This window comes from Schistocerca serialis, chromosome 3 (genome assembly GCF_023864345.2).
Source record: "Schistocerca serialis cubense isolate TAMUIC-IGC-003099 chromosome 3, iqSchSeri2.2, whole genome shotgun sequence".
Taxonomy (NCBI): Eukaryota; Metazoa; Arthropoda; class Insecta; order Orthoptera; family Acrididae; genus Schistocerca; species Schistocerca serialis.
Window position 1 is genome coordinate 379452444 of NC_064640.1, and position 144179 is coordinate 379596622.

Genomic DNA, 144179 nt, shown 5'->3' on the forward strand with positions numbered 1-144179 from the left:
TGTTATGAGTTTATGCTTCATATTCAGGTAGGCTGACCTAATCTTTTCTTCCCACGTAACTTCCTTTTGAGGTAATCTTGGTAAAGTCTTGATCCATTCATTATCTTTTGTTTCTTTAAACATTAGCTCCTATGGCGTGTAACCTGTGGTTGTGTGCTATAAGTTGTTCACGATTTATTCAAAATCCTCTAAGAAGTCTATCCACTTCGTTTGTTTTGTGGCACAATATGTCCGCATGAATCTGTGCAGTTCGTGAAGCACACTACCTATAGGGCTGGCCTGAGGATGGTAATATGATGTTCCCTCAGAGCATTCCTCCATACATGACTTGTAAACACAGTAGAATTATATGTTAAAATAGCCTTAGGTTTTCCAATGAGTGGAACATACTTCTGAAATAGTTTCTTGAGGATAGTCTTCGTAGTTGCTGATTTTCCTGGATGTAACTTAACATATTTAGTGAATCCATCTTGAAATCCCATGATGTACCTCCAACTACCTCTTGAACAATGTACAGGTCCGCAGATATCAAGCAATATTAAAGCCAAAGGTTCTTCCATTACAGTTGAATACATCAGACCTTCACTTCCTCTATTGATTGGTTTTGTTAGTTGGCAAACTTTACACTTCCTTAAAACTCTTTGAACTCTTCGTCGTAAACTGGGGAAGTAAGAGTACTCTCCTATCTTCTTAAAACATTTTAAAACTCCGAAATATCCCCACGTTGAATGGAGTACAGAGAATTAATTTGTCAATATATTCTTCAGGGGTGTATATGCACCAACAATCAGAGGTTGCATTTTTATGGAAAAACGAAACATTGTCAACAACTTGATAAAATTGTTTCAGTCTGCATTTCTGTGGCTGACTTAACCTCTTCAGAATCGATGAACAGCATGTGTCCTTCTGCTGTAATGTAGACGTGTTATTGCAAAGGTCTAGATAATATCTCCTGCTCTCAACATACTTCATCAATAGTACCATATGCTCCTGTTCTTCATTTGTAGTTCCAAGATCGCATTCCATGCCTTCTACCTAGACTAAAAAGCCATGTGCACTCCACAAGTTCTCTGCTATCCAAGTAGGTTCTTCCTCTGTGTAGTGCACCTCCGATTTATCATGGGGAGTCGTACAATTCTCCATCCCATAACACAGGTCCAGAAATCTGCTGGCAAGACCATCACAGATTCATGTATCGTATGGTTGAGACCCTCTACTTAGCTCCACATCAAAGTATCCTGCTCAGTTTTGGGAATGATGCTGTAAATTGTGAGCTCTGCTTGCTACCTGAGAGTGAATCCAACAGTCTTTACTACCTCCACCAGCAGCCTGTATGAACTGATGCTGACCTTAGAACCTAACCAATAGCTTGGTCTCTCTAAAGAGTCAGCAGTGTGACATTGTATTTGACAGAACTCTGCATAAAAGTTCATCAATTGTACTTTGTGAGGAGAGACTATTATCTTTTTCTGTATCAAGTAATACATTAATGTTGAATGACAATTTCAAAGCATTTTGTGTCATAGCAAATATAGTCGGATTTTAAAGTGCTATTGGCTGCTGGGTGAGCTGGTCGTAAAATGAACAAGGGTGCCGCAAGTCTCGGTTAGGGTTTTAACAAACAGGAAGTGAACTGACACCCACAGATCAATGTTATGTGGTCGGTGGAGCTAAAATGTCAAACCCAAGAATCGATGAATGCCACAGCAACTGTTTCAGCCAAAATGTTCTAGATGTTAATGGCCTCCAGCCTGTGCAGAAACTGGTCTCTCATCATGAGAATGGCAGGTGACCAACAATATCGAAGTGAACGTGGAAGAACTGGTGCATGGCGGGGGAAGTGGGGCAATGGGCACACGTTAGCGTACTTGCATGGAACATAGGTGTGGGTCCAAATATGAAAGTCCCATTGAATGTGGGGCCAGAAGAAACATTCCTGGATGAAGGATGCGACTGCCAACTCTACTTGCAAATTTATGTGCCATAATGTTGGAATAAATGGCAGGATTTCGGATGGAGGGGTCATTGCGAATCCAAGTTTTATGAAAAATTGTTACAAGATAGCCTCAAGATTCCAAAATTAGAGACAGTTTGAAATAATAATCAAGTACTTCCGTATGTGTTTGGACTGCGATGTGATTTTCTTAAACCATGTCCTAGAAGCAGCGTAAACTGGGCCACCCCGGTTTTTAACTATCGTTTGCCAAGAGCCAGACGTGTCGCTGAAAACACATTTGGAATAAGGGCATACCGTTTTCGAATTTTGCATACTGCTATAAGTTTGGGACTAAAAATACTGTAATCTTAGTGTTGGCTTGCTGTGTATTGCACAATTTCTTAAGAAGTCTATGTTCTCAAAACTATATATCATCTCAGATACTCGATGCAGGAAATATAGAGCGTGGTTCTGTGGTATTAAGAGCGTGATGTAATCCCAAAATTATGCATGATCTACAACTTGGCAGGTGAGGCTCGTGTTCTAGAAAGTGTAAGAATGGTAAGGGATACTTTTAAAATATAATTCAACACTGAAAGATCAGTATCCTGGCAAGACAAAGCCATCACGTAATTTAAAATGTTCATGAAACGGCGCACTTCAAATGGGTGTTTACATGTGGTACCCTAAAAATATACATATTGATCTTTGAACATCTAGACACTAAATAGAAAAAAACGTTGTAGAGATTAATTTTGTCAGTATTGCGTTACTAACTGCGCTGCACTTTATTTTTCTTTTGTTGAAAATACAGAACAACCTCCTTATACCTTATAAAAATTATAGTACACATAATACTTGTAACAGTACTTACAAAAACTCAAATTGTTTTATTTTGTACGGGAGACGCCATAAATAATGATTGTTGGCCACGAAAATTAAAAGTGATTTTTGTTACTCACCTCCTTTCCGAATCTTCTATGTTTGATCGTGATATTTTCAGATATTGCTCTTCAACATCCAATAAGGAAAGTTAATCAAAGTACCACAAATAAGGTCTATAAATTTATTCTGTTCCTGCTCCAGATCGCGTAAGCGCCTTTACTTTCGCTCTCTCTATGCGGTAAACTGATCGAAATGAGTTGATGTTCCTGGTGAACAATTCTTTTGTTGCTTCAGGATCCACTTTCTTGTACTTATTAACCAAACCGGCGTATACCTGTTTTTCTTGTCTCAGTTGCTGGCAAGGTACAGCTCTATGAACTCCGTGAAAAATTCATGAGTCCAATGTCGTACGTCTGCCATTTTCTTTCGCCACTACACACAACAAAATAACAGTTGAAACCCTCTTGCGCCACCGACAGTACTATTTTTCCGCGATAATTTGACTATTTGACTGGTGTTGTCATCAGCTGAGCAAATCGCCACTAGTTGAAACGGCTTGTACCCACTAGCAAATAACTTTTGGAAGCGTTTTCTGAGGTGTTTACATTAGAACAGAAACTTACTCAGGTTTACTTCTTAAAGTCGTTGGAGCAACTTAATTTCAATAACTTGCTGTAAGTACTAGTTGCAGAAGTATTCCCACTACAGTCGCCATGTGAGATAGACAAGTGGAAGTTTACAGTGTCGTGCTTAAAAACCAGAGCAGTTCCCAACGTTGTTGCATTATGAAACCAAAAATAAAGAAACAGAAAAAAAGAAACATTAGGTTGAAGAAATGGATACAATGAAGTACATATTGATGTTACCAAGAAACAGTGTTGAATGAACTAAAATCAGAGGACTTTACTTAGCTTAAATACTTTCAGAGGCTGTCAGATGCAAATTTAGAACATTTCTTGTCTATTGTACAATCGAATATTCGATAACAGTATACCAAAATGTTGACAGGAACATTAAAAAGTCGCCCAAAGTTTAAAGACGCCTTTACTGCCATTCGACTTTCCCTTCTGGTTAAACAAATCAACTGACAAATTCATGTCGCACTTCTGTGACTGGTGGTGCCAATAATATGTGTTTAGGGGTTCCAGTGGTACATTTGTTTCGGCTTATTGTGGACAAATAGTAGACTGACAGCAGAGCTAGTATTGAGCAATAAGAGTGACGTGCATGTGTATGCACAAACTTGTCAGCAGTCTTACATGTGCACAAAGCTCCAGCCCATCAGTCTTTCAAACTTCATTCGGTTCATGGAACACTGTCAAACATCCGTCCACAAGTACCGCTTTATTTAACAAGTCTGGCATGATCATGTAAGACTGACAACAAAACTGTGCATATGGACCAGTCTTAACACATGGCCACAGGAAGTTCTCAGTCAGTCGGAACGAATAGCAGGAAATGATAAGTTATGCGACTGTCGAAGATGGTCCTGTGGTATTTGACAGACACCAAAGGAAGTACTCTGCCCTGCAAGGTATTGCACCACAGGGGGAAGTTAGTGTCGGGAACACGATATATTCTAGCTTCAGTATGGTGTTGATGCCTTCTAAGAATGCTGCCAGCTATCGATATTGTTCCTGCTCCTTGCCCAATTCCCTGAAATCAGCCAATGCCCACTGTAACCTGCTATCACACTGACCATCCTGCTCACGTGACAAATGTTGGTAGTAATCTGTCCACTGTAGTCCAAGTGTCTGAAACGACTGGGCATAGTGTTCATACTCGGATCACGTATCGCAGGCAAAGGGCGACGGTTGGCGAAACGTGTATGGTGATACCCTCGATATCCTTTGTGAAGTACTTCACTGCTCCACATAGAACAAAAAATTCGTGGTCATAGGCTGGCCATTACTGGCGCATCTCGGTCAGTTTAATAAACAAGGAACGAAACATAGGGGATGTTGATGTCTGTTAACAGCCTGTGGCAAAACTGTGCCAACAGACGTATCACTTGCATCTACCATAATGGATAAATGTGTTATTCTGATTCCATGATGCTTGAGTTTAATCATTGTTTCGGTTACTGGTGTTAGAGATCGTGTTAAATCTTCTATCGTTGCGGCAATTTCTGTTCCAACGCGGTTGGAAACTTTGTTCATTGGGATTGCATCGCTGACTGTGATTCAGTTGTTGCATGTTATTGCTCCCCCCTTGGCCCACCAACGATATTATTACGTTTGTTGTGCTTGCCATTCTGCCCATTATGATAATGGAAATTCCTACTTCTGCCGTTCGACATTACACTGGTTGAATTTCGCGCACAGAGGTCTTCTTGTAATAAATCGACTTCGTCGACGACACACAAAAAGCGTTCGACGTTGACGTCGGGTGCGTACATTAGTTTTTCCGTGATCTATACGGGTAACTTCATTTTGATGATTCTCAAAATGTCCTTTTGAGGCACAAAATCGTCCCAGTATTTGAATTTATTGAGGTACTTCTCAAAATACTTTCTCAGATTGATGGAGAAAGGCTCCGGGTTGTATACCTCTTTCTTTTAAGCGTTGTTGGCTGCCTTTCGACCAATATCTGTGGAGGAATGCCTTTTCAAATTCTTCATAAGTGTTACATGTCTCCATGACATCGGTACATCGCAAGCTTGCTTCTCCTTGTACGTACCCTGCCACGAAACTTATCTTTCGAACATCTGACCATGCTCTTGGATGTACGCCACGGAATCCACGAATAAAGGTAATTGGGTTTACTGTTTTCTTTCCCGACATGAAGATCTGAAATTGCCTGTATTTACTTCTCCTCCATCAGCATCTGAGCAAATACGTTTAATGATGGAGTATTCGAAAAATTTGGGTTCGTCACAGCATGTGCACTTTGAGCATATATTCTTGGACTACCCACAACAGTTGTTGTATTCGTCGTATTCGGTATTTCTTCGTTCGAGAACACAACATGGGTGTCAGAATCACCTTCTTGCATATTCCTTATACTCTGATTATTTTTATTTATTTCATGTTCCGTAGATCTCGTATTGTGAGCATGTCACATGAGATGTGGAACGAGTCAAACATACAAAACAACAAACATACAAAAAGATACAAAACAGTCTTCATTAAACATTTAAAAAATGTTCTACATAACTGCATATAGTTAATACAAAGTTTAGAGGAAAAACAGATATTGTACATATAACAGCAGATTTCTTTGAGTGTTAATACAAAATTTCATGTTTTAATTTGGAGAAAAATTGCAAGCACATTTCTTTGTTAACAAGATGGATAATTCTATCTAAATGCTATTTTCCTTTTTGCATCATAAAATGCTTCTAATGTATAAACAGACATATTTAACAAATATTCCTTTAGTTTTGCTTTGAAAAGAGATTTATTTTCTCTTAAATATTTTATCTGGTCAGGGAGATGGTTAAAAATTATTTTTTTTTCCTGACCATTTGACACCTCTCTGAACAAGGTTCTTAAGTTCACAATGAGGATTTTCTTTCCCTCTTGTATTATATTTGTGATAGTTCTTATTTGATGGAAATTGTGCAGGGATCTTAATTACAAAACACGTCAGTGAATATATGTACTGGGATAAAGTGGGCATTTTTTGCAGCTTTTTGAAACCGACTTGGCTACCTCCTCTCTTCATTTTGCAAAATCAGAGCCTATGTCCTCAGGAACAAGCTTAATTTCGTTTTCTAATTCGGTTCGATCAGTCATTCGAATAGTTTGGACGCTTGTTGCAGTTCTTCCTGAACACATTGAGAAATTGTTTCCTCTATGACATTTACTCAGCGAGATCTTTCCAACTAAAGAAGTTACCGTTGTTTGCATAGATTCCTGTCTACCGTTTATGTCTTTCACATCACTCCGTATTTGCGAAATATCATTGGATATTCTTTCCTGAGCTAATTTAAAGTTTGCCATTTTGGTAGCCAGATCTATTTGACGTACAATCAATCTGTCTACTTCACTTTTGAGGTTTTGGAAATTAGCTTTGGTAGGTAATGAGTGTACTTTCTCACAGTGGCAGAAATGTTGGACTGCTCGGCAACTAAGCTATCATCTTTATTTGATAATTTTTCTTGAGCTTGAACTAAGCTATCTTGCTTAAATGAAAGACTCGCTTGTTCTACAGCAACTGTGTGCACAATTGCTGCTACTTTCTCCTGTTCAGTGATCAGTTTAGCCTGCTCATTGACTAAAGTATCTTTTTTGTTAACCATGCTATCCTACTTAATAGATACCTCTTGTATGGTTAAACTTAACTGCTGGATACTTTGGGTTATGCTAACCATAATGTCTTGTAAACGTATTCCCACAGAAATGGCGGTAGTGGTGGGAACTGTAGCTGACACTTTAGCTAATACTACTTCCTCTAGTAATTGGACACTATCGGTGGTTACTCTGTCAGATTCCATCGTAGACATACTATGTGTAATCATCATTAAACTATTCACAGTACAAGAACCTATCAGATCATACTTAACACTAGGACATAGACAAGAGTAAGCATAAAACTAAAGCACATCTACTACTACTGCTAGTGTAAGGAAAAGACTACAGTAAGAAGATTGAGTGTCACAGAATCGGAATTTTTGCAGTTGCTTGCCTGTATTCAGTAGAGCTGACCGCAGCTTTCATTAATGGGATCAGTCAGCACATAGATTGGCCTCTCTGCATACAGTTGGCCACACAACTCGTGCAGTAGATGTACATAAAACAGAAGAAATACACAAAATGTTACAGTACAGATCACATAAATACAATACATACATTCATATTATCATTCTTGCCCTATCAAAGAGGTCCTGATAAGTTGGTCGCCAATTTTTATATTGACCCTCCCTTGGCCGCTAGAAAAATTATTAAAGATTCCTGATAAGAGAAAGAAGAACAAACAGACAAGCACCCTCGAAGCTTTCCGCTGCAAAATTAATTATTACTACTGTTCCCTACTCTTATTAGGTCCTCTTTCCTTCCTAATATTAAATAATTTAAATAAACCTGTCCTTTCAATTAAATATAATATATTTAGTGCTGTGGATCTTAATTACTGTCTTCCTGGCTGAAAAAGAGTAAAGCATTAATTTTGCAGTAATCCAAGGTTAAAGTTCTTCTTAGCAGCCAGCATAAGGAACAGCTTTTCAAGATCTGCGTCGTAATGTAGCTCTGAAAAATTTTTGACGCTGTTATTGAAGAGCAAGTCAGATTGATACGATTCTGAACAACTATGATAGTCTGTGTCGGTAGGGCAAGTTCCACAAATTTTCGCTTTTCACAAAAGAGAATCTGTTAATTCCAAAAGACCATGATATTGAACTGGGATCGCACAGTAGTACCTTGCATTCAAAATCCTAAGTCTTCTGCTTGCTTGCACTTTGTATCATAACTACTAAGAGAGGAAAGATGATCATAGCCGGCCATTGTGGCCGATCGGTTCTAGGAGCTTCAGTCCGTAACTGCACTACTGTTACGGTCGCAGGTTCAAATCCTGCCTCGGGCATGGATGTGTGTCGTGTCCGTAGGTTAGGTAGGTTTAAGTAGTTCTAAGTCTAGCGGACTGATGACCTCAGATGTTAAGTCCCATAGTGCTCAGAACCATTTGATGAGCACAATATTTACTCCAAAAATGCGAAAAATTTTACCTTTCAAGATAACAATTGTTATTTCATAAAACATTCTTCTCAGTGTTCAACTATTACAGCATATATCTATCTTCTTACAAGAGCATATACTGACAAAAATTAATATTTTCTTATATCTCGTAGCAGTGGCGGCTGTAGTTTCTTTTTGAACAATAGAAGTACACCTCCTTTGAAAATACATCCTTCTGTAGTCAAGTCTATCAAGTCTACTACCAGAAAAAAACATTAATAAAGTCACGGAATACACAAGTGTGTTAAAAATCACAGAACGCTAACAAGCCAGTGATATTACTGTATTTACAATGCTGCGCTCTCGCAGGTGAAAGCGATAATTCAGGTTACGTTATGATACTGTAGCCTCCAGTACCTGTATGTAGTTTGGAGACACACCGCAATGCAGTAGCACCAGTTCCCAAATGATGTGGAGACTTCCTAACTTCCCCGATAAGAAACACCGCTGTAACTACTCATACTATCTTTTCTACTACCTCGTGTTGCAGGAGAAAGCTTCGTTTGGCGCTGGCCTTATACTTTGTACACGGTTGGTGAAGCCAACCTTCAAACTATTCCTGTGGGGCGGGATTCTAGAGAAGCATGTGAACAAAGAGACAGTGATGCACATTTTGATAATATTAGTGAATGGGAAGCAGTAGCTGATGAAGCTGTTCAGTCTGATAGAAAATATCGATTAAGAGATCGCAGATCATTAAGATTGCCAGCAAGATGCGAGAACCATGTATCCGTTTTAGATATTGGTGAACCAGAAACATATGACGAAGCAGTTACGTGTGATGAGGCATAAAAGTGGAAAGATGCTATGAAAGATGAAATTAATTCCTTGGAAGCTAACCAAACCTGGACATTAGTGGATCTACCTGCACATCACCAAGTCATTGATAACCGTTGGGGGTACGAAATCAAGTATTCTAACAGTGATGATGCAACACATTTCAAGGCTAGACTTGTGGCTAGAGGTTACAAGCAAGTTGCAGGTACAGGTTATCTGGAAACGTACAGTCCAGTAACTTGATTTGACTCACTTTGTATAGTATTATCCATTACAGCATCCAGAAACATGTGTCTTGAACAATTTGATGGCCTAACTGTTTTTCTGTATGGAAATTTAGCAGAGAACATTTCTATGAATCAGCCAAAAGGTTTCAAAGATGGGACTGACCGTGTGTGTAAACTAAATCGAAGCTTTTATGGCCTGAAACAAGCTTTCAGGCGCTGGAACCATCATTTCACAACAGTTTTATGCAAGTTTGGACTTCAGCCAACAAATGCAGATCCATGTGTATTCACCAATCAGGATACAAATAATCCATTAATCTTGGCAGTACATGTGGATGATGGACTGATAGCTGCTAAAGATCCCTCTACCATTAACCTTTTGCTTAGTGAACTACTAAGAGAATTTGATGCCACATTCAGAAAATTGGATACGTACTGGGGCCTGCAGGTAGAACGATTAGCAGATGTCTCTATTTTTCTGCATCAAGAAGCTTATACCATGAAGGTTGGAGGATGCTAACCCTGTAATAGTACCTGCAGACCATCATCATCAGATGTGTGCTGACCTGCATAAAAGGGGGGAGAAGGACATGTCCAATGTGTCATATAGGCAAGCTGTGCGTAGTCTGATGTGTTTGTCAATAGTAACACATCCAGACATCACTTTCGCAGTCAACAGTGTCAGTCAGCATCTCTAGAAACCAATGAAAATGCATTGGAGTGCTGTGAAAAGGATCCTGAAATATGTTAAAGGCACTATGGACTATGGACTTTATTTTCCTTCAAAGCAGGGGATTCACCTCCATGCCTACAGTGACGCAAACTATGCTGGTGATGCGGAAACTAGGAGATCCATAACTGGTACGTTGTTAAAGCTCAATGAATCCACTATTACTTGGGCCTCAACAAAGCAGAGCTATTTTAATCACAAAAACAACCACAGCATTGTGCTATAAACAGAGTTAAGCATGAGTTTGCACACAAGTAACAATGAGATGCAATAATGCAGTACTCAAGATAAATGTCAGGTAAACAGAGTCATAAAAAGCATGGAATGATGACATAATCGAATAGCATGAGTACCAAAATCAGTGTGTGAAACCACAAACATATACATCTTGTTACACATTCTATACACAATTTATGATCATAAACGGAAATGTCTTCCACACTATTTGCTAATTGTTCATATAAACTAACATGCATACATAGAAAGCTAGTAGATTCATTTGCAGTTGCTAAAAAAATACATACTGAGTGTCAAGACAAGAAAATTCATTGAAATGTATGACTACTAACAGTGCCTAATTTTATTAAATTCTGATAATTATTTTCAACATGGTTCATAGAACATACTCCTGAACTTTCTAAGTTTTCACATTTCTGTGTTGAACATAACAAATCACCAGTCATAGAACATCAACCCTCCACAGCATTATACCTAAGTCAAACAAGATTTAAAGGTACATAATGTATTCAAAAGTTGATCCCCCTACTTGAAAAAACATTATACCTAAGTCAAACAAGATTTAAAGGTACATAATGTATTCAAAAGTTGATCCCCCTACTTGAAAAAACATACATTTACATGGAATAGCACTGTCCATAGCAGTGACTTCTTTTCTAAACAAACAGTTATTTGAAATTTAGAAATTTCAGTCACAAGACTGATGTAGTTGACAGTTGCTTGAGTATATTACCCAGCACCTTTGATCTCTTGAAAGTCAACTGGACCAACAAGGGTACAGCCATACTGGAGTGTGGGAGTGAATCCACCCACATCTTTCAGTTTCCTCCTTAGATTTCTCATCACACACTCCAACGGATAGGGATCTTCCTGTCTAGCTTTCACATCGATCCTAAAACATTGCTTTTGTACTAACTAAGCTGTTCAATACCTCCCTCACATCACACAGCATATGTTTTGCCTATCTATATTGAAAAAATAAGTATTCAGCTTTTATGGCAGAACGGATTAAAAAGTGTTCACACATATGGTACATTAATAAACAGAGCTAAATGCAATGAAAAAATGAACTATACTCCTTTCATGATAAGAATAAACCAGATGTAAACAAACGCAAACGCGATGATTGGTCAGAAGCCGTAGGACGTGTGCACTGATGTTGTTATGCTCTTGGAAGTAGGTCCTACTTTCGTATTAGATATATTACGTTAAATGAAACTTTAAATTATTTCAAAAATCGTATACAGTCACAGCCTCTGTGCTGTTATGATTTGATTGTCACGCTATTAATACGCAGTATGAAAGTCGCTGAGTCTGCTTCCTGTTCCAGAGAACAGCATCTGGAACATGGTTAAGAAGTGCCGAGAAACAGGTTATTCTTAATGTTTTCATAAACTTACAGAGATAATCGGCTTTGAAGTTCTCTGAGGGACTGTATTAGCTACAGTTGATACCGAAATACGAGACAGATGCAGAGCGGAATTGGTAGTGTGGTAGGTAGACTCATAAACAACAGCATACTCTGGTTCAAATCTCACATGAATTACACTCCGGGAAATTGAAATAAGAACACCGTGAATTCATTGTCCCAGGAAGGGGAAACTTTATTGACACATTCCTGGGGTCAGATACATCACATGATCACACTGACAGAACCACAGGCACATAGACACAGGCAACAGAGCATGCACAATGTCGGCACTAGTACAGTGTATATCCACCTTTCGCAGCAATGCAGGCTGCTATTCTCCCATGGAGACGATCGTAGAGATGCTGGATGTAGTCCTGTGTTCCTGTGTTCGGCTTGCCATGCCATTTCCACCTGGCGCCTCAGTTGGACCAGCGTTCGTGCTGGACGTGCATGCCGCGTGAGACGACGCTTCATCCAGTCCCAAACATGCTCAATGGGGGACAGATCCGGAGATCTTGCTGGCCAGGGTAGTTGACTTACACCTTCTAGAGCGCGTTGGGTGACACGGGATACATGCGGACGTGCATTGTCCTGTTGGAACAGCAAGTTCCCTTGCCGGTCTAGGAATGGTAGAACGATGGGTTCGATGACGGTTTGGATGTACCGTGAACTATTCAGTGTCCCCTCGACGATCACCAGTGGTGTACGGCCAGTGTAGGAGATCGCTCCCCACACCATGATGCCGGGTGTTGGCCCTGTGTGCCTCGGTCGTATGCAGTCCTGATTGTGGCGCTCACCTGCACGGCGCCATACACGCATACGACCATCATTGGCACCAAGGCAGAAGCGACTCTCATCGCTGAAGACGACACGTCTCCATTCGTCCCTCCATTCACGCCTGTCGCGACACCACTGGAGGTGGGCTGCACGATGTTGGGGCGTGAGCGGAAGACGGCCTAACGGTGTGCGGGACCGTAGCCCAGCTTCATGGAGACGGTTGCGAATGGTCCTCGCCGATACCCCAGGAGCAACAGTGTCCCTAATTTGCTGGGAAGTGGCGGTGCGGTCCCCTACGGCACTGCGTAGGATCCTACGGTCATGGCGTGTATCCGTGCGTCGCTGCGGTCCGGTCCCAGGTCGATTGGCACGTGCACCTTCCGCCGACCACTGGCGACAACATCGATGTACTGTGGAGACCTCACGCCCCACGTGTTGAGCAATTCGGCGGTACGTCCACCCGGCCTCCTGCATGCCCACTATACGCCCTCGCTCAAAGTCCGTCAACTGCACTTACGGTTCACGTCCACGCTGTCGCGGCATGCTACCAGTGTTAAAGACTGCGATGGAGCTCCGTATGCCACGGCAAACTGGCTGACACTGACGGCGGAGGTGCACAAATGCTGCGCAGCTAGCGCCATTCGACGGCCAACACCGCGGTTCCTGGTGTGTCCGCTGTGCCGTGCGTGTGATCATTGCTTGTACAGCCCTCTCGCAGTGTCCGGAGCAACTATGGTGGGTCTGACACACCGGTGTCAATGTGTTCTTTTTTCCATTTCCAGGAGTGTATTTTTCTCTCGTTCAACCTGAAATATGTACATCTCGTATTTGTAAAATTCATCATCATTTTTGTGGATAATGCTCATCTTGTTTCAAGTTACATACTGCACGCAAAATTCCTGTTTCCATTTCAAACATAAATTCTTAACTATCGATATTTTATGAAAGACTGTCAATAAAGGTTGTTTAAATTAAGAAAACATAACAATTTAATTTCTTAAGGCAAAAATGAAAAACCAAATACTCTTTATTTGAACTGTGCCCATTGTTTTACACCACAGATGTAGATAAGTGTCGTAGAAGCACGAAAAACAATCATTTTCACACCATCGAATACACTGTACAAATGCTGCATTTTTACGTTTGCCACAGTACCATTACAATATGAATCCAACACTACTGAACTGGAGTCAAGATCAGCGAGTAGTCCTGACAAATAACAAGACTGTTAAGCTGCCAGACGTCCTGGAACGCAGCTTTTTCACATGTCACTGACAAATGCTGGCGGGATATATAGTGTTGCGGACTGTCGATGGTCAGACCCGCGACTCCAGTTGGCAGAGATGAAGCCGGGGCCCATCGCGCCACTTCTCGTTAGGAGGGCACTGCAGAGTGATACAGCGGTATTCAGAAGTATTCCTTTATCCAGCTAGTTTAAAGAAGCGTAATGTCAGCATGCCGCCTGCGCTCTGTGCCATGAGTCCAGCCGGCAACTCCTCGTATGCCGACACCACTGCTGCCGTCATCTAGGCCGCTCAGCTGGAAACCGGCTGCACTCTCCCCAGTCCCCTCCCGCTGAAGCATCGTGTCTTGCATCGCGCAGCTGCCCACGATTCCGGAGACTGCTGCAGTCCCTGGTCCTCGCCGCCCTCCACCCCGTTTGGCCTGCTCTGTCCGGCCATGGGATGAAGGTGGTTGTACTGGTCACCCGTGGCCCTCAGGCCGCCGCTGCTTCCAGGACAGGACCGGACTGGAACCCGCGCCTTCCTGGATGCGATGCCGCAGCTTGCCGCTAGTGATGCCGCCGTCCCTAACGCTGTTTCAGCGCTGTCGTGCGTCCCGCAGCGTACGCCTCGCCCGGACCCCGGTACACCAGGTGGGAAGTGAATGTGGCCCGTCCTGGGCCCACTGCAGATCGCTGTCACTGCCCTCCTTCAGGCAGACCGTGAAGTCTCCAAGTACCCGGCTGCCGTTGCGTCTCGGCCCGGTTTTGTGTCCCTGGAGGCGGAATACAGCCTAAACAAGTACATAGAAACAAAGTACAGGTTTACACAAAATATTTACAACATCGCTGCCAGACTGACCCCTATAAGTGTAGACCAGCACAGGTCCGACCCGACTCTCGACTGACATGGCACAAAACTTCTCAAGCTAAAAGTGCCTGACTATTTATACTGCTTTTCCCCTCGCTTCTGATGTAGTATCAGAGAGAGACAGGAACTATGGCAGGGGTAAATTCCCATACATCAGCCACTTACATGTCGCCACTCCCTGCTCTTGCCTACCGCCTCGCCTCATACATCGCAATAACTCAAAGCAATGCTACAGTTCCCTGCCTCGCTGTTGCTGCATTCCAGGACGTCTGGCAGCTTAACAGTCTTGTTATTTGTCAGGACTACTCGCTGATCTTGACTCCAGTTCAGTAGTGTTGGATTCATATTGTAATGGTACTGTGGCTTACAAAACACTCGTTCGACCTATACTTGAGTATTGCTCATCAGTGTGGGATCCGTACCAGATCGGTCTGACGGAGGAGATAGAGAAGATCCAAAGAAGAGCGGCGCGTTTCGTCACAGGGTTATTTGGTAACCGTGATAGCGTTACGGAGATGTTTAACAAACTCAAGTGGCAGACTCTGCAAGAGAGGCGCTCTGCATCGCGGTGTAGCTTGCTCGCCAGGTTTCGAGAGGGTGCGTTTCTGGATGAGGTATCGAATATATTGCTTCCCCCTACTTATACCTCCCGAGGAGATCACGAATGTAAAATTAGAGCGCGCATGGAGGCTTTCAGACCGTCGTTCTTCCTGCGAACCATACGCGACTGGAACAGGAAAGGGAGGTAATGACAGTGGCACGTAAAGTGCCCTCCGCCACACACCGTTTGGTGGCTTGCGGAGTATAAATGTAGATGTAGATGTAGATGTAGATGTAGATGCTAAACTCCAAACAAATCTTACGTGCAATACGCCGCTGCAGCTCTGTGCCATATTTACTCTGCCTTGCCTACTGGCTGCCGACTATTACCACACACTGCCAGAGCGGCCCCAGACTTCATCGCCCAACCGCGCCTTTACTGAATTTTAACAAAATTCCCCTTTTCTATGATTAACACTAATATTAGCGCAGAAACAGGGTGTACAGAAAGTCCAGGAACACTTTCAATTATTTATTGCACAAGAACCAAACATTGTACAGATGTCATACATATATCATTTTGAGGAGAAACCCTGAAAGTTTTTTTATGTATACTGCCACAGCGTAGTTCGGTAATTTGCCAATAATCAGCGCTAGTCGCAAACATGGCGAATTCAGGTGCGGAACGAGCTTTCTGTGTGTTGGTGTTCGACAAAAACAAGTGTGATACAGATGTTCAACGGATTTTTAAAATTAAGTATGGTAAGAAGCCACAAACAAGGAAGATCATTTACCATTGGCACAACAAATTCGTTACGATGGGTTGCTTGTGCCTGGCAAAGAGAAGTGGACGTCCCAATGTGAGTGAAGTGAATTTGGAGCACGTACGAGAGACATTCATGAGAAGTCCAAAGAAATCGGTGCATAGTTCATCCTGTGGACTCAAAATGGCGCCAATGACAGTGCGGAAAGTCCTGCGACAGAAGTTGTCTATGAAACCATTCAAACTGGAGATAGTGCAGAAGCTCAATGACGACGACAATGACAAGCGTTTTGAGTTTTATTCATAGTTGCAACAATTGAATGAGGATGTGAATGGCATTGTTGATAGCTTAATTTTTTGCGCCGAAGCCACTTTTCCCACTAATAGGAAAGTGAACAGGCGTAATTGTCGTATCTGGGGTACAAAGCATCCACACAAATGCATCGAATTTGAGCATGATTCGCCAAAGGTAAATGGTTTTTGTGTCTTGGCATGTCGAAAACTGTACGGGCCATTCTTCTTCATTGAGACCACTGTCACTGGATATTCGTAAATGGACATGTTGCAGCATTGGCTGATGACTCAAATGCAATCAGACTCTCCATTCATCTTTCAGCAGGTTGAGGCTCCACCCCATTTTCATCGTGAATTTCATGGAGACCCGAACACGGAGCTGATGCATTGATGGATTGGCCGTGCTACAGAAGGGGACAGCTGTTTTATGAAATGGCTTCCCCAATCACCAAATCTCACATTAAAGATCTGGTGTGTGTACCGCCTCTACCATGTGATGTAGCAGAGCTCCGGGAGAGAATACGGAAAGTGACTGCCACTGTCAACGATGCCATGCTGGGACAGGTATGGCAAGAATTCGATTACCATATTGACGTCTGCTGGGTCACTCATGGTTCGCATATCGAATGTTTGTAAAAAGACTTTCCGAGTTCCTTTTCAAAATGCGATGTGGATGACATATGTACCATGTTTAGTTCTTGTGCAATAAATAATTAAAAGTGTTCCTGGACTTTGTGCACACCCTGTAGAACCACACATCATAAAATAAGAGGAAAATGTTGGCTTCATGGATTCCATTGTTGATCGCTTCTTTATCAATGTAGCAAACGACAGTTCCAGAACTGAAATGTATGTCTCGGATTCGGATAAACAAGGAGCTAAGAGATTATCAGACACCTGACTGTAATTAATACCTTCAGTGGCTTCAGTATTCAACAATACTTTGTATTGCCTGCAGTATCCTTTTGCATCACATGTAGCTCGCTCAGAAAAATTACCCTGTGTTAAAGTTAGGAATTCTCATCAGTCTTATTTGTAATTACAGTCTATGTCAGGTGATAATAAGAGCATTTTGTGCTTTCCGTTTGGTCACCTAAGAAGTGTGTGCGGTAGTGCTGGAGTTTTGTCTTTAAAAATTAAATGACATTTTAAGCTATATTCTTTCTTTGCTCGTCTCGTTTTATGTCTGAACTGCAACTGCTCACATCATTGAAGGTTAGTTGGGCTGCCCAGTGCTGTCCAAGTTTATTGCGCCAGTAAAGCTGTTGTCCCACATTACCTCTCAGTCTATATGCGTGTAACACGGCATAAAACGTGTCCTTATGATAGTACTTGACTGTGCTGGTCACAACTTGCCTTCCGTTCCATGTGAAACGAATTCCAATAAGATTCAAGCAAATCTTGAAGCATACATGGCGTAATGTTTACATCAGGTTTATTCTTATGAAGAACAGAGTATAGTAAGGTAATATACACATACATAGTAAAGATATCCCAAAGGAACATTCACTTTGAAATTAGCAGATTAAAAGAAATTATGTAGACAAACAAGACTAGTTGGGCTGCACTGACACAGCATCCGACAAATGCCTACAAAATGAGGTATGGACCATAGTCCATAATGTACTGACATAAGAATTCTCTGTTTAACATACACATGTGTTTGGTTTGCACATATCAAATTTCAAGATACTATTCATAATATTTACCGTACATATAAATAAAACGAGTCTTCACTCGGTTTACCACAAATTGAACTCCCTGTATCAATCAAACAGTTGCCTTCCCACTGACCAATTTTAATTTTAGTGCAAGGACACCTAAAATCTGAATCATACTCTCTGTTGTCAGACATTTCATTCACTTCATCAAATGCTCCATCCACACTGTCTTCACAAAGTTTTATCGTCTTTACAGGTATCATAACATTACTTTGATTACTCATGTTGTCAGGTAAAGACTGAACACAATGAATAGATTCCATGGCACAACTAACGTCACTTGTTACAGATGGAACACAAAACACATTACTGTTAAAATTACACTTCCTGCTTAGATTCTCTTTCGCTTCATTCCACCAATTGGGATACAAATTCTGACTAACCACAGCTAACTTGTTCCAGAATGCACCTTTATCTAAATTACCATCAATCTGGTCCCAAACAGACTTCAAAAAGTTTCCAACTTTATTCTTCAGGCTCACAGATACCCCACCTTCACTGTTTGGATCATTACTCTGCTTTTAATTAATGATAACTGTTTTCGCTGGACTGGTATTCCATGGCCCTCACTTACATCACATACACCACTTACCTCACATGTATTGTCAACATCATTCACAAATAACTCTGAAACTTCATTATTCTTAAGTTCCACAAATACCTGATATCATCACCATCATATTCCTACAAAATTACTTCATCTACAACATCACTGGAAATACAAGTCTCATCTCCACAAAGTCAGTTACCTCACCTACATTCATTTGCAATAAGCCACCAGTCTCAGACTTACCAACCTCAGTTACTTCACAGCTGTCATTCACATCTACATCAAAAATAAAACCTAGTTCAGATCCAATACAGTCATCACCTTATTTACATATATCAACAACTCTGTTTTCCACTCAAGAGAAGAAAGCATTAGTACATACTACACCAAAATTCTCACTACTCTCATATTCTGGTTTGTGATTAGCACTTACATCACCATAATTAAACACAGTATTCCAAAACGTTTGATCAAAACATAAATGAGAAATCTGATATTCCTTCTCTTCAATTTCAGATACATGTGCCATATCATTAACACTGTTATTACTGTCTAATTGAAAGTGTAACTTAGGGGTCATGTGCTTGTTACGTTTCCTCATCCAAAAACTATGGACCTTCATTGAGGCAAACTGCCATTTACCAAGCACTTACTTCTGTGATTGTTTCTTCTCTTAAAGTGCCCATGATTATACCCACTATCCCTACCCTACTGCTGTTCAGAATATCTCTCTCCACTGTCACTTTGATCCTGATGGAAGTTACCATTATTATTGTTTCTGTGATTTCGCCCATTGTGATTTCTATCATTCCTATTATTATGGTACATGCTTCTTTCTGATGCCCTATCCACACTGCCTACATATTGTAAAAACTATTAATGACAATTGTCATGTCTGTGTGCCTAATCCCTCTGCAATCTTTCTGGTAATCTCTTTTTAAGTGCACCAGTCAAGGTCATTTCGTCCAATGGTTTGTCAGAATGTGCTAATTTTTTAAGTTGGTTCTTACATAACTCTTTCAAAGTGCCATCCCTATTCCTGTAATTAGGCTCATTCAAAAATTCAGTTTTGATTCTCCCCTGTTTTGCTTCCAACCAAAATTTATTTTGAAAACTTTTCTCAGAACTCTGATATGTTTCCCACTGACTTAAATTTACCTATGACAGAGCTTCACCTTCAAAAAATCTTTTACCAAATTTAATTTTTTGATTGTCATTCACACCATACACAAAGCTATATCTGCAGTGGTGCAGAAAATATACTGGATGTAAATTATCTGAAGAAAAACTTTTGATAGTAGCGTTGGACTATGCAATACCATTCTTTGAACCCAGATTTTTGTTAATACATCTTTCCTGAACTTTTTTGATCTAAAACACATTTTTGCATATTATCCCCTACATTAAAATTTTTTTGTTTAAATTAGCGAAATTTTGTTGGGTGGTAGATCCCAACTCACACATTTTTTCCGCAATGGTCTTCTGTTCAACTCTGATATCATCAACATTCTTTAATTTTTTCGCTGACTCAGCCACAAGCTCATTTTCTAAAACACTAAATTTATTTTCTAAAACATAAACTTTTTCATTCACACTTTTTAACCCCTCCGAAAACCCATTTCTTTAACTCTGAAACTTGATTAATAAGTTACTGATTTTTCAACTCGTTGAATTGTCCTTGTAGTGAAGTTTGAAAATCATTTAACCTTTCATTAACTGCACTAAATTTGCTGTTGTTATCTGTCTTCGTTTCCTCTAATTTTGCCAAAATGATCTGCAAAACACCAGTCTTTACTGTTTATTTAAAGTCTATGATTTCACTCGGCTCAAACATGTCCTGACTGGATCCTGCAGCTTCCATTTCTACCTCACTTTTGCTTTCATCCCTATTCATTTTGTTAATAAGCACACAAGTCCATAAGCTAATTAACTTGACAAATAGTTTGTACTTATCTTTCCTTTTTCATGTCTCTAGTTGTAGGTGTAAAGTCTTCCTCACTTTCATTAGATCCGATCCATCGTTATTGGTAGTGCATCGTCACTGTTGGTATAAAGATCCTTTGTTGGGCAGCCTTCAGTTTTGCTACATGGCGAAAATTTATTCGTACATAAATTTCAAGAATCGACGAAATAAAACAATTTCTGCAATGGACAAAACTTCATTATTAGTCAATTAATCATAGATGATGCTCACACTTGTAATCTCCTACCCTCCTTCCTTCTTCCATCTACTGTCCACATTACACACTTCCCAGTCCACATAATTAATTAGCAAAGTCTTATATGAAGATTTGAGAGGAGCGAAGATTACAATAAACTTTCAGGTTTTCTTAGCTTTTCATGTTGAGATGGACCCAGTTCTTTATGTCTAGGGCTCTGTTTCTTGAAGCTGAAAATCTACCATTAGGTACTCACAGTTGGTTTCACCAATATAAACTGGAAAATTGTTGTTGCAGAATTTGTTATGTAAATATATTTTCCACTGATTTTCTCACATTTTACTATATCATATAGTATTTTCATTTCTCACATTAACAAAGCCGAAATTACATTGTTTGCACCTATTATACAAAAATACATACAATCACATCAGAGGTAAGTTTGTGAATCTCACACTCTGCGGAAATAACAGTATTCCCAAGGACTTAACAATTTTTCTTAACAAATGAACTCCTATTAGTTTTCGTTATATTATAATTTCGATTATTACTTCATAGATTAATCCAGAAATAAACATATTAAACAGCACAGGATTGCGTAATCAATAATAGTAATTTTAAATGTGCAAATAATTCGTAATTTCAAATGTTTCTAAAAAAATATTTTAACTTTACATTCCGAACTAGTACTTATCGATTATAACATCGAAACTAAAATATTTTATCAAGTAATTCATTTTTATAATTTCTAACTTGAAATATAACACTGTGTATAAAATTATATGGAAGTTTTCAGAAAGGCAACTGAGATAATATTGACGTCTCTGAAATTCGAAAACTAATACTGGTATCGACAACTACTGTTGAGGACCAAGTAATACTAGAAAAGTATGTCCCATTTCAGTACTTACTGTTATTGTGTCATGGAGGGGGGTGGCAGACATGAGCTCCACCCAGGTGGTGGAGCCTTGTCTCCTGCAAATTGATTACATAAATAATATGCATCAATATATTATTGGTACTGATTTGTATTTCATGCCATGAGATGCTTCCTCTCTAGCACAGAGTGAGTCTGTTTCCCACCAAGTTTTTCAGGGAGTGTTGGTGATGTAGGGTTAGAGGGTTGCAGGGTAGGACATCCTCTGGTGGTGGAATTGTGCACTAGCTCAATCGATCCCTGCATGTCAAGGTGAGCACACACACGAAAATTTTCCAACAAGAAAACACCTCCAATGTGCAGCAGTGTAATTACATAATTAGGTTGTGTAGTTGCTCGATGTGAGCTTCTCCCACCAAATAAAGAGACTGAATCTCTGAAAATTGAATTTTGTAAATAAACAGCATATATCCTCTGCTATGTAACTGACTTTGACTTCAGTTTTGTATCATGAGATCCTTCCTCCTCAGCTCCTTACTGATCTACGTAACTAGCCATTCATATGAAACAGCTACTGTGCTACAGACTGCATGAATCTATACTTTATAATTACTAAAATGTAAAATTGTACCCCTTAAAAAACACACAAGTAATTTAAGAACTAAACTAATGAAAACGGCAAAAAGGGTATATACGTAACTTATTGCTCTATTGTTCCTTCTTTTACATCAGTTACAAGTTATAATGGTGCAAAAAATCAGCCCCTGTTAAAGAGGTTCATTAATGTCAGCCACCATAAAGGTTCATGTAAATATTTTGCTAAGACCTACGTCGACAGGGAGGTAGTGGAACCATATGTCATTGTAGGTGAATCATTCGCAGTCTGGGGCTATAGCAGAGATCTTTATGTGTGAGAACTTACAACTTTTCTCAGGATTGTGCATAGCCTGGAACCTGAGTCTACTAGCAAAAGTTAGTTTCTACTCTTGTTGAGAACACAGATAAGGTTGTTGTGTTTCAAAGTGTGAACCAAACTTACGTGGTTTCAACATAGGATTGTACAGCCAACTTGTTATTTGGTTTTGCAAGTAGTGCCTAATCGTTTTTTCTTGATTCTGCAGTCTTTGACGCCCACTGAAGATCACAAGCAGTGTTTGGGCGTTCACATAGTCAGGAGCATTGCAGTGCAGCAATGTCAGAATGTGAGTGAAACCCATGCTAACAAGCACTGTGAGTCACCTCAATAGCCCGCGCAGAAGTGCAATCGGAATCATGAGGAGTGTGGTCACAGTAATGTATTGATGCACGAAAATCAAATGCAGGTCCAAGAACACCTTTCACTCATTCTTCCATAAAGAAGTCCATAGGATCCAAGGAAGAAAACACAGAACTTGATGCTTGTGATCCATGTCTTCTTGCATATGAGTGGGAGGAGTATTGTGATCACTCTCACTCATACCTTCATACTTATACTGGTCCATATTGTTCATTGCATCACACAATCAGTGGAGGAAAAAGGTATGAGTACCCTTTGATGAATATCACGATTCATTGTATGGCAGGAAGGTAATGCTGCACATTTCCTGAGTCCCTAGAAACTGTATGGTTGTCAAAGGACACCAGTGTGAGTTTTCCGACGTGGTGAGTTAGTGGAATAAGGTGCACATATTGATTCCACAAAACGTAACCACTTTATTAAACAGGAATAATCATATGGCATGAGACACATTCACTAACACAAACAGTTCAAGATGAATCAGGCAAATACCCAGAATAATACTTAAGACATTACACTCATACAACGTTCTTAGGGATCGATTTTGCTTGTCCATGTCGACATCAGCAGGTCAGTATCACTACATATGTTTGGATTGATTACAATACTAGTGCCATCTGCAAAAAGATCTGCTTGTTGTATTTTAGATGGAAGGAGATTTACATATTTGGGAAACAATAGTGGACCTAAATTTGAGCCCTGTTGAACCTCCTAAGTGGTTTCTCCTCGATCAGAAGAATCTCCCTTTCTTAAAGTACAACATTCTGTTTTTCTTCTTGTTAGTATGGCATTTGTTAGCTACACCATCAATTCCATGAAAGCTCAGTTTGTCTAGCAGAATATTGTGAGTCACATAGTCAAATGCATTAGATATTATTTTGTTATCTAGTGCCTGTAGAATCTGGTGAGTGAACATACAAATCACATTATCAATGAACAGCTCTTCTGATATCCGAACTGTGATTTACTGACATTATTCTTGCTCAGATAGGATACTGTCCCAGAGTACATGACCATCTCAAAAATGTTGCAAAATGATGTCAGTAATGAAACGTATCGGTAGTTATTGACGTATGCCCCATCACATTTCTTATAGAGGGGTTTACCAACGGCACATTTCACTCTGACTGCATTTCACAGTGGCTTGCAAAGTGTAGCTATAGATGTAAAGCCCATATATGATGTGGTATATGCTTACAGAAAGCGCCCAGTTCATTACCATCCACATTAAAGTCAGGCAAAGAAGATCGTTCACTCGAGAAATTCGTCTCCCGTCCCATCTAATGAGCCTAATCTTGAAGATGCAAGTCCGTAAATATGCTCCTGTCAGTGCGACATTTCAATTCATCTACTCAGACGAATGCTTGCAAAACTTTTATTCTAACTATAATGGATTATTACGCGCCCGTGTGGAATCGAATCTCTGTTTTGTGAACGCCACCTGGTGAAGTTCAGAATGGGGGATATCGAACTTTTTCACGCAAGGGCAGCGTCGATTATCACGTGAGTGTGTGATGTAGGTTTGCCGAACTGAGTTGATAGACGGCCGAGAAAAATACGTATTAAACAATAAAAATTTGCTGTCTAACATTCAATGAATGAGTTTCTGGTAGAAATCGCACAATTTGAGTAACCCCTTGCATAAGGATAAGATCAAATTAGTACCGTAACACTGTAATGTTATTATGCCGACTTTCGGTTTGCCTTATACTTCTCAGTGAGTTGGAGAGTATGAATGTAGATGTACATTCTAATTTAGTAAGTTAATTGCAACCATTTTCCCTGTATCAACATCGAAAAACATTAACGCGCTCACAATAAACAAATGAATAGCTGTGCTCGCCATATTGCGCGCTGCGTCGTAGGAAGATTATGTTCATGTCAATAAAAAATTAGAAATTCCATTAGCCGTCTGACACACGTCTTTACGCGTTGTTTCAATACCTTCCTTTTTGTCGTGATTAATTTGCTTAAGCATGCTTAATACTTAAATTTTAGTAAAGGATTCGATTATTTTTTCAAAACTGGTATTTGCTTTAATAAGGAAGAAGCTATATTAGCAAAAAAAAAAAAAAAAAAAAGCGTTTTATTTCGTTATTGAAATATTTAGGAGCATATAACGAACTTTTCTAAGCACCTTTATTGCGTGCGACCTGACGAGTTTTAGGTGTGTAGAGTTTAACGTAACAGAAGTTGACAAAGTTGTGCAGTATTTTATTGTTGTTTTTTTTTTTTTTAAGGAATGTTATTTTAAAAATATTTTATTTTCCTGTACAGGAAAGGAGATTGTCATAATATTTTTTTCTTCTGTTTTTTTAACTTCGGTAACCCGTCGTGCGACACGCAAGGAGTTTCAGTTTTGACAACTGGTTATGTATTACGTCTGAAGCAAGGACGGCCGAGATAGCAGAAGTCCGCATTTGTTACGATGGTGTATGTTGTTAATACATGTAATATTTCAGTCATGTGAAAGACATGTTGGAAAATGTGAAGCAAATGTTGCGCTGGGTCGTTTCGTCGGAAGAAGACACCATTAATTAACGAGAACAGTGTATAAAACTGTACTTATGTCATTCAGTGTCTGTAAGCGGCCATTGTGAATTGTGACGTTTTGTTCGTAAATTGAACATTGACCGACTTGAACAATTGCTGCCTGATGAGAGATCTGGTTTATCATATCAGTATTAGTTTCTACCCGTGGATGGGTTGCAGATATTCTAATTTCGTAGTTCGACAGGCTAGAAGGTGGTTGCTTCATTAGCGTCTGCTTCAAAAGATGCCTGTTGTTCTGTCGAAATACATTGATGCCACAGCTGTTCGATATAATGTTAAAAGAGAAAACGTTACCAGGAGCCTTGTTGCGTTGACCATTTTTGTGTACGGCTTAAGATTAGGTTATCCATACTTACAGTCGCTGTGTAAAATTAGAAGACATGGAACGGAACAGTGCGTTATCAATGGTAAGGATTCAGATGCTGTTGCACAGGCCAAGAAGGACGAGACGGCTGACAAGAAAAGGAAGGCCTCCAAGAGTAATGACAGACATCCGTCAGTAAATCTTAAATTCCTTTTGCAATTACACAGACTTGTAAAATTAATGGTCCCAGGTATATGGACAGCTGAAACTGGATTGTTGGTTGTGCATTCGCTAGCTCTAGCAGCAAGGACTTTTTTGTCAATTTACGTGGCATCATTAGAGGGCCAGATTGTGAAATATATTGTCCGACGAGATGTGAGAAGCTTCGCGTTTATGCTATTGAAATGGCTGGGCGTTGCTGTTCCTGCAACATTCATAAATTCGATGATCCGCTATTTGGAAAGCAAACTTGCCTTGGCATTCAGGTATGATGTACTTTGTCGTTGGTTGATTTAATTTATATTCCATGCTTAGAGTTATGTTGCGTCGCTTTTGTGCCAGCTGACATGTTATCAATGAAGAATGTAACAAAACTATTCCATGTTAAAAAATTAGTTTAACGAGCTTGCAATGTTTAAAGGTTCATTTTGAATTTTAACTCCTGCCTTGTAACCAGATTGCTGCAGTAACTATAGTACTTGCCTAGCCCTTTATATAAGGCTTCCCCCCGTAATTGATTTTGGAGCTTTTTGCTTAGTTTGTTGTAGAAAGTCTATACACCTATTTAAGTTTTTTGGTGCTTGAAATGGAAAATTTTCATTTGAGACAGGTATACTATTTAACATACTTGGCACTCAAGGGTGATGGGGAACATTTATTTTTTGTGGCACACACCTTCTTTTTTTTTTTAAGCAATTGCGAAACTCTAATGAAAGTTGCTCTTTATGAACACGCATTGATCTGTATTGCAGTATAGATGGAAGCTGTAATTCTGTGTGAAGTGCAAAGTTTTTCTTGGTATCCTGCTCTTCTTTAGAGGTAATTAAATTTGTATTTGCAAGCAGTAATTTTTGAAAAACCCATTTACTGGAAAGTATGTAAAACAGAATTAGTCCCATGAATGGCTCACAGTAGGGCTACATTCTTGCTAAAATGTCTGTTGTCTTTGCAAAAGATTTGAGTCCAAACATAGCAAAAAATTGCACAGTTATTGGCATGTACATTATTCATTTGTGATGATCTCCTACTACCTAACTGTAAACATACTGACTGATATGCACACCCTTTCATAAGAAGGGGTTCATTGCAATGCTGTCATAGTTTTGGTAATTGTCTTTCTGATGATTATATGCATTATCACCACAGTATCCTGCATCTATTGCATTAGCAGCAAGATGTTTGACAGTATTTGTTTCAAAACTTTTAAAATACTGTAATTATTTGGTGAGATGCCACAGATAATTATCAGGGAATAACCATGGAGACATCTGTAATATTTATATTTGGTACGTGAAGGAAAGCAATATTCTGCCAATATTGTGTGGCAGATTAAAATAACCTGAAAGACCAGTCTAGTTCTCAAGTAAACACTAGTAACAATCAATATTAAAACAGCTTTTGGTGGTTAACAAAGCTTTAATAGAGTTTGCTTTATCTGTGGAAAACACATTTAATGAATATGTGGTCTAGTACCTCTTCTCAGTTAAACTACTTAGCACAGAAACCAACACAATAGAAATAGAAGGCCCGAGGGATTTAGGTGGATGGAACAGAGCTGGAAGAAGTATAATTCTCTAGATTCTTAGGTATAAGCGTGATTAATCAGCTAGGGTGGAAGCAGCATATTAATGCTGTCTGTAGGAAACTTAGTTGCATCACATTCATTATGAAGCAGCTACCACAACATGCAGACAAAAGCTTCTGTGCTGCGTATTACTGTGGACTGTTTGAATAATACCTGCAAAATAATATGTAAATGCTAGTGTGCACCCCCGCAACACTTGGGCTAAGAATGAGGTACAAAGCCTACCACGTTGACTGACAATCCTTGAAAAAGGACCTTAGCACTTGTGATATCAAGTTACTTAGTAGTCCACCCAAAAATGTACATGATAGTATACATGATGCCAACTTCCCAAAGAAACACAACTATCTGACGTAAAAGCAATTTTGCAGAGTTAAACAGTACCTTTCTACTAAAATTTACTTATCTTGCACACAAAAGACAACGGTCTCAGTTTTGAGTCCCAATCTGGTGCACAGTTTTAACTTACCTTTAAGTTTCATCTATATTGTTCTTTATAATCATTGGTGTTCGAAAGTGCAATCAAAATGCTTGCTCCTTAGGAAAAATGTCATACTAAATGTTTGATGTGTGCTGTATAATACATTTCCTTGCTGTACACAATGCAGTCTTACAGAATCCAATAAAATTTGATTCAGTGCAGGAGAAAGAGCAGTGGCTGCAGTAGGATGGACATATTGTAGCTGCAAATGAACTGTACACTTATTACATTTGGATTGTAAATGGAAGCAGCTGGTAATATAATTACTTCGGGAAATTGTTCGTGTAGTTGAAAACTGTCGAGTTTCAATCACAATTAATCTGTATGTCAAGTTGTAACTGTCTTGGTGAGTTCATTTACATGTTAGAGCTCCTATCAGATAAGCTGGTGTTAAGTTCTAAGAAACACCTGATATGGTGATCACCTTACTTTACTACAAACAAAAGGGACTAAAACATTGCTAATGCTGTGGAATTTTGAGTTTGCTTGTACATAGATTACCATAATAGTGCTGGGATGCTTAAAATGAGGAAGGCAAAGATCAGACATCTATTTTTTTGAGAAATGGGAAAAACCAAATATCTCTCTTGAAATTGTTTCATTCTGAACACACAGAAATTGTCAGATGTGAAAGTAACTTCATTTGTACAGCAAGGATAGGTTACTGTTCAGTGTGTGTGTGTGTGTGTTTGAGGTTTACGGGCGCTAAACAGCGGGGTCATCAGCGCCCACTTTACTGTTCACAGTATGTGTAAATGACCTGGTGAACACATTGGAAGCTCCATTAGGCTGTTTATTAATTAAGCTGTTGTGTATGGGGAAGTTTTAAGACTGCAAAATTGTAATGAAATGCACGAAGGCCTTAAGAGTATCCACACTTGGTGCAGGGATTGACAGTTGTTCCTCATCATAAGCAAATCTAACATATTGTGAATCAGTTGGCAGGAAGACCCATTATTATTCAGTTTCACATTTATCAATAAAACATGAAACATTTGCAATAGTGAAATATCTAGGAGTATGTTTTTATTTGAAGTGGAATGACCTCTTAAGAAAGGGAAAGGAAGATGAAGGAATAATTCAAAAGCTAAGATCGCTTAAATACTGTTATCCAGTAAACAGTATTTAAGCGATCTTGGCTTTTGAATTATTTCTACAACAGAGTGATCACACAGAAAGAGGTAGCTTTTAAAATACTTATTGGTTCAAATATTGAGCAATGTTCTTCAATCTGGGATCCTCACCAGGTACGCTTAGTGCAGCAGATAATGATCCAAAGAAGAGCAATACATTTTGTCATTCAGCATGCATAAGAGCGACATGGGAAGAAAAAAAAAAATAAAAAATCTGTGGCTAGGCCCCTGAAAACCACGTGATGAGAACCAGCCGCCATGTCATTTGCTGTGATGTTGTGTCATGTGGATGAAGCTTGGAGGGGCACAGGATCAGCACACCACTCTCCCAGTCGTTGTCAGCTTTCAGACCATGGAGCCACTATTTCTCATTCAAGTAGAGCGTCACTTGGCAACATGAGCCTGAGTGCACTCCATTCCAGTCCTCCCGCCAATGAAAAATCCCTGGCAGTATCAGGAAATGATCCCGGATCCTCCACACGAGGGTCAGACATGCTGACCATCTGACTACAGATATGGACCTCAGAGAGGTTTACTGTTTACATTTTGAGAACCTGTTTTTCCAAGATAAGTCAGGCAATGTATTACTCCCAATATATATATATATATATATATATATATATATATATATATATATATATCTTGACAACTTGTCATTATGGTAAAGCCAGGAAAAATTTCGAACTCATTGAACCTGCTCAATCTTCATGAATGGAACTGGAAAAAGGGGGGTGGGGAAGAATGATCGTGGTATCCTGTTTCAATTAAACCCCACCATTCATGCCATAAGAGAGCTTGTTGCATATGTAGGTGTAGGCCCTATATATACTAGCTGATCAAAAGTATCCAGGCACCTGTTAGTGGACATTAATATGGAGTTTTTCCTCTGTTTGCCTTTATGACGACTTGAACACTACTGGGAACACTTTCAATGAGATGTCTGAATGTATGCGGAGGAATGGCAGCCCAATCTTCCTCAAAAGATAAAACCAGAGGAGGTAGTGATGTTGAAGCAGTAGTCTGGAGTAAACTGAATATTCCAACTCATCCACAAGGTGTTCCATTGTGTTCAGGTCAGGACTCTGGGCAAGCCAATCCATTTCAGGAATGTTATTCTCTGCAGATGATTACCTCACAGATGCTGATACAATCATCATCTCCAAACTGCTCCTCTATACTGTACTCAGTACACAATGCTATACAAAACCTGTTCATACCCTTCTGCATTTAGCATTTTCTTATGCACAATAATGTGACCACACCCGAACCACAAAAAACACCTCTGTATCGTAACGCCTCTTCCTCCGTACTTCACTGATGGCACTGCACATGATAACAGATAAAATTCTCTAGGCATTTGTAGAAGCCAAACCCTTCCATCAGATTGCTACAGTGTACAGCATGATTCATCACTCCAAATCACTCATTTCCAGTTATCCACTGTCCAATGACATTGCTCTTTACATGGCCTCAGGCATTGCTGATTACAGAAAAGAGTAGCTTATGGAACTGCCCTACCATTGTACCCCATTTTTTTAAACTCCCTGTGCACAGTCATTGTCTAGCTGGATAGCTGGTAGCACTTTGGAACTCATGAGTGATTCCTTCCATTGCTTCAATGCTAGTTTTTAAAACCACCTTCCACAATACTCAGTGGTCCCTGTCCGTCAGTACATTAGGTCTGCCTGGTCTTTGTTAAGCTGTGGTTGTTCCTTCGCATTTAGAGTTCACAATTGCAATCACCAACAGTCTATTTTAGCTCCTTTAGAAGGGTTGAAGTGTCCATGATTGATTTCTTACTCAAGTGACATCTAATGACTAATCCACGTTTGAGGTCACTGAGCTCTCCTGACCAACCCATTCTGCTGTTAGTGCTTCTCCACTAATAACGCAATACTCCCTGCATCCTTTTATATTGGTGGAGCTATCTCTCATTTCATCAATTTGTCAATTCAGCATTACATGGGGTCTCTGAATACTTTTGAACATATAGTGCAGATGTATGAGAGTGAGAAACATCTTATAGAAAAAGCTTTGCAGACACATTTTGAAGCTTCTACTGTTCTGAAATGCATCATTGTTCAGCTCTTTGCTGTGTTCTCCCCAAAACATGTCACTAATAGATCAGCAATTGCAACTGCAGTACATAAAATAGATAATACGAGCTTTCAATAAATTATCTTTGATCATCCATGTTTAATAAGTCTGCCAGTTACTGTAAACGTGATGTTGATGGCTGCCTTATTACTGTAGTGCAAAGGATGATACTCGTAAGTGATAGTTGCTAGGTGTGGAATTCCTCCCATAAGTGCATTTTGTAATTATAGTACACCTGTAACCCCTTTTAATCCTTTTAAAAACATGCCATTAGCATGTTCTTCCTCCACACTCCCTCATTTTAGACACTCGGCACCTGACCTCCCCAACCATTCTGTTGCATTTTTTCCTCTGCTCTCCTCCGGCTCCCACTTCCCTGAACTCAGTTCTGCCTTCATAAAGTTTTCTCTGTTGCATGATTCACTTCATTGTTCAATTCTCTCAGTCAGACAATATCTTCTGTTTTTATACTTTCCTTTGCATCTGTTCTCTCCCTCCACGCTGTTCCCAACAAGAGTCTGTCATACTGTGTTGCCTACTTAAAAATGGAAATTATGAGCCATTGACATGTAGTGCTTTTTTTTTTTTTTTTTTTTTTTTAAAGTGGAACAGCTAATGAATTTTTAATGTTGGATATTACTTGTTCACTAAAGATGAGTTGTAGGCCTAATTGAAACACCTTATCTGTTGGACTAAAAAAGAACTGCAATAAGAAGCTTTGTAATTCATGTCCTGTGAATTGTTGTTGTTATTGAAAGTAATGATTCCCTTGCATTATTGATCACCACACAGATTATTCTTGCTGTTGCAGATCCCGGCTGGTTGAATATACATACCGTATGTACTTCAAAAATCAGACATACTACCGTACTGGCAACTTGGACTGTCGAATAGAAAATGCAGATCACCGCTTAACAGATGAAATTACAGCATTCACATCTTCAGTTGCACATCTGTACTCTCATATTACAAAACCTCTTTTTGATTGCCTTTTGATAGTAATGGCTTTAGCCAGAACAAGCAAGAAGATGGGAGCTGCTGTTATCCCAGGTACGCCACCTTCGTATAAGATTTATTGTAGTTAAGAAATACTTACTCCTGTACTTAATTTTTATTCACTGGTTTTGCTGTAGCTGTTATGTAAATTTATTTTGACATTTGTGTTGTAACTGAACATGAGACACTGCAGACTCATTTTGCTGTTAAACATCCAATTTCATTAACCATATCTTTCCATTCCGTAGTGTGTTCATGAGTGGGGAGATAAGTGCTAATGTAGTATAGTCGTTATGTACTCTTAGTCCAAATTTTGAAATTCATGAATCCATCTTTTGCACCAACTGAAGTTGACTGTAAGCTTTTTCGTAGAGAGAATACTGCAGTCAAAAGATTTCTGCAGTTGAAACATGATTTTGTTGGTGTTGCCACTTATCCCTCCTTATATACACATTGCAAGCAAAAGATTTATCAGGTAAAGTAGACAAGGAGATAAAAATGGACACTCTAAACAATAAATATTTGGCTTGAGAATTTGAGTCTGAGGCCTAGAGTGTGTTGATATCCCAAGCTAAGCTAAAGGAATTTGCCAAAATAAAGCTGTTCTGTGACACAGGATAATGCGTACACGAATTAAATATGGTTTATAAATTGTAAGATATAACATAACTAAGAAGAAAACTTCAAAGCAACTTGAAGAGATGATGTTATTGCTTTTATGCACAATAATTTAAACATTCTGCCAGCACTCCCTTAAGTACATAATTAGTTTTTCAAGAAAATTTTATTATGAGTCTGAAAGTATGGTCCCAAAACATGAAATACTGACATCATTTGCTGACTGACATTTCAGCTTCTTTATACAAATACTGAGAAATCTCTGTGACAGACATAGAGTATTTTAGACTTTTCTTACTTTCAATTCTTCACCTAACTGTGCTAAAACACTGAGATAGTAAATTCTATTAATTGTAATTCTGTGATTGTAGCCCACAATGTAAACTTGTCATTTATGCAACAAGTACAGTATCACTTTAGCAGCTGGTCTTTGTACCACTTGTATTTTGGGAGATTTCAGTGAAGTTGTGTTACCAGTATTTGTTAATTTCTTTCATTTCTTGGCAATAAAGATAAACAAAGTTTACACAAACTACTGCCAGTGATCTGAGTAGGATGGAGAAAAAAGTTTCATTCAGCTCTCAGCAGCTTCACATTCCTTGTATTGTGCTGCTTCTGAAATTCTTTCGAAGAAATTGATGAACATTGGTGACATTGTTCACATCCACACTTTCTGCCAGATTGGTGTGTTGTGAAAGGTGATACAAATGGTGTTATAACTAGTAACAATTACAGTTTTGAAACTTCCAGTGGTTATCCATCTATCTTGCAATACTGTTAGCCTTTTGTTCATAAGTTTTGATTGCAAGTTTCTCTGACATAGGAAAATGGGAGGAGTACGTTGTTACAGTTTTCATTTAAGTGTCACCACATAAATTGGACTTTCCTCCAGCTGTCCTCTTGCTCTGTATTTGTTTTACTGAAAATTTGTTTACTTGAAAATGCACAGACCTGATGACAACTAACATCTTGAGTTTTGTCAACCATAAAACCTTCATTTCTTCTACTATTATACATATAACACACTTAATACTGGCTTTGTGTATCTGTTCTATAAAAGATGGTGTTTTAGTGTGGGAAGAGAGTAGTTTTATACTGAACTATAGTCAGGAAGTGTTCCAAAATGTCCTTTGATCTCATAATTTACAAATTATGTGAGAAAATGCTGAATTTACAGAAAGTCATATAAAATGTAGAGGTGACTGCTTAGGCCTTTAAACCCATTGTTGGACAGCAGGGGGATACACCCATTTAGTTCTTAACCCATGATCTATGTTGATAGAATGTTAAATCCTGAAAAATATTTGAAACTTCAGATTCTTTTTTGTAAGTTAGACAATTTAAACTTGTAAAAGTACCACATACATTGTTTACTGTGTTGTGAACATGGTTAAGATAGAAATTCTATCAACACAAGTAACTTACAAGTAGGTATCCGCAGAGCAGTGAAGCAACTTAGGAGGAGCTTGTGGGCTCTCAGCACCAAGGTTATCTGCATGAAGCAACTTGAATCACTTAATAAAGGCATCTCTTCTAGTCCAGATTGTATACCAGTTAGGTTCCTTTCAGAGTATGCTGGTGCAATGCTTAAAAATCATATACAACCTCTCACTCAATGAAAGATCCGCATCTAAAGGTTGGAAAGTTACACAGGTCAACCAATATTCAAGAAAGGCAATAGGAGTAATCCACTAAATTACATTAGGCACTGGACTCGCATTCGGGAGGACGACGGTTCAATCCCGCGTCCAGCCATCCTGATTTAGGTTTTCCGTGATTTCCCTAAATCGCTCCAGGCAAATGCCGGGATGGTTCCTTTGAACGGGCATGGCCGACTTCCTTCCCCAGCCTTCCCTAACCCGATGAGACCGATGACCTCGCTGCCTGGTCTCCTTCCCCAAACAACCCAACCCAACCACTAAATTACAGCCCATATCTTTTAACGTCGATATGCAACAGGATTTTGGAACATCTCAAAGAGAATGGTCTATTAATACATAGTCAACAGGGATTTAGAAAAGATCATTCTTGTGAAACACAACTGGGTATTTACTCACATAAAGTGTTGAGTGCAATTGACAAGAAAGCTCAAATTGATTCCATACTTATAGCTTTCCAGATGGCTGTTGACACCATAGGTCACAAGTGGTTTGTAATCAGATTGCATGCTTATGGAATATTGTCTCAGTTATGTGCGTGGATTCATGATTTCCTGTCAGAGAGGTTACAGTTCGCAGTAATTGATGGTGGGATTTCTAGCATTCCTCGAGGTGTGTTATAAGCCCTCTGCTTTTCCTTATCTGTATAAACAATTTAGGATACAATCTGGGCAGCCATCTTAGGTGGTTTGCAAATGATGCTGCTGTTTATCACCTAGTAAAGTTATCAGAAGCTCAAAAACAATTGCAAAACAATTTAGATATGGTATCTGTATGGTGCGAAAATTGGCAGTTGATCCTAAATAATGGAAAGTGTGAGGTCATCCACATGAGTGCTAAAAGGAATCTGTTAAACTTCAGTTGCATGGTAAATCAATCAAATCCAAAGGCCATAAATTCAGCTAAATACTTAGGAACTGCAATTATAAACAATTTACATTGGAAAGAACACATAGAAAATGTTGTGGGGAAGGCAAACTAAAGATTTTGTTTTATTGGCAGAACACTTAGAAGATGCGACAAATCTAATAAAGAGACTGCCAACACTGCGCTTATCCATGCTCTTTTTGAGCACTGCTGTGTGTTGTGGGATCCTTACCAGACAGGATTAACAGGTACATCGAGAAAATTCGAAGAAGAACATCACATTTTGTATTATTGAGAAGTAGGGGGGAGAGTATCGTGGATGTGATACAGGATTTGGGGTGGAAATCATTAAAACAAGGCATTATTCACTGTTGCAGAAACTCCTCACAAAATTTCAATCACCAACTTTCTCTTCTGAATGTGAAATACATAGGGAGAAACAATCATCATAGTACAATAAGGGAAATCAGAGCTCACACAAAAGGTATAGGTGTTAGTTTTTTTCCACTTGCTGTTTAAGAATGGAATAATAGAGTATTAGTGTGAAGGTTGGTGGATGAACTCTCTAATAGGCACTTGCATGTGATTTGAAGAGTAGCTATGTAGATGTAGATGAATATTTTGAGAAGGCTCCACAATCTGTTTAGTCAAACAAACATTTTCAGAGATTCTCCAGCAAACTGGAAGAAGCAGAGAATGAAACTCCATTGGTAAAACTGGAGACAAGTGCTAGAGAAGGAAACAGTCATGTCATTCACAAACTCAAAAATATTTAACAGGGTCATCCATAATTACTTAAGCAATAGAAGCAAACAGTGGGAGTGCACATGCTTTCAAATAGTGCCTCACCTTCAAGATGTGCAATAGATAGCTTTCCAACTGACAAGCAGAAATGCTTTTATCACAAACCTCTAATTGGCTAAAAGGAAAAAAGAAATATGTTTCTTCATAATATTTTTATTAATGGGATCCTCTAATAGACACTAAAATCCAAACAACTGAGTAAGGAATGATGAAATGTATCCACATTACTTACTGGCAGTCTCCCTGAGTTAAGTGTCGTGAGCTATTTAGTTTCAAAACATACTTACTGCGGAGTCCCCAAGTTAAGTGTGATGAGCTACTTAGTTTTGAAACATTGTAGCTATGACTAAAAATGAAAATCTAACCAATTAATTATTGAACTGCAGTGTTAGACTGTAAGATACAAAGGAAAGAGTTTTTTAACAAAATATTTTCCTTAAAATTATTTAATAAAGATTGCACGGTGAAGAAAATACGTGAATCCCAAATTAACGGTTTTTAATTTTTTATAAAGGAAGGAAAACATTTACCAACAAGAACCATATCTGGAGATCATTGTAACTTTGCTTTATTTCCATATGTCTCGTTCCTATCACTCGACTCATTGAGGTGTCAATCACAAAGTTACTTCACTAAACATGTTTTACTGTTTGTTTATATTAACAATTTGAAATGACAGGTGCTACTCACCGGACAAGTCCTTCATCGTATGCAGACAATGGAACATTCACACACTCATACAAGTACAACTGAGACACACACACACACACACACACACACACACACACACACACAGCTACTATTGTCTCTGAGTGCTGAGGCCCAATTGTAACTGCATCTCAGGTGAACAGCTATTTTTTTCTGGGGTGGGTAATGGAGTTTCAGAAGAGTGTGGGGCAGCCAGGGATGCAGGGTAGAGGTTGGGGAAGATGCCAGTGCTGCCTGTGGGAACATGCAGGTATGTGCGGCATCGGGATGCTTTGCTGGTGTTGCAGCATCAGGATGCTTTGCTGGTGTGTGTTTGGGGGGGGGGGGGGGGGGGCGGCACAGCAGTGCAGAGAAGAGAGAAGTACAGAAGGTGACCGGATTATGTAGGTGTGCTGGTGGCACTGGTGTATGTAGGGCTATGGTAGGAGCAGTTTTTGAGACCAGGGGGGTTACATGAACGAAGGATATGTGGCAACTCTCTCTGCAACACAGCCTGCATTTCAGTAACGATCCTGGCCTCAGCCTTCACTAGTTCCTGTCCTCAACCTGCATCTGCCCTTTCCTGCTTCCACTAGCTCTACCTACACTTTCTATTACAGCAGTGAAGTTGGGTAGTCCTCTCTCCCCTGTATTTCTGTCTTCATCCCAGTAAAGCATCTCGATGCTATACCTGTCTACTTCTTCATACATGCACTGCAAAATACCATACGGTGCATGGTGGAGGATACTTTATACCTCTACTAGTCATTTCCTTTCCTGTCCCACTCGTGAATAGAATGAGGAAAAAATGTCTTTGCGAGCCCTAATTTCTTTAATCTTATCTTCATGGGCATTACATGAAACATACGTTGGCGACAGTAGAATAATTCTGCAGTCAGTTTCAGATGCTGATTCTCTAAATTTTCTCACTAGTGTTTTGGGAAAAGAACATCATCCACCCTCCGGGGATCCCAATTTGAGTTCATGAAGCCTCTCTACAATACTCACATGTTGGTCGAACCTATTAGTAACAAGTCTAGTGGCTCGCCTCTGAATTGCTTACTCAAACAGTACTCAGCAGTGTGTTGCACTAGTGTTCTATTCACAGTCTCCTTTATAGATGAGTTACACTTCCCTAAAATTCTCCCAATAAACCAAAGTTAACCATTTGCCTTCCCTATTCCCAGCCGTATATGCTAATTCCATTTCAGACTGCTTTACAGTTTTACACTTAAATATTTAACCAATCAGAGTGTTTCAAGCAGGACACTACCAATGCTGTATTCATTTATTTTTATTTATTTATTTATTGTTCTGTGGGACTAAATTAAGGAGAAGTCTCCATGGTCATGGAACGAGTCAATACATGAAATTACAACACGATAGTAGAAACAGATAAAATGAAATATAAAAAAACTTATTCAGGTGACAAGTTGTAACTTTAAATAAAGAAAATCAACAATGTAACACTGGAATTTGCTTAATTTTTTAGCTCTTCCAGGAGCTCCTCGACAGAATAGAAGGAGTGAGCCATGAGGAAACTCTTCAGTTTAGACTTAAAAGAGTTTGGGCTACTGTTAAGAGTTTTGAGTTCTTGTGGCAGCTTATTGAAAATGGATGCAGCAGAGTACTGCACTCCCTTCTGCACATGAGTCAAGGAAGTGCATTCCACATGCAGATTTGATTTCTGCCTAGTATTAACTGAGTGAAAGCTGCTAACTCTTGGGAATAGCTAATATTGCTAACAACAAACGACATTAAAGAAAATATATACTGTGAGGGCAATGTCAGAATTCCCAGACTATTGAACAGGGGTCGACAATAGGTTCTCGAACTTACACCACATATAGCTCGAACAGCCCGTTTTTGAGCCAAAAATACCCATTTTGAATCAGAAGAATTACCCCAAAAAATAAAACCATACGACATAAGCATATGAAAATATGCGAAGTAGGCTACTTTTCATGTTGAACTGTCACTTATTTCAGATACTGTTCTAATGGTAAATAAAGCAGCATTTAGTTTCTGAACAAGATCCTGGACATGGACTTTCCACAACAGCTTACTATCTATCCGAACGCCTAGGAACTTGAACTGTTCCGTCTCGCTTATAATATGCCTATTCTGTCTGATCAAAATATCGGTTCTTGTTGAATTGTGAGTTAGAAACTGTAAAAACTGAGTCTTACTGTGATTTAGCATCAAATTATTTTCCACAAGCCACGAACTTATTTCATGAACTACATTATTTGATACTGTTTCAATATTACACACAAGATCCTTCACTACCAAGCTGGTGTCGTCAGCAAACAGAAATATTTTTGAATCGCCTGTAATACTAGAAGGCATATCATTTATGTAAATAAGAAACAGCAGTGGCCCCAGCACCGACCCTTGGGGAATGCCCCATTTAACAATGCCCCATTGGGACTGAACATCAATACCACTCTCAGCATTGCGGAGAATTACCTTTTGCTTTCTGTTCTTAAAGTAAGAGGCGAACCAATTGTAAGCTACTCCCCTTACTCCATAATGGTCCAACTTCTGCAGTAATATTTTGTGGTCAACACAGTCGAAAGCCTTCGTTAAATCAAAGAAAACACATAGCATTCGCAACCTTTTATTTAATCCATCCAAAACCTCACAGAGAAAAGAGAATATAGCATTTTCAGTTGTTAGACCATTTCTAAAACCAAACTGTACATTTGACAGCAAATTATGTGAATTTAAATGCTCCAGTAACCTTGTATGTACAATTTTCTCGATAACTTTAGCAAACACCGATGGCATAGAAATAGGTCTAAAATTGTCAGCATTATCCCTGTCTCCCTTTTTATAAAGTGGCTTCACTATCGAGTACTTTAATCGGTCGGGAAACCAACCACTCCTAAAGGAAAAGTTACAGATATGGCTAAGTACTGGGCTAACATACATAAAACAATACTTCAGCATTCTGCTAGATACCCCGTCATAGCCATGAGAGTTCTTTGTCTTTAGTGATTTAATTATTAACTCAATCTCCCTCTTGTCAGTATCGTGGAGGAGCATTTCAGGTAACAGTCACGGAACACTTTTTTCTAAGAGCGCTATATGATTCCCTGTTGGGACTAGGTTTCTATTTAGTTCACCTGCTATATTCAGAAAGTGATTATTAAATACTGTACATATATGCGACTTATCAGTAACACGGACATTCCCACTACGCACTGATTCTATATCCTCGACCTGTCTCTGCAGACCAGCCACTTCCTTTACGACTGACCATATGGTTTTAATTTTATCCTGAGACTTAGCTATTCTATCTGCATACCACATACTTTTTGCCTTCCTAACAACTTTTTTAAGCACCTTACAATACTGTTTGTAATGAGCTGCTACATTTAGATTTTGATTGTTTCTAACGTTTTGATATAATTGCCACTTTGTTCTACAAGATATTCTTATCCCTCTAGTCAGCCACCCAGGCTGCCTGTTTGTACTAGTACCCTGTTTTGAACGTTCTAACGGAAAGAAACTTTCAAAGAGTACGAGAAAAGTCTTGAGAAAAGCATTATATTTATCGTCTACTGTATCAGCGCTATAAACATCTTGCCACTCTTGTTCCTTGATAAGGTTTACAAAGGTCTCTACAGCAACTGGATCAGCTTTCCTAAACAGTTGATAACTATATTTAACATGTGTTGCAGCACAAAAATCTTTTAGAGTTAAAATTTGTGCATCATGATCTGAAAGGCCATTCACCTTTTTGCTAACAGAATGCCCTTCTAGTAATGAGGAATGAACAAAAATGTTGTCTATGGTTGTTCTACTGTTCCCTTGCACTCTCGTTGGAAAGAATATGGTTTGCGTAAGATTATATGAATTAAGGAGGTCTACCAGCATCCTTTTCCTTGCACAATCCCTTATACAATTAATATTGAAGTCACCACATATAACTAACTTTTTGTATTTCCTATAAAGTGAACCAAGAACCTCCTCTAGCTTTAGCAAAAATGTTGTGAAATCGGAGTCCGGGGATCTATAAATAACAACAGTTAGAAGTTTAGCTTCATTAAATTTAACCACACCTGCACAACATTCAAACACCTTTACAGTGCAGTACTTTGAAACATCAATTGACTCAAATGGGATGCCGTTTTTCACATACATGGCTACTCCCCCACACCACAAAGAGCTCCTCGAAAAGCTGCCAGCCAACCTGTATCCTGGTAAAGGAAGCCTCTGAATTATCTCCTTATTTAAGAAGTGTTCAGATATACCAATAATTTCAGAGTCAACATCTATAAGCAGTACACTAACTTTATCTCTAATACCTTGTATATTTTGATGAAATATACTAATTCCCTCATTACTTGGATACCTAAGCTTTGTCAAAAGTGGTTCCTTTGTTAGAGAGACTTCCCTTAAGCAGGAATACCTATCAGCTGACTTCAATCTAAAAAAGGTGCAGCTCTAACTCCCACTACTGCAGGAATTTTCCCATGAGTGATCCCACCACCCCCACCTATGCTGTCACCCATAAGCTTTGCCGACCTCCCCTTCCCATACCTGTTGAGGTGCAGGCCATGTCTAGTGAAACCCGTCCTGCTGATAGACTCCACTGACACCACTGAAATGTGACCCATGCTTTCTGTCATCAGCGCACCCCCAAGTCTAGTGTTATTACGCTTGACGGCTGTATTAAGATGAGGCCGATTGTGACGCTGAAACAGTTCCACGAAATGCACATTCATGTTGCCAGTCTGAGTGGCTATCTTTTCCAGGTCACCATCTATGTCATACTCCCCATCCCTATCAATACTATTACCAGCCCCACCCACAATCACTACCTGATCCTCTTTAGTAAAATCCCTACATAACCCCCCTATGTTAACAGTCACCTGAGCCAATCCTGCATTAGGCTTCACAATGCTGGTGACCTGGTACTCACTCCCCAACACTTCCTGCAACTGCTGGCCTACACCTCTGCCATGAGGACTACCTAACAGCAGAACCTTCTTCTTCCTCTTCGACTTTGCAACTGTCCTAGCCACCATAATTGCTGAGGTCTGCTGCTTACTTCCTACATCTACAGCTACTAGAGATTCCTCTCCACTAGACTCTGACAGTTGGTCATATCTATTGCAAACACCAATAGTAAAACTATCTGAAAATCTTCTTCTCCTAGCAGATCTCTTGCCAACAGCCAGCTCCCATTCCCCAACCCCCTTCTCCCTCCTCATCCTATCTAGCTCCTCCTGTGCGTTTTTCAACTGCACCTGAAGGGCACAGATCTTACGCTCCTGCTCCTCTGTCAACTTACTCTTGCTACATAACCTGCAGTTCCAGGAGAGGATCTCACCAGAATGCCCACTGGCTTCCCCATTGCATTCCCCCCAGTGAAAATACTTCGAACAAGTCTCACACTGCAATCCACTACTCACGAACCTACGGCAAAGCCCACACTTCTCACTCATGGTAAAATTTTGCAGAAGAAAACTACTTTATCTAAGTTCCACTACTACAATAAGAAAATGTTAAAAACCTGACTACAATAATCACAAACTTACTCTACAAGGGAAGTAACTACTATTATTAACAGTAGTAATCAACAACAAATGAGAATATAACAAAAGACTAATAATTCAAACATTATGTTATTGTTTTTTTTTATTCATCAGCATTAATTTATATTTTTCTACATTTAGAACAAGTTGCCATTCATCACGCCAACTAGAAATTTTGTGCATGTCATCCCTGTACAGGCAGCTCTGGCAAGTTCCCCACCTTTACCCTGACATTACTCTCTCTTCTGTATCCCCATTACCCAGCCCAGCAAAGATTGCTGCTCATCCCAGATGCAGTTGCAGTTGGGCTTAAGTTCCCTGAAATGATAGTGACCATAGTTGTGTGCTTAAATTGAATGTGTGTGAATCAGTGTGTGTTTTGTTGCCTCTGTCTGATGAAGAACTTGGTCCGATAGCTGAATATCGTGTAGCAGTCATTCTCATAGAGCCTGTCTGCCACTCAGTGCCTCCTCTAGGTGGTAACTAGCATCTGTCCTTGCTGCATAATTTGGTTATTCCATACAGGATTTTCCATTTTTTCATTTCTTTATATTAGTTAAAGATGGTTGGGAGAGCAGCAGTTTATCGGTTACAAAGCAGTTGAAGCATTTGCATATAACTGAATGTGACCATTCTTTCTATCAAAAGAGTATCAAAAAATAAAAATATTGGGTGTTTAATAGAAATGGTAGAACATAAGTTAATACAGCTAAAAATATTCACAGTATCTAAACAACAGGTGTTAGCACAAATAATTTTACATACTATTCTGAAATCTTTCATACAAGTATTACTGTTGAATTTCAGGTCCGCTTCTGGCAGCTATTGTTATTGGGGTAACAGGGCAGATCCTGAAAATGGTGTCACCAAAATTTGGAAGTCTTGTTGCTGAGGAAGCAAACAGAAAAGGTTACCTTCGCTACATACATTCGAGAATTATAACAAATGCAGAAGAAATAGCATTTTATGGTGGTGAAAAGGTAAGTTTTTAAGGAATTACAATTGTATTTATGAAATGTTATGATCATGTGAACTAATTTATCTAAGTATGAAATGTCATTTACATGATTTGTGTACAAATAAAGCCATATTTTATACAGACATCTTGTAGGTGAGTTGTAAACATTTTAGTGTAGTGAATTTCCACATTGTCCAGAGATGAATTGGAACATTACATGTTGATAACCATTAACGTATAGCTGTTACAGTGTTTTTAGAGTTCAAACTTAGCCTGTTGAGGAAACAAATATAAATAATTCTGTAACCAGAAAATTTGGTTGTCCTTAGAAACTAAGATATTTAGAAGTTATAAATTGCTGTTTATTGGTAAATAATTAAAATTTTAGAGACAATTGAGGGGCCCAATGGAAAAGGGGCACATGCCACCAGAGTATGCTGTGCCAGGAAATGGGAACTAAGGAAATATGATTTTGTATAGTAGTGTGAACTCCTGCTGTGATACCAACAGTTGTTACAGTAACTAGATGGTGTTTTGCAAATACTATTAACTATTATGCCACTTTATTACAAGTTAAAGTACAGAAAATGAAATCCTTGACATGTAGACACATTACATAGCATGTCATTAATAGTCAAACTCCTCATCAGTGTTTTCCTGTTCCATTGTATTGTCACTACCATCACTTATCAAACTGATAAAAACTTGAATATATTGAAGGCACAAAGTGCAGTAAGCTTTGAAGGTCCTTGAACTTTGCTGCCTTAATTTGACTTCTGTAAACTAGCCCACACAGGTTTCTCAGTTTCATTGTGTGAATATTTGATAGGTACGGAATGTTTACTGCTCACTAATCTAAACACCATTGTGTTTATGATGTCTGCAGGCTTTCAGCAGTAACATTACGTTTGAAGATACTGTTCATAATAGACAACAAAGACAGGAAATCGTCTGTCTTCATTTCAACCAAATGAATGGGTTCTTTTGCTTGCTCTTTCTTATAAGTTCAACCCATTTTGCTGGAGTGTAGACAGTCCGTGTCTTTCTTTTCAGCATCTCAATAACTACAAAATCCCTGTCACATGGCAGGAACGTGTGACCAGGGAGGAGAAATTTGTGCTCAACAACATCAACACATTTTTTATTTAGGAGATACAACCACAGGTTTAGGATAATATAGTTTTTATTTTGTCCAACACACGAATCAGAATAAATGATAAGTCTTCAATGACGTTCTTCCTTCACCATGTCTAAAGCCTTTAAAACACAGCTAGCTACTTCATCGGCCCCTCTAGATGCAACATTCTCAGACCAGACACACATCTCTGCTTTCTCATCACTACAACAGTGAATACAGAAATTATATGTCCAAAGTTGTCTCTTATAAAAAAACTGTCTTTGGCAATGCTTGTTGGTAAGCCCATGCACAAAATGAGTGCATAACTACCATCCTGTTTTGGCTCATTTGAGTCACTTTTCAGAGCATTATATGTAGTTTGATGTCTATGGATTCTGAGTTACTACGTGCCTTAGCATAATCACAAATACGATATGTATCACTCGACGATAATTTAAAACCAATATTATATTCCATGTTAAAAATGGTTTCATACACATGTTGTTTCGCTGGGACTTCATCTGTATTTTTAAGATCTTCACAGTACAAATGATACATTCCAGCAATCAAGTGAACAGAGGTTATGTAGGACTCATTCGAATCCTGTGTTCTGCTACAATGTGATGTGTACCTGGGAAACATTTCAGTGTGATTTGTAACCTTATTTTTTCTGTCGTTATCAATGGCATGAGGTCTGTTAGAATGCTTGCCTCTTCTATTCTGTCTAGGTGTATGTACAGATACATCTGTTGTAGATTCAAGACTCTCAAATGTTTAACAGAAATGGCATGAACAGCTAAAAATGCAGTCCGACACACTTCAACCTCAGTAACTGGAGTGTCACAAATAAAATACCTGCAAGAAACCTTCCTCTGGCTTACTGTTGGAACCGTCCTCTTCTTTGGATCCACTTTTTTGCACTTATTAGGCCACACTAATCCAAATAAATAAGCATTTTGCTTATTATAACCTCCCAACCGATGAAACTCAATAAATATCACCTCCTTCTGTTCTTCATTCAGAGTTGAGTATTTGCAGAAATTAATTTTACAGCATGGATCACCGGCACTATGAAACACTTTCTTGGGCACAATCTTATTTTTTTCAGATTTATATTCTTTTCCATTGTTCCTTAACCTCTTCCTTTCATTATCTTTCCACTCATTTTCTTTACGAATTCTTTTTTTTACATGTACTGTTGCATTTCTTCGTGAGTAACATTAATAGCAACACCTATTGCTGCCATCTTGGAAACATATGAACAACATTTGAGAAATACTTTCTGCTTGGCTTTCCAAAACCAAGTCAACCAATGAGAGGAAACAACTCATGAGATGCAGAGATACTATTGGCATGGGCCTCTTTTCCAATGGGAATGTGTTAGTCCTGAATAACAGCAAGTATAATATGCTCTCTTTAAAGGAACAGGCGTATGCCACTGTGTTAGAAGTTCCCTCCTACAATACTAGATGGCATCGGCTGTCTTCCTGTACCAAAATCACAAAATCACTGCGCAGGTGGCATGTGCCCCTTTTCCACTGGGCCCCTCAATTGCAAAGCATTTATTGTTAGCTTTTTGGGATGAGGAGCAATAAACAGCAGGAGGGACATAATGTACTTGTTAGTGTAATTAATGTCTGTATAGAAGTAACATACAATGTCTGTACTAACTGAAATGTTACACATCATATCTAGAAATCACAATTATGATTCATGGATCATGCAGCTAAATAACTATGAGAAGTATATAAATGGGATCAGCTGATTAATATTGTAAATGTCACATTAAATGCTTGTTTTTCTTTTGGTCTTTATGTTCCATTGAAGAATATGGTAGATGTGAGCACCTTGTATTGCTTTTTTTATAACTCATTTGATTATTTTTTTAAAACATAATAATTAGCCAAAATGTACGAAAATACTTAGGATAGTACTGAATAGCTATTTCTCTTATCACCTGTCAGCTGATAATGCACCTCCCCCCCCTCCCCCTGGCTTATCCTGTTTTATTTAGTGGATAGTTAATCCATTAAAATGATGATGCTTTCTGTATTTGATAAGGATTGGCAAAATAATCAATTGTGGCTGTTAAAAATTTCATCAGTCATGCACGTGGAATGCTTTAGGAAAACTGTGAGAACTTATAAAGACTTGAGCATTTACTTCATATTCTAACTTTGCCACCTCAGAATATGGTCAAGACGTTATGTTATTTATATATAGGTGATGCTACACATCATGATGATACAACTTTGTAGAGCAAGACTTCTCTCTCTCTCTCTCTCTCTCTCTCTCTCCCTCTCTCTCTCTCTCTCTCTCTCTCTCTCTCTCTCTCTCCCCTTTCTTCTCTCTGTGTCTGTGTGTGTGTATGTGTGTGTTTTGTGTTATTATTTTCAAAATAATAATGCAATGTAATCAAAAAATCAATTCTCAATTTTAGGTCGAGTTACACCATCTACAAAAAGCTTTTGCATCTTTGAAGAAACAAATGAATGTTATATTCTCTCAGCGTCTGTGGTATATTATGTTGGAGCAGTTTCTGATGAAATATGTGTGGAGTGGTACTGGAATGATCATGGTTTCTCTGCCAATATTAACTGGATCAAAGAAGGAGGGTAAGGAATAATTTAAAATTATTTGTGTATTCATGTATAATTTTGTAGACTGAAAGCATCTGCAGTGAAAAATTGCTCAAATTTTTTTGTTGTATTCATAATCCATGCAAAATATAAATCTTGCACGAAAGGAACCTAAATTTACAATTTACATAAAGTTTCTTTTTCACATCTATTGCTTTTGTTAATTGACACTGTTATGAAAAGGATAGATTGCTACGCACATATAGTGTGCTGAAAAACTACAAAATCGTAATTACTGTGTCCCTCTAGATTGTTTGGATTTGGAGATGACTTGCGTAGTGTGTCAGTAAATATCGGAGAGTAAAATGACAATTTAAGAAGTAGAGTATTATAAAATCTTGTAGTATATTACAAAAAGACTAAAAAATCAGGAACATCAAATGACATCTAACATGAAACAAATTCAAACAAACAATCAGAACTAGTAGAGAAATTTTATTTTTCTGGCACTGAAACAATTCTGAGTAATGTGATCCAGTGACTGCTCCCTCCCTGGGAAAAACTGCATTTGCAGATGTTTATTTATTTATTTTTTCTTCTCTTTACAGATGTCATAATGTTACTGAAAAGAATGTGCCAAACATCAAAGTACTCAATTCAAAGTATAAAACTCCAGTTAAAATTAAAAACAGATATCTAGTGATCAAGTAACATAATTTTTTTTAAGTATACTGATGCACTGAGTTAAGGTATTAAAATGTGTGCACACTTACTCAGTCATCCTCTGTTATTTTTGTAATAAGTTAGAGGGAAGAAAGTTTCCATTTTCTGATGGACTTAAATGTACTTTGGTAACATCAGTCTATGGAAACTATTTCCCAAAAGGATTTAAATGGACTGTTTGTGATTAGGTGTATGATCACATTATACAAAAAAGGCTAGCTGGAATTTGTTACAATTCTCAATGGAGGAAGCAAGATTCAAGATTATTAATGAATGTTATTGTAATCTAAGTGATACAAGTTTTCCAATAAGAATTTTCTGCAAAGTTTTGAAAGTACTTGACAGTGTAAAATAGAAATTGCTACTCTAGAAATTTATGTACCACAACAGTATACAGTCTTGATTAACAGGAAACCCAGTCAGTGAAACAATATCTGCAGTTGATTTAATTCTAGATATGTATTTTACCATACCTTTTGCTAATGAAGGTTAATATGAATATGTAGTCCCTCAAGATTTGATATTTGAACCATTTTTAAATATGTATTTTCATTGAGGTTATTTTTTAATTTTAAAAAATCTGTATCAGCCAAATTAGAAATACAAAATGAGTACAAGGAAGACAGTAACAGAGTGGTTCACAATAAATTGTTTAAATCTGATGAATGCACCTCTTCTTCCATGGTTTGCGAGGTATTAATTTGCTTTTAGAATCTGCCTCAACCTTCTGTGCATGGTAGATTTAATTGTACAATATGAAGACTGGTGTTGATGATGAAACATGGATGAACTAATTTTATACAGCAGCACAATGACGACCTGAATGTATCTTTTTGATGATGCTTCTCAAACAAAAGTGGAGAGAATAGCGAGTTTAGGTGAAAGACTTAAATGGCCTTGATTTGCTGCAAGTGAGCGTGTCACCACAGCCACTCTGAAAGAAGATAGGATAGAGACAGACTGATAGACAGGGGTATACATTTCTGACATATGAGTTATATGGATTCCTGTTCTGCAGCAACAATTTGCCTGCTCACTGCATTGGCAGACCACAGACATTCATGGAGAAGTCCCAATCCCGTATAATTGTGCTTCTCCTTGATACCAGAGACCCATATAACGTCTTTCTGTCTCCAGCAGTGATGGAAACCATCCATGGGCATCTTTAGACATTCTAGAGGTTTGTTTATGTGGTTCTGAAGTTTACAAAACCAATCTTCTCAAGAAGACCGTGCAATTAATGTTTTGAGAGGATGCAACAGTGACTGAAACTCTTAACAACTTCTCATTATTTTAACTTATTCAGACTCTGTCTCTATAATGTGCCACCTTTCTGCAATTTCTTCAGTCTCTTTCACATATACAGCCTTTTTTCATTATTTTTAAACCAAGTGTTAGCAATGATCAAATTGTGCTCAGTGCAAAATTCTGCCAGGTGCCTTCCCTTTTGATTCCTCATCTGCCCCTCTGTGTTTCCCTACAATTTTTCCTTCTCGTCCTTTCTCTGCTATCGAATTCCAGTCCCCCAACATTATTAAATTTTTGTCTCCTAGAACTATTTCAATAATTCCGTTTATCTCGTCATACATTCTCTCAATTCCTTCATCATGTGTAAAACTAGTAGGTATATAAACTTGTACTGCTGTGGTGGGCATTAGCTTCATGTCTGTCTTGGCTACTGTAATGCATACGCTGTGCTGTTCATAGTAGCATACCCACATTCCTGTTTTTTTATTCATTATTAGATCTACTTCTGCATTATCCATATTTGATTTTGCATTGATAACCCTATACCAATCTGACCAGAAGTTCTGTTACTGCTGCCACCACATTTCGCTAATTCCTGCTATATCCATCTTCAACCTATCCATTTCCCTTTTTAAATTCTCTAACCACCTTACTCAATTAATGGATCAAACATGCTACACTCCAACCTGTAGAATGCTGGTTTTGTTTCTCTTGATGACAACATCGTCCTGAGTAACCACCACCTGGGCATGCAAATGGGGGACTATTTTGCCTTTGGAATAGTTTACTCAAGAGGATGCCATCATCATTAAGCCATACAATAAATAGACTTGCATGCCCTCGGGGGAATGTAATGACTGGAGTTTCCCCTTGCTTTCAGCCATGTGCAGTACCAATATAGCAATTCCATGTTGGCTAATATTACCAGGCCAGGTCAGTCTATCATCGACATCCTCAGAAACCACTTGTTTGTCTGGCCTCTCCAGTCTCTCCGCAGATGCCCCTCTCCCCCAACCTCCCTCCCCTATCTGTATCATACACACACACAACCTGGGGGAGGGGGGGGGGGGGTTAATTATCAAGGAAAACTGACTTAACATTTTTCTGAAGTTACAATTCTGGATTGCTGGGAAATACAGAGAGTTTATGATTTTTAGAAAAATTATTGTAGAACATGGTTTATGAATTTTCTCTCATACAGTCAGCAGTAGCATCTGCACACAAATTTTATATATAGTGTTAACTGCAACTCACCTTTAATGTTTCCCTAAGGTATTTCTGATATTGGGATTGATAATGATCATATTTTCGATGTATGGCAACACTACCTTTCAAGAAATCTTTATTTGACTCACATATTTGATAGAACATTGTGTAATTACATTTGTCAGTTGATTTAATGGTGGTATGGAGGCATGAGAAAATTTTAAGCTAAGAAACATGAACTCTACATGTCCAGTATAGTTGCCTAGACTTCACTTATAAAGGGTGAAAATTGGTACACACATTTGGCAGATTTTAAAGGGGAAGGGGGCTTAATTAGCCCAAAGGAAAGTGACAATACTGATTTATAAAATGTGTTCCAAAAATAAACTGTAATCTCACCTCGTTGGTGTAAGTCTGAAGCTATGCAGGCTTGTCTTACAAGCCATTATGAAAACCACATGGAAGACTGGAAGACATCACTACTTGAATACAAAACTAGTGATTTTAGTTGCTTTTCATTTTTATATATGAATACCCCTGTGTGTACCTTCCTCAGATGCATGCAGGGGAACCAGAGTAGGATAGTTCTCAGTGAAAAAATTCTGAAAAAATGACATTTGAGTGCCTGGCTTTGCTTTGATGTTACAGATTTTGGAATTAGTTTTACCTATGAGCAACTGAACAGAAAATTTTCTTGTCTTGACTGATTCCACATATGGCTGAGACTTTTCCCCTTGATATAATTTTGCATTTGTATTAGTTGGCAACTTTTTACCCAAGTTTTTATGATAATCTTCTTTTCAGTTAACTTCTACTCATCTTTTATGACTTAATTTTAACTAAGAGTACAGTGCCCATTGTTTCCTTAACAGCATTCTAATGTTCATATGAAACCATAGTAGATTTTTCCAATGGTTCACTACCTTTCTCAGTACATACTTGCTGAGTGTGTGTCAGATACTACTCTACAGTTTGAGCCAAACATCCTGTATTGTTTCTCAATGTTAAGAGCTAATTGCACAGGCATTTTTGATTGTAGTTTTTTAAACATATGAGATAGTGTACAGTTTTCTCTCTTTCAAGATTGTCAGGAGACTTATCTCACCAGTGCTGTTTCTAAAGATTGAGTGTAGAAGGATAACTCCTGCCAATTATGAATGAATTTTAAAATGTGCACACTTTTACAATGCTTTATTTAGTAAAAAAATAATTTATTTTGGTTTCAGTACTTAAGTTTACATGACATTTAATGACAAAAATTATGATTGTGGTGGTGGTGGTAGTGGTGGTGGTACTGTTGTTGTTTTTAAAAATAATATAAATTACCCCTATTGTTACGCTCATGTGGTATTTTGAATCTCTGTCTTATAGGTCAGAACAGTTCTCCAGATGGGGGAGTTAGTGAGAGAACTCAGTATTTTACGACTGCAAGGAATTTACTTGGTTCTGGAGCAGATGCTGTTGAAAGACTCATGTCATCATACAAGGTATGTATTTTTGTGTTATTTGTTTGCTGCCATGTGTGCTAAGTTCTAATATTGTTCTAGTCTTCAATCCAAAGAATGGCTTGATGCACCTCACACTCGTCTATCCTGTGTAAGCCACTTCATCTCTGCATAAGTACTGCAACCTACATACACTCGAACCAGTTTACTGTAGTCAAGCCTTGGTGTGCCTCTGCTGTTTTTATCCCCCACCTTTTCCTCCATTACCAAACTGACTGTTCCTCTGTGCATTGGTATGTGTCCAATCAACCGATCCGGTCTTTTAGCCAAGATTTCCGATCTTTCAGCCAAGATTTGCCATATACTTTAATTCTCCCCAATTTGATGAAATGTTTCTTCATTAGTTAACCAATTGACCCATCTGATATTCATCATTCTTCTGCAACACCACATTTCAAGAGCAGTATCTATTCTTTGTTTGTCTGTACTGTTTTCTCATTTATTCTGCTGCCAAAATAGCAGGACATGTCTATGTTTAGTGTCTCATTTCCTAATCTATTTACTTCAGCATTGTCTGATTTAATTTGAATACATTCCACTACTCTTGTTTTGCTTTTGTTGATATTTGTATTATAACCTCTTTTCAACACACTGCTATTTCTGACAAAACTGCATAGTCATCAATAAATGTCAAAGTTTTTATTCCTTTAATTCCCTTTTCAAATTTCTCCTTGGTTTCCTTCACTGTTTGCTCAGTGTACATATTGAATAACAGCAGGGAGTGGTGACAATCTTGTCTCACTTCATTCTCAGTCACTGCTCTCCTTAAATGTCCTTCGACACTTAAAACAGTACAAGTTGTAAAAAAACCCTTTGTGTCCTGTATTTTATCCTTGCTACCTCCAGAATTTCAGCACTGGTATTCCAGTCAACATTGTCAAAAGCTTTCTGTAAATCCACAAATGGTCTCAACATAACTGTACCTCTCTTCAGCTTTTCTTCTAAGATAAGGCATAGGGTCATTATTGCCTTGCATGGAATCCAAACTGATCTTCCCCAAGGTTGGCTTGTACCAGCTTTTCCATTCTTCTGTCAATAATGTGTGTCAGTATTTTACATCCCTGGCTTGTTAGGCCGACAGATTATTAACATTCACACTTGTCAAATGTACTTTCTGTGGAATAGGAATTCTTCTTGAAACCTGAGGGTATTTCATCTATCTCCCATATCTTAAATACGAGATAGAATCGTTTTCTCGTGGCATGTTCTCACAAGGATCTCAACAATTCGGAAAAGGATCTGAATAATTCTGACGAAACATCATGTGTACTCCAGGGGACTCATGCTCATTTACGCCTTTCAGTGCTCTCTCAAATTCTTCTCACAGTATCACATCTCCCTCATCTACTTCCTCTTCTCTAGAACTGTCTTTGAATTCATTTCCCTTGTATAACTTTTCTACATATTCCTCCCATCTTTCCATTTTCTATTCTTTGCTTAATACTGGCTAGCCATCTCGGTTAATAGTCATGCAGCCACTACTCTTTCCTCTGAAAATCACTTTAATTTTCTAATAGGTGGCATCTCTTTTTCCAGTTGTCCTGAGTGCTTCTTCAATCTATCATTTCTCCTTTAGCCATTCCTGCTTTGACATTTGCAGACTCTATCAGTCTAATTTTTTTAGGTTGATTCTTTATTCTGTTCTTTTTTTCCCTGCATTTGTCAGTTAAATTCTGTATCTCTTGTGTCATCCAAGGATCTCTACTGGACCATGTCCTTTTGCCTAATTGATTCTGTGCTGCCATCACTATTTCATCCCTCAAAACTACCTGTTCATTTTCTTTTGCCTTTCCCCTTTTTCAGTCAGTTGTTATCAATAATTCATCAGCTTCTAATACCATATCCTTTTAAAGAGGCTGGAGATCTGTCTTGGTAGGCAGATGTTTATTGAATGCAAGAACTGTGACGAGAGTTGAGCAACAGCACACATACAACCCCACTGAGTGGATTCAATAGCCAGTGTTCTGATTTAACGAAGACCGTAATGAGATGATACAGCTACAAGTTTGTCAGTAGTAACATAGGTCTATACCAGGAGCGAAGCGAAGGGAAAAAATGGTTTGGCAACCTTTGTGTCACCACCATGGCTAATGGCACAGTCTGCATCACTCATTCTTAAGATTGTCAGATGTGGTGTATGTGGTTCAGCGGTGCCACCTGAACGTTTGCAGCTTTCAGTGATTCCTTTGTGTCATCATGATCAATACCATCAGATATTACACCCTGTCTCACTGGAATAGGTGCATAAGGGTGGCAGTTTCCATGTTTGTGTCATCTCTATAGCATTGGAGGGTGGATGACTGAAGCCAATGTCTGTGTGCTGGAAAATTTGATGGCGTAGTCTGATGATGCTTTGAATCCATTTTGTCAGGGTCATCTGAATTTGCACTGGTGAGTCAGCGTGGGTTGCCAGCGGGCTGTGTCAGGCATCTCATGGTGATTGGCTGTGTGCCTCCTTATCACAATGGCAGTAGGCCACTGAAAACTATCATTCTTGGTGGTGACCATATACATGAAACTGCCGTGCCTAGCCTCCATCATGGCAACATGATAATGGAGAGACCATACCCAGACTAGGACACTTGTGCAAATATATGTGCAAGACAGGGGAATAAAGGAGTAAGAGCAGAGTCATGGGTTGCTTATCATACAGTGATGGGCTTCTGTCATTCATGATTATGTACTTGAGGAGGACAGTATGAATGCTGATTTTCAACATGCACACTAGGGATCCATTTGCCAGTTACTGTGCAGGTGGCAGTGAGTCAAGCCAAATGGTATATGCTGCTCTAAACATGGAATGAATTGTCAAGGTGCAACAGCACATGCACCAGTGATGGATCCCTAAGTATAGCATGTTTGTTTACATGTGAAGTGATGGGGAAACCTTCCAATAGAGTTTAAAGGTACTTTTCCAGATTAAAACAGATGATTGTATGCTCATTGAATTTGGATTCCAGGTCCATTGTTAGGTGTGAGAGTATGCTACTATTGTCATGTTGTCATGTCACCTTGTGATGTATTTTGTGATAGTACGAAGTCAAAATATTCATCCAGATTACTTGTGTATCACAGCCTTCAAATTGTATCATAGACACACTGAACTGTTTGCTTTCTTTACTAAAACTAACAGTGTAGCACAATTTCTTTGTGCTTCCAGACTGTGATGTTCCAGTTTGAGATTAGGTTTAACCATGAAAGGGTTTGGCTGAGCATGAGAGACCCTGATAGTTGCTGCAGGATTGTAGCATGATGTGCACCTGAAGCGTGATACAGCCAAAAGCTGCTAAAAAGTATCGGTGAGAGAGAATCTTATGTCAGGGCTTTACTTCAAGAGATGAAAGGAGGATATGCTCTGGAAATTTGTTTGTTGATAATATCTGAGAGGTAGTTGTAGGTGAGGGAAGACTTGGTGAAGTTGTTGGTGTAAGTGTTGAGGGATTCTGTGATGGAACAGATGTGTTTGCCAAGGATTTCTAGGCCACAGGGAAGGGAGTGTTTGTTGTGCCAGGGGCGGCAGCTGTCTAATTGCACTTGTATTTGCTTTTTGTTGGTTTTTATGGGCTGAGGTTTGGAGTAAGTTTCACAAATGCAAAGTGAAAGCACTATAGAGTGCAGATATTTTATTTTATTTTATTTTATTTTATTTATTTATTATTTTTTGAAAGAAAGTGGGTGTTGAACCTTATGAGTATGCTTTGCTAATACAAGCTGTTGTACAAAGCATGTTGGACTTGGGTCGAAACTAGATATTCTGACAGATTGGCATATGATATCGCTGCATCAGCTACACTGTTGCACCGCAAATAACTGATCAGGTGCAGCTGAGTTAAATTCGGACACCAGCCAATGCTAATGCAAGGGGCTGTGTAAACGGGCCAGTCTGAAGTTGACTGAACATTATTAAAACCAGAGCTGAAATATCACCAGTTCAGCAAGATAGCAAAGCCATTGCAGCATTGGTGGCACAGTTACTTCACATCCAACCCACAGACTTCTTTTGGCTTATGTGATCAAAACCAATGCTGTAGCAAAACAAGTATGGGCCAAGACTGTATAAACACACATCATTTTAAGTCAAATGTGTCACAGTCTGCCAGCCACCATTCACGAGGGAAGACCTACACCTGTCCACGAGTCTACATGGCGCAGTCACCTTCTCCAGGCTCTGCCAATGCTAGCTGCAGCACTGTTGCTGGTGTCAAGTCTGATGCTGTGGAATTAACACCCTCTAAATGGTGGGCCACCTGGAGACCAACTTGAGCAGTTGCCGGCGTCATACCCTGGTGATTTTGAGCTCGAGCCTGGGGCCATGCGGCTGTTCCATCGCTAACGCCTGTGCAGCAGACTCGTTGCTGCCTGCCTCTGCACGAATCAGCAGCCACCATTGCTGCCGGGAGCCAGCCTATCCAACCTTGGGTCCCAACATGTTTCTGTGCACTACAGCCGGGGCTGTCGAGCTGTCTTTAGTCTGCATTACAAGCTGTCGTGAGCTCCTGCAGTCGGCATCCTTACAGAATCACTGGCGTCATGACCAGTTGTTGGCTAACAGTGCAAGCTGTCAAGCTACATGCCACCAGCTGCTACTCCTTGCAGCTGTACACAGCTTATGTTCTGAGGGGTGTTGACTTGTTTGAGTATCATCACAATTTTTGTAGTTGGTGAACAATAAATAACTATTTTAGCAAGGATGTTTAATGACTACACACTGGACAAGTACTAGGCGTCCACTCACCACTCTACTGCTACTGGGTGGTGGACTGTTGGTATCATGACCTCCAACTACTCTGTTTCTGCACCCACCATAGAGGCCTATCACTGCGGCCCTTATAAGCAGTGAGAGAAGTGGTAACTGGCATCCTCAGTGGGATCCAGGACCACATCTCCGGTCATAATCTGCAGTTCAGTAGTATGAATTTGGTGAGAGAGTTTTTAATGAAACAAGAGAAATGTACCAACTTTTCACAGTTTAAAGGGAATTGTAAAGAATATTGCTTGTGGCCAGTGAGATGCCAGTATTTTAATTTAGCAGGTCATGAATTATTGTGTATGCATACAGTGTCAGCCAACAGTGCTCAGTGTCTCAATAAGCTATGATCCACTGTAAGAATTAGTGTCATTGTCTTGTACCTCTGCAAGAGTGTTTGTGGTAGATGTACTTAAAGTATATTGTGTTGTTAGAAAGAGGTTGCACAAATGCCATAAGCATGAGTATGACAACACAGAAAGCAGTCAAAGTTTTGATAAAACAGTTGCCTGAACCAGTGGAGAAGGTTGCCGCATTACAAAGATGGGTAGACACATTAATGGCAGATAGTGAGCATAGACAAGACAGAACAGTGGAGGCAAAAGCTTCAATCCTATTACAGCTAGTTTAGTGATTCCTTTTTTAAATAAACCAGCTGAGAATGTGTCAGGTTCTGTTGACAGTCTGGAAGCTGCCACTAGTGTGGGTAAGATGTGATTGGTAGGCAAGACATGTACCATGATAGGTTAAATAAAGCTTGTACATTTGAACAACATAAATATGGACTTGTATCAGCATTATTGCAAACATAATAGTGTTAGATCCTTCAGGGAACAACTTAACAGGATGTCTTGGAAACAAAATGAGTCGGTGGAGGCATCCTGTAATATCAAGAAAATTGATGTACATGCCTAGGAGTTGACACAGAGTGAAGAGATTGAGAAAAGAGAAAATCAAAAGGCTTTAGCTGTTGCCATTAAGGTTGCCATACATATTGAGGAAATGTACATAACACCTCAGGAGCAAGATAAGCCAAGTGTTTTTTTGAGGTAAAATGGTACGGGTATGGATGTACGGGCGACATTCAGAAACACTGCTGCCAACAATGTGGGGTGGTGAGGCATCAGGCGCGAGACTGTCAGAATAGGAAGAAAAGTGAACGGCATTGTGGTAAGCACTCATTGAATGCCAATGGGAATTCCTCAGCCACTGGGCAGTGTTGCTGGTAAAGCAGAATGTAGCAAAAGCATATGCATAAGCAAAAGTAGAGTGCCGGTTGGTGGGCATGGTAATTGGTATGAAACATAGGTTTTTAGCAGACATAGGGGTTCATGTGTCAGTAACTGGTCTGGACCTCCTGGGTAGGTAGACACTAAAATCCCTGTGATATAGATTACGTTGAGTAGGGAACAAAAAATACCGCCATAGAGAGCAGCATTGCTTAATTTCTGTATTAGAGCAAGGAATTTTCAGTAATATGTGGAAGTATTGCTCCATATTGGTGAGGGCTACTGTGCAATCCTAGGGCTGGATTTTTCTAAATAAGCATCACATAAAGTGCTGATCGACTGAATGATGTGTTGTGTGTTATAGAGCCATCAGAACAAAATGACACATTGGACACGTTGGGCACTTAGCATTGTTTTGTACATAGAAGCATGGGAAACGTGTAAGAAATAGCTGGGTATTGCGTGAATAATAGGTAATTCTGGCTCTGACAAAGTACATCTGCCAAAATGGTTATTGATTGTCAGGTTGGGCATCCTAGATGAGGGTTATTTGGATAAGTCAACTGGAAACCTGCCCAAGCAAACTCAATGCATCTGCATTATGCAAGAAGTTCAAGCATTTGAAAGGAAAGGATAAGTCGGTGAAGGAAACTTTGTTAATGAGATTCACAGATTTGTTCAATCATAGTGGACCATTACCAGCAACACCTGTGACTCAGCATAGAATTCCGACAGGTAATAACCCCTCAGTGCACAAAATGCCATATAGAATATCAGGGCACCTGCAACCTATATTGCAAGATTTCATTGATTAGCAGTTGGCTGATGGCATTATTGAAGAAACTGATAGTCCCTGGGGAACAGCTGTTGTCATTTTTCTAAAGAAATCATCAGATGAAACAAAGAAATACTGTTTTTGTTGCAATTATTGATACATAAATGAAAGAACAATCGTGGGTGCATATATTATACGAGGGTAATCCCAAAAGTAAGGTCTCCTATTTTTTTAAAAGTACATAGACCTGATTATTTCTACAATGGTTTACGTCAGTTTACAGCTTGAACATTTAGCTATTTTTCGACATAATCACCATTTCTGTCAATGCATTTTTGTAGACGCTGTGGCAGTTTTTGTATGCTCATGTCATACCAGCTCGCCGCCATGCTGTTCAGAAAGTTATGCACCTCTTCATTCACCTCGTCATTGGAGCTGAATCGCTGGGACCACAATTAACGCTGACAGGTACTGTGAGACTCTGAAAAAACTCAAACGAGCAATTCAGAACCAGAGAAGAGGAATGTTGAGCAAGGGGTACACATTCTCCATGACAACGCTCGCCCACACATCACTCAGCAAACTGTTGCTCTCCTGCAACAGTTTCAGTGGAACATAATCACCCACCCACCCTATAGTCCTGACTTGGCACCCAGTGATTATCACCTGTTCCATAGGTTAGAAGAACATTTTTCCGGGAAGCGATTCATCTCCAACGATGAGGTGAAAGAAGAGGTTCATAATTTTCTGAACAGCATGACGGCGAGCTGGTATGACATGGGCATACGAAAACTGCCACAGCGTCTACAAAAATGCATCGACAGAAATGGTGATTATCACGAAAAATAGCTAAATGTTCAAGCTGTAAACTGATGTAAACCATTGTAGAAGTAAACATGTCTATCTATCTATAAAAAATAGGAGACCTTACTTTTGGGATTACCCTCGTACCTAACTTAAATTGGACTTTGGACAACTTAGGTCAATGTAAATATAACTCCATGATGGACTTGAAGAGTGGGTGTCACCAATTTGAAGTCATTCCAGAAAGCCATCCAAAGACCACATTTACTGTTCCGTGGGGTTACTATGAGTATTTACAGATGTCATTTGGGCTTAAGAATGCACCACAACGTTGCAGAGGTTATTGGATTTATTGTTCAGGGGATTAAAACCACGTCAATGTATAGTCTATTTAGATGGTGATATTGTGTTTTCTAAAGACCTAGAGGAGCATGTGCAACAACTGGAGCAAGTGTTTAAGAGGTTGCAATTAGCATGTTTATTCAATTTCTTCGTGCAGAAGGGGAGCATTCATCACAGTTTCTTCATAGGATGGAAGAGGTGTATGGAGAGCAGTGTCTTGCACGGTGTACAATATTCCAGTGGTGAAATGGGCATGTAAACATCAAGGGCATGCCACACCATGGGCTTGCACACATTGTCACCACCAGTCCTATGAATTCAGCTGTGGAGGAGCTCATACATACAAATCATTGGGTCACCACATATTACATTGCTGTTGAACTGTCAATCAGCAAAGGAACTGTGCATCACATAAGCCTTAAGAACCTTTGTTACAGAGAAGTTTGTGCACAGTGGGAGCCCGAAAATAATTCAGAGAATCAGAAGATGGTGAGAATAGATATTTGCCTGATTCACCCGTTGAGGTACTTGGAGCAAGGAACAGATTTTATTGCTCAGATTGTGTAATATGATGATAGGTATTGTTACCACTTTGACCCCACCTCCAACTGGATGAACATGAAGTAGTGGCATCCAGAACCCCTGCTCCAAAAAAAGCCCAGTCTCCCCAAAGGCAAATGTAATGCTCAGTTTCTTTTATGATGAAGAAGGACCTCTGCTCATTGACTGGCTACCACAGGTTGCAACAGTTAATGCTGAGCAGTATTGCAGCACATTCCGGAGGCTCGAAACAGCCCATCAAGAACAAATGCAGGGGCAACCGCTTGAATAGGATAGTGTTTCCCAAAGACAATGCTAGGCCACATGATGCCAAGAATATCCTCAGGCTCCTTCAAAAATTTCTATGGGAGGTCCTGGAACATCTTCCCATGCAACTCACATATCTTCAACACCTTAACAGTCTCTGAAAGACCAGAGCTTCAGCTATGATGAGGATGTGCAGGACACTGTCGAAAACTGGATCTGTCAGCAACCTAGGAGTTTCTACACTGAAGCCATCAACTCCTTCCCTGCGCATTGAGATCGGTGTATCATTGTCAGTCGCAGTTAAGTGTAGTTATACTTTTCCACATGAACTGAACTGTAATTATAATATTGTTATTAAAATTTCTTTACATAAAACTGTAGTCTCCTTTTCATTTGGGCACACTTTATATTACAGAAAATTTGCCAAGGGCTTTGCTGAAATTGCTAGAGCATTTACTCATTTGTTGGAAAAATGTATGAAATTCTGGCCAACTTAACATCAGCAAAAGCAAAACAAGGTTATGGAATGTAATTGACTTAAATCAGCTGATGCTAAGCGAATCGGATTAGGACACAAGACACACAAAGTAGTAGATGAGTTTTGCCATTTGGGCAGCAAAATAACTGATGATGACCAAAGTAGAGAGGGTATAAATTGTTGACTGGCAATCGCAAGAAAAGCATTTCTGCAGAAGAGAAATTTGTTAACAGTGAATATAGATTTAAGTGTTAGGAAGTCATTTCTGAAGGTATTTGTCTGGAGTGTAGCCATGTATGGAAGCAAAACACAGACGATAAACAGCTTTAAAAGAGAATAGAAGCTTTCAAAATGTGATGCTACAGAAGAAGAATGCTGAAGATTGGATGGCTCAGTCATGTAACTAATGAGGAAGTACTGAATAGAATGGTCAGACAAGAAATTTGTGGCACAGCTTGACCAAAAGAAGGGACTGGTTGATAGGACACATTCTGAGACATCAAGGGATCACCAATTTGGTATTTGAGGGGAGTGGGGGGTAAAAATCATAGAGGGAGACTAAGCAAATTCAGAAAGATGTTGGTTGCAGTAGTTATTCAGAGATGAAAAGGCTTGCACTGGATAGAGTAGCATGGAGAGTTGCATAAAACCAGTCTTCGGACTGAAGACCACAACCACCACCTTCTGTCATGCACTTCATGGTGGTTTGCAGAGTATAGATGTAGAAGTAGATATAGATGAGTGTCGAATTACCACTAACTGAATGTTCCAACATGTACAGTAATACTGCAGTGAGCAAAGCCACAACATTATGACTACAAGTATCTCAGTTTCTGGTAATGGAGCGGTTCTGGTTTTGCTTGTGAGACCTGCGTCTACATTAGGTGGAAAACCATGGACACCAATGAACTTCCCGTGCAGTAACTACCAGTGGATTGGGTAAACTGTAACATGTAATGACTAGTTAAGCAAGAATAAAAAGCTGTGTGGTAAACAAGCAGAATTGTGAAGCATAAGGAGTTGAACAAGATTGTTTACTGTGGAAATGTTTGCTGAGGAATCTGTCAAAATGGGAGAATTCAATAGTATTATTTTAGTAGTCTGTAAGTGATAATTCAGTGGGAATATATTCCTGTAGGGAAGCAAGATAGTCCAGTGGACTAAGCGCAGAAAAATGATGTTTAGAATTAAGAATACAGCCGATGAACCTTGTGGTTTAAGCTGAGCCAATGTAAGAGGAAAACTAAGTGTACTGTTTACAATTGTCAACTTCTAAATGTATGTCAAGATTCCATAGAATTACCATGGACAGAAATACAGAGGCCAGATTTTCTGAAGGAAGGCGGCATGTTGCGCTGCAAATACACTGAAGGTCCAAAGAAACTAGTATAGGCATGCATATTCAAGAACAGAGATACGCAAACAGGTAGAATACAGCGCTGCAGCCAGCAATTCCTGTATAAGACAACAAGTGTCTGGTGCAGTTATTAGATCAGTTACTGCTGCTACAGTGGCAGATTATCAAGATTTAAGTGAATTTGAACATGGTGTTATACTCTGCGTATGAGTGATGGGACACAGCCAAAGTGGGGTTTTTCCCATACGACCATTTCACGAGTGTACTGTGAATATCAGGAATCAAGTAAAACATCAAATCTCTGATATCACTGCAGCCAGAAAAAGATCCTGCAAGAATGGGACCAATGACGACTGAAGAGAATCGTTCAACATGACAGAAGTGCTACTCTTCCACTAATTTCTGCAGATTCCAATGCTGGGCATTCAACAAGTGTAAGTGTACGAACCATTCAATGAAACACCATTGATATGGGCTTTTGGAGCTGAAGGCCCACTCTTGTACCCTTGATGATGCACAACTCAAAGCTTTACGCCTTGCCTGGGCCTGTCAACACCGACACTGGACTATTGATGACTGGTTGGATGAGTCTCATTTCAAATTGCACCGAGCCAATGGACGTCTATGGGTATGGAGACAACCTCATGAATCCATGGACCCTGCATGTCAGCAGGGGACTGTTCAAGCTGGTGGAGGCTCTGTAATGGTGTGGGGCGTGTGCAGTTGGAGCGATACGGGACCCCTGATATGTCTAGATATACTGTGATAAGCGACACACATGTAAGCATCCTGCCCGCATCTCGTGGTCGTGCGGTAGCGTTCTCGCTTCCCACGCCCGGGTTCCCGGGTTCGATTCCCGGCGGGGACAGGGATTTTCTCTGCCTCGTGATGGCTGGGTGTTGTGTGCTGTCCTTAGGTTAGTTAGGTTTAAGTAGTTCTAAGTTCTAGGGGACTTATGACCACAGCAGTTGAGTCCCATAGTGCTCAGAGTCATTTGAACCATTTTGTAAGCATCCTGTCTGATCACCTGCATCCATTCACGCCCATTGTGCATTCCACCAGACTTGGGCAATTCCAGCAGGACAATGTGACACCCCATACATCCAGAATTGCTACAGAGTGGCTCCAGGAATACTCTTCTGAGTTTAAACACTTCCACTGGCCACCAAATTTCCCAGACATGAACATTACTGAGCATATTTGGGATGTCTTGCAACAAGCTGTTCAGAAGAGATCTCCACCACCTCGTACTCTTGCGGACTTATGGACAGCCAGCACTACTTCAGACATTATCAAATCCATTCCACACTGTGTTGTGGCACTTCTGCATATTCGTGGGGGCCCTACATGAATTAGGAGGTGTATCAGTTTCTTTGACTCTTCAGTGTAATTGAATGAGCACAGCTGAATAAAATTAGGACACCTGACACAGCTAATGCAAGAGGCACCATAATCAGGTCAGACTAGAGCTGACCAAACATTATTACATGGGGGCCTGTTTGCTAATACATCAGGAACTGCTGTTATAATACTGAACAGTTACTACATTTCCAGGCACAGCTGAGGGGCCAGAGTTGAAATTTCACCAACTCTGCAACATGGCAGACCCATTGTAGCGTTGGTGGCCCAATCACTTCACATCTGAGCCACAGACTTGTTGTGGCTTATGTGATTGAAACCAGTGCTGTAACCAAACAAGGATGCGCCAAGACCATATAAATATTTGTCACTTTTACCCAAAGGAATTTCAGGTTCCCAACCACCATTCCCGAGGGGAGACCAATATCACTACATGAGTCTATGAGCCTACATGGCTCTACCGGTTGCCCCCTCTAGACCTTGCTGCTGGTACCAAGTCAGATGCTGTGGACTTAATGCCGTCCAACTGGCAGGCCATCTGGGGACCTACTTCAGTTGTTGCCGGCCTCCTACCCTAGAGGTTTAGATCTCAAACACAGGCCTGTGCAGCAGTTCATCTGGCATCACCTGTGCAGGCCAACTTGTTACTGCCTGCCTTGCTCTTTGCACAGCCATTGTTGTTGCTGGGAGCCATCCCTTCCACCTTGGGGTCACAACTTGATTCTGCGCACTATGTCCTGTGTTACCTGACAATCTCGAATCTTCATTATGAGCTGCCACTTGTCACCGGGAGCCATCCCATCCACCCTGGGGCCACAACACGATCCTGCGCACTGTGTCCTCTGCTGCCTGGCAATCTCTAGTTAGCATTCAGAGCTGGCGTGTGCTGCTGCAGTTGGTGTCCTCGCAGAACTGCTGCCCCATCATCACCAGTGGCCACACAACATTGCAAGGTATCTGGCTGCCAGCTGCACCTCCTCGCAGATCATTCACAGCCTATGTATCGGGGGAGTTGATTCTCCGACTATCATTACGATTGTTGTAGTTGTTTAACAATACATCGTGGATGTTTTAGCAGGTTTTGATGACAGCACGTTGGATCACTACCAGGCATCCACTCTGCGGTTCACTACCCTTCCCAGGATGGTGAACTATCGATGTCCTGACCTTTAACTACCCCTTTCTACCAGCTCCATAGAGGTCTACCACCACGGCCTTTGTGAAGCTCTTATACTTGAAGAAAGGAATTGAGCAAAGTAACAACATGTAATGGCATCATGCTGTATAACAGAAATGCATAGTTTTGTATTTATGCTTATAAACTGGACCACAGTGCCACAGAGGCAGCCAGAAAATCAACAGATCACAACAGACAGACTAGCTAACACCCTGGTCAGATATGGAAATAGAAACAGTAAAAATTAACAATGTGGGTATTAACTGACAGTCGTCAGCAGGAACAAACTGAGAGTGCATACTGTGTTGGCAACTGTAGAAAACTTACTTACTGACAGGATATTGAAAATTATGTAGGTTGTTCACAACACTTCCTGAAGACAAACATGTCATATATGTTCAGCATATCCTGTTTAGATGAAGGACAAATTAGTTTCTAATCATTTTCAGAAGTGTGGATTGTGAGTAGTTAGTGTTAAATATATGCTGATGAAACAAAACATTATGCCCGCCATGAGACTGAATGCCACCTGGTGGTGTTATGGGCACATGGCGCGGTAAGGAAAGTATATAAGCAGAGCAGAGAATTCATTCTAATGATGATGAAGAATGCAAATGTAGATACCTGCTTATATATGTGACTTTGACAAAGGGCACATATGACAGCAAGAATCTCGGAAATTCTAAAACTTGTGGACTGTTCTCGTGCTGTTTTTGTTAGCATTGTGGAAAGTGGTTGAAGGATAGTGAAACTTCATGTAGGTGACAGGGTGTTGGACATCCATGCATCATCAGATGTTCACCTGCTTGCCCGCTCTGTAAAACAGGATAGGCAGTGATCTGTTACAGATATGATGACAAAACAATGCAGTTGCAGGCACAACTGTTTCAGAGCACATTGTTCAGTTCAGATTTTTTAACATGGGGTTCTGCAGCAGACGACCCAGCAGACGACCTTCATGCGTTCCCATGTTGATGCAATAGCATCATCAATTACGATTGCAGTGTACGTGGGCTCATCAAGGTTGGACCGCAGATTAATGGAAATGTCACCTGGTGAGATGAATCGCATTTCTTGTTACACCATGTCTATAGCTGGGTTGGTATACGCCACCATCTAGATGAACGACTGCTCGAAACAGACACCACACCATGGATGCAGGTTGGTGGAGGCAGTATTGTGCTGTGAGACACACACACACCTTTGCTTTCATGGGATACGCAGTAGTAATCAAAGGCTCAATGACAAATGTGGACTATGTGAACATTATTGCAGACCACCTGCATTTTCTCAAGCTTGATGTCTTCCTTGATGATAATGACATCCTCTAGCAGGATAACTGTTCATGTCACATGGACGAAATTGTGCTACAATGGTCTGAAAACCATGGTAGTGAACTTACATGGACATCTTGGCCACCAAATTCATCAGATATGAACCTGATGGAACAGGTCTGGGACATTATCAGGTGCCAGATCCTTGCTCACAAGTCACTGGCTTATAATTTATGGGAACTGTGTGACCCGTGCATAGGTATATGTTGCCATATACCTCCAGAATTTTACAAAGGACTTGTCAGATCCATGCCATGTGGAACTGCTGCTGCATTATTTTCCAGATGTGCACCAACACTCTATTAAGTATGTGATCATACTGTTTTGGCTAATCAGTGTGTGGTTTCTCACAACTAGTCACAAAAGACTAAATTTTGCTTACATGTTTATCACATATGACTCTTGTTAGACTTAAGGAAGACTGCATTTGCTATGCACTGGGTTAGGAACTAAAGGAAACTGAAATAGAGGTTCTGAGCATACCATTAGCTGCAGTTGTACAACTTGAATTGTTTCAGAAAGTGGGAATTCCTGTTTATCATCTAGATCAAAGGGAACAATTAAAAACTTAGTGCAGTGTGCTTAAAGATAAATGTTGTTAAGGAGAAGTGCTCATTAACATGCGTTTGAAAAATCACCTTGTGGTAGGGCTTACATGGGCTTCTTTCCTGAATTTTTTAGAATGGCCACACATACTAAATTATGTATATTGTTACATGTGTTAAAAGTTAAACCAGATTATAGTGGCATATAAATGGCAGGCAGCTTTTGAGCATACATGTTCATGCATGTCAAGTATTTAATGCAGTAATTTTTCCGACATAGTCTCGTATTATATCAGCGGATTTTGTTCAAAATTCTTTCAGTGAGTAGGTTACACCCTTGAAGTATGATTTTGAAAGGTCTGCAAAATACCTGTTTGTGGGCATGATAATGTCTACATTTTACATGAAGTGTTTTCCTATCACAAATTACTTTACATGTGGAAGTAGATGAAGGCCAGTGTGTGCCATATCGGATAGTTAAAATGTCTCAGATTTCTTATTAACAAAACTCATTTGTGGGCAGATACCTTGTCCTGATAAAGCTTTTTTTTCCTGTATAATCCTGGACGCACTGCCCATATGTATGTTTATTTTCATTTACTTGGCCCAAAAGGATTATGTTGCATTCACCAGTTATTGTTTTACCCTAAGCAAAGTAAACAGTAAGAAGATTCACTTTTGCAATAAAAAAATGAGCTCAGTTTTTCTCATGGATGAAATTGGCTTTGTATTTTTTGATGCAAGGGCACTGTCTTCCAGCCACTGATTTGTTACTGTTTCATTTCTGGCATGATGTGTATCTTATCGATTGTAAAAAAAATTCTCAAGAGACACAGCCAGGTGCATTCTTTCTGAATGGGTGCAAACATTGCTGAGGAATTAGTTACTATATTTGATTTTGATCAACATCGAACAAATGTGACACTAGCCTTGCAGCAAGCTTTCTCATAGTTTATTGTTCACATAAATTCTTTTATATTTTTCCTTCTAATGTGCCAGAGGTGTTAGTTTTTCATACACCAGTAATTACTAATCGCCCAATACCTTATGTCTACTTTCTCATTATTTTCATATGTAGTTTAAATTTTGAGACTTCCTGCTCATGGATTTCTTCAGTTGAAATATGGCCATGTTTGAATTCAGCTGTCCTTTCTTTAATTACAGAATATTACATAGAAGACTCATTACAAACCAACCTGAACCAACTTTGGATGAATATCCATTAGTGATAATATGTGCAAAATAAGTGACTATGTAGCATTCCAGTTTGTTAATTTTAATTAGCAGACAACATGACTACTTTGAAACCCAAATAATTGAAACTGTTTTACAAACTGAGTTCATTTGATAGGTACCAACACAAACAAAATTTCATTGTTGTCAACAACATGCCAAGAACTTTTTATTTTTCACTTGCAGTGCTCATCTCCACAAGTATTTATTAAATGTTCAGAAGATTGATGTGAGATATGGAGTATCCCTCTCGTGTGTGTGTGTGTGTGTGTGTGTGTGTGTGTGTGTGTGTGTGAGAGAGAGAGAGAGAGAGAGAGAGAGAGAGAGAGAGAGAGAGAGAGAGGGGGGGGGGGGGTGGAGATCTGGAGTTAAAGATAGCAAAGCACATCCACACCTTGGATTAAAAGTGACTCCGCTGAACTTCCTAACCTCATTAAAACTTTTAAACAACACTAACAGTGTTGCTTTTTAGTATAAACTCATTGTACCAACAACTCCACAATGCCTGTAGGTGCAAATATAATTTCAGAACTACATTTGGCAATAATAATAGTAATAATAATATAGAATTGTTGTCCTAAAACAAGTGATTCATAGGCAGTTTCCAGCAACAATTGAAACAACTACTATGGCAGCAAAGACTCAAATGTTATCAATGAATGATACCATGACACATGACACACTACTTCTTACATCTACATCCACATAGATACTCTGCAAGCCACCGTACAGTGCATGGTGGAGGGCGTTCTTAGTGGGAGTAAGTTGTAGACAAAAATAATAAAGGTGAAACATTACAAAACTCTCCTGTACTCATCACAAAGACACAGAAAGACAAAACATGAAATAGGTTTAACTGTTCAGTAGAATGTATCAAAGCAAGTGTCACAGCACTCAGTATATTGTAACTGTTGTAAAGTGTCTTCTTTTGTGGATTGTAAGTCAGCTAAGCAAAAGATGTTTGATGGGATCAAGTTTTGGCAGTGTTGCCCCTGTATGCTTCTGCAGAAGTGCAGTCAGCTTACTTGGACATAATGTTGTGATGAAGAACCAATGTTTCAGCAACTGCACGTGATTTTCCTTCAGCTTTTACTTAACTTTGTGAGACAACTTGGCACATACTTTATGCATCTGCTATTTTGTCATTATGATTTCATGCACAGTAGATTTTATGTCTTGGCATGATACTGATTTTTTATATTGTCAGCAATGTATATGCTGTATTTGTTGTATGTAACATGTTGGAACAATGGTGGATCTGAACACACATCAAGATATCTGCCGTCTCGGGCAGTGTGCTGCCAGTTGTGGATGGCAAGAAGCCTGTGGCAAATTAATGGCTTGAGCTGGTTCATGAGTCATGCCCAGATAGTACACTTCCCTCAAGAGGCAGTTATTAAAGTGCAAGTCCTGGAATGGCACACAGTTTTAACTTGTCACCGATTGTCAGTATAAGATTGAATGAGTGTGCACAAAGTTCAATATAGTGTATTTTACTGTCTCATTATTAGTAAAAACTACTTCTCACTGAGTTTTCTGTATCGGTGAGCTACACTTTACTTGGAAATAATGTGTCACTGAACAGGAATGCAGGTCACGTTAAAATGAAGTTTACATTTTCTATCTTCCTTGTTGGATTTCATCCTTAGGCTGCTGCCAATGTTATTAAAGAATAATGTTATTATAGAATAACAACATAAACGTATTTTTGTCTAATTTTTTAAATTATTTAGTTATGAAATAATCAGCTGTCTATATGTATGACTGGCAGTTACCAAACTGTGGTAAGTAGTATACTCAAAAACCCAACTCCTCCCCTCAGTTTTCTGATGTAACCCATGTTCAGTACACATTTTGGCTATAAACCTGTACTCAACAAAGTGGCATTGTATTAACATACAGTCACTGAAGCCTTTTCATTGCTAGTGTTCCAGGTATCTTTATGATAAATTTCTGAATGTATATTAAGAGACAAATTAGCCATTGAAAAATTTGTTCCAGAAAATTCAGCAGAAAGTGAAGGGACTCACAATAAATCATCTTAGTATGAAAATATAGGAGGTCTTGTGCTGAAAAAGTTAATATAGTGAAGCAGTTCTGTGCACTTCTCATGATTGTCTCCTCTTCCTGCTTTTGATTGCTCTCCCTTCTTTTGATGCTATGTTTCGCTTAATACCTATATCATAAAACAACCGTCCTCCCTGCAGTGTTTCAAAATCACAGAGTATTGTTTGGTTACGAGTTTGTCTACTATGAAACACTAGCAAACCTTTACCTATGTCAATGAGTGCTCCCTGTAAGCCTTCCATGACTTATTGCTATATTCTCAGCCTTGAAGGTCCGGGCAATCGCAAAGGGTGGGCTTATTGGTAGTTGGGAGCTCTAATGTCAGGTGCGTAATGGGGCCCCTTAGGGATATGGCGGCAAAGCAGGGGAAGAAATCCAGTGTGCACTCCGTGTGCATTCTGGGTGGAGTTATTCCTGATGTGGAAAGGGTCCTTCCGGATTACATGAAGAGCACAGGGTGCAGCCAGCTGCAGGTGGTGGCACATGTCGGCTCTAATGACGTGTGTCGCTTTGGATCTGAGGAAATTCTCTCTGGATTCCAGCGGCTATCTGATTTGGTGAAGGCTGCCGGTCTTGCTTACGAGATGAAGGCAGAATTCACCATCTGCAGCATCGTTGACAGAACCGACTGCAGACCTTTGGTGCAGAGCCGGGTGGAGGGTCTGAATCAGAGGCTCAGACAGTTTTGCGACCGTGTTGGATGCAGATTCCTTGACTTGCGCCATAGGGTGGTGGGTTTTCGGGTTCCGCTGAATAGGTCAGGAGTTCACTACGCTCAGCTGGCGGCTACACGGGTAGCGGAGGCTGTGTGGCGTGGACTGGGCGGTTTTTTAGGTTAGAAGGCCTCGGGAAAGTACGGGGTGGGCTGCAATCTCAAAGAGTGCGTGGCAAATACAGGACATGCTTGGATCAAGGAACAGTCGGAATTGTAGTTGTAAATTGTTGTAGTTGTGCTGGGAAAGTCCCTGAGCTTCAAGCGCTAATAGAAATCACAGAAGCTGAAATCGTTATAGGTACAGAAAGCTGGCTAAAGCCTGAAATAAGTTCTGTGGAAAGTTTTACGAAGTCTCAGACGGTGTTCAAGAAAGATAGATTAGGTAGAATTGGTGGTGGAGTGTTTGTGTCTGTCAGTAGTGGCTTATCTTGTAGTGAAGTTGAAGTAGATACTCAGTGTGAATTGGTATGGGTGGAGGTTATACTTAACAGCTGAACTAAGTTACTAATTGGCTCCTTCTACCGACCCCCAGACTCCGATGATATAGTTGCTGAACAGTTCAGAGAAAATTTGAGTCTCGTAACAAATAAATACCCCACTCATACAGTAATAGTTGGTGGGGACTTCAACCTTCCCTCGATATGTTGGCAAAAATACTTGTTCAAAACCAGTGGTAGGCAGAAAACATCTTCCGAGATTGTCCTAAATGCTTTCTCCGAAAATTATTTCGAGCAGTTAGTCCACAAATCCATGCGAATTGTAAATGGTTGCGAAAACACTCTTGACTTCTTAGCCACAAACAATCCACAGCTAATAGAGAGCATCATGACTGATACAGGGATTAGTGCTCACAAGGTCGTTATACTGTTTCTTCCAAATCCACCAGAAACAAATGCAAAATAATTTTATTTAAAAAAGCAGATAAAGTGTCACTAGAAGACTTCCTAAGAGACAATCTCCATTCCTTCCGAACTGACTATGCAAATGTAGACGAGATGTGGCTCAAATTCAAAGATATAGTAGCAACAGCAATTGAGAGATTCATAACTCATAAATTGGTAAGAGATGGAACTGATCCCCCATGGTACACAAAACAGGTCCAAACGCTGTTGCAGAGGCAACGGAAAAAGCATGCGAAGTTCAGAAGAACGTGAAATCCCTAAGATTGGCTAAAATTTACAGACATGCGAAATTTGGCATGGACTTAAATGCGAGATGCCTTTAATAGGTTCCACAACGAAACATTGTCTCGAAATTTGGTAGAAAATCCGAAGAAATTCTGGTCGTATGTAAAGTACACAAGTGGCAAGACGCAGTCAATACCTTCGCTGCGCAGTGCCAATGGTACTGTTACCGATGACTGTGCTGCTAAAGCGGAGTTATTGAACGCAGTTTTCCGAAATTCCTTCACCAGGGAAGACAATGGAATATTCCAGAATTTGAAACATGAACAGCTGCTAGCATGAGTTTATTAGAAGTAGATACCTTAGGGGTTGCGAAGCAACTCAAATCGCTTGATACGCTGTTGCAGAGGCAACGGAAAAAGCATGCGAAGTTCAGAAGAACGTGAAATCCCTAAGATTGGCTAAAATTTACAGACATGCGAAATTTGGCATGGACTTAAATGCGAGATGCCTTTAATAGGTTCCACAACGAAACATTGTCTCGAAATTTGGTAGAAAATCTGAAGAAATTCTGGTCGTATGTAAAGTACACAAGTGGCAAGACGCAGTCAATACCTTCGCTGCACAGTGCCGATGGTACTGTTACCGACGACTGTGCTGCTAAAGCGGAGTTATTGAACGCAGTTTTCCGAAATTCCTTCACCAGGGAAGACAATGGAATATTTCAGAATTTGAAACATGAACAGCTGCTAGCATGAGTTTATTAGAAGTAGATACCTTAGGGGTTGCAAAGCAACTCAAATCGCTTGATACGGGCAAGTCTTCAGGTCCAGATTGTATACCGATTAGGTTCCTTTCAGATTACGCTGATACAATAGCTCCCTACTTAGCAGTCATATACAACTGCTCGCTCACCGATAGATCTGTACCTGCAGATTGGAAAATTGCGCAGGTCGCACCAGTGTTTAAGAAGGGTAGTAGGAGTAATCCATCAAACTACAGACCTATATCATTGACGTCGGTTTGCAGTAGGGTTTTGGAGCATATACTGTATTCAAACATTATGAATCACCTCGAAGGGAACGATCTATTGATACGTAATCAGCATGGTTTCAGCAAACATCGTTCTTGTGCAACGCAGCTAGCTCTTTATTCACACGAAGTAATGGCCGCTATCGACAGGGGATCTCAAGTTGATTCCGTATTTCTAGATTTTCGTAAAGCTTTTGACACCGTTCCTCACAAGCGAGTTCTAATCAAGCTGCGGGCCTATGGGGTATCGTCTCAGTTGTGTGACTGGATTCGCGATTTCCTGTCGGGAAGGTCGCAGTTCGTAGTAATAGACGGCAAATCATCGAGTAAAACTGAAGTGATATCAGGTGTTCCCCAGGGAAGTGTCTTGGGACCTCTGCTGTTCCTGATCTACGTAAATGACCTGGGTGACAATCTGAGCAGTTCTCGTAGGTTGTTCGCAGATGATGCTGTAGTTTACCGTCTAGTAAGGTCATCTGAAGACCAGTATCAGTTGCAAAGTGATTCAGAAAAGATTGCTGTATGGTGTGGCAGGTGGCAGTTGATGCTAAATAACGAAAAGTGTGAGGTGATCCACATGAGTTCCAAAAGAAATCCATTGGAAATCAATTACTCGATAAATAGTGCAATTCTCAAGGCTGTCAATTCAACTAAGTACCTGGGTGTAAAAATTACGAATAACTTCAGTTGGAAAGACCACATAGATAATATTGTGGGGAAGGCGAGCCTAAGGTTGCGTTTCATTGGCAGGACACTTAGAAGATGCAACAAGTCCACTAAAGAGACAGCTTACACTACACTCGTTCGTCCTCTGTTAGAATATTGCTGCGCGGTGTGGGATCCTTACCAGGTGGGGTTGATGGAGGACATCGAAAGGGTGCAAAAAAGGGCAGCTCGTTTTGTATTGTCACGTAATAGGGGAGAGAGTGTGGCAGATATGATACGCGAGTTGGGATGGAAGTCATTAAAGCAAAGACATTTTTCGTCGCCGCAAGATCTATTTACGAAATTTCAGCCACTAACTTTCTCTTCCGAATGCGAAAATATTTTTTTGAGCCCAACCTACATAGGTAGGAATGATCATCAAAATAAAATAAGAGAAATCAGAGCTCGAACAGAAAGGTTTAGGTGTTCGTTTTTCCCGCGCGCTGTTCGGGAGTGGAATTGTAGGGAGATAGCATGATTGTGGTTCGATGAACCCTCTGCCAAGCACTTAAATGTGAATTGTAGAGTAGTCATGTAGATGTAGATGTAGACACACCCATAATACCAAAATTACTAATCATTTAAAATAGTACCAAAAAAGAATCATACTGAATCCTAACATGTTCTGTTATGCTGTGCAAAATCGAATTCCTGATTATCATGCAAATAGTGTTGCAGGCAGTAGTTGCCTAAACAGGAAATAACTTGAAGCTCTTCATTATATTTCTCTTTAATGATAGTTCAGATTCTGCATCTACCTTCTGAACTAAGACTTTTATGTGGATTTGCACATGGTGTGGGTGTGGGAGTGCATGTGGTTATGACTGCATGTGCATGCATGTGTGAGCACATGCAAATCACTACTTTTTTGATGAGTTTGAGACACACAAAACTGATAAGATTTGAATGTGTATCTAGTAAGCTGTATGAATTATCTTCAGGGCCAAAGGCAGTAGAGGAGCATTCACGGCCAAACAGCCAAATAGAGGAAGCTCTAAAATCTGGCATTGTCAGTGATAATCTATTGTATTATATTTGCAGTTTTTCCAAAATAAATAAATAAATAAATAAATAAATAAATAAGAAATAAATAAAAAAAATAAAGAAAAGAATTTTTTCTATCTGAATGTCTAATAATTTCAATTTTATTGACAGGAGATTGTAGAACTTGCTGGTTACACATCTCGTGTGGGAGACATGCTTGATGTATTTGAAGATGTAAGCAAAGGAAAGTACCTTCGGGGAGTTGTTGCAGGTGCTGATACAAAGAATCAAAAAACTGATGATAAAATGTTTCACCTGGAATTTAAGAATGGACAAGCTGTTGTAAAAGGTAATTAATTACAAAAAAAATCTTTATTGCTTCTGTGAGAGATCTAATGTGTTTACAATGAACCCCTGAAGTACTGATTAAAAGTACCTCTATACTTTGCATCTGCAGTCTGGCTCAGTTTTTTTAGACTCAACAGTAATAATTGTTTAAGCAAGTTTATTGTGAATCATAAGAAGGGTACAAATGAAGTGAACCAAAATTTTACTTACAAGCTGTGTTACTACAATGTGACAATATTTGCATGATGAACGAATATTTCAGCAGGCCTGATTTTTGTTTCACAATTTTGTCAGTGGAAGCTATCAGTTTCAGTTACAATATGTGGTAGTGTGTTTGATGTAGTCTCATTGTCCTGCTAGATATTATGTTGGATAATTTGCATTTTAATGGATAATTAACTGTCTTATTGGCGTATTTAAGCCACTGTGAAAAGATATGCCAAAAACTGTGTCTTTGGCTGGATGTGAGACAGCCAGGTTAACAAAATTGTGGTCAGGAAATACAGGGTGGTTATAATTAAACTTTTGCTACTTGAGAGAACCCTCATGGAAAACAAGTAATCATAGGACAGTAAATAATGAATAAACCATTGAAAGAAAAACATTTTAATTTCCACATGAGAGGGTAATGTGTTAATAATTGCATGCCATGGTTATGTTTCCTATTACAAATGTTGCACAGTGTGTTGACCATCTGCATCTACAACACCTTGGAAGTGTTTACAAATATCATTTCATAGTCATTCACAGCACTTTTCAAATGGTGGACAGTGGAATGTTCAGCTGTTGTGATGCAGCTCATGCACTGCTTGAAGATTGCACATTGCATCTAGCATTCTCGACCCTGGCAACAGTAAGTTCTTCAACAATTTGTGGCACAATTGGCTGTTGGCCTCTCTGAGGACCAATTCCCAAAATTGCCAGTTGATTTGAACTTCCAGATCATGTTCTTCAACTCTGGAGTGCAAAGAGGACCTCTCTGTATTCATTTAATGCATTGATACTCATGAAGAGCAGCAGCACTGTTGATGTTGTTTTGATAAAACAGCTTTTTGAGTAAAGCCCTACTCACCTTGGCCAGACCCATGTTGACTGTCAGCAACTGTAATGCACACTGATGTTTCAGCCCTGTGCTGCCATATCAGTACAGGCACCTCATGGTAAGTTATAACACCAACACTACTGACAATGGAAATCCTGCAGCACAAAGTCTGAAGATCAATCCTATAAAGTTGGGTACCCATACGTAAATAGTTTCCCATCTACACTGAATAAAGTAGCAAAAGTTTAATTATAACCAACCTGTATTTTGTCATATATTCTTATTTGGAAACTGGTCTTTGAAATTTTGAAACCAATGTATCCTTTATAATGAAGTAGAGTGAGATATTGACAAAAATTATCCACTTTACTTGGTTAAAAGAAATGATTGGTGCAGGAAGATGGAGACAGTAACGTCAGGCAGAATTTAATGTCATCAAAACCACTAACTGTCTAAGGGAGAAGGCAGTCAGTCACATGGTATGAAACAGATGGGAGATAAGAGGAGTGTAGTATAACACATTATCAACAGCAAAATCATTGTAGAAGAAGCACTTGCTTAGTTAGACATTGCTTGGCCGTGGTACTGGTAAAGTGACCTTCCCAGCATCAGCACAAAAGGATGTCATGAAATGATAATCATGGAAAAAAAAGAAAAGAAAAAGGAAAAAAAAAAATTAAATGAATAGACAGACTGGGATTTGAAGCTGATTCTTCAGTTATTTACCGCTGTCAATTCATACTGAGTTGTGTATTTTGCTGTGCTGTCATGTAACTCTGTCATTTTCTGTGGCTTGCTGTTAACTGCTTAGGTACTTAATTAGACCTATCTCTTGTTTGTTCACTTACCCTCTCTTTTTACCCCTTCCTTGGTCTGTGATTTTTGTCCTTAAGATTAACCATGTCAGTGATCACATACTCTTAAAGCCATTTATGCTTTGGTTTAGTATATAGTGTCTTCAGCCTTAAGCTGTTTTGTTTTACCCCATATGACAAAAGAGTTGTGTGATTTTGAAGCTTTCTAGCTTAAACTGCTATCAGGAAACTTTTGTATGTTTGAACCAGTTACTGGCTGCCTCTTATTTTCTGCAAACATGTGTATTTACAAATAAAAGAAATTCTGATGTATTTACTTTCAGGAGTTATCCATGAAACAAGGGATAATACTATCAGTTTATTGAATGTACCCATTGTGACTCCAAACTGTGATGTGGTGTGCAGTAGATTAACATTGAAGGTGGAACCAGGAATGCATCTCCTAATAACAGGACCAAATGGCTGTGGCAAGTCATCTTTATTCAGAATACTGAGTGGCTTATGGCCTGTTTATGATGGGGAACTTCACAAACCACCTACGTCTGATATGTTTTACATACCACAGAGGTACAGTAAATTTGAATGTTTCTCAGAACTAATGGAAACAATGTACCAATGAAATTTGCATGAAGGCAATTGTTTAACATGGCAAATTGCAATGTTACTGAGGTATGGAATAAAAAAATTGTATTTAACACATTCCTTTTGTGGGAAATGGAAGTCATATCCCTTCAGTATATGAATTATTTACAGAAATGTAAAAGTGTTCAGAACTCATTTAATTGTTGTTAACAACAATGTAAGAAAAGCTAGATTGCTACTTACCATAAAGAAGACATGTTAAGTTACAGACAGGCACAATTAAAAAGACACTTACACAAAGCTTTCGGCCACAGCTTTCTTCAGAAAAAGAGAAACACACACCATCCATACACACAAGCAAGCACACATCACGCACACATGACCACCATCTCTGGCAGCTTGTGCCAGAATGCAGTTATCTCATGGGATAGAAGCAGCAATCTGGAGGGGCCAGGGAAGGGAAAGGGACAGTAGTGTATGGGTGGGGGGAGAAAGGAACACTGTCTGGTGGAGTGTGCAGTGACTATAATGCCAACAAGTGCAGCATTAGGAGGTTGTGGAGCAGGAAAGTGGGGAAAAACAATGTGGCGAAAGATAGGCAGGTGCATTGGTAGAGAGAGCAAACAAAGAGGGTTGGAGATGAGAATGGGGAGAAGATGATAGGACAGAGGGGGCGGAAACTGTTGGGTGGATGTTGTGGGGACAGTATGTTATCGTAGGTTCATTGATGATACCTTCATGATCTGGACTTTGGGTCAAGACACTGTATCTTCATTCCTTCACAACCTCAACACCTCCTCTCCCATCAATTTAACCTGGTCCTCCCATGCCCAGTGTGCCACCTTCCTAGATGTTGACCTCCTCCTCTCTGATGGCTTCATCCACACCTCTGTCCACATTAAACTCACCAGCCACAAACACTACCTGCATTTTGACAGCTGTCATCCCTCACACACCAAAAAATCTCTCTATACAGTCTAGCCACCCAGGAATGTTGTATCTGCAGTGAAAAGAACTGCCTTGCCCGGTATGCTGAGGGTCTGACCAAGACCTTTACAGACAGGCACTACCCCCAGACCTAGTCCACAAACAGATCGTGCCATTTCCCCTCATAGTCCCAATCCTCCCACCGTCCCCAAGAACCAGCCTCAACATTCACCGCTCTCATAATTTTCCCAGCCTCAACCGTCAGTAACATACTGTCTCCATACCCTCCACCCTGCAGTTTCCACCCCTCTGTCCTGTCACCTCCTCCTCATTCTCATCTCTGACCTCTTTGTTTGCCGCCTTCTGCCAATGCAACCGCCCATGTTTCCCTGCTCCTCTCCTTTTTTTCCCCACCTCCTTGCCCCACAAACTTCTGATGCTGCACCTGTTGGCATTCTAGTCCCTGCACACTCCGCCAGACATTGTCCCTCTCTCCCACCACTCATACACTACTATCCCTTCCCCTTCCCAGCCCCCTCCAGATTTCTGCTTCCATCCATGAGACAGTTGCATTCTGGCCTGAGCTGCTGTAGTTGGGGGTCATGGGTGCATGAGGTGTGCTTGCTTTTGTGTATGATGGTGTGTGTTTCTCTTTTGCTGGTGAAGGCTGTGCCTGAAAGCTTTGTGTGTCTTTTAATTGTGCCTGTCTGCAACTTAATCTGTCTTCTTTATGGTAAGTAGCAATCTACTTTTTACTATATTTTTGATATTCCTACCTGGAGTTTCCAATGTTCAACAATTATTTAAGTTGGGGAGCCAAATGTATTGTTGTACGTGCAGTTTTTAATTGATACCAGAACAGAAAAAAATAGTCTGTGATCACTCACAATTCCTATTAAAATCAAACATAAAGATGTACAAAGCTGGCTCACTGAATTATTTTTATAAATTTTTAAGATAACTTGCAATCATGATGTATTAAAATGACTGTTCGGTGGTGTAGCACATTATTGTATATAGAAGAATTAGTTTTAATGCAATATAAAATACACGTGGAAGCTATAATGGCCCCCTATGTTCCACAAGACTTGTCACATCAATTATAGTGTTCTTTATCACTTGAGGACAGTTTAGGTGCGGATTATTATTAAATACCAATAGTAGATTTCACATTACACTGAGCATATGTAAAAGAGCTTAAGGATGAATAAAAAGATAATTACCAGTCTAGTTCACAGATTTAAATTTGAAGCATATTATTTATTGGGAGCAGTGCATATATATATACTATATGATCAATGGTATCCGGACACCTGGCTGAAAATGACTTACAAGTTCATGATGCTCTCCATCGGTAATGCTGGAGTTCAGTGTGGTTTTGGCCCACCCTTAGCCTTGATGACAGCTTCCATCCTCAAAGGCATATGTTCAATCAGGTGCTGGAAGGTTTCTTGGGGAGTTGCAGCCCATTCTTCACGGAAAGCTGCACTGAGGAGAGGTATCGATGCCAGTCTGTGAGGCCTGGCACCAAGTCGGCATTCCAAAACATCCAAAGGTGTTCTATAGGATTCAGGTTAGGACTCTGTACAGGCCAGTCCCTTACACGGATGTTATTGTCATGTAACCACTCTGCTAGAGGCTGTGCACTATGAACAGTGCTCGATCATGTTGAAAGTTGCAGTCACCATCCCTGAATTGATCTTCAAAAGTGGGAAGCAAGGAGGTGCTTAAAACGTCAGTGTAGACCTGTGCTGTGATAGTGCCACGCAAAACAACAAGGGGTGCACGCCCCCTCCATGAAAAACACGACCATACCATAACACCACCGCCTCAGAATTTTACTGTTGGCACTACACACGCTGGCAGATGACGTTCACCGGGCATTTGACATACCCACACCCTGCCATCGAATCGCCACATTGTGTACTGTGATTTGTCACTCCACACAGGGTTTTTCCACTGTTCAGTTGTCCAGTGGTTACGCTCCTTACACCAAGCGAGGCATCGTTTGCCATTTACTGGCTTGTTGTGTGGCTTATGAGCAGCCGCTCGACCAAGAAATCCAATTTTTCTCCCCTCTCGCCTAACTGTCGTAGTACTTGCAGAGGATCTTAATGCAGTTTGGAATTCTTGTGTGATGGCTTGGATAGATGTCTGCCTATTACACATTACAACCCTCTTCAACTGTTGGCGGTCTCTGTCAGTCAACAGATGAGGTCGGCCTGGATATGTCCCTTCATGTTTCCACTTCTCTGTCATATTGGAAACAGTGGACCTAGGGATGTTTAGGAGTGTGGAAATCTCACGTACAGATGTATGACACAAGTGACACCCAATCACCTGACCATGTTCAAAGCCCGTGAGTACTGCGGAGTGCCCCATTCTGCTCTCTCACGATCTCTAACGACTACTGAGGTCGCTGATATACTGCCTGGCAGTATGTGGCAATACAGTGTACCTAATATGAAAAACACTTAGTAATTAACACCACTAGAGGCTGCCCACAAGGAGGAGTTTTGTCCCCTGTATTGTGGAATCTAGTGGTGAATGAACTCATTGTGAAATTAAATTCCAGACAGTGCTTCTGCCAAGGATACGCAGATGACCTTGTCATAGTAATACTTGGCAAATTTACAGATACACTTAGAAATATGGCATAGGGAAGTTTGTACATTGTGCAAAATTGGTGCATTAAACAGGATTTGAGGGTTAATCCTAAGAAGACTGTTGTGGTGCCATTTATGAAGAGACATATTCAACTTTCAAGTTGAAATCTAAAGCTCTTCAATGAAACTCTACCTATGAAGGGGATAGTGAAATATCTAGGGGTAACCTTAGATGAGAAGCTAACGTGGACCCCTCACATTAAGAGTATCTGCTCCGAGGCAAAAAGTACTCTAGTGAGTACTAGAAGGGCTTGTGGCAAAAACTGGTGCCTAAGCCCCAGGAATATGCACTGGATATACACCACAGTGGTCAGACATAGGATTTCCTACAGGGCCGTAGTGTGGTGGAAGAAAATAGAACAGTGGGTTGTAGCTAAAGAGCTTGCTAAGGTGCAGAAATTGGTGTGCTTAGCCATAACAGGCTGAATTAGCAGCACACCAGCCGCTGGAATGGAAGCCATGCTGGACCTGCCTCCACTACACCTTTGGGTCACAGACTTAAAACTGGCAAAAACTGGGTCTCATTCGGATATCCAGAATCACACACTAATATAGTGAGTGAGGTAAATATAGGAATGGCTGGGGAAATGCCTGCCAACTATATAATCACTCCCAACTGCTTCGACAAGCCTTACAATATAGTAATTGGAAGCAGGGAGCAGTGGTAAAAAGCAGTTCGACACCATACGGGGGACATCTTTTGGTTCACTGATGGATCAAAAATAGACCAAGGTGTTGGGTCAGGGGTGTATGGGATACAGCCAAGACTGGAGGGCATCATCTCTCTAGGAAAACTGGCCTCTGTATTTCAAGCTGAAATTACTGTAATCAGGGCATGTGTGGAGGAGAATATGCGTAGGTGCTACAAGGACCATAACATCTACATCTATTCAGAGAGCCAGGAGCTCTGAAATCATTGGCAGCTCCTGCAACAAGATCTACGATTGTTGCAGAATGCTACAGAGCTCTGGTGGAGGTAGGGGGAAGCAATAGTGTAAACCTAGTGTGGGTCCCTGGCCACTCAGGGATCTGTGACAATGAACAAGCCGGCAGATTGGCTAGGATGGGGGCAACCTGTCCTGACAGTCACCAAGGCTATGATTAAATTAGAGCTACAGAACTGGCTTAGGAAACAGCACGTAGGATATTGGACCAAGGTCCATAAACAAAAACATGGTAAGGTAATGATGCCCAAGCCATGTTTTAAAAGAAGTTCTGTAATCCTGGCATTGAACAGGAAAGAGATCAAACTCATGACTGGACTGATGACTGGCCATGGGAATTTCAAAGAACACCTACACACAACGGGTATAACGGAATAGGACCCTAAATGTAGGATCTGTGATGAGGGTGAAGAAACTGCACCTAAACTTCAAATGCGTGGCATTGGAGAGTAAAAGATACAGAATCTTTGGGACAACTAGACCTGCAGAAATTGTGTCTAACAAAAAACTGGTAGAGGGACTCCTTGCACTATTTAAGTGCACTGGTTGGCTTTACTAGATAGACAGGGAGCAATACTGCACAATAAACTTAGTTTTGGTGCGGGCAGTGGCGGGTTAGACCTATGCTGTTTTAGCTTCCCTGTTAAAATCAAATCAATATGAAAAACACATGTTTTGGGGGGTGTCCGGATACTTTTGATCACATAGTGTAAGAGACCATCTTTGACAATGTTATGAACTTACAGAGGGCTGAGAAGATTTTGATTCAATGTGCAGTTGAACATGGAAGAACACCTTGTGATAAGAAACTAAAGTGTTTAAGGACTGAAAAGAGAGAGAGGGAGGAGAGCTTGGAGGAGGGGTCTATATGATGCCTCTTTCCTCGTGCGCAACTGCATATGCATGTGAACAAAAATGCATGCACAAAAATTTGTGGATTGAACATACTGTACTCAAACACACTATTGTGTCCACATGTTTGCTCTTTGTTCAAACAGTCCGCTATGTGAAAAGTAACAAAAAAGAAAACACATGGGCAGCTATGGATGAAATAACTGCTTCTTCTCTAATTTCCTACTCTGAGATTTATCTTTACAGTAATATGATTGTCGAGTATTAGATAAAAAGTATCCACTCAAGGCACATATCAAACTTTTGTTCAAATAATTTTTAGATTTGGTGTTCCATATGACTTCTTTTTGTCTGCAATCATCTATAAATGTTAGCATGCTTTCTTTGTCCTAACAGACATTATTGCACATAAATTGCCTTAAAGCATAACCTCAATACACTACACAATGAAGCACATATGGGCCTCAGTTGCCTGTCATCTGCTAAACAGTGCAAGAGATTCCCATCTAACATGGGAAGCAATGCACTTTGATTTTTGCCCTCCAATTTGGAGAAATTACGCATGCACAAATAAATGAATGTGTGTGCTGTTGCACATGTGCAAAGTTGGACAGAAAAAAGAAATCATGTGGAGGCACCTAGAGAGAGAGAGAGAGAGAGAGAGAGAGAGAGAGAGAGAGAGAGAGAGAGAATATGCTTGTTCTGTGGATCACTGTGAAACTACGTGACAAACTTGCTAAACTGCACAAGTCTTCCATGGTATTGTCATTCTACAGAAAATCTTGAGGACAATGCTAATTTTTATAATGTAATTCTCTGACTGATCAGCAAAAACATTCAATACTACATTAACATTTCCATGGATACACGGAAAAACAGTTTTAGTTATATATAGTGGCAAGTTAGCTGTTGAAAGAGCATCAATCAAAATTCAGAGCTAATGTTGAACTTGGATGCCTCTCTAATTTGGTGCAGTTTTGCATGTACTAAGTTTCCTCTTCTTCACCACACCAATAAATTAGCAGGACTGAGTTGCACCTTAAATTATGACATGTTTTTGTTCACATTCAGATACATATTCAGTTGTTCCTTTTTGATTTATGTAGAGTGGTCCATCTAACATGAACACTGTAAAATTTCTGCCACTGTTGCAGATAGAGAAATGCACTTTTCTTTAAATGGGAGTGTGTTAATGTTCAAGTATTTTGCTTCCTGGTTAACCCCCAAAATGTGTTTCATTTACTGGATAGAGAAGCAACAATATTTTTTTAAATGGAACTATGTGTTTAAAGACTGAAAGAGTCTGCAAAACTTGGTGGATGCTGTGGTAATCGTCAGACTGAAGTCTGTAAAGACAGCACTTATTCAGCTCTACTTCCTTGGTAAATATAATGTAACTGGTCTGAAACTGCACTGTGCCATATATGTGTAATCAGTGTAGAAATTTTAGTGTGTCCACATTAGATACACAGTCCTGTATATCAAGTTACAACAGATAAAAATGTAGTTGAAGATATAACCATTGTCAGGAATATCTTGAATACAATAACAGTAGATGCGCTCACACTATTCACTGTAACTCGCAATCTGCATGCAGGATTGTGAGGAGGAGGGTTGTGGTCAACGAGTACCATCGTATTTGTTAATCTAGGTTGAATCTGTTGACCATGAGGTGACTGTTGACCCGTACTGTCATTTCGCGAGTACAGGAGGCATCCACAAAGTCACTGACAGAATGGATGTCTCCAGACACAATAGTGCAGCAGCTGAGTACCACCCTACTTCCAAGAAACTGTAGTGCTCACTGGGATAAAACCTGGCATGACAGTACATGGTGCAGTGGTGTGCTTGGATCAGTAGACCAATTTAGATGAAGATACATGACAGTTGCAGTGATATTGCAGCTGTGGCTCTGTCGGTGGAGACATAAATGCAAAAGAATTCTTGGCAACTTCCAATACAGTAAAATCATTGACAGCTGTGTTAGTGTACTTTAGAGTGATGCAATGCAGTGTTGTCACACTTTTACTCCTTAACTCATAAACACAGTTACACCAGTCAACTGACCATCATTACAACACTACATACACACCTAATGCTACTATATTTAAATACATATGTAGTTTACTGCACTACCTTCTGCTCACTGATACAGTTGGATGGCCCTCTTACTGTAGCTGTCCTTGCACATACACCAAAATAAATATTGTTCAAGCCATCCTTTCGGCTTCCAGCATGTAATGGATTATTTCACCAGTATCCGTCTAACATTCACTGAGGATCCTTTATGACTGCAAGTGGTCTTGGATGAGGTTTTACCCAGAATGCATTGCGTCTTCTTTTGATGACAGCTCCAGCCTTCTTAGATGAGAAAAACAAATAAATATAAAATATCTTCTTTCACATTCCATGCAAATCAGACAGTTTTATCAGTGAATTTAGTATCTTGCAAAGTGCATATTTTCTTCTTTACTCCAATGACACTCCTTTCCTTCAAACCAACTCCAGGAATCGTCTCCTTCAGATCACTGTTAGCCATAATCAGCTGCAACTGCATAATTTGCTTCTGCTTCACTCTTCTTTGCTACTTGCATTTTAAATATCACTTCATCCCCATTTATGTCACATTGCATCTGCAAATTATTACCACAGAAGTTGACCAGAGTTTCTCAGTTGTTTAACTGCTCCATGTCCATGTCCAAGACAAGGCATATACACAACTATGGAACCACAAAACGCACTATTATCATATTCTCAGTACTGCAAGCTCAATCTTAATCTTTCCAAATGCATATGCAATGCATATTCCACGTATAGGAAACATAGGTAGCTTCTGTATATCCTTCAGTTTTTTCTGAAATTGGAATGAAATAGTACTTATTTGTCTCACTGTTGAGCAGTGTATCTTGTTTGCAGGCCATTAAGTTTGCATCAATTATTGGTAATAAAATTTATTTTGTAATTGATTCCATTTCCAGTACCAATACATTTTCCTCTTATTCCATTGCCAGTTTATGGTACTATTTGTAATTGTGATGGCCCATTGTTCTACACTATTTCTGGCTGATTCACATCGAAAACTTATTTTTGTGGGCATCTTTGTACTCATTCACTTCTCCACATTGTACCCAGTGCTCCTCTTACACTGTTGTGGCAATAATTTTTGCATAAATACTGCTTGTGCTGACATAGTACTACTCTTTACATAACATGCTCTGTTTGTGCCCCTTCCAGACTATCTTGTGGTGAATACCCTTGGTCATGCAAACCTTCATTATCAAAAATTCCTTGCCCGACGTTCCTAATTATTATAGCTATCTTTCCTGTGCCTGAGACCTGTTGTCTCTGTTTTATTCAGTAATGCACACTTTCACAGTTTCTCTTTGAGGAATTTGTTTCATTTTGTTATGTTGGAACTACAATCAGGTCCAAATCTGAAAGCAGAGTCATATTATGAACACCAATGTATGGCCAGAACATAACTGAATTCCTGGACCGAAAGTGTTTGTATTTATACAAACATAAAATATTCCAGAATCTAAATAGTGAATGAATGTTCCAGAAATGATGAAACCCAGAGCACATCAGCCAGTTACTCTACACTGCATGCAGCACAGCTCGCAACAATATCATTGCAAGATGTAATTTAAAATGAGTCCTTTACAGGACTCTCAAGGTATACATTTTTATTCCAATATATTTTCACATAATCCACCAGTATTCCATTGTATCTGGAATACAATGGATGGGTTCAACTATGTTTATTTTTTTGGATCATATTGTTTGTTCAATGTTTATTCTATAGATAACCTAAGACAAAATGAGTTTCATCTTTTCATTTCATGTGACAGGAAATGCACTTATGAATTTCTTCATGAAGCCTATTAGATGCTCGTTAGTCAACAAATTAAATGACCAGAACTGATGTGTGCCCTGCTCAAACATTTATAAACTTGTCTTCCAACTGAGGAAGCTGCCAGTTCTCTTTTATGCTCTTCAGTGCACATCATTCAAAAGATCCTTCCCTACTTTGTTACAAAAATGGATCATTCTGGGCATTTTGTTTGCCAAATCTACAGATCTTGCCCAGTTCATTGCATTTGGTTGGTAGCGGCCATTTGATATCATTGACTAGACCTGTAAAGTTTTCCCCAGCAAGCTTCACACATTCTCCCTATTTCTCCTGTGGCAGTTTTCCATTCTGCTCAAATACATACCTCTCTCCTGTACATTACCAGTGGTTGATTCCCCTGGAGTTGCTTTGATGTCCTCAAGTTTAACATCTATCTGTTTCGTCCCATGTGACAGCCCATCAGTAGTTTTCTGCAGTTCTTGTTCCTGATGTAATGCTTGTTTCTTTAATCCCACTAATCTGTGCAGCTTGCAGTTAGATACTAAGTTCCTCCTTAAGGTTTCCACTTATTATTTTTTTCCTACTGCCAATTAATAGCAGAATCTTTCTTCTACCATCTCTGTAGTCCTAAAAACATCTCTAGTCCATGGCAGTCTCTACTTATATTCACTTCACAAATTGTGTAAGCACACCCTTAACAACATAGTAACTTGTGAAATTAGGTACGACTGCTTCACTACACACTTACTGTACATATCAATCACATGTTGCTACCACATATCACTATGACAAAACTTCGGCTCCTGGTGTTCAGCTCCAATCAGCAATAAGCCAAATGTGAGATCCCAAGATGGTTGTCAATAAATCACACAAATTTCAGTGAAGTAGGTATGAATTGGTATGCATTGCTTTAAGCAACACAGTAACTTCCATGAAACTGGAAACAGATCTCACATCATAATTGTAGTGAACAGAGCCACTGTGTCCTAGTCGTGGCAACCCTGTTTATATTGTTCATGTGCTGCCAATTGGACATTCTCAAAAGTATTAGCTGATGCTGTCTCCAGCTGCTAGTCAACTTGAATTCTGCAGATGTTAAAACATTGTTCTTTAAATGTGATATGTTTTTTTCAACATTAAAATGTAAAGTACAAATTAATGGCATCACAATCTCAAATGGAACTATCTGTCACCTCACAAGCTGGTTGATGGTCATGTCCACATAAAATACTGCACAGTGGTTGCAGAAAAGCTGGTATATGACATAGCTATTTATCAGGTGTTGTTGCCTGTTGTGGGTAGGTTACATTAGCAACAGGACTGGTGTAGGTTTTGTTGGGTGAATGCATCGAACGAGTCTTGCACTGGGCTCTTTTAAGTTGATGTGACCCTTATGGCAGTGGCGTAGTAGCGGGAATGGCATATGGGTGGAACAGGACATCAAAAAGGTTGGGCAAGCTGCCAAATACCATTGTGGGAGGAGTAAGAGACATTTAGGGAGAATATTTCTTGTTCTATGGCCCATCACAAGGAGTTTGAAGGCCTGGCAGCAGATGGGATATACGCCAATTCAGTTTTTATTGTGTAGTTGAATATTCTTGTACATCAAGTTGACTGGTTTGGTTGGAGTGTCAAAAGCATAGGAACATAGGTAGCAGTCATCCACCGCTGTAGTAGCCCTTGGGCAGCCTAAGCAAGGCATGTCATCGACAGTTCCTGCCTCTCTGTGTCTCCTCCATTGCTTTGGTTCACTCCGAGATGGCTGGACACTTCCCTTGTTGAGAGCCCTTCTTGGCTCAAAGTAAAAATGTGGATGCAATCGAACCATGGTATAGACCGTCTAGGCAGGGTTGAACTACAGCCAACATGAGCCGTGTACCTCCTTCCTGGTGGAATGACTGGAACTGATTGGCTGTTGGACCTCATCTGTCTAATAGTCGCGGCTTATGCTTGGTTGTTTGCACCTTTGGGCAGGTTTAGTGACATCTCTGAACAGTCAAAGGGACTGTGTCTGTGATACAATATCCACAGTGAACGTCTGTCTTCAGGAGTTCTGGGAACTGGGGTGATGCAAAACTTTTTTTGATGTGTGTATATCCCTCAAAGGAAAAATAGATAAAGATAAGAATATAGGTGGTAGATCGAGAACTGACAGGAGGTTGGGAAATGTAGTATTGAATGATACCTAGATCATAGGCATTGGCTATTATGTATAGGGAGATGCTCTGAAGGTAGTGGAGTAGCCACTGTGGACAGGTGGTGATTGAATTAATTGCTGTCTTTAAAACAGGAAGCAAACATGTTAAATACTTTTAGCTCATAAATTTCTATGCAAGTTCGAAAAATTTTGCAGTAGAGAGCTTCTTCTCCTCCTCCTCCTCCTCCTCCTCCTCCTCCTCCCTTCTTCTCACGGCATTACAACCTTGTGTTGTGTTTAGCTTCCATTGTGCCCTCTCCAGCGCAGATATTTGCCATCCTTGGACTCTGAGAGATTTTATAACTTCTTCCACATCATCTATCCATCATTTTCATGGCCTTCCTCACTGTTTTCTTCCATTTGGCCTCCATTCAAAAATCTTTTTAGTTGTTCTTCCAGTATCCATCCTGAGGACATGTCCAAGCCAGGCTATTCTTCTACTGCTTATAATTCTTACAATGTCAACTCCTTGTATGAGGTGGTCCAGCTTAGCATTCGTCCTAGATCTCCAGAAACCATTATTATCCTGAACTGCTCCATAGATCTTGCACCACACTCTTCGTTCAAATATCTTGAGCTGCTGCTCATCATCACTTGTAAGCGTCCATGTTTCGCATCTGTAGGTTACAATTGGTCTGATCGTGACCTTATATAGTTACAGTTTCAGCTGCCTGTTTAATAACCTAGTGGCCAACAATTTCTTAAACGTGTGGAAGCATCTATTACCACTTACGATCTGCAGTTTTATTTCAGTTGACATGGAATTTGTGCTGTTTAATATTAGAGTCCAAATAATCAAAGTTCTGCACATGTTCAAAATTGAAACCGCCTGCTGAAAGTCTATTCAAGCTATTATTTTCCTTCATGTACTTAGTCTCTGATTCATTTATAGAAAGGCCTCTAGGTTCTGTGGCTTCTTTCAGCTCATCCACTGTGGACAGGTGGTGATTGAATTAATTGCTGTCTTTACAATAGGAAGCAAACATATTAAATACTTTTAGCTCATAAATTTCTATGCATGTTTGAAAAATTTTACAGTAGAGAGGTACTATTTTTAAATTATGTTTTTAAATGATGATTAAGTAGATGACGTGCATGTGTAGTAGATAGGGTCAACAACTCCTACACTGGATGTAGATAATATTTGATTCTATGTGCAATACCTTTTGAAGAAGACAGTGTTAAAACCGTCAAAACCATGTTCAAGGTTTAAAAATGTGTATTTTGCATCTGGTTGGCTGTTATTTTCAGTCTCTTGAAGTTCAGTTCATTTCATTAGTGGAAAAGCACTTTTACACATGTATGTGATTCCCAATGTACTGAAACTAGAGCAGCTATTTTAAACTACCGTGTGAATTGTTCACAAGGAAAATTCTTGTAGATTTCCGAATTTTAGGCAGTTCATAACCTCCCCTCCTCATACGATTACACTGAAAGTCAGTGAGCTGCAACTGAATTTCAGGAGGTACATTTTTAATATCTGCCACAAAAGGAGTTTTAAAAATATTAAAATCAAATTCAAACCTATTTAAGTCACAAAATTTGCTGTCAAAGTTTTCACTTAGAGCCTGTAAACACTGTAACAAAAATTCATCAAAATGTTCATTAGGTGTCTGTTTTGTTATACTTTTTTCAGTCACAATTAGTCTAATATGTGGAAAGGGCACGCACACATGAACTTCCTGAAAATTGTGTTACACAGAACAGCAATTTTCTCTTGAAACCCAAAATGGTGTCAAGTACTTTGGTTGTTAGTTTATGTTTGCCCTGTGAAGGTGTGTTCAAGCCATTCAGGTGCTTGGTCAAGTCAATCATAGGGGGCAGGATGAGATACCTGCTGAGAGTCATCAAAGTCTGTTGTCCTTGAGTAAGTTCAAAAATGTTTGAAAACAACACTTTACTCTGCTGGTGGTGGTGGTGGTGGTGGTGGTGGTTAGTGTTTAACGTCCCGTCGACAACGAGGTCATTAGAGACGGAGCGCAAGCTCGGGTTAGGGAAGGATTGGAAAGGAAATCGGCCATGCCCTTTCAAAGGAACCATCCCGGCATTTGCCTGAAACGATTTAGGGAAATCACGGAAAACCTAAATCAGGATGGCCAGAGACGGGATTGAACCGTCGTCCTCCCGAATGCGAGTCCAGTGTGCTAACCACTGCGCCACCTCGCTCGGTACTCTGCTGGTGTTCTTCACAAAAATAAGGCACATTGCCATATTCACCTTTGAGTTCTGCCGTGAAAGATATGAACTACTCATGCCCCAGACCATGTGATATATTAACTGTCTTTACAGCTATGTCAATGATGCTATTTATTTTGGCACATTTATCCAGCAGATTAACACAGTAAGAACACAGGGTATTGGTGGGATTTCCTACTCGATAACAACTTCTTTCAACTCTTTTTTCCTCATGAAAGCAGTGACACTAAACTTATGACCAATCATTCCAGCAGCTCCATCCACTGTGATTAACAAATGAGTTTCCCAACAAAAGTCATTTGTTGGTTATGTTTTCTAAGAAAAATTTAAGGAATTCTTCCATCTATTTGAAATCAGCTCAACAACTCTCACAAACACGGCAAGATGAGGCACATCAGTTACATTGGTGCTTTCATCCTAACACAAAAAATAGACAACAGTATATTTATTCCCTGTCAGTGAGCTGTGCTTCCACATTGTTAACAATTTCTTCAATACATGTGCAAACCGTTCACCTTGAAATAGGAACTGTTTCAAAAATTCTCTGTCACTGAAAGGACATGCTGCTTTTGCTATTTTAAGAGCTATGTGATAGTTCAGCTTCATTGCAGCATCATTATGAATTGCATGGTTTTCTTTCAGTACATACATTACAATAGGACAGATTGATACTCCTTAATTAGGAGGCATATTTGAAAGTAGACTGTTGGATATTACTAAGCTGTCATACCAAGTCCTTTCATCTGATGTGCGCACGCACGCGCACACACACACACACACACACACACACACACACACACATTGTTGTCTCCAGACACTAAAATAAGTTGTGACACAGTGCCTCTCTCTTTCTCTCACTGTGTGTGTGTGTGTGTGTGTGTGTGTGTGTGTGTGTGTGTGTGTGTGTGTGTGTGCGTGCGCGCGCACGCGCGCTTGCGTCCATCTAATGAAGGACTTAGTTGTAATTCTATCCTGGATTTTTCCATCATATGGGTACTTACTTGTTTGCCTCTGTTCTGTCTTGGCTCAACACGTTTGTTTTTTCATTTCTTCAGTATTTGAATTGATGACTAATTTATCACAAAATAGTCAGTCATGTTTTTTCACATTATACTTCGTCAATATTGATAATTTCATATTACGAAAAAAAAAGAAGGAAAAAAAAAGAGAGAGAAGAGAAGAAAAGGGAGAACATGCTAAGAGTCACTTTGTATTTCAAGAGAAGGTAATTTTGTTTGCACTGTGGACTGAAGCATATGGATTCATTTGATGTTTGTTTTGAAGACCTTAACTCCTGCTAGGCCTTTTTTTTCTCACTACAAGTAATTCTGTCATATTACCACAAATGAGTCCTTAACATAGACAATCCTACCAAGCTCAATGAAACTTCAGTTGATTATAAATCATATATACAGGATTGTTACAGTGAGTAATTTGTCAGAGCTGAGGAATGTTTGTGTACCCAGTGTATCTGTAGCTTTACCAAGATTGAGTGCTGTGTGCAATCGTGAAAATGAACCTAAAATTTGCCAATAGGTGTTATGCAAGTGTACACAGTTACATCATGTGGTATGTATAATAACAAAAATAACTGCAATAAAGATTAAAGTATATGCAATAAGAACACAGACACAAAGAAAATATAGGAAAGTATATAGGAAAAAGTTTGAAATTGCCAAATTAGGCAATAAAGAATTGGTGGGTAATGTTTAATGCAAAAGGAGCACACTACTTTGTAATATGACCTGTTGTGGGGAAAATTACAATAGATGGTTACTAATTTATTACACATGTCAGTATATAAAACTAAATAACTAAAAAACAGCGAGGAAAGAAGACTACCCTGATGTCGATAGAGCGCCATCTCCTTTGACATAAAGGCAGAAAAAGCCACTGTTGGACATGAAAGGGGCACTAGATGGTGGTAGATGACAGTGAAGCTCATGGTCTTTGAGTCAGAGTTGTCACAGCATGTCTGCTGTGCAGGTTTGCCAATAATAATTAAAGTAGTTCATCAAAAATACTAAAGAAATAATACTGATTAATAGACCGCAGATTTTAGGTAAAAACCTATTTTGTTCCTAAGTTCCTATTTGCATAAAAATTTGTACTTACGCATTTCATGACTATTTACACTGAATAGCGTTAATTCTATAGGACCTAAAAAAGCCTATTTCGACATTAGTGCCTATTTTTGCCTATTTCGGCTTTAATATCTCAAAAAGTGCCTATTTCATCATATAAGACAGTGGCTCCAAGTTTTTCCACACTATACGACAGATGAAAAAAAATATTTTCTGCCCAGCGTGCAGCAAGGTGGCTAGTTGATATGCGCTCATTCTTCGTATTTGTCTAACACTTCGGTCTTTTTTTATTTTTTTATATCGCTATCCCTGTTAATAACAAATACTCTTTATAGGTGTTTTATTATTCATATGTAAAAAATAGATCACGGATCTTTAGGTTAAAACCTATTTTTTTGTCTAAGCAGCGATTTGCATATATGTTGGTACTTATGCGTTTCACAACTAGCTAAACTGAATACCGTTAGTTCTATAGGACCTAAAATTGCGTATTTCGACGTTGACGCCTAATTTTGCCTGTTTCGGCATCAAAATCCTAAAAAGTACCTCCTATTTCGTTAATCTGACATAGAGTTCTTGTGTTTTCAAAGATTAGAAAAAGGAAGTAAACTTAAGGCTTTACGCCTTGTCGAAGGCAAAGGTCGTTAGAGACTGTTTATAGTTCCTTTGCTTGCCTTACTACCAACAGCACTCGGTATGGTTGAATGGTCATCCATTCACGTACGCGCCGAGGGCGACAGTGCTTAACTTCGGTGAGCGAATAGGAACCGGTCAAAGATTTGAGTTACACATTAGAATTGAACGTGGAAGTACTAAATGTTATATTTGAAAATATTTCGTTCGTGGGATTCTGGTCAGCTGTGTATTTTTGCAAAGAAACGGTTTCATAGGCCTTAAGCTGAGCACGGATTAAAAAATCACAATGTTAATCGTAGACGCCCTCTATAGCTAAATTACTGCCCTTCGCGCATTTTCTCGCTGCTGTCTACAGGCAGTACTATCAAACTACTCTATTTCATGAAAGGTATTATACGTGAATTTTCCAGTTCGAAAAATAATTTGCCAGTAGTGAGATGTTTTCATCTGAAGCACCGGTAGATTTCATTTGCTTGTTCAGAAGGGGCGGCCACCTGTCAGGTGCCATATGTCCAGCAACGAGTACGGTACTTCCCCTACTGCTTCCATGCACTGCAGTAAAAAAAAAAAAAAAAAAAAAAAAAACAGGTCATCGTTCACTTTTTCCCAGCGAAAACAAATCGGTACATTGTGTAGTGACCGACGTGCTAAGTGTTACTGACGTTCTAAGTGCAAAATAAATTCTAGTTTCTGTGTGAGAATACTACGCCATGCCGAAAACAGCTAGTTCAATGTCTACTCATATAAGGCAGTGGCTGCAAGATTTTCCGCATTATACAACAGATGAGAAAATTATTTTCTGCCAAGCATGCATCAAGGAGGTTAGTTGATGTTTTTCTTAGACTTCTTATTTTCTTGTCACTTAGGATTCTTTTTTATCGCTATCCTGTAGTAATACGAAATACTCTTTATATGTGATTCTAAACTGCATTTCCCTTTTGTCTCGTATTAGGTTTTGAGTGTTAAGAAATCTCACTTAACTCAGCATGCAGATGGAATCACACATAAAGCTAATGATGAATGAAAGTCAAAATTGGAGCAAACCCTTTTAACCAATAAATCTGGTGAATCCTCCGAAAAAACAAGTTCTGCAGTGATTTATGTCATGCACTTGTGGCAGCAAACATCCCCTTTCGGAAACTAGAGAACCCTATTTTCAGAGGTTTTTTGAGAAGTACTGCCATCAGTCTGTTCCTGCAGAGTCAACTTTATGTAAGAATTATGTGGATTCAGCTTACAATGCTGCACTGCACAGAATGCGAGAAGATGTTGGAGAATCTTGTATATGGATTTCTGTGGATGAAACTACTGACAGTCTTGGCCGTTACTTTGCAAACCTGATTATTGGCAAGCTAGATCCAGATGCTCCATCCAGGGCTCATTTGATTTACTCAAAACAGCTTGCAAAAACTAACCAACAAACAATAGCACAGTTTTTGAACAATGGGCTTAAGGTGCTATACCCAAACGGAGTGGATGAGAATAAGGTGCTTCTGGCCGTCACTGATGCTGCTGCATATATGATAGCAGCGTTTCAACTATTAAAAGTATTCTACCCATTGATGCTGCACGTAACTTGTGTAGTGCATGGGATCAACCGCATAGCAGAGCAAGTAAGGCTACAGTTTCCTAAAGTAAATAAAGTAATTTCTATGGTGAAGAAAATTTTTGTTAAGGCACCATCAAGAAAACAGGCATCCAAAGAACAGTTTCCAGAGTCCCATTGCCGCCAGAGCCTGTTTTCACCTGCTGGGGCATGTGGCTGATAGCAGCAGAATACTATAGTACGCATCTCTCAGCTGTCCAGAAGGTGGTTGAAAATATACCGGAGAATGCTGCATCCGTAACTGCAGCAATGGAGTTACTCAAAGATTCTTCTTTAAAACGGGACTTATCTTACATTAGGGCCCAGTACACATTTATGGCAAGAATAATTTCACAATTAGAAGGCTCAGGGAGACCTATCTACGACAATATTTCTTTGCTTGAAGAAGTCAAAATGGAAATTAATGAAGCGCCAGGTGAAGTAGGGGAAAAAGTACAGGCAAAAATGCAAATAGTTTTGCAGAAGAACACTGGCCTGAAGGAGTTGTGTGCAGCTGCCGACATACTTAGTGGAAAATCCAGCACTCCTGACTGCAGCATTCCTGTCCAACATCTGCCGAAAATGAAGTACGCCCCTGTCACATCTGTTGATGTAGAACATTCTTTTTCAGCGTATAAATTGATTTTGACTGACAAGTGCCACAGTTTTTCACTAGAAAACCTAGAAAAGATTTTGGTTATTTATTGTGAAGCCAACTATGGTCAGAATATGTGAAACTACGAATGTATTAATTAAACCATTGCCACATCTTTTTTACGGAGATCTTTATCTTGCAGGAACTCAAAAATATTTGGAGCTATGTTCAACATTAATGTTGTATATTGCTGTGCTCTGTAACTGTGTAAATATTCATTCTCCTTGTTTTAATGACTAATAAGATGTTCATACTGTCAACACTGTGTATTTTAATTTATTTTTATTTTCTCTGCATCATTTTTATTAGAGCCTATTTTAGGTTTTATACAGCCTAAATGAACTACTGAAGGAGCCTATTTTAGGTGCCTAAAACACACTTTTTTATGACCTAAAAATCCGTGGTCTACTGATTAAACTCTCTCTGCCTGTTCAATACACAATCTCCTCCAAGAAATATAATTTCCTTAGTTGGGGCACATCAAACAGCACCATCATTTCCTGTGTAATATCTTGCATTGCGTGTCCTTCCTTACCAATGTGCACAGCGAAGGTTGTCTCTTTTTTGGGTGTATGTTTGTTCTCTAAGGTGCATATCGAGGGAATGGCCTATTTGGTCAATAAAATAGCAGTCATAGTCATTACAATTTATCCTATATACTCCCAGCTTATTAAACTTATCCCATTTGGGGCCTATTCAGTGATGTTGAAGAGTTTTTAAAATATTCATTGTCTGAAAACCAATCCTTATATCTGTCTTATGAAAATATTTATTCGATCTTATGTAAAATTGGACTGTTATAGGCCATGGCTGTAAAACTAGTTTTCGTTTTACAATTGCTATCATTACTAGGCAAGGCATTATTATTATTATTATTATTATTATTATTATTATATGTTCATTTTTTTCTGTTTTCTATTTTTTTCTTGTTCTCAGATCTTAAGATGCTTGCTTAATGAACTGAAACAAGTCGTCAAATTTTTATGCTTATTATGTATGCTATCTAGACAGTTAAACAAAAAATAATTTGTAACAAATTTTTGTCTTCGTTCTCCCCACCAACCTGACTATTCAATCCTTATCTTTAGTTTTTGATTACACTATTCATTTCTCTTCCTATTATTCCATTTCTTACTTCTTACTAAATTCTTATCTCTGAACTGAAGCTGGCATGATACTTGCCACTGCTCTATGTTAGACCACCTCCTCAATATGACGTTACCCTCCCCTTCACTTTCATCTACGTCACCTCTTTTCCTCAAAGCAGATGGGTTCCTCTCTCTTGGGACTGAGTAACCTACCTTTCCTTTGATCTTCCCCAACGTATCTTTCTCTCTTCCCCGAGAAGGGAACTGTAGGTTCCAAAAGTTAGGATAGGGTGTATTTTTATACATGTCTATCAGCAGCACTGATATTTTGTCTCCTGAGTATAATTACTGCCAGCAGTTCTTTCTCATGATTTTATAATTTTCTCAAGTGAATATTTCTTGTGATACAATTATGTTTTAATTAGACCAATAAGTACTCTTAACAGCTTTTGTTAGAATTCATGCTGCTCCACATTTTCAGCTGAGTGTTTGCCATTTTCTGAATGCCTTGTTACCAGAATGCTGATTTATCTATGCTGTTAGTCTTCATGTACTAACTATGGTCAGGCCACTTAAATTTTCAGAATTAACACAGAGTTATGGAAATTAGTGATGTTGCTGACAAGGGAACCCCCTCAGATTTAGTTATAAGTTGGCACAGTGGATAGGCCTTGAAAAACTGAACACAGATCAATCGAGAAAACAGGAAGAAGTTGTGTGGAAGTATGAAAAAAAATAAGCAAAATATACAAACTGAGTAGTCCATGCGCAACATAGGCAACATCAAGGACAGTGTGAGCTGAGGAGCGCCGTGGTCCCGTGGTTAGAGTGAGCAGCTGCGGAATGGGAGGTCCTTGGTTCAAGTCTTCCTTCCAGAGAAAATTTTAATTTTTTATTTTCAGACAATTATTATCTGTCCATTTGTCCGTCCGATGCGATCACTTTTTTGGGAGTGATTATCACATCCAAAAGAAAACCTAAATCGGGCAAGGTACAAGAACCTTTTTACCCATTCGCCAAGTGTACAAGTTAGGTGGGTCGACAACATATTCCTGTGATGCACATGCCGTCACCAGTGTCGTGTTTTCCTGTGGAGGAATAGGTTGACCTATGACCTTGCGATCAAATGTTTTCGGTTGCCATTGGAGAGGCACGTCCTTTCGTCTACTAATCGCACGGTTTTGCGGTGCGGTCGCAAAATACAGACACTAAACTTATTACAGTGAACAGAGACGTCAATGAACGAACGGGCAGATAATAACTTTGCGAAAGTAAAGAAAGTAAAGTTTTCACTCGAGGGGGCACTTGAACCAAGGACCTCTCGTTCCGCAGCTGCTCACGCTAGCCACGGGACCACGGCGCTCCTCTGCTCACCGCTTCCTTGATATTGCTTATGTTGCGCATGGACTAGTCAGTTTGTATATTTTGCTTATTTTTTCATAGTTCCACAAAACTTCTTCCTGTTTTCTCGATTGTTCCGTGTTCAGTTTTTCAAGGCCTATCCACTGTGCCAACTTATCACTAAATCTGAGGGGGGTGCGATGGGGAGGTTCCCTTGTGAGTATCACTTAATGTTACCATAGGACAATAAGAATCAACCCATTTCTAATCTTGAGTAAATTCTGGGAAATACCTGAGAAACAGTCTTATATCATTTCGCATTTTTATTGTTTTTGTTTACAATTTCAATAAAAAATCATTCAACTTTGATTTTGTTGCATTATGTGAATAATAATACCATGACCTGTATTTCAGTGTCCCACTGTGCAACTCCTCATAGGATGACAGAACTATATTGATTGGCTTCAGAACCTTGGGCCAGTGGTTAGGTTGTATTAAAAGTTATCTCAAGCTAAAACTGTCTTGAAGAATCATTTTATTTTATTATGTCCACTAACCTGAAGTGTCTTTCATTGTAATTAGTGTTCACTTGTAATTCTGGAACAACACTGCATCATTTTGCAACAGAATACCAGTAGATAAATTTGTAGTGCAAAAATGTGGAGCAGCATGAATTCTAACAAAAGCTGTTAAGAGCACTTATTGGTATAATTAAAACATAATTGTATCACAAGAAATATTCACTTGAGAAAATTATAAAATCATGAGAAAAAACTGCCGGCAGATGTTTAAATGCAGTTTCCTAAAAGTGTACTATAATTACAAAGAACTATGTAATTCATTTTTTTCTGAGTAAGAGACAGTTTTATCAGATAGCTGCACCATCCGATCATAGTTTCCTGCACATAATGTATTTAGAGGAAGGAATTTAATAGTAGAAGCCTCTGTACTCAAGATTTTCTAATGCCACCAGCAGCTGAATAATCCTTGGCATACGTATTACTCATTTTCAGCTGAAAAGACACACTATGTATTCATCCATGCTAATAAGAATGAGTACTTAAGCTGCACACAAGTTTTTGATTGGACAATGTTTAGACAATTAAAATTTAAATGCCATTCCTTATTCGAGTCCCAGTCCAGCACACAGTTTTCATCTGCCAGGAAGTATCAAGATATGAATTGCTTATAATTATGATCACATCAGTGTGATGGTGTCATTCCATTGATGTGATATATTATTCTGACATTATTTTGTGTGTACTATTATTTTAATTGTGTACATGATTTTTTTCAGACCATATATGTCCATTGGTTCATTGGCTGACCAAGTCATTTACCCCCATACTGAAAAGGACATGAGAGACCGTGGGTTTACTGTGAAACATCTACAAAAATGCTTGGAGCTTGTTCATCTGGACTACATTGTAGAACGAGAAGGTGGCTGGCATGTTGTACTCGACTGGAAAGATGTTCTTTCTGGGGGTGAAAAGCAACGTATGGCAATGGCAAGACTTTTCTATCACAAGTAAGTTTTGACAGAGCTCATATTGGTTATAGAGATTAAGTGGTGACTACTGTATAAAGGGAATGCAGTGCCTGGCCCTTGCACATTTCCTGAACTCCACAGTTGAAGTTTTGTCACTGTCTCCTTCATAGCTGAATTGCACCACATTACTTTCTGTAATTTAACAAGTTCCCCATCTTGCTCTCTTTAATTCAACCCAATTACAGGTGAGATGGAGTGGTTTGCTTATAGAAAAATATGCCGGTGGATCTTTGATGGTCTGTGTCTAATTTACTCCTAAATAAAATGGGGAAAAACTGTAATGAAATGTAAACTTTGAACGGCACTGTACACAATAGGAAAACTTAAGATAGAACAATAATTCTGGATAGTGTCATCAGTCAGATGTTTATGCTCCATTTTTCTGTCATTTCTTCTGTCTAATTTTGCATAGTGCACGATGACAGCTTTTTACACTGTGGCATCGGAAGACGTACTTCCACTATATAAAATCTGTTTATTCCAGATTAGAGAGAGACATGTTTCTCCTTCCAAGGTTAAAAAATGAGTATGTTTACTATATTTTGCACTCATCAATATATGACTTAAAGAACCCAGTTGTAGAGTGTATACCAACCACTTTTACCTCTGCAAATTCTTTTGATGCAATGCAATAGGTTAATTAATGTTGAACCAGTGTAATGATTATGACTAATAATGAAAATACAACCATTCTAGTATCAGGCTATAGTGTGAGGCTTGAAGATGTACAAAGAAAACACACAAACTGAAAAACAGTCAAAATTCTAATTTTAGAAATGTATCTTAAATTTCTTTATGTATTTAAAAATTTTTGGTACAGCATGTGATACAAAATCCAACAGTAACTGACACTGCTTACCATTAACGCACCTGCTGCTCGACTACCAAACCTCTGTGCTTAATAAAAGTAGACCCCTCACCCAACTCCCATACTTCTCATTTCCCAGCCCACCCTTCCTGTTTCATCACTGTTGTCACTCCTACTCCTCCTCCTATCTCTTCTGAGGCCATCCCATCACTCAACACTGCTTTTCTCTCAGTGTACTCACTTGCCCTTTCTCACCATAGGCATGTTCCTTGTCCTTCCCCCTCCCTTCCCCCGCTTCTGATCAGCCCATTTATTTGAGGTTGCTTTGCCACACTCCCCTCCCTTTCTCAATAGCCTTCAACTCACCCCCTCACCTCTTCCAGTCTGTATAGTTCAATAATCCTCTCCCTCCCCCCACAGTTTCCCACTTACTTGACCATTTCATCACTACCTCTCCATAGACCCGTTGCATATCCCCCCCCCCCCCCCCCGGTCTCTCTCTCTCTCTCTCTCTCTCTCTCTCCTCCTCTCCCTCTCCCTCTCCCTCTCCAACCGAGTGAGGTGGCGCAATGGCTAGCACACTGGACTAGCATTCAGGAGGATGATGGTTCAATCCCACGTCCAGAGCCATCCTGATTTAGGTTTTCTGTGATTTCCGTAAATTGCTCCAGGCAAATGCCAGGATGATTCCTTTGAAAGGGCATGGCCAACTTCCTTTCCTCTCCTTCCCTAATCCGATGAGACTGATGATCTCGCTGTCTGGTCTCCTCCCCCAAACAACCCAACCCTCTCTCCCCCCACCTCTTTTTTCTGTAGTTCCGTCCCACACTGAAGAGCCACAACATTATGATCACTTACCACCTCGAAACTCAATGCTGCCTGTTGGCATTACGAACATGTGGCACATTAAGGAAACTGTATAAGTGGAGCAGAGACAAATGGGGAATCATTCTATTGACAATATGAGCTGCTGACTGGGGAAATCCATTTACATAAGTGACATTTCAGCTAGTCAGCTGTTTGTGCACTACTTTTTTGAGCACCTATGCAAAGTGGTTGAAGGATGGTGAAACCCCAAGCAGGCAATAACATATTGGTCATCCATGCCTCATCACAAAACATCCAGGTTGGAGGGTTGCAGGACAGGCAGCAATCTGTGGCAGTGTGCAAGGTGAGCATGCATAATACACACCAAACTGATTTATTTCCTTGCACTTTGTTCGTGAGTAGCTCGTGAAGTTTTTCATAATCTGCAGCAGGGCCTGTGTTCACTGTCACCAGATATTAGCCGAATCCCAGCCACTTCACACTCTGTTCACGCGATATATGAACTTGTGCTGTCAAGGTGACACCGTGGCTGAGCATCACTGATGCTGTCAGACAAGGAATTGTGCAGGATGAAACCAATTGTGGGAATGGACTCAATCACTTGGGCCCCTGTGGCAAGCTGAGGATCATGGACGAGTGAAGTTTGGTCACTCTCTTGTCAGCCAGCTCTCGGAACATTCAGATTTCCTTCTGTTCCTCTCTGACCATGAGGCCCCCAGCTTCTATGAAAGACTTCAGACTTCATTTCTGTATCCCTTAAGGAGAAACAATAAACCATACCATGATTCAGTTTTAATCGTAAACTGTGACTTTTCTAATTTCATACCTTGCAACTATTTCCTATACGCAGGATGGCCATCTGCTCCTGACGTACATCCTATCAGCCAAACCTTTATGCACTTGCACATTAGATTTAATGACAGAGTACAGTTCTGGTGCTGGCGCAAGTGTTTCATAGCACACCATTCAATGCTCTGGAGTAGACAATTCCTGTGTGTTCCCATGTTGAACCAACAACATTGTCAGTTAAGATATATGGGATGGGATCAATAGGAATGGGCTATGGCTCAGGGCTCAGTGGAAATGTGTTACCTGATTGGATGAATCACGTTTCTAGTTACATCACATCTATAGTCATGTCTGGATATGCCATCTTCTCGGTGAACAGCTGCTTCAAACATAAGCTGTGCAGCAGATGGGCCACTGGGGGCAGTATTATACTATGGGAGACATTCACCTGGGCTGCAACCTGTGGTAATAATCTAATACACAATGACAGCTTGTAATTTACTGACCTGTTACATATGCCTCTGTCTCATCAAATTTCTTCTTTAATCTTCCATCTGTGATTATCGACTGTGACAAAATGTTATTAAATAATGTACACAACACCAAAGAATTTGCTTTTCATTCTCATCACATTTATCAGCACCAAGTTTATTTTCATTGATCAGCCTTTAATAACTTACGTGCATTGATTAACACAAATCAGTAAGCTACACCAATTAAAGAAATTTTGAAAAGTTCACAAGTGGCAGTGATGAAAACTAGATACTGAATAAAGATTGTTCACTTGTTGACTACCAGGTGTAAACTTACTCATAGTAATTATACACTTTTAATTTTCCAACCACAACTTGGAACTGTACATGCTGAATACTAACAGCAGACTCAATAAAATGAATAACATAGTGCCTGAACTGTTTGAATGCTTCCCACACTGACTATAGCTTGTGCGAGATGTCTGTATGCACATGTATTGCAGAAATTATGAATTGGTAAAATGGAATGCTGTTACTTTCATGTATAACCATAAAAGACAGAAAAAAGATACAAAGAAAAAGTAGGCAGTGATGTAAATTTGTTTCGCCAAAAGCTGTACAATTAGGAAATGGCAAACTAATAGGTACTATTTTATGTAAGGGAAGTTTTTATGTGCATGGGATTTCCTGATGTTCACCAAAAATTTTTGAGGAAGTGAAATTTTCTAATTTGAGTAATTAAAAAACTAACGTGTTATTTAATTAACAGTTTCAATTTTTGGAAACAGAAAAACCGGAGCTGCAAAAGGCAGTGAATTTGAGAAAGAATATCTTTTTAGAGTGGAACATTCTGGAAAACAAAATTTTGAATGTAAGTGACTTTTGAAATAAGTGAAATGTTTGAAGCAAGTAGGAGAGTGAGGGCTTTTAAATAAGTTATGTTAATATAAAAACAAACAATATTTAGCCATATTGAATTCTGATGTGCCCATGGTTTGCATGTACTGTAAATTATGAATATTTTTTTAAATAGAATATTTCCATATGAACAAAATATATTCGTGATGTGAGCTGGCTGTAAATTATATTGTGAATAATAAAATTTACTAAAATACTCCACATATAAGACTTTGACAATTTAGTGTACACATGGTATATGCATTATGTGTATAATGAGAAATAGAGGTGGGAAAACTGTTTATTTATTTAAGGTATTGAATTGTAGCAAGTGGAGTTATCTCACTTTGCAAAATCTCAAGCTCTGGATTACATGAACATTATTATGGACCATGTGCATCCCTTCATATTTGATGTCTCCTCCATCAGTGATGATATCTTCCAGTAAGATTATTGTCAATGTCATAAGGCCAGAATCATGCTCCAATGATTTGAGGAACCAGATAGCAGACTCACATTGACATCGTGACGACGAAATTTTCCTGATCTGAACACAATATAACACTGCTGGAACACTATCAGGCACCAGGTCTGCACCTAACAACCACCAGTCCATAATTTGTGAGAATTTTGTGACCTTTGTGTAGAATCTGGTGCCAAATACCTCTGGAAATCCACTAGTGACTTGCCAAATCCACACCATGCAGAGTCACTGCTGTATTGTGTTACAAACATACACACACATGCTCTTAAGCAGGTGATCTTAATTTTCTGGCTCATCAGTATATACTGTTTCTCATCTGCTTAAAAATGCATTTTTTTTTTAAATATTCTGATCGTAAGTAAAATTTTTTATTTTTCACTTTCAGTTTACAGTATCCAATAATTGTGTTTTACGTTGTCCTTTCTTTCAGACCTAAATTTGCCCTATTAGATGAATGCACAAGTGCTGTGAGTATTGATGTTGAAAGTGATATATATCAAGCTGTAAAAGATGCAGGAATTACATTGCTGACTATTACGCACAGGCCATCTTTGTGGTAAGTTCTGGACATACTTGTAAACACAGAAGTAGTGTACTTTTTCTTTTTTAAAACAGTCGTGTTACATACATTACCTATCTAATACAAGCAGCTAACAAAGCACTATTTCCAGCTTGTAGCTATCATTTTAGTTACAGCACAGCACTTGAGCAACTCCGTGTGAGCTGTCACTGTGTAGTAAACAATTGAGTACATATTCAAACATTTTCATTTGTTGTAAATTACCATTTTTTCTTATTAAATATTAAATTTAGAAACCATAATAATGGAAATATGAAAAAAGTCAGTTATGTAATGGTGTCTCTTGATGACCCAAAAGTTTGGTGAAGACTGAATGTGGGAACATCAACCACCTCAAATTTGCACACAAGTCTTATGCATCAATAGTAAATACCATCTGAAACAGTGACTGAACAACCTCTAAATAAAAAGTAAGAAAAAAAATCAAACAATGGAAAATCCAGGATGGAATAATGACAATATTATGAAAAGGATAGATTGCTACTCACCATATAGCGGAGATGTTGAGTCACAGATAGGTACAACAAAAAGATGGTCAAACAAATAAGCTTTTGGTCCGGAAGGCCTTCATCCAAATTAGACAAAACACACACACACACACACACACACACACGCCAACACAACTCACACATGTATGATCACAGTCTCTGGCTGCCAACGCCAGACTTGTGTTGTTTGCATATCTGAGGTGGTTGATGCTCCCATATCCAGGTCTGGCCTTGGTGTCCAAGCTGTGGTTGTGTGTGCATGTGCATGTGTGTGTGTTGTGTGTGAGTTGCGTTTTGCATGTGTGTGTGTGTGTGTGTGTGTGTGTGTGTGTGTGTGTGTGTGTGTGTGTGTGTGCGTGCGTGCGTGCGAGAGAGAGTGTGTGTGTTGCGTTTTGCATGCGTGTGTGTGTGTGTGTGTGTGTGTGTGTGTGTGTGTGTCATTCAGATGAAGGCTTTCTGACCAAAAGCTTATTTGTTTGACCATCATTTTGTTGTGCCTATCTCTGTCTCAACATCTCTGTTATATGGTGAGTAACAGTGACAGGGTTTTCCCTAAAATCTGAATGAGTAGTATGGTGCTTCCATATATAATAGTTTCCCTGTTTATTTAATGCAGTTGTGTTTCCTTGACCCTCAAAAATGGTTTAAAATCAAAACACAAATATCTTTGTAATACAACTGTGGAGTAGAACTCTACTATCTTGAAAATACTCTGTGACTTTTCTGGTCCACATTGATGTTGCTCAAAGACAAGTTGTCTTATTTTGGTCAGACTGCAAGAGCTGCTTCAATGTTGTCATCAGTTTGTTTGACAGGCTCATCGGAAAAAAAAGAGTTGATATGACACTATTAAAATTTATATAAAATATGTTTTTTTTTTTAGTTTCATAAACTTGGAAAGATCTGTGCAAAGTGACAAGCATGGACAGAAAGTGTAAAAAAAACTAGGCTGGACTGAACAGATAAGTCTCATGGCTATTTTTACTGCATGTTCAAGCCTAAGTCACTCTACGAAGTCTGTTCAGAAAATTCCAGAACATTCATAATTTTGTGCCAATGGTGTGTTGGAGAAAAATATGGTTGGCATCCCTGCACCCACTGGTGTTTAATGTGTAACTGTCAGAAGTTTCATTGTTGTATAACTGTTAGTTATTGTTCAATGATGTATTGAGTAGAACATTGTGTCGCACAGTTAGCAAATTTTGAGATGGCAGAGTTAGAGGAGCAATGCTTCTGCATTAAATTTTGTGTAAAACTTAAGAAAATGTTTACAGTGGCACACCAATGATGCAGGAAGCCTATTGTGATGAGTGCTTAAGCTGTCCTTGGTGTTATGAATGGTGCACACAGTTTAAAAATGGACGGACAGAAGTTAAAAGATGACCCTTGTTCAGGACACCATTAAACATCTACCGACAACACTCATGTCAGGAAAATCAATGAAATTGTGCATGCCAGTCGAAGACTGACCGTCCAAGAGATTGCAGAAGAACGTAACATTTCAGTTGGATGAATTCCTAACACAAGATCTTGGAATGCATCGTGTTGCCACATGTCTGTCCCATGGATCATGAGTCAAGTTCAGAAAGACTTTCACCTCGCAGTCTGTGAAGAGCTTTTGGATCGCACAAGTGAGAACAAAATGTTCCTTAAGAGAATCATAACTGGTGGTGAGATGTGGGTCTACAGTTATGATGTTGAGACCAAGGTTCAGTCTTCACAATGGGTGGGGAAAGGTTTTCCAAGACAAAAATAAAAAGTTTTCATGGCTCTTACATCATGATAACACACCCGCACATTCGTCCCCGATGGTGCATGACTACTGCACAAAAACTGGAATCATTGTGCTGCCTCATCCGCCATACTCTCCAGACCTGGCCCCTGCGGACTGTTTTTAATTTTCAAAGTTGAATACCCCATTGAAAAAATGAAGATTTGCAATGAAAGATGAGACAAAAGAAAATTCGCGGACAGTGCTTCATGCAATCCAGCAAGAGGCTTACCTAGAGTGGTTCCAGAAGTGGAAACGGTGTTGGGAGTGGTGTACCAATTATGGAGGAGAGTATTTTGAAGGAAACCATGCACAATAACTAAAAGTAAGCATAGAAAAAATATGTGGACAAAATTGCGGAATTTTTTGAATAGGCCTCATATCAGCTATCACTTCAGTGATGCCACGATCACTAAAGACTTCATTGTAACTTGCATCGCCAATTGGGGTGGGGGATGCAAGAATTTTATAAGTCTTTGTTGTTGTTGTTGTTGTTGTTGTGTGTGTGTGTGTGTGTGTGTGTGTGTGTGTGTTTGTGTGTGAGTTTACATTGAATTTGGAGTCATTTGCCTGTTTTGAAATGGATCAGTATCTTATTACTGAAATAAACACTTACCATAATCATATATGAATGTGTTAAGTAAATTCACTAACTACAGAGAAAATGTCCAGTATGGAAGCAGAGAAAAAAATATTAAATGAAGCTTTGATTCAATATCACATCAAGACCTTCTAAAGAAAGTAATTCATATTCATTATTGATTCAGATTCGAACTGGATAGAAAAATTTGTGTCAGGTCTCATGCAGCACATTATCCTGGATAGAGAGTTGTGTAAAGACAAGTAACATTTGGAATGGCCCAGGGGAGTGTAATAGAATCAATGCTGTTCATGGACAGTCTTGAGGTTCTCATAGATAATGCAGTTATCTATAAGCAAATTGTATTCAGTAAACATTGCAATAATACCCAGTCAGATCTCAACAAAATATAAGCCCAGGGCAGGAACATTTCATGAAACATATGCTATGACTACCAAATTAATGAATGGTTTAATTACATAGTTAAAAAATCTACTCACCAAGCAGCGGCGGAACACACACATAAAAGACAGTTGTAATTGGCAAGCTTTCGGAGCCAGTGGCTCCTTCTTCAAGCAAAAGGGTTGAAGGGGAAGACCTCTCCAATCCTTTTCCTTCACCCCTCTTCCTTTCCCTTCAACCCTTCTGCCCGAAGGAGCCACTGGCTTCGAAAGCTTGCCAATTACAACTGTATTTTATGTTTGTGTTCTGCTGCCACTTGTTGAGTAGATTTTTTTTCTATCAAATTAAATAATTTTGTCAATAATTGATTGTTTTCATTATTAAATTAATGAATGAGTCACATGTCATGTTGTACACATATTTTGGAGTAACAATATGTAGAGATATAGAAGTGGAAAGATGAGTTGTAAGCAAAGCAAGTGCAGGCTATGATTCATTGGTAGGATACTGGAAAATTGCAATTGGTCTACAAAAAGAGTTTGTATACAAACCACTTGTACAACCCCTACTGGAATACTGCTTAAGTGTATGAAATCTATATCATGTGGAACTTACAGGAGACATCAGATGTATAGAGACATAGCAATGCATATGGTCAAAAGCTTGTTTGTCTGCAAGAAAGTGTAACAGAAATGTTGGGAAATCATAACTTGCACAAACTTGAAAAAATATTACACCTTGTGACAATCTGCCTAGTAAACTTAGAGAAACATTGTTCATGGCATAATCTTTTAATATTATTCAGCCCCCGTGTATCTTTCTCATGGAAATTATGCAAATAAAATTAATCAAATAACAGCTTTCACTTTGGTTCAGTCTTTCTATTTTTACAGAACTTTTTGTATCTCACCAGTGCTTTTGGTCTTCTGAGCCACTGTCACCCTACATTGCAAGTACTCACAAAGTTTTTTTCCTTGCTGTTGTGTGAGACATCAAAATTCAAATTGTTCTTACTGGTAAATTTCTGATTTGTGCCTTATCAGCAGTCTTATGCTCTTCCCCCCAAAAATATGATGGGACATCTTTAGAGTTGACTACTTCTTTGCATTGTTTCATGCAAGTGATGAATAAATCTGATTGCAACAACCAACCAACTCACCCACCATCAACCCAATTATCCATATTTCTTCTTATTTTAACTTCTTCAAGACAACTCATCTTTCATTGTTAAAGCTGTTTGTGCCAGACTGATTTCTGTAAAAGTTAGGGTACCAAGATGGAATCATTGGCTTCAAATAGAATGTTTAAAATATTACCACACAGTTTCATTTTAATTGACAACTGGTGCCCATGCTGTACCTATACTACAATCAGACAAACTGCTGTACTAACATTTCAAAGACATTCTCTAGCTGACAGATGTCCACTATGTTGTCATGTCAGATTTTTTAAAGATAGATTTATGAACATTTCTGTAGTTACATTAAATTTTGTGACACTGAGGGTCAGTGGCATGCATATCTATGTTAATGATATACATTAAATTTTGTGACACTGAGGGTTAGTGGCATGTATATCTTTGTTGGTGATAAATGATGAGAGAAACCTTCAAAACTGTGTACAACTAAATTAATTTGTCATGCACTGATTTTACAATCAACACCTTAAAGCTGAAGCAATCCAGAGGTGTATGACAACTTCTGTGCGGGGTAGGGTTGTGGCGGTGTGCCGGGGTGAGGGAGCAGGGCACTGGTAGCTTAGATAATCGGCATCAAAATTCAAAACATTTTATTAACACTCATGGGCTCATAGTGTCTTAGTGGAGGCAGCAACCATGCCCCATCACGGCACGTAGCGAGCTGACAGCTACTGAGCCATGACGTTGGCACCCAGGAATGTTGTCTCCAGAAGCTCACACAGTGATGTGCATCACAGTTAGTGGGACACTGCCACTTGCTGGTGGAGCCAGCAGCACTGAAGTCTGCTAGGTTGTGTGCAGGGGAAGCCAGCGCATCCACCTAGTAGTGGATCCCACCCCTGCAAGTGGCACATGCGGTGCCTAGTCGCCTCCACCAGCATGGAAGGGTGAATGGCTGTACTGCCCTGGTCTTGGTTTGCTGCCCTCCAAGGCAGGAGTCAACCTGCCAATGGAGGAGAATCAAGTCCAAGAAAAAGATTTGACACCAGCAGAAGGGGTAGTGCTGAAGGTCCAAACTTGTAGCAGCTGCGTACTGTCCCATATTGCCCAGTCACCTGGCATGGTCCTGTCTTCCCCACAGTCACTGCTGGACTACTCTCCCCTCAGCTAAAATTAATGTAAAATTAATGGGTATTTATACTGGTTTGTGACTCACTTGTCGCAATGCACTGTTTTGAGTCATGCTCAGAACAACAAACCCGAGGCCTGGTGGTGTGGGGACAGCTTCACTCATCCTGCAAGAGCTCCATTTGACCGCTGCATTGCATTATTGTGGTGCCTTGTCTAGTCCACCTGCATCTGTCAGGCTGACATTTTAGTGCTCACTTGTGGCCTTCAACTGCTTGTTTCTGCAGTAATGAGCAAAAAATAGTGGTGGTGCTATGTTACCTACCGTCTCTGGAACACCCCCAAGTCTCTACGCCTAACCTGTCTGCAACAGAAGTCGGTATACATGGACACAATGTACAATATTTATAATTTTTTTCTTCTTAAGTGCTACACAGCATGAATTCCACAAGATTCAGAGGCTACGATTTGCCCTGCTATGTTTAGTTCATTAGATCCTTACTTGCAATTACAAGAGAAATGTCATTTTTATACTAATTAACAGTTCATCAGTTCTCACAAGGATATACAACTAGTATCTCTTGACAGTTCTCCATATACTGCTTCACATCATCTGCTTCAAAGGTCCTTATGATTCCTTAAATACTACAAAGTACATTTTTTGACATTACTTGCATTGTAATGTCCACACATACAACAGTTAACTTCTCCATTTTCAACTAACAAACTAAGAATGATACAGCAGATCTCTTTCTCTCTCCCTAAATTATCCTGGACAAATCTCCTTTAACAGTACATGGTCTGGTTCCATTAAACTCTTATACTCGGAATCTTCTTTTCTAGCTGGTGGTTTTTGAACTCATTGTTTAGGAACATCACCCAAGACTGTGTCATTGTGACAAATTCCATTTATGGTTTACTAGAAAACATATTCCCAAACCTATCCTTGTACATGAATCACATATAATACTACCATTCACACTACATTCAGCAGGTAGGGTCATTTAGCTCTCTCACTGTAGTGCTAATCGCAGACTGAATTCTTCCTGAAATGCTTGGCTTTCTGGTACCCCTGCTCACCCAAATCAACTTCCTGGTGCCTTGTGGCACGATATCATATGAATTAAGCCTTAGTGATTTTGTTAGCAGTTTAACCAGCTTGCCCCTTAAGGTGGTCAACCTTGTGACAGTTTCCCATAGCTGGAATTTAGTCTCTCTAAGATTCCCCCTGTGTCACCAAAGGTTAAATTATGGCATGATATCCAGGCAGAAAGTTTACTCTGAGGCATGCCTTGTGCCCTTCACCTACATTACACTTGTCAGATTGCATGTTGGTTGTCAACAGCTTGCAGTGCACGTCAGCTATTACTGTTACTTTCTGAACCTCTGATGTACTCTCCTCAACAATCTGTCTTGTTGGTTCGATTACTCACTTTACAAATCTCCTCTTCCTTTTCCTACACTTACCCTGCTTTTGAGGGAATGTACGTGTCTGTTTGAATTTCCTCATTATGAGGGTATTGAAGGTTGGTCTGTTTTAATTGTTAATAACAATTCAAAAGCCGAGACTGCATAAAATATTTCTTTATGTAAGACAGCTGGTTTCAACAGTCTTCGCTGTCATCTTCAGATCTTAAACATTTTTTGTAATAAAATATGTTTATTTTACACTGAACCTCATGCACAAGGTGTCAAGTGATAACACTCAGCACATTAGCACATTGTAAACACGTGTAATCGCGAAAATATTTTAAAATACACAGCACCATGTTAAAAAGCCATGTCCATATACATATTGCTCACAGATGCTGGTTACAGGATACAAATACAGTACACAATATCATATTTGTATCATGTAACAAGCATCTGTTAGCAATATGTACGCTGATGACCTCGATGTTGAGCGCCCATAAGCCCCCCCCCCCCCCCAATATGTATATGGACATGGCTTTTTGACAAGGTGCTGTGTATTTTTAAATATTTTAGTGATGACAAATGTTTATAATGTACTGAGTTTTATCCACTTGACATCTTGTACATGAGGTTCTTTGCAAAATGAACCTGTTTTACTATAAAAAATGTTTAAGGCCTGAAGATGACAGCTAAGCCTGTTGAAACTGGTTGTCTTGAATAAAAGAAAAATACTTTATGCAGTCTTGGCTTTTGAATGGTTTTTAACAATATGTGTAAGCACTGTTTTTCCACATCTGCAACACAGCTAGTAACGTCAGCAGCTTCTTGTGCAATCCATGTAATATCTACAGTAACATCATTGCATGCAGCTCCACTCCGCATGAAACAGAAATCAGTGCCACAGGTATTTCTCTGTTCAATTCGCCCAGGCTCCATAGCATCTAACCAGTGCCCATTATTACCTAGTGGGGTGGATACTACTGCACTTAAATCACCAATCTTGCTATCCACACTCTTATTTGGATTGGTATGGGCCACACTCACTCCACAGTTCCACATGATATCGGAGCTGATACTTCTACACTACTCCTCAACATTAGTCTTCCGCATCTTGCATAAGCTCTCAGTGATTTGCTCAGCACTAGTACTCTCTTCATTAATTATCTTAATTTTCCCACTCAAAAGATTGTTCTGCCAATCATAAAGTTTCATCCTGCTGTTGAGAGGGTTGACAGGCTTGATTACATCAACGATAATTGGACATCTTGCAGGAACAGGTAAACTAGATACAAGCCTGTTCCTCACCTTTTAACTTTCTCTTTCCCTTCTCTCCATCCTCTCCAAAATCTTCCCTATTCCTCACATCCTGAGGCCTGTTCTAACCCACCAGTCACTGCGTCTTCTCTGCACCCCTCTACATACTCCAGAGAACTGCTAAATGCTATTTCCTCTCTCTAGCCCGAAGTGTTTCCAATCTCTTAGACAACTTTGCATGCTACATTTTCACCTTATCTATTTCGGTTGCACAATTTTTAACACCACCTCCGTGGTAGCCCCATTCCCAGTGGTACTGACCATGGCATTCTTTATCAATCACAGAAACACAAATGACAAAATCACATAAACATATTACTACTCCAACACTCCTCATATTTTACATGCTTTATCAACACACATTTCCACACTTCTCAGACTCTGCCACCATGAAAACTCTATGTAATAAATACAGCACAGCAAAACAAAATCAAATCATGAGGAGGACACTTAATTGTAACAAAATCATAATACTTCATACTGCACCTTAAACATGTGTAACAATTCGGGATGGGAAGAATAGTTAACACATTACATACTCCTAGACAATGAGCCATGCCCCTTGCTCATGACGCCACTTATTGTAAAATTAATATGCTTATTTACACACCCACAGAACATTGGGCTTACATATATGATTACACACTTGGCACATGAACCATTGAATCACCATGGTTCTCATGGTAAACAAACAAACAAAACAGCTTCACTCACTCCCATATGTTGATGAAACTGTAATCCTGCCACAGTTGAGTCTTCTTTTTTATCCACAGATGGTGGTTGTAGACACTGTCTATCCCTCTTCTGTCACCGATTGAGGTTGGTGTGTGATGAAAGGCCCACTGAAGGCATTAACTGAAGCGGTCCAGGTGTGCAGGACCACTTCTGTACAGAGTAGGATCATGGCGGTATGCCAGGGTGAGGGAGCAGACTACTGGTAGCTCAGTAAAACAACATCAAAACATTTCAATAACACTCATGTGACCATGCTCCTAGCATCTTGGTGGAGGCAATGGCCATGCCCCTTCACAGCACATATAAAGTATGGTGTGTGGTGGCAGCAAGCCCACAGCTACAGAAACTTACACAGCAGCATGCACCCCACTTAGGGGCACTGCCACTTGCGGATGGAGCCAGTGGTGCTGAACATCGTCGGGTTGCTGGCAGGGAAAGCCAGCCACCCGTGGTGGATCTTGCCCCTGTGAGTGACAGTGAGTGGTGCCTAGGCAACATGGAACGGTATATGGCTATGCCGTCCTGGTCTGATTCTACTGCCCTCCAGGGCAGGAGTCTGGCTGATGCTGGAGTGGGCCAGGAGGCAACCCACCAGTGGAGAAGTACCAGGCCCAAGAAGGAAGACTTGGCACTAGCAGAAGGTGTGTTGGAGGTTGTCTGAATTTGTAGCAGCTGTGTGTTGTCTCATATTGCCCAGTCATCTGGTGTGGCCCTCTCATTCCCATAGGCACTGATGGCTTGCCCTCCCCTCTACTAAAATTAATGGTTATTTACACTGGTTCATAGTCCACTTGTTTTGCCAACGTGTTTTTTCCAGTCATGCTCAGGACAACAAATATGAAGCCTGGTGGTGTTATAAACAGACTCATTGCTGCAACCAGCATGCTGACACTTTTGCACTCACCAGCTGCCTTCAGTTGCTGTGGCTGGTCTGCTAGTTTCTACAGTAATGCCCAAAAAATAGTGGTGGTGCTACAAAACTGTTCCTCCTACTTCCATAGGGGAATTAAGCAATGCTTTGCCTTGTGCATGAATATAGTGATGCCTCAATACAGTTTTTCCGTAATTGTTGCAAATTGTTCTCTAAGAAGTTGGCTTTTCTGTTGTTTTAGTGACGTACTCAGTTAACCACCAAATTGTTCAACAAGATGTAAACTTGAGTGCAATCAGTAAATAAACTTTTGGTCTCTGCTGTGAGGGAGCAGTGGTCAGATGTGATAATGGTTTCTTGGGCCAGGCCACCACACAGTAAAATGATAAATAATGTTACAAAAATGTTACCTCAATTTGCAGTCATCAGATCTTTAAATGTAATAAGACCTAGTAACTTTGCCATCATTGCTGCCAGCAATGACACAGTTTAGACATTTATTTACTTAAAAATGTTGAAGTTACATAGACACATCAAAACTTGCTGCATTCAGGTTTTTATTATTATTATTATTATTTATTTTACAGAATTGCTTCTGCCATCCATTTATGCATCAGTTGCTTCCTACACACTGTGACCGAAGTAAGGATGGCAGAACCAGCCAACATGTGGCCCATTTTACACCTGTCTTCTCAGAGCTTTTTCCTATTGAATCACTTATGGCATCACTGCACAGTTCACTAAATTTACTTCACATTTCATTTTGCTAGCTCTCTTTGTCAGTAGTATCCTTGTTGCTATATTATGCAATAAAATTATCTGTCTGCAGCAACCACATCATTCCTTTTTTAAATTATTTTTGCATTTTCATTTCAGGAAGTTCCACACGCATTTGCTGCAGTTTGATGGAGAAGGTGGATGGAAATTAGAATCATTAGATTCCAATGTACGGCTTACTCTTAAGGAAGAGAAACAAAAGCTTGAAGCTCAACTTGCTGGTGTACCTGATGCTCAAAGGAGGTTAAAGGTTAGTCTCATAAACAGTGTTCTGATATGAAAATTATATTGATAAATTGAAGTGCATTCAGTTGCTTGAAAGTTTGGGTTTTCTTTATTTGTGTTTAGTGATCAAATGTCTGCAAATATTGAGTATTACAAAAGTTGGTTTACTAGAAATGGTTATAAGAAAGAATGATAACTACTGAGGTCATATTTGAATTCATGCTGCCATCGGTCACCAGTATTAATCATAAACCTGCAGCAGCATAAAACATGGCAGTGTAATGAAAACAACTGGACTACTTGGAGCATTCCAATTGCTCAGAATATTTGGGTACTCTGTTAGGCGTGTCTCATGGTGTGGTCGAATTTTATTTTTTGATTGTGGCTTGGTGGTTGAGTATCTGATTACATATCTAACAATTTGGGGTTTGTTCTCAGTTCTAAAGATTTTTCTGTCTCATATTTCACTTCTGGCAGTGTGAAAGTCATAACTGAGCTGGCTATTATGACTTCTAGTTTGTCTCTTGCAAAATGTGTTCAGTGTATTGATATGAAAACCATAAAGTAACAATCTACCCTACTTTTTACATCATTTTTTGAGTACATGACAAAAAATATAATTATTCCTTTATGATATTCACACCAGTTTGTTTTTTATGGTTTTGTTTACCTTACTTTTTTTTACTTCCCAGGAACTATGTGAAGTGCTTGGAGAGAGTATGGAGTCATAAATCAGCTTCAGAAGCTGATAGAAGCAGACATGTGATATATGAGACTTCTGTTAAATTTTAGAATGTCTTAAGGAATACAATTAATGAACGTGCCAAATTTTGGATCACCCATGTTGAAAAGTTTGCGTGTCAATGGGATGAGTGGGTACACATCTTCTTTGAGTTTGAAATGTGATAAAGAAACTGTATTAATACATGCAAGAGTTCCTTGTTTATATATTTGTTCAGGTTTTTGTACTGTTACGCAAAAAATAAAAAAAAATAATTTTGTTACAGAGTATTCTTACTATAAGTACACCATTCTTCTTTAGGATTAACTACTGCAAATGTAAATCAAAGAGACCTCACAAATGTTCAGAAGTATAGCATAATTATAGTTTATATTACAGACTGAGGCCTAAATGAGAATATATGCTTGTTAATGAAGAGCATTCAGTGAAGAGGAAAACAAGTAGTCTGATGAGGCATTATCCAAAGCAGGCATTACCTTAACATACAGTAAGATGTAGGAACCTGAATCTGCAGGAGATGCTAATCACCAGTATGATGTGTGGTAAACACCACTTCCCTCTCCCCCACACTTTTTTGCAACTACACAGACCCCAGAAAAAAATGTGATAGGCTTTCATTGAGACTAGTGATTCATGATCATCCACACTACACCACAAGTCCAATTGGTCCTAGTTCTGTGATATTTAGTGACAGTTGAAATTTATGGCAGGTTGAACCCATATTTGCTGCTTATTGTGAGCAGTCATCTTGATCATTAGGTTATTTATCTGAGCTGTCTGTGATATGTACTGGAGTAAAATAAATGATATGTACTGGAGTAAAATAAATGGATTGATTAATGGAAAATAAGGTAACCCTCACTTTGGGCACCAAAATGTAATAAAATAAATCAAAAATGATAAGTACGTGGAAACATTTATGTACATTATCGTCATCACTCACAGAACAATACAAATATAATCTCAAGGCTAATTTGACTGTGCACGATTCAGTAACTGCGCAAGTGGGGTAGGGAGGTGGTTGTGAGTAAGATGAACCGAAGACTGTGTTTTGTTAGCAGGTCATGTAGAAGATGCAACAAATCCACTAAAGAGATTGCCTACACTACGCTTGTCTGCCCTCTGCTAGAGTGGTGTTGTGTGTAAGGAATCCGTAACAGACAGGATTGATGGAGGACATCTAAAATGTTCAGTGAAGGGCAGCTCATTTTGTACTTTCGTGAAATAGGGAGAGTGTCATGGATATAATACATGGGTTGGGGTGGCATTCATTAAAACAAAGGTATTTTTGTTGTGATGATCTTTTCATCAAATTTTGGTCACCAACTTTCTCCTCTGAATGTGAAAATACTCTGTTGATGCACACCTACATAGGGAGAAATGATCATCACAATAAAATGAGAAATCAGTGTTCGCACAAAAAAAATAGTTGTTCATTATTTTCTGGGCGGTTTTCAAGAGTGGAACGGTATTAAAATAATGTGAAAATGGTTTGATCAACCCTCTGCTAGGTACTTAAGTATGTACTGCAGAGTAATCATGTAGATGTAGATGAATCAAGCCCTACAATTGTTGGCCATTAGTTAGTAACCTCAGCTTTGAAGCAGAGGAAGTGTAATTGCCTGGAATAAATTAAGATTTTACATTTAAAGTGTACTTATCAATGAAACAGCTCACCTCCACCACACAGTTGCTCAGATCAAAGCATGCACTTTCAGTAGTATTGAAGAAAAGATTTTTTTTTTTTCCAGTAAATCCGTAGTGAGGAGATCGTCCCAAGATGTAGGACATGTCAGAAAAACAATACACTATAAATATTTAGAAAGAAAAAGAAATATGCTAATGTACCTTCCACAGATCACAAGTGAAGTAGTCCTAATGGATGTGGAGAAAGTCAGAAAATCTTTAACATATTTTCATTTGAAAGGTAATAAATAACCTGTCAGAAAACATGCAAATGTGCAGTGCACATTTCACATGATCGTTCTTACAATGGAGTTAGCACAAGTTGCAATTGCAGTTGAGTTGGGGTTTGTATGAATATGTTTGAGGCACTAATTACAATAGCTTATAAAACACATGCTATCACCAATTACACTATAAGTTAATGAAGATACAATATTCTGCTCACAGTGGACCATATCTAACATGATATCATGACTTTAATAACTGTAGTCATCGTAAACAGTGTTCCTCTAGGTAATGTAGTTATTTGCAGTGTATGATTTGATCAACACACACCATGCTGTACCAAAGGTCAACTGCTGAACCTGACAGTAACAAAGAGTTTTTGTAAAATGATGGAAGCCAGTCGTCTGCTTATCTGCCGAGCTGACTGAAGAAGTGGGTTTTATGAATGTGTTTGAGGTGCTGATTACAAAAATTTATAAAATACATGCCATCACCAATTACACAATGGCAAAGGAGATAATTGCATTCCAGGATTATGAGAAAATTAAAAGGTGAATAAAGGTTTCTTGAAATAATTGTAACCAGTCACCTTTTGTTTTGTTCTTCAATTTATAATATATCATTACTGATTTTGAACTGCCTAGCAATTCATCATCAGATGGTACATATTTATTGATTGTCTGCAGCAGTGTGGGAGTCGTGTAGCTGCAGCAAGGTGTATAAACAAAACATGTAAGCACTGAGTGAGGCAAGAATTATTCACATTATAAGATTGATTTTGTTGCATTACTTACAGTTAATAATATCCATTGGGTGGTTGTTGGTGCACATAGTGTTCTGGAAAACACAATGAATGTTTTCCAGTGATGTTAATTTTACTGCACTTCACACGCTTAGCCACAGGTAACATGTTCCACATGCCTTACAAAACTTGAATAAACCAAGGAGTGCAGCTAAAGTTATGTCAAAGAGTCTATGTTAAGGCAGAGTGTCTCTTTGTTCAGTTCTCATAATACACACTGTCAACACTAAGTATATATCTATTTCAGTACTGCAAAAATAATATATAGTTATATGGCAAAATTGACATGTGCTATTTATAAAAATGTATTAAACAATGCGTTTGGAAAATATTACATCTGCCAATTTTAGCACTGAGATTTCGTTTAAGATTTCATTTATCTTTTGTATAACTAACATTGATCAGCACGTGTGAAATAAACAATGAACATTACAGCATTACTTTTTATTATATATATATATATATATATATATATATATATATATATATATATATGTGTGTGTGTGTGTGTGTGTGTGTGTGTGTGTGTGTGTGTGTGTGTGTGTGTGTGTGTACCAGGGGGGGGGGGGGGGGGGGAGAGAGAGAGAGAGAGAGAGAGAGAGAGAGAGAGAGCAGAGTAGGTGTGTCAATGTGGAAAACCAACCAGGGAGGGGGGGGGGGGGGGGGGGGCAGTCACAGCTACTCAGCACTTGCGCGCACACTCTCCCTCCCCCTCCTTTCTAATTTACTCGTGCCCCCCCCCCCCCCCCCCCCCCCCCCACACACACACACACACACACACACACACACACACACACACACACACACACACACTATTAAAGAATAAGTAAAAAGTAATGCTGTAATGTGTATTGTTTATTTCTTAAGTGTTGATCAGTGTTGGTTAAACAAAAGATAAATGAAATCTCAAACGAAATTTCAGTGCTAAAATTGTAGATGTAACATCTTCCAAACTCATTGTTTAATACGTTTTATAAATAGCACATGTCAATTTTGCCCTATAACTACACCTTATCTTTGCAATAATGAAACAGATACATACTTAGTGTCAACAGTGTGTATTGCAAGAACTAAACAAAGAGACACTCTCCCTTAACACAGACTCTTTGACATAACTTTAGCTGTACTCCTTGGTTGATTTAAGTTTTGTAAAGCATGTGGAATGTATTACCTTTGGCTGAGTGTACGAAGTGCAGTAAAATTAACATCACTGGAAAATATTCATTATGTTTTCCAGAATACTATGTGCACCAACAACCAACCAACAGATACTATTAACTGTAAGTAACACAGAAAAATTGATCTCATAATGTGAATAATTCTCACCGTAGTCAGTGTTTACATGTTTTGTTTACACATCTTGCCACCGTTGCACCACTCCCACACTGCTGCAGAAGAACAAAACAAAAGGCTACTGGTTGCAGTTATTTCAGGAAACACTTATTCATCAGAGTCGCAGTTATCCTCGTCCATACTGAATAAAAGTTTTAAAAGATTAATCTTCAATGCAGTATAGAAGCGATATCGTATGGTGCAAGACGTACATCATCCATGATATTTATGTTATGTAGAGAAAGGAGAGGAAGGCCAGCGCTCAAAACTTTATGTGCTTGATGGTTATGTAGCTGAAAAATTCAGGTTGGTGAGAACTGTCAAATATTGTGTGCATGTTTGTAATGTACATGTAAAACTCATATGCAAACCAAAACTTTGTTGCAGGGTTGTGATCACTATTTGCACTAACTCTCTAGTTAGGCTATCGCAACCATACATCATCAAATAGAAAAATCATTCTACAACAGTTATTTACAATGCTCACACATTACTGCACTGCATTTGTTCTGAAGTCAAATCATAATAAGACTAGCATTACTTCGTATTATTAGTAACATATACACATCATATGATTCTACTAAGAAATTCAGCAATGGAGTAGGAGTTGACCTCCAATAAATCATATAGGCTCCTCTTAAACTGAACTTTATTATTAGGTAAATTTTTTTATTGCTGCTGGTAAGTTATTGAAAATGTGTGTTCCTGAGTAATGGACATCTTTCTGGACCCAAGTAAGTGACTTTGAATCTCTGTGAAGACTATTCTTATTTCTAGTATTGGTTACATGAACTGAGATGTTGGTTTGAAAAAGAGATGTATTTTGAACCACAAATTTCATTAAGGAATAAATATATTTGGAAGCAATAGCCAGTATTCCTTGTTCTCTAAACATACCTCTACTGGCATTTCTTCATTTCACACAGCAAATAATTCTTATTACACATTTTTGGAACTGGAGAACTTTAGCTGGGCTTGATGAATTACACCAAATATGATTCTGTATGACATTATGGAATGAAAGCAAGCATATTATGCTAACTTTTTTTTATTTTTATCTCACCTGTATCTGACAACATTCACACTCCAAATCGAGATTTCTTTGTGCGCTTCAGGAGTTCTGTTGTATGCCCCTTCCAGTTGAATTTATTATCAAGCTGTAATCCCAAGATTTTAACACTGTCAACTTCTAACTGTGTGCCTCATATTTTAGGTATATACTGGGGAGCACCACATTTAATTAGTTCCCAGTTGGATGATGCCTGATAGTGATAACTTAATACAGGTCTCTTTCTTACTGACAGCCTTTTTTTCCTATTGGAGATACAAAGTTTTAATCATTTTGCAGCATTTCCTGTTGCACCGTACTATTCTAATTTACTTAAAAGGATATTGTTACTTGCGCAGTCAAATGCCTTTGACAGATCACAAAATATAACAGTAGCTTTTAACATATTGTGTAGTGAATTAAGTTCTTTTTCACTGTTTGTGTAGATAGCCTTTAGAAATGTGAACTGCGTCTTTGACAATATATTATTTATAGTCGGATGGTTAACAAACTATCTGCACAAAGGTGTGCTAAAAAGTAATGTCTCCAGATTTCTTGTGTGAAAACTTTTAAAGCTTTTTAAATGATACAAGTGTTATTAACATTCTTCATCTTTATTTTTTATGTCTATGTATTTGCTGCTATCTGATGACAGAGAGCTCCAAATTGTAGCATGTAATGTGGTGCTATGTAACATAATTATGTCAATGCACGAGAAACAGTGTGATGTAATTGAGTTTTGAATTTGAAGATTGGTTGGTTGGTTGGTTTGGGGAAGGAGAGCAGACAGCGTGGTCATCGGTCTCATCGGATTCGGGAAGGATGGGGAAGGAAGTCGGCCGTGCCCTTTCAGAGGAACCATCCCGGCATTTGCCTGGAGTGATTTAGGGAAATCACGGAAAACCTAAATCTGGATGGCCGGACGTGGGATTGAACCGTCGTCCTCCCGAATGCGAGTCCAGTGTCTAACCACTGCGCCACCTCGCTCGGTGAATTTGAAGAGTTTGTCCACATATGGACCACCCTCTTCTTCTGCACGACAATGCTACGCCACTCACAAACACTGTGACACCTACAATAATCCAATACCTTCGGTTCATTGTCATTGATCATCCTCCATACAGTTCTGACTTGGCCCCATGCGATTTTCCTCTGTTTCCAAAAGTTAAATAACACCTTCACCTTCAAGGGTTTCACTTTGATATTGATGAGGTGGGGCAAGCAGAAGTGAGGTTGTGGCTCCATCAAGAAAGTCGGACATTCTACAGTGATGGTATCAGTAAACAGGTCTGTCGTTGGGAGAAATGTGTTCATTGCCAGGATGACTGTGTAGAGAAATAAATATGTAGACATGAAGAACAAATATCTAGAATGTTAATAACATTTGTTTTATTGAAAAACCCTTAACACTTTTCACATTAAAAATTTGGAGGCATTACTTTTCAGTGAACGCTTGTATATTACCTTTTCTAAAATATTTGCAAATGGTGGCAAAAGTGAAACTGGACAGAAATTTGATGATATTTCTTTATCTCCTTTCTTAAACAAAGGCTTAACTTAAGCATATTTCAATGATTCAGGAAATGTTCCGCTCATAAATGTGTGGTTACGCAGATAACTTAATACACTACTGGCTATTAAAATTGCTACACCACAAAGATGACATGCTACAGATGCGAAATTTAGCCGACAGGAAGAAGATGCTGTGATATGTAAATGATTAGCTTTTCAGAGCATTCACACAAGATTGGTGCCGGTGGCAACACCTACAGTGTGCTGACATGAAGAAAGTTTCCAACCGATTTCTCATACACAAACGGCAGTTGACCAGCGTTGCCTGGTGAAACGTTGTTGTGATGCCTCGTGTAAGGAGGAGAAATGCATACCATCATGTTTCCGACTTTGATAAAGGTCGGATTGTAGCCTATCGCAATTGCGGTTTATCGTATCGCGACATTGCTGCTCGCGTTGGTTAAGATACAATGACTGTTAGCAGAATAAGGAATCGGCGGATTCAGGAGGGTAATACGGAACGCCGTGCTGGATCCCAACGGCCTCGTATCACTAGCAGTCGAGATGACAGGCATCTTATCTGCGTGGCAGTAACGGATCGTGCATCCACGTCTCGATCCCTGAGTCAACAGATGGGGACGTTTGCAAGACAACAACCATCTGCACGAACAGTTCAACGACGTTTGCAGTGGCATGGACTATCAGCTCAGAGACCATGGCTGCTGTTACCCTTGACGCTGCATCACAGACAGGGGCACCTGCGATGGTGTACTCGACGGCGAACCTGGGTGCACGAATGGCAAAACGTCATTTTTTCGGATGAATCCAGGTTCTGTTTACAGCTTCATGATGGTCACATCCGTGTTTGGCGACATCGCGGTGAACGCACATTGGAAGCGTGTATTCGTCATCGCCATACTGGCGTATCACCCGGCGTGATGGTATGGGGTGCTATTGGTTACACGTCTCGGTCACCTCTTGTTCGCATTGATGACACTTTGAACAGTGGACGTTACATTTCAGATGTGTTTCGACCTGTGGCTCTACCCTTCGTTCGATCCCTGCGAAACCCTGCATTTCAGCTGGATAATGCACGACCGCATGTTGCAGGTCCTTTATGGGCCTGTCTGGATACAGAAAATGTTCCACTGCTGCCCTGGCCAGCACATTCTCCAGATCTCTCACCAACTGAAAACGTCTGGTCAATGGTGGCTGAGCAACTGGCTCATCACAATATGCCAGTCACTACCCTAGATGAACTGTGGTATCGTGTTGAAGCTGCATGGCCAGCTGTACCTGTACATGCCATCCAAACTCTGTTTGACTCAATGCCCAGGTGTATCAAGGCCGTTATTATGGCCAGAGGTGGTTGTTCTGGGTACTGATTTCTCAGGATCTATGCACCCAAATTGCATGAAATATGTAATCACATGTCAGTTCTAGTATAATATATTTGTCCAATGAATACCCGTTTATCATCTGCATTTCTTCTTGGTGTAGCAATTTTAATGGCTAGTAGTGTATTTTACTAAACTCAGAAGCACATTCCTTAAATAATTTTGATGATGTATTTTTCATTATTAAGGATTTTATGGTGGACATTACTTCTACTAAAAATGAACCATATCTCCTATATCAAACCTTAAGACAAGTTTAACAGAATGACCTGAGAATTAATCTGTCTACTAAAGTCATAACGTATAAAATAAAAAACCTCACAACAGTTTCCATTTTCTTGTGCAGGACAATAATAACTACATTGAAGTGCCAAAGAAACTGCTGTAGGCATGCATATTCAAATACAAAGATATGTAAACAGGCAGAACATGGACCTGCGGTCAGAAATGCCTATATAAGACAACAAGTGTCGGGCACAGTTGTTAGATCGGTTACTGCTGCTATAATAGCAAGGTTATCAGGATTGAAGTGAGTTTTAATGTGGTGTTATAGTTGGTGCACGAAAGATGGGACACACCATCTCCGAGGTAGCAATGAGGGGGGATTCTCCCGTACAACCATTTCATGAGTGTACCATGAGTATCAGAAATCCAATAAAACATCATATCACTGACATCGCTGTGGCCAGAAAAAGATCCTGCAAGAACAGAACAGGACCAACGAGTTCTGAAGCAAATCTTTCAATGTGACGGAAGAGCAAACCTTCTGCAGATTTCAATGCTGGGCCATCAACAAGTGTCAACGTGCAAACCATTCAATGAAACATCATCTATATGGGCTTTCGGAGCCAAAGGCCCACTCGTGTACCCTTGATGACTGCACAACACAAAGCTTTACTTCTCACCTGAGCTCATCAACACCATCATCCGACTGTTGATGACTAGAAATATGTTGCCTGATCAGACGAGTCTCATTTGAAATTATATTGAGCAGATGACATGTATGGGTATGGAGACAACCTCATGAATCTGTGGAGCCTGCGTGTCAGCAGGGGACTGTTGAAGCTGGTGGAGGCTCTGTAATGGTGTGGGGCGTCTGTAGTTGAAGTGATGTGGAACCCCTGATATGTCTAGATATAACTCTGACAGGTGACATGTACATAAGCATTCTGTCTCATCACCTGCACCCATTCATGTCCATTGTGGATTCCGATGGGCTTGGGCAATTCCAGCGGGACAATGTGACACCCCACACATCCTGAATTGTTACAGAGTGGCTCCAGGAACACACTTCTGAGTTTAAACACTTCTGCTCGTCACCAAACTCCCCAGATATGAATATTATAGAGCATATCTGGGATGCCTTGCAATGTACTGTTCAGAAGAGATCTCCACACCCCCTCGTACTCTTATGGAGTCAAGTCCATGCCACATTGTGTTGGGCATTTTTGCATGCTCGCGGGGGCCCTTCACAGTATTAGTCAGGTGTATTGGTTTCTTTGTCTCTTCAGTGTATAAAAAAGGTATTACAAATTTTTCCACTTTCTGTTCTGTCAAATAGTCACCACATTATTCATGAAAAATATAAGTGTATGTAAGTTAGCTCCACAAGGATATATATGATACTTATGTTTTACTTTGTCCTATGTCACCAACACAGTTGTTGCTGAAGAAGAAAACTTTTTTTGCGCCATTACAGTTGCAATAATTCTCAGATAAATTGGGTAAGAAGGATTAAATAAACCAAACCATCAGGATAGAGAGGAAAATCCTGGCTCTCCTTGAGAAGGGTTCCCTTCTAGCCAACATCAGTAAGTTTACACAGCAGGCTAATGTCATCCAGTACTCCATGACCTTCTGAAGGTCCACAAGAATTGAGTCACCCTTACCCCAATGCAATACTGGAGCACCTACTTATTTTACATCTTTACTGGATTTCCTCACAGGCAATTGCACACATCATATCTGAAAGACTTCATACATTGCTTGAAGACACTCAGAATATGATGATTAGATCTCTTAGTTACAAGGACTGTTTGGAGCTCATTGTCAGCAAGTTGGAGGAGGACATCATATTATTGCTGTTCAAATATGTGCTTACATTAATGTACTTTGAATAAGTAGACCGACTTGCCATGGGAGGCCATCTTGTCTCCCATGATGGCCAAATATCTTATGAAGGACTTTGAAGAGAAAGCACTACATCCAATAGCCTTAAAACATTCCTGCTATTCATGATAATGGATGGCTTGTTTGTCATATGACCTCATAAAAGTGGAAATGCTATGGTTCTTCGGCATTTAAATTTGCTTCCTCCAAATCTTCACTTTACAATGGAGGTGTGAAGAAATGTTTTCAAAATGCTGAGATATAGCACATAACTAGCCCACGTCTCCTCCTACCCTTCCTCAGCCTTTCTCTTCTTCTCTCCCCTCTTTCTGTCCATCACCTCCTCATCTCCCTATCTATCCATCTCATTCTCCCACCACTCTATAGATTCCCCTCCCCCTATTATTGACCATCACTTCCTCTACCTTCTCCCTCTGTCCATCTCCTCCTCCCTCTCCCTCTCTATATTTATATCTCTTCCTGCCATTTCTCTCCCTATCCATCCTCTCGTGGCTGCTGTCTCCATCTCCTCCTCCATCCATCTCGACCTTCCCAGGCATGCCCACCTGCAAGTGTAGCCCTTGAAAAAGTGGTTGATGAAGCAGGCTGGTACTAATTCCACAAGATGCATCTTGTGCAGCATAGTCTATACCCTAAGAGCTTGGAACCCATGATGTGTAGGCTGCCATGCAAAGCAGGCCGACATTACTCCAACACAACATGCCTGTTGTGCTGGGCAGCCTATACGGCAGGCGCTTTATAACATCCATGTATGTATCTCTGTAAATATTAGAGCTAGAGCATTATAAACACCCTATGTTGGTAGTCTCAGAGCAAGGAGTTTGTCAGATTGGGTCCATGTCAGCCCAAGGGCCTGGGATGAGCTCTTACAAATACGTACATACGGTCAGTTTTGTATATACAGGGTGAGTCACATAAGACATAACACCCCTTTCATTTCATGATTGGTTACACATATCGAAACATTACAGCATCAAGGGGCACATATGTTTTTGTTTGGTTAATGTTTTTAGTGTTGATGTCAACTGAGATATTGAACTAAGTAGGTTTTTTTTTTTAATTTTTAATTTTCTTTTATGTAACTGTATACTTTTTATAACTGCATTTAATAGCTCTTGAGAATACATTTACAGTGATATATCATTTGTTAATATTGACACTGAAACCTGGCATAAAAAAAATAAAAAAGTCCCAGAATTTGAGAGCTCAGTGGCCGGAAACGGTGTCAGACGCAAACACTGCTAAGCAGGCATCACCGTCCAGTCTGTGTAGTTGTATAGCATTAGGTAGGCCTGTGCTATGAGCACCCCTTGAACCAACTTACGACTTAGATGCAGGTTCACCATGTATCCTCCCAGATTTACATGAGCTGATAGAGAGAAATCAACTGTTCATTCTTTAAAAATAAAGAGGTCTCATTCACTGCAAAAAGCAACTACTGTATTAAATATCTAAATGTTGACCTATCTTTTCCTGTATGTAGCTGTGTACTTCTTAGAGGTAAAATACATGCTGTTGGGCTACTGTCGATACCTACACTTGTCTAAATTATATTGTATGGGATACAGTCACTGAACTAAACATTTTATTAAAAATACTTTGGTGACCACATGTACACTGCAAGATAAATATTCTACTTAATGAAATGTCATATCATGCTCAACATAATCATGTAATGACAGTGTTACCAGCTATGTACAACACACACTGTCTGCTTATTTGAGATTGCTGCGCAATTTCATACACATGTAAATGAAATAAACAGTTTACTAACAATGATTTGGAACCACCGAAACCACATTACATAAATTTTGTCCTCCAAAAACATAACTTTATCCTTTATTTACACATGTGGTCAAGCCATTGACCATGGACTGAAAGACACATTTGCAGTCACTGTTCGAAAGAATGATGAACAGATGTAATTAGAGTGGATTGTATGGTAGAGCATGCACTAATGATTTGATGACACACATCTTCTGGCGTACTAGGGGCTTCATCATAGACTGCATCGTTGAGTGCTTCAGACAGAAACAAATCAAGAGGAGTCGAATCAGAGACTTTACAGGCCATTTGATAACAGAATTTCATCCAGCCAAGCATTCAGGAAAGTTCTCATTCAGTAGCTGCGTTGCAACATAGAATGAGTGAGATGAACAACTGTCATGTTGCAGGTATATATGCTGTCGAATATCCAGTGCTACCTATTCTAGAAGAACCAGTAGAATGTTTTTCAGAAATAGTGTATACGAATGTCCATTGAGAAGGCCTGAGATGAAGTAAGGTCCTACAATATACACTGGTGTCAAAATTAATGCAAAAAACAAAAATTTTTCAAGGTTTCACTTATTTTGCAGCAACACAGTATAAACAGGCAATAGAAAAGTAGAAACAATGTAATGAATGCATAACATAAACAACTGCAACATGCGTAACTGTAAACAAAAAGTCCTTCATTTTTTTCCAACTTAATGGATTTGCACACACATTCCGAAAACTGGTTAATGTGCTCAGTATGGAGTGTGACCACCTATGGCAGCAATACAGGTCTGACAATGACAGGGCATGCTGTGAATGATGTCATAAATCTCATGTTGAGGCAGTAATGCCCATTGTTCCTGCAGAGCTGCTCGTAAGTCTTTAAGAGTGGTTGGTGGTTGCAAACCACGTCCCTAGTGCATCCCAGACATGCTCAGTGGGTTTCAGATTGAAAGAGAATGCAGGCCACACCATCCGTGCAATATCTTCTATCTCCAAGAAAGCATCAGCCACATGAGCTCTCTGAGGTCCAACATTATCATCCATCAGTACAAAGTCTGGGCCCACAGCACCTAGCAACAACTGCACATGAGGTCCCAAGATCTTGTCACAATACTTGACTGCAGTAATCCTTGCGAATTCACCCATGCAGTTTTAAGAAGAAGTTTTCAAGTGGTCAACATAATCCCTGTCCACACCATTTAGGGATCTTCCTCATTATTGGTTACTTTTCACAATGTTTGGATCTCAAAACTGTGTTCCACATTCCTTCCAGATGAGAATCCATCGATAATCACTCTCCAGATGGAATTGGGACTCATCTGAGAAAAGAACATTGGATCACTGTTCGACAGTCCAGGTGCCATGTTGACGACTCCACTCTAAACTTTTCCTTCTGAGAAGATGCATCAGAGGTACATGTACAGCAGGTCTCAGATAATAAAAGTCACTCTGTCAAAGCCTTCTGTACACCATTTGCCTCAATGAATGCCTATGGATGACATGTATTCTTCTCTGCAACACAGTGTGATACATTACTTCCGGTGAATGCTGTGAGGTCAGATGCCACAGCCATGCAGTTCTAAGGGGTACTGTCCTGCGTTTAAAGCCAAATAATGGACCTCTCTTTGTGATGTCACACATGGTCGGCCTTGCCATGGTCTTTGGGATACAGTATTGGTCTCTACAAACTACATCTACATCTACATACACACTCCGCAATCCACCATACGGTGTGTGGCAGAGGGTACCTCATACCACAACTAGCATCTTCTCTCCTTGTTCCACTCCCAAACAGAACGAGGGAAAAATGACTGCCTATATGCCTCTGTCCGAGCCCTAATCTCTCTTATCTTTGTGGTCTTTCCGCAAAATATAAGTTGGCGGCAGTAAAATTGTACTGCAGTCAGCCTCAAATGCTGGTTTTCTAAATTTCCTCAGTAGCAATTCATGAAAAGAATGCCTCCTTTCCTCCAGAGACTGCCACCCGAGTTCCTGAAGCATTTCTGTAACACTCACGTGATGATCAAACCTACCAGTAACAAATCTAGCAGCCCGCCTCTGAATTGCTTCTATGTACTCCCTCAATCTGACCTGATAGGGATCCCAAACGCTTGAGCAGTACTCAAGAATAGGTCGTATTAGTGTTTTATAAGCGGTATCCTTTACAGATGAACCACATCTTCCCAAAATTCTACCAATGAACCGAAGATGACTATCTGCCTTTCTCACAACTGCCATTACATGCTTGTACCAGTTCATATCACTCTGCAATGTTACGCCCAAATATTTAATTGACGTGACTGTGCCAAGCACTACACTACTAATGGAGTATTCAAACATTATGGGATTCTTTTTGCTATTCATCTGCATTAATTTACATTTATCTATATTTAAAGTTAGCTGCCATTCTTTACACCAAATCAAATCCTGTCCAAGTCATCCTGTATCCTCCTACAGTCACTCAACGACACCTTCCAGTACACCACAGCATCATCAGCAAACAGCCGCACATTGCTATCCACCCTATCCAAAAGCTCATTTATGTAGATAGAAAACAACAGCGAACCTACCACACTTCCCTGGGGCACTCCAGATGATACCCTCACCTCCAATGAACACTCACCATCGAGGACAATGTACTGGATTCTATTACTTAAGAAGTCTTCGAGCCACTCACATATTTGGGAACCAACCCCATATGCTCGTACCTTAGTTAGGAGTCTGCAGTGGGGCACCGAGTCAAACACTTTCCAGAAGTCAAGGAATATGGCATCCGTCTGATACCCTTCATCCATGGTTCGCAAGATATCATGTGAAAAAAGGGCGAGTTGCGTTTCGCAGGAGTGATGCTTTCTAAAGCCGTGCTGATGCATAGACAGCAACTTCTCTATCTCAAGGAAATTCATTATATTCAGACTGAGAATATGTTTGAGAATCCTGCAACAAACCGATGTTAAGGATATTGGTCTGTAATTTTGAGGATCCATCCTTCTACCGTTCTTATATACAGGTGTCACCTGCGCTTTTTTCCAGTCGCTCGGGACTTTACGTTGGGCAATAGATTCGCGATAAATGCAAGCTAAGTAAGGAGCCAATGCAGTAGAGTACTCTCTGTAAAACTGAACTGGAATCCCATCAGGACCTGGCGATTTATTTATTCTCAACCCATTCAGCTGCTTCACAACCGTAGGGATGTCTACCACTATGTCCTCCATGCGGGAATCTGTACGAGGCTCAAACAGCGGTATGTTTGTACGATCCTCCTGCGTGAAGGATTTCTCAAATGCTAAATTTAAAATTTCAGCTTTCGTTTTGCTGTTGTCCGTTGCCAGCCCAGACTGACCAGTGAGTGACTGGATGGAAGCCTTCGACCCGCTTACCGATTTTCTGTAAGACCAGAATTTCCTTGGGTTTTCAGCAAGATCTTTTGCTAAGGTATGACGATGGTAGTGGTTGTATGCTTTGCGCATCACTCTTTTTACAGCAGCACGAATCTCTATTAACTTTTGCCTGTCCTCATTCTCCCGATCTTTCTTGTACCGCGAGTGCAACTGTCTTTGCTTCCTGAGCATTCTCCGAATTGTGCTGTTAAACCACGGTGGGTCTTTTCCGTCCGTAACCCACTTTTTTGGCACATACTTCTCCAATGCATGATTTACAATGTGTTTAAAATTTGCCCATAATTCTTCCACATCCATTGTACCAGAAGTAAATGAAGTCGATTCATTTACTAAGTGGGATGCTAACAACTGTCACCACACTCGAGAAACAACAGAACGATTCACATTAATCCGGCAGTTCACATCAGCTTGTGACTGTCCTGCTTCCATTCTCCCCAGGCCCTCCAACGCAGAGGGTCTGGTAGGCACCTTCTCTGTGCCATGATGCACCGTTTGTAACTGTGTACACAGCAATTGTGGATCTGGGACTACCCAGCAAGCACTACCCCATTTAATAGATGCCCCAACGTCATCGTTGGTGCAGTTTTCCCTTACTGAATGCCACCTTCTGTGATCGTAAGGACATGTTTTGGCAGATTGTATGATTATATCATGAGTGAGATGCAGGAAAGGGAAATAGCAGTTTATTGCTTTAATTTTGGACACCTATGATGTCACACCATAAGTTTACGCTCCATGGCCATTGATGTTGCACCTGACGAAGGCAGTGTGGATTTTCGGCTGCCCACTAGTGCATATTATACAAATTTACATTAGCGTGGTTAGTAAACATTGCTTCATCGGTAAAAAACACACGTTGGAAAAACAAAGGGTCGTCTCTCAGTTGCTGAAGGGCAAACCAATAAAATTCTGTACGACATTCAAAATCATGGTCATCGAGTTCCTGATGTATTGATAGGTTATAGGGATCGAAATTATGTTGGTGCAGGATGCGAATGACACTTGTCTAGCTGATTCCACATTCCTTTGCAATATGTCTCGTACCACTGTGCGGATTCATTAGCGTCATAGCCAGAACAGCTCCGTTGTGTTCTCTGTCAGTTGCCGTAATGTTTCTTGTCTGCTTTTCGACGTTCAAGCAGTCTGTCTGCACTAGCATCTTAATAATTTGTGCAATTGCCTTATGTGTCAGACACTGGCAAGCCAGATACAGTAGATAGCCCCATGCCACTGTATTGTTTTTATGGCATTTCTTTTACATTCACCATCTAAATGTAGTATATCCAACTTCTCCTCATTTGTGTACATGTCTGCACACTACAAATATTTAAGCAGAAATGAGCGGCCTGCAGTACAGACAAGTCAACACAAAAATGTGTTTACATTGTCAAGCAGTGTTGCACGAGAGCGCTGCTTGGCAGTCTTTGCATCAGTGATTCCAGCCACTGTGCTCTCAAATTCTAGGACATTTCTTGATTTTTTTAAATGATGGGTTTGAGCATCAACATTAACAAACACCATATCACTGTAATTGTCCTCTCTAGAAGTATTGAAAACAGCTATAAAAAGTATATGGTTCCATTTAAAAAAAAAAAAAAAAAAAAAAAAAAAACCTACTTGCTTCAGTATCTCCATTGATACCAGCACTAAAAATAGTAATCAAATAAAATAATACATGCCCCTCGACGCTCTAACATTTGCGAAAGCTGCATTTTGATACGTGTAACCATTCACGAAATAAAAGGGGTATCACATCTTATGTGACTCACCTTGTATACTAGCCTCTTACCCGAGGCTTCACCTGCGTACATGTATATCACATATAATGTGCACGTCTCTTGGACTGTTTCCTCCTCCCCACTCTCTGCCCATCACCTCCTCGCCTCCCTATTGGTCCATCTGCCTGTCCCACCTCTCAGCCCATCTCCTCCTCCCTCCCCTCTTTCTGTTAATCTCCTCTACCCCCACTATCTCTGTAATCTCCTCGTCCCCCTCCCTCTATGTCTTTACATCCCCTCCTCTCCCCTCTCTCCCTACCCATCTCTTCCTGACCCCTCTCTTCCCATACCCCTCCTCCTGCCCCCCTCTCTGACTGACTATCCCTTCCTGCGCCACTCTCTCTTTCCTTCCATCTCCTCCTCAATCCATCCCATCTGCACATGTGGGCCCTACAAAAAAGTTTGTTAAAGCAGGCTGACAATACTCCTACACAACATGCCTGCTGTGCGGGGCAGCGTACACATCAGGGACTTCAAAACCATTTCTTGTCAACAATGTGTAGACTACCCTGCAAAGAAGGCCGATATTATTCTCACACAACACACCCTATATGACAGGGGCCTTAAAAACACCATTAAAGCTAGAGTGTTATAAACCTCCCTGTGTTGGTCCCCTCGAGGCAATGAGTTTGTGTGTTAGATTTTCTCCACTACAGTCCACGACCTGGGAAGAGTTCTTACACATACATACATCCCCCCCCCTCTCCCCCCCCTCCCCCCCCCCCCTCTCTCTCTCTCTCTCTCTCTCTCTCTCTCTCTCTCTCTCTCTCTCTCTCTCTCTCTCTCTCTCTCACACACACACCTCTGTCTGAACCCCCCTCCCGAGGCACATCAATCAATCCCTGCATGTAGACCTTGGAAAAGAGATCAATAAAGCAGGCTGGTACTATTCCCACAACAAGCGTCTCATCCCAAGAGCTTGGAACCCATGACATTCATTCTTCTCTGCAACACAGCTTGATGCATTACTTCCGGTGAACGCTGCGAGGTCAGATGCCAGGTAGGGGCTTACAAAAATTTCTGTATCTCTGCATGTGTGTGTGTGTGTGTGTGTGTGTGTGTGTGTGTGTGTGTTTGTTTGGAATTTATGGGCACTCTACAGCAAGGTTATAAGTGCCCCTACAAATATTTAAAAAAATTATTTTATGGATAAAATGGCTAATAATGTTATCACACAATTAGGAGTGAAGCTACAAAATGATACACACTCACTCACTCATTCACTCACTCACTCTCACCTCACTTGTGTTAACCCATGCAATCACTTTGCCTCAGATGCCGCAATATGACGGAGAAAGGGTGAAAGGTGCTATACCTGGGATCAAAACATAGTTAAAATGACAGAGGAAGTAAAATAATGGCACAGAGAAGTGTGACTGGCTGACCACATACAAAAAAAGAATGGATGAGCCAGTGGCCCTGTTAACATATAAAGAACATCTTCCTAAAATTTTATGAAGCAAGTTGGACATGGCACAAAACTAAAAAACTCCCACCACATTTGTTTGAATTCTACTTAAAATAGAGGGCAGATGTTGGCAAGTCTGCCACTGCCATCTGGTCTGAAAATAAAACACAGTTTAATAAAATGTGGCACACTGTGATATGTACACCACAAGCACCAAACACTGGAGGATCATATCAATTCATGCACCATAAGGCTCTGGCCTATGTGAAGATGAGTAAGGAGGACATCATTTTGCCTGTATGGCTACAAGAAGGTACACTACAGCCACGTTGTGGGCTTTACTAGACACAGCCTACTGTCTGTCACTTCCAGCCACTCCTCCTCCATTGTTGCATGCCTCTGTACAGTGAGTCAATAGCATGCATGAGGATGGCACACTGAACTAACTGAGGATCTTAACACACCTTCTTGGCTGCTGGATCTGCCCTCACATTCGCTGTAATACTCATGTACTGTGGCACCCAGCAAAAAGACACCACTTTTGCCTTTCTAGTCTGAGGAGGGCATCCTGAATATTCTTGACTACTTTATCTGCAGGGTACAAGCATTGTAGAGAGTGAAGGGCACTCAGGAAATCGACACAAAGAAGGAATTTAGCACTTATAACAATCCCATCTGCTCCAGTGCCCACAAGATTACATATAACTCTGTACAGAATACAGTAAACGTTGGAGGCAAATGAACAAGAGGACATGATCGTTTTTATGCAGATAAGAGAGAGAGAGAGAGAGAGAGAGAGAGAGAGAGAGAGAGAGAGAGTGTGTGTGTGTGTGTGTGTGTGTGTGTGTGTGTGTGTGTGTGTGTGTGTCCATTTTAATCATTCTAGTCATATTTTTAATTTACGTGACTTGCATATGAGGGACTCCCTTTTCCTTTTAAAGACTATGAGCTTTCTGGGTCTCATTTTCGACTCCAAACTGTTGTGGTTACCACACCCAAAGACTCCAAAGGCAAGGGCCCAGAACATCTTAAAGTGTCTTAACCAAAGGTCCTGGGCAGCAGTTTTATAGGGCTTTTGTGTGATTGCAGCTAGACTAATTCCATTTCACCAGCATACCACACCACTGCTTGTACTGCTTCTTTAGCAATCATCCATGGGCAATGAGGCCATCGAGGATCTGCATGAAATGCGAAGTGGTGTCACTTGGTGTGGAGCAAGTTCAGCCCCAGACCCATATTTAGTGTAGTACATGAGAGGTTACACTCCTGCATATGTTTTTAATATGTTGTTTTAGGACATTTTAATTAAGCCTCACAACTCTCTAGCAGTATTTATAGATGGATCTACACACACACACACACACACACACACACACACACACACACACACACACACACACCTGCAGAAAACTGAAAACCCATCTTTGCAGCCCATTCCTCAAACCTCTGCACTGCAGATTGGAAATGACAAGTTTCTGTTGCAATACTGGAGGAGGAATAGAAAGCTGCAAAATTGTCCACAAATAAGGAACATTATACAACACTCCTTACTGTTGGTGTGATACTTGATACTGTTTATGGCTATGGCAAAGAGGGTAACATTTAAAACACTGCCCTGAGGAACACCATTCTCTTGCTCAAAACAATCTGATAACATGTGACCAACTCTAGAATCTAAACAAAGCGCTTGGGCAGGAAGGATTGTACAAAGATCAGGAGGTGGTCACAGAAGCCCCATTTGTGCAGCTGTCCTAGAATACTTTTGTATGAAATTGTGCACCATCTCTAATGAGCTTGATGTCGATGGAACATTAAATCCATTCTTGCCCCTCCTTTGATGTCAAAGAATATACCTAGACAGTGAAGTTTATGTAGGAAAGCGTGCTGAATTGCCACTTCTAGCAGTATAAGATTATCGACAATTGCCTCCTGAGTCCACAGTGTGAGCAGCTAATGAGTTGCCTGGTCTCCAACATCCAGTCTAGATGACATTTAAGTATTTTTTGCAGGGTCTTTCCTATGCAGCTCATTAAGGCAACACTCCAGTAACTATTGGGACACATTTTGTCCTTTCTTGGTTTGAGGAGAGGTGTCAAGGAGGATTTTCTTTGACACTGCTGGCAAATGTCGAAGCATGCTGTACCGGATTTGCTTATCACTGGGTGCAGTATCATGAGCCTCAGGCAGCAAAGAAGCCGGCTCCCATACAAAGAAAGGGCAGTTTTAAGACTCAGAATCGTTGGATTCTAAGTCCACAGGGTGCCTCTACACTCACATCCTAGCAGCAGAATGCTGGATCCTGGCTGGCATGGACAATAGTCATTGCAGAACACTCTGCCATCTGGGTAATGTTTCTGGGTGTTCTTTGGGGACACCCTTGTTTCGGCAATGCTCCTATTGGTTAACAACTATGTTTACCAGAAATCCACCTGACAGCTTCCCATACTGTTATAGAACAAGTGGAAGGGTTGATATAACCCTAGAACACTTACCATGAACTTTTCTTGCTCTCATTGAAGAGGCATCAAGTCTTGGCCCTTGCCACTCAAAAGGCTGCAAGGTTTTCTGCCGTTGGGTGGTCATTAAAACTGTCAGCTGCATGCTTAACCCAGATTACCAAAAGGCACTCAATAGTCCACCAAGGGACAGGTGGCCTCCAAAATTTACCTGTGGATTATGGAGATGTCAGAGGCATGGGGAACCACTCACGTGATGTGGTCCATCCAGTTCTGGATGCCGTCCTGGAATTCAAACACAACCAGATCGCTGAACAGTGTCCAATCAGCTCTGCTGATCATCCTTCATGGCTGTGTCCTTTCAGGGAGAGCTCCATCCAGTAGTTGAATCCAGAGACGGAAGCGGTCACTGGAATGAGGATCATCAGTGACTTCCCACTGAATGGATTCTGCAAGAGCTGGGAAGCATGAAGAGAGGTCGATGGCTGAGGATGACCCAGTAGCAGTACAGAAATGGGTATGAGTGCCTGTGTTGAGGAAGCGCAGCTTGTGAGATGTCATAAGACTCTCCAAAACACGACCCTGAGAGCAAGTAGAGGTCGAGCCCCACAATACATGATGGGCACTGAAGTCTCCCAGAAGGAGAAATGGTCAGGGGAGTTGTTCTAAAGAACCGTTAGAGCCTCAGAATCTACGCATTTTGCAGAGGAAAATACAGGAAGCAAACAGTGATCCTGTGACACACATGAATTTCAACTGCAACTGCTTGCATATCAGCAGCCAGGGAGTAGAGCAGAAGAGAGGTGCGCCTTACTGACAAACAAAGCGACACCTCCCTTGATTCTTGACGCCAGTCAGATGATCCTTGTGGTGGAGGTTGTAGCCCCATAGCACAGGGACACAAGATGCTTCAAAATCTGTTTCCTGCAAACACAAGTACAGAAGGCATTTCTGTGCTAGGAGTTTTAGTTCTTCCAGATGTGTCCTGAAGCCATTAATGTTCCACTGTAGTATGGGAGCCATCTATTATGGGGGTAGCACTGTCACTTTATCCTTCCATCAGAGAAGGAAACCCCTAATGGGTGGGGGCTCAGTCTTGGGGCGAGATGGATGCCCCAGGCAGATATCAATGTCCATTAGCTCTGAAGAAGAATCATGAGAGACGTCAGAGCAGATGATGTCAACAATGTTGAACTGTTTACTTTCCAACTCCATCAATAGTTGATACTTTGCCTTTGATTTTTTGGCCTGGATGGGCTTCAAAGCAGCAACCGCAGCTATGGTAGTGGCAGCACTGGATGGTTAACCAGACTGAACATTTGCATGGGCAGGGAGCCCTGTAATGTTGGCAACAACAGCCTTTTCTAATGTTCTGGTGAGAGGTATGGGCTTCGAAATAACCATAGCAGCACAACTGCATTGTCAAATGCGGGTACTAGTGCCAACAGTAGCAATCTCCGTTTGTGTAGCGGCATCAGTTTTCTAAAGTGACTGTCAAACTTCAGAAATGACTTAGTGAACATGGGGAGGGGGACTGCATAGCTCTATAGATATTTTTAGCCTCACCACATGACATTTGCTTTGTTGTTTTAATCTCCTGTATCTTCCTTTCTTCAAATGAGACATTTCAGTCCCCACTCTAGACAGAGTGATCCCAGAGCAATTTACACACTTGAGAGCAGGTGAACAACTGACTCGTTTGTGGGTGGCCTTACCACATTTACCACAAGTGGCTTCTCCTTCACAATCAAGAATATTGTGTACAAAGTTCTGGCATTTGAAACAACACATTGGGTTGGAGACATAAGGCCAGATGATGAGGCAAAGAAAACCTGCCTTGACATTCTCTAAAAGTTTTATGCTGTTGAAAGTCAGTGTATACAAATCTGATTTGATCAGATCGCCATCCACCCTTTTCATAATGTTTTGACATCAACATTCCTTCTTGGGTCCACTCAGTTTTCAGATCTTCTTTGGGAACATCCACCAGATTTCTGCAAGTCACAACACTGTTGCTGTAGTTCAAGGTGCTGTGTAGTTCAGTTTCGATTACATACTCCCTGAGCCACTGAGATTCCTGGAGATTCTTTACTTGTTGGGAATTAGACATTTCTACCAACCGTTTCCCATTTCGCAAGTGTTTGACAGATTTTAAAGTTCCAGCAGTAATCTCTAAACCTTTTTGGACGTAGAAAGGTGAAACTTTCTCAAAGCTGCCCTCTTTCTGTTTAACTATTAGGAACACATTCTGACCACAATTGTGGATTTTGTTACTATAAACTGAAAAACGCGGTGTAACCCCAGAATTTAGAGGACTAGCTACATGAGCTCTTTTGTTAGATTAGGTGTTGGTACCTAACAGCAGCCCACCCATTCCGTTGGGAGGAGGGGGAGAAACTTTTGAGGGTTCCATCTTAGTCCATGAGCAACTAAGGACAATGATTGCCTCAGACAGAGCCCCACTTCCCTGAGTAGGCCTTATACAACTGAGTTTCCTTGGAGGTTGCCCACTAATGACTGTTCCACCTCAACAGCCAAGCATCTCATCGGCGTGCAACACACCTTGAGATTGAGGGATTGTTTATAGATGTTTCTACCATCCTTGTGATCAAGCCAAGATCCAAGTTCCTTGTGGCACACGATGTTCCACTGCTGCACCATATAGTGGTCACTGAAGGATTATAAGAGGTTACAGCGACAGAGGACTGGGGGCGCTCACCAGTCGCCAGTTCAGGAACCCTGGGGTCGCCAGACCTATACCCAGCAAACGAGTGCTGAACCCCTGAGGGCTCTATCTCCATAAATATTAGAGATAGAATGTTACAAACCGCCCTTATGTTGGTTCCCATGGGCCAGGACTTTGGGTGCCAGATTTGGCTCACATCAGTCCAGGTGCCTGGGAGGAGGTTTTACAAGCCCATACATACGCTCAGCTTTATACTACATTTTTTTCCCTGTGGCTTCACCTGCGTACATGTATGTCATATGTGGTGCATACATCTCTTGGTCCATCTCCCCCCTCCCCTTCCTATCTATGCATCTCTTCCTCCCACCTCACATCTTCTCTTCCCTCCCTTCTTTCTGCCCAACTCCTCCTCCTCCTCCTCTGCCTCTCTGTCAATCTCTCCTCCTTCTTCTGTCTTTATGTCTCCTCCTGCCTCCCCTCCATACCTATCCCCTCCTACTTCCCCTGTCCCCTTAGCCATACCCTCCTGTCCCCCCACCCCCCTCTTTCTCCATTTTTACCTCCATCCATCTCACCTACACCCATCTGGATGTGTAGCCCCCACAAAAGAAGTCCATAAACTAGGCTGGTACCTCCTCCACAACACGTCTCTACAGCAGCACAGGCCGTATGCCAAGGGCTTTTAAACCCTTTTCTCACATGACGTGTAGGATGCACACAAAGCAGGCCAATGAAGCAAGCTAATACTACTCCAACGGAACATGCCTGTTGTGCTGGGCAGCATACTCGTCGGGTTCTGGATAATAGTCTAGTGAAGTTAGCACCCGACTTTCGAGAAATAAATAAATATATATTCAGAGACCTTGAATAGTTCTACGGAATTTCGCGAAGAAAACAGTAACACTTGGCAAAATTTTAATCTTGTAGAAAACTATCAATTTGCGAAAGTATAAAAATTGTGGTCACAGTTCTGGATAACTCCCCAAGAGTTCTACTGAAAACCTTAATGAAATTTTTGTGCAGGTAATAGTTTCTGAAATAAATGAAATAATGAGGGACCCACTTTCACAATCGAAAATGTACGAAATTGCAATAGAGTTATGATGGCAGTTCAGATCACAGTTCTGGGTAAAACCCCAAGAGTTTTATCGAAAAACTTATTGTAATTTCTTGTGGAGATATTCGTTTATAACTACAATAATGTGGGACCTACTTCACTAACATACAGCTTTTCAATCGGAAGCTGAGCTTCGCTGTCCTACACCTACATCTATACTCTGCAAACCACCGTGAGGTGCATGGCAGATGGTAAAACCCAGTGTACTTGTTATTAGGATAACTTCCTGTCGGCCCATCATGTCGACTGTCGTTATGTATCCGAGTGCTGACAACCTCAGCAATCTAACGGTAGTTGCCATTTTTTTGCCTACTTAATGCGTTGTATCACAGCAACTTTAACTTAATTTGGTATTAGTTGCTACAATTGTGATCGGATTTGAAGACAGCTGTCTCTATAACGTGCTATCACGAACTCTTGTACTTCAGATTTCGATATATACTGGGATTTTCCAGTATTCCCACATTTGCGAAAAAAATAGTCATTCTGAATGGCGCTCCACGAGTTCCACAGAAAACACTAATGACTTTTTTTGTGCGGGTAACAGTTTGTGGTAATTGCAATAATGAGAGACCCACGTCCACAGTCGTGTGAAGTTGGCAATCGACTTTCGAGAAATATACATTTTTTCAAAGTTCTTGGTAGATATTTTGTAGTTCTAGGGTTCTTTGTAAATATTAGTTCTGTAGAATTTTACAAAAGAAATTTATGATCACAATTCTGAATAGCTCAACAGCTGTGAAGTTGGCAATCAATTTTCGAAAAATACGGTATAGATTTTTCTCAGAATTATTTATATAGATAGGCCTATAAAGTATAGTTCTAGAGTTTTCTGCACAAATTTTAAATAGTTCTGTAGGATTTCGCGAAACAAAAATTATAATCACATTTATGAAAAGTTGACTAGCTATGGAGCTGGCACCCGATTTTCTAGAAATACCGGTATACATTTTTTTTTCAGATTTCTTGGTAGATATGCTATAGTTCTAGGGTTCTCTGTACTAAATTTGAATAGTTCTGCTTGAATTGCGCAAAAAAAAAAAAACACCAGTAATCGGAAAATTTTAATGTTGTAAAAAAATTATCAATTTGCGAAAGTAAAATTGTGATCACAATTCCAGATAGCTCCCCAAGAGTTCTACAGAAAACCTTATTCACGCAGGTAATAGTTTATGACATAAATGAAATAATTGTCAACCCATTTTCACTGCCTAAAATGAAATAAATTGCACTAGAGTTCTGATGACAGTTCCGATCACAGTTCTGGATTACACTCCAAGAGTTTTATCGAAAAACGTAATGTAATTACTTGTGAAGATAATCGTTTATAACTGCCCTAGATGTGATTGGTACATGTAGGTACAAGTCTGCACACATGGTGTCTACTGTCTTTATGTATCGGAGTGCGGACAACTTCAACAATCTAATGGTAGTTGCCATTTCTTCGTCTACTTATTGCTCTGTATTACAACAACTTTAATTTGATATTCTTTGCTAAAATTAAGTACTGGATTTGAAGATACCTCTATAATGTGCCTTGACGAACTCCCGTTCCTTCAGTGTTTGATACTTACTGGGATTTTCCAGAATTTATGACATACCAGTACTCGATTTTTTTCACGGAGCATTCAGAAGCGTCATACAATTCAAGCGGGTTTTGTCCATCATGCTTTCGTGACCACAGTTGGAAAACGGAGATGGAGATAAGATCTTGTTCAATTACAAGTGGAACAAGAATTGCCGACTCAAGCTTTTAAATCAATTGATTTACTTCAGTTCCAAAGATACACGCTTATTGGAGCACCAATCATCAATAGCCAGAAATCATCTCTTCGATGACAGGTGAGTGCCATTGTGCTACAGCGGCCAGATAGGGTCGTTTGATGGAGATAACTCTGGGCCACATTTTTTGATGCGAAGAGTGAGAGAAACTCAGTGAGAGATGGAGTACAGAGAACTTGAGACATATGCCTAATTGCCTAAATATAAGTATGTCTGTGGACCTAATTAGCAGTTTTAAATGATTTAATTAATGTATCTAATCAACATCTCTTACGCCACAGGAACCTTACATATCATTAATTTGATTCTTTTATCCGGGATCTTGTTTTGCCTTTAATAAATGCCATGGATGAAAAGGTGTGTATTCATCTGTATGTTGTTTCAAAGAGCAATAGGCCTATACAACCGCGTGCCAATGTTTGTTCTAGAATATGTTCATTGCGTAAAGAATGCCAGAAATTAATTGTGACAATCATTTTGATATGAAAAAAGCTTATCAGATTTCATTTTAAACAATCAAATTGTTTTTAAACTAATCAACTCTGTTTCTGTGTCACTAGGAATCTGCATTATATTTTGCTCACAATCTGAAAATGGATTTAAAACTTATGAAAACAATTTTCAATTGACAATTTCAATATTTACGTTTTTCAGTGTGTTTGGTCCAACTCTCCAGAGCAAATTCACTCTTCTTTCAGTGATGGAAATTGACTCAAATCCTCATTTTATAACTGATAGAATATCAGTTTTAACACAATTTTTAATGGACTGATGCTTTTACTTTCTAGTTTTAAATCTACGCTTTGAGATGGCAACTAACTTCATCTAAAAATGCTGAATCAAATTGCTAGTTGTCACGTCATAGGGGTCTTTTTTCAGGTAATGTATTTTCCTGTTATAAAAAAATCAGAAACATTATTTTTCGTGTTTCAAAATGTACTCAGAATTTCCTTTAAAAATACTGCGCCTCACAATGTAGGACAAGCTCACCATACCCCAAATCCAACAATTCACAGCAACATCAGAATTCTCGAGCATTAATGCGGTAACTCTAGTGTTACTCTCATATTTCAGAACCGGTGGGATAACATGCTACTTATTTTAAGTTTCAAGGATTATCTGCCCAGTGTCTCTTGGTGTTTAATGCAGTAATATTTTAGTACATGATGATTTCAAAAGTTTTTGAGCAAACTTTTAAGTGCCATTGATTCTACCTATTGTTGCCAGCA

At 39.8% G+C, this 144179-nt stretch overlaps 1 protein-coding gene across 1 annotated transcript; it reads left to right on the plus strand.

The window, feature by feature from the left end:
* The first annotated feature begins 25291 nt into the window (after positions 1 to 25291).
* LOC126470213 (ATP-binding cassette sub-family D member) lies at positions 25292 to 116691 on the plus strand. Its single transcript, XM_050097892.1, has 11 exons — positions 25292 to 26270; positions 32112 to 32350; positions 43284 to 43456; positions 46992 to 47166; positions 51679 to 51794; positions 74798 to 74975; positions 77155 to 77398; positions 99735 to 99965; positions 104696 to 104821; positions 115562 to 115712; positions 116380 to 116691. The coding sequence occupies exons 1-11, from the start codon at positions 25705 to 25707 to the stop codon at positions 116416 to 116418; spliced, it is 2238 nt and encodes a 745-aa protein (XP_049953849.1). The 5' UTR covers positions 25292 to 25704; the 3' UTR covers positions 116419 to 116691.
* The last annotated feature ends 27488 nt before the right edge of the window (positions 116692 to 144179 follow it).

Excerpts from the sequence above, each read along its gene's own strand:
- LOC126470213 (XM_050097892.1), top strand. The coding sequence starts at position 25,705 with ATGCCTGTTGTTCTGTCGAAATACATTGATGCCACAGCTGTTCGATAT. Across the intron at positions 32,351-43,283 it reads GGGAGCTGCTGTTATCCCAG|GTCCGCTTCTGGCAGCTATT; the intron begins GTACGCCACCTT and ends GTTGAATTTCAG. Across the intron at positions 104,822-115,561 it reads ACGCACAGGCCATCTTTGTG|GAAGTTCCACACGCATTTGC; the intron begins GTAAGTTCTGGA and ends TTTTCATTTCAG.